General features: G+C 40.2%; 2 protein-coding genes, 1 non-coding gene and 1 pseudogene across 3 annotated transcripts in view; 3 read left to right on the top strand and 1 right to left on the bottom strand.

Annotated features, from left to right (window-relative positions):
• Positions 1-19,568: 19,568 nt before the first annotated feature.
• On the top strand, positions 19,569-21,510 carry LOC118623684 (annotated as a pseudogene).
• A 52,324-nt stretch (positions 21,511-73,834) lies between these two features.
• Positions 73,835-134,200, top strand: AMN1 (antagonist of mitotic exit network 1 homolog). Its single transcript, XM_036252663.1, has 7 exons — positions 73,835-73,942; positions 90,072-90,204; positions 103,422-103,566; positions 105,453-105,670; positions 105,979-106,035; positions 111,740-111,851; positions 133,949-134,200. The coding sequence occupies exons 1-7, from the start codon at positions 73,905-73,907 to the stop codon at positions 134,020-134,022; spliced, it is 777 nt and encodes a 258-aa protein (XP_036108556.1). The 5' UTR covers positions 73,835-73,904; the 3' UTR covers positions 134,023-134,200.
• LOC118624826 lies at positions 79,900-80,006 on the top strand. The gene has a single exon (XR_004958492.1). It is a non-coding gene; the product is annotated as a U6 spliceosomal RNA (small nuclear RNA).
• Positions 134,201-143,802: 9,602 nt separating the features above from the next.
• Positions 143,803-144,179, bottom strand: part of ETFBKMT (electron transfer flavoprotein subunit beta lysine methyltransferase) — a 10,296-nt gene continuing 9,919 nt past the window's right edge. Inside the window, exon 4 of the mRNA XM_036252518.1 lies at positions 143,803-144,179. This exon is cut by the window's right edge and continues 27 nt beyond it. Coding sequence (XP_036108411.1) covers positions 143,863-144,179 — 317 coding nt within the window. The 3' untranslated portion in view covers positions 143,803-143,862.

Genomic DNA, 144,179 nt, shown 5'->3' with positions numbered 1-144,179 from the left:
GTGACATCATTCTCTCTAGATTCCCCTCTTCTTCCTGACTACTTCTCAGTATCCTTTGCTAATTCCTCTACATCTCCCCAAACTCTGAATTCTGGTATGTCCCAGAACTCACTCTTTGAACTTCTTCCTTTCTGTGCCTACTCTTGCTCCTTGAGTGGACTTTAGTAGTTGTATGGCTTTAATGTTGATCTGCAAACTGATAATTCCCCAGATTATATCTCCAGCCTGGATCTCTCCTCTGAACTCCTGCCTATTCAGCATTTCCACGTGGATGTTAGATAGTCATCAAATACTCAACTTACTTAGAAACAAAGTCTTGTCTTCCTCTCTAACCTAATCCTTCTACAGCATTACCCATCTCAATGAAGAAAAACTTTTACTTGTTTAGGGCAAGAATCTGGAGTCATTGATGTTTCTCTCTTTCTCTCAAGATTTACATGAATCCTTTAAGAAATGTTATTGGCAGTCTAAGAAATACAGTAGACCCAGACACACGGAAGTAGGGCACAGACTGACATCCCTCAGAAGAGGGGATGGGGGGTTGGGGGGTGGGAAGAGATAAACCACAGAACTTATATGCATGTATGCATGACCAATGGACATGGACAACTAAGCTGGGGATGGGGCGGAGGTGGGGTGGGGTGGGGGGTGCCAATGGGGTAAAAAGGTAAAATATCTGTAACAAAAAAATAAATAAAAATTCATAAAAAAAAAAAAAAAAAGAAATGTTATTGGCTTTAAATTCAAAAGGTAATGTATCTGTAATCTGACCCCTTCGTCCCACTTCACTGCTATCACTCTGTTCCAAACCATTATCATTTCTTGCCCAGATTATTGCACTAACTTCCTAATTAATCTCTATACTTCTCTGTATCTATTCTTCATACTGGTAAAATGCAAGCCAGATAATGTCACACTTTGCCTCACAACCTCCAAAGACATCTCACTCATGAGCTCATGACCAACCCCCAGCCGTAACATTGCTGACCTTATTATCTTCTTATATTCTTCCCCTGGTCCCTAAGCTCCAGCCATACTAGCTTCTTTTCTTTTCTTTTCTTTTTTTATCCTCACCCGAGGACATTTTTCCACTTTTTGTTCAGATAGAATGGGAGGAAGAGAGAGAGAAAGAGAAACATCAATGTGAAGGGGACACATCGAGTGGTTGCCACCCGCACGACCCAACCAGGGCCGGGACAAACTGCAACCGAGGTACATGCCCTTAGCGAGAACTGAACCCAGGTCTCTCTGGACCGCAGGCCGATGCTCTAACCGCTGAGCAAAACCAGCCAGGGCATGGCTTCTTTTCTATTCCCTGAATGCAAGCATGTTTCTACCTCAGGACCTCCACACTTACTCTTCCTTCTGTTTGGAACACTTTCATCACATAACAACTAATACACAGGGTGAAGATGTTAACTAGACTTATTGTGATGATCATTTTGCAATATATATAAATATCAAATCATTATGTTGTACATCAGAAACTAATATAATCTTATATATCAATTATACCTCAATTTTATGTATTTATATATTTTTTATATAATTTTATACACATACACACAGTGATAGTGTTCTGATGTACCAAAGACCTCAGGTCAGTAATATTAGTAATAATAACTATTAAAAGTTGTATTTATGTGGTACTTTACAAATTCAAGTGTACACTAGACTTATTTCATTCTCACAACCACCCCATGAGCTAGGTATCAACACTTCTATTTTACAATGAAGTCATTATTGTTTTGTTTCCTCTACTTATAGCAGCTTGGGGTGGTCGTGATAGCCTAAAGGGGTGGCTTCAGGCCCTGAAATCACTTCTATGAGAGAACATTTTATTTTGCAAACAACTCAACCAGTAACCTTTAAAATTGAAAATTACCAGTATAGTATAGCAGTTAAATGACTGGTCTGAATCCCAGCTTTACTCTTTCCTAGTTGTGTGGCTTTGGGGAAATTAATTTGGGAGAAGAGAAAAAAAAATCAATCAGAGCACTGATAGCATGACTTTATTTAAACATTTCTGGCCCAGCCCTGGCCAGTTTGGCTCAGCGGTTAGACCATTGACCCCCAGACCAAAGAGTCGTAGGTTCAATTCCTGGCCAAGGGCACGTATCTGGGTTGCAGGTTCAATCCCCTCCTGGTTGGGGTGGTGCGGGAGGCAACCAATCAATGTGTGTCTCACACTGATGTTTCTCTCTCTCCCCTTCCTCCCTCCCACTCATTCTAAAAATCAATGGAAAAAATATCCTCAAGTGAGAATTTTTTTAAAAAGAAAAAAAAAAAAAATGTCTGGCCTAAGAAGATTCCTGAAGGAGCTAAGGAATAGTCTATCTTGGGGAAGGAATGGGCAAGAATTTCATAGAATTTTATCTGGGACTGGGGAAGGGGTTGTCAGCCAAAATCCAGCTAGTCTGGGAGTAGTTGGTCAGAAAAGCTTCTTTGAAGAAGAGGGAATTGTTGCAGATTCATACCTACTGTTTAGACAAACTGGATTTATCAGGATGGATGGAAGGAACAGCTAGAACAAAGGTGCTCTGAAAGAAGGAATGGGAGGAGTAACTTCAGGCAAAGTAGACATACGGGGCCTATGGAAAATTCTCAGGACTTCGGGGTCTTTTACATTAATTAATCTCTCTAAGCCCTGTGTCTTCCTCTGTAAAATGAAGATGATAATAATTCATAAGGTGGTTCTGAGGATTGAATGCATTTAATTGTACATAATTGTTCAATAAATGATAGCTATTACTATTTTTTTCAGTCTCTCCCCCACCCATTTATCCCCACCCCAGACCCCTAATGTAGCTAAGGTCATGGGTTCTGAATGTCTGGGTTAGAATTCTAGCTCTATCATGTATTAGCTTTGTGACCCTGAACAGGTCATTTAGCTTATCTGTGCCACAGTTTCCTCATCTTCAAAATAAGAAAAATTATAGTATGTACCTCCTAAGTTGTTGAGAAGAGTAAAATGTGTTACTAAATATAAATCATATATAATGGTACCTGACACATATTAAGTGCTTAATAAATATTATTATTATTATTTTCTTCACTTACCTTTGCCTTCTGAAGGAGGATGGAATGGAAATAAGGGTGAAGATATATTTGCTAGAAAGATTACGTCAGTGCCATCTCCCAAATTTTTATATAGGGCTTAGGACTAAAAATTTACTTGGAAGGGGCACAGTGACAAGAGGTGGGTTGAAATAACACTAGCACCTCCAGAACTGTAATGAAATCTCCCACATATTTGGTGTGGACAAATGACTTTTTCTCAAAGAACTAGCCCAACACAAGTCCTCATCACTCTGCACCATTCTCTACTTCTCTCACCCCAAACAAGTTGCCATCCCTAAAGGCCCGCATTCTGGATCTGAAAGGGAGAGGTAAGGGGCTTTCTTGAAAATTTCTTGTCTTTGCATAAAATCCACCGCTTCCACTTAAATTATATGTTATAGAAGAATAAATATAACTCAACTAACTAAAGAGTATTTCATTTACACTTTACATAGGTTTAAGAAAATATCAACTATTCATAATAAAGGATGAAAACTCCAAAAGGCATCTAAGTGAGGGGGTAGAGGGTGTGTAGAGATTATGGAGGAAGAGAACCTCTCAAGCCACACTTGACCCTTATCCACTCAGACTGGAACATGGAATGGTGATCACATGGCAGTTTGACGGTACCTTATTTGTTACACATTACTCAAAGATTCCACTATATTTCATTGAGAAAAAAAAAATCTTCTTTTGACTTTTTGAAAATAAAAGGTAAAGGGACTTCCGGTCAAGATAGCTGCGTAGGTAAACACGATATCGCGTCCTCCCACAACCACATCAAAGTTACAATTAAACTACAGAACCATCATCATTCAAAACCGCCTGAAATCCAGCTGAATGGAAGTCCTACAACTACGGAATTAAAGCAGCTGCATCCAGACTGGTAGGAGGGGTGGAGGCGGCTGGGCTGGTCCCACACCCACGTGTGGTGGATAAAAATCAGGAGGACACCTCGGCTGGGAAGGTCCTTCCTGAGGACTGAGGAGCCCCTGTCTCACACCAGACACCCTGCTCAGGGTTCCAGTGCCAGGAAAAGAAGTCCCTATAACTTCTGGCTGGAAAAACCAGCGGGAACTGAGGCTCAGGGAAGCTGACGCGGCTGGAGCCCCAGGCAGCTCCTTAAAGGGCCCGTGCGCGGACTTTTTGGACTCCCTCTAAGCTTGGAGGGGAGGCAGCTCGAGGGGCACCAGAGACATACAGGGAAGAACTGAGCTGTTTGGCACTGGAGCGAGGGCTGGAGAGGGGGCTTCCTCCAGGTCAGGCGTACTGTCAGAGACCTTTGTTCCTTTGGTGAACCCTTCCCTGGGGCAGCAGACAGTCTGGAACTCCAGCAACCTGGCTCACACTGGTAGCCCCGATCTGGTAATTCCCCGAGGCCCTCCCCCACCCAACTTTCAGGCCCACCCAAGCTGTTGCCAGTTGCTTAACCATAGGATTGGCCTATCTTGGATCCTGCTTCAGGTTTTCCTAAATTCTTTCAAACAAGCAGCATCTGGTCTCAGCTAGCCCCATACCACTCTTTAAGTAATACACAGAAACAAACACAGGGAGGCAGCTAAAAAAGGGGAGACAAAGAAACGGGTCCCAAATGAAAGAACAGAACAAAACACCAGGAAAAGAACTAAGCGAAATGGAGATAAGCAACCTAACAGATGCTGAGTTCAAAATACTGCTTATAAGGATGCTTAATAAACTTAGTGAGGGCCTCAAGAGCATAATAAAGGACCAATCAGAAATGATGGATGCACAGTCAGAAATGAAGGAGGCATTAACTGAGATAAAGAATAATTTACACAGATTCAATAGTAGAGTACATAAATCCAAGAAGCAAACCCTTGATTTGGAATATAAGGAAGCAAAAAACACCCAATCAGAACAGCAAAAAGGAAAAAGAATCCAAAAAAAAAAAAAAATGAGAATAGTGTAAGGAGCCTCTGGGACAACTTTAAGCGTGCCAACATTCGCATCTTAGGGGTGCCAGAAGGAGGAGAGAGAGAACAAGAAATTGAAAACCTGTTTGAAACAATAATGGCAGAAAACTTTCCTAACTTGGTGAAGGAAATAGACATACAAGTCCAGGAAGCACAGAGAGTCCCAAACAAGATGAACCCCAAGAGGCCCACACCAAGACACATCATCAAAATGCAAAAGGTTCAAGACAAAGAGAGAATCTTAAAAGCAGCAAGAGAAAGGCAGCTAGTTACCTACAAGGGAGTTCCCATAAGGCTGTCAGCTGATTTCTCAAAAGAAACTTTGTAGGCCAGAAAGGAGTGGCAAGAAATATTCAGAGTGATGAAAAGCAAGAACCTACAACCAAGATTACTCTATCCTGCAAAGCTGTCATTTAGAATCGATGGCCATATAAAGACTTTCCCAGACAAGAAAAAGTTAAAGGAGTTCATCACCACCAAACCGTTATTATATGAAATGATGAAGGGTCTTTTAGAAGAAAAAGATAAAATATATGAACAAACAAAATGGCAATGGATACATATCTATCGACAATGGAATCTACAAACAAAATGAACAGGCAGAGCAGAAACATTCTCATAGATACAGAGAACATTTTGTTGGTTGCCAGATGGGAGGGGGGTTGGGGGAATGGGTGAAAAAGGTGAGGGGATTAAGAAGTACAAATTCATTGCTAGACTGACAAACCTCAAAGGGAAAGTGGTTGGGAGGGTGGGAAGAAATAAACCAAAGAACTTATATGCATAACCAATGGACACAGACAATAGTGTGGGAAAAGGCGGGAGGGGGGTGGGAGTGGGGAGCAGGGGGTCAATGGGGGAAAAAATGAGGAACATCTGTAATACATTCAATAATAAAGATTTAAAAAGAAATAAAAAATTAAAAAATAAAATAAAAGGTAAAGTTTTAATGACAAGTCCAACAGCTTTTCTTTAGCCCTAAAACTAAAATAGTGATTAACTCCCATTTACTGTGTAATAGTTTTATTCCCAGCACTCACAAATTTTTCATCATTTTCTTGCTGTAACTGCTCAAATTCTGTCTAGAATCAAATGCTCTCGTAATAGTAGCATTTTCTGTTGTGTCTATGTCTACACGTTCTTTCTCTCTGTGTACAACAGCAGAAGGTTCTTTGTAGAGATATGTACTGTTATTAATCAAGTCTGGAAAGGTTGGCCAGTTTTTCCTTGTGTTCAAGGAAATCAGCCTCTTCTGAAATCAACTGAACTTCATGGCACAACTCTAAAAGTTAAAAATTCGGTAACACCCACCTGCACTCAGAGGACACACAATTTGATTCTTCACAGGTGTAGACAGCTGGTCTCCAGCTAAGGGAAACAATGGGCCACAGCAGCCTTCCATGTGCCATGAGATCATGTGCGAAGAGCATTTTAAAGCATTTCCTTTCTGTTCCCACCACATAGGTCTGCTGCCTTATAGGTCTAGCACTGGGGGCAGGTTGGGGTGAGTGGGTGTGGCTCTGGAGAACATGCTATGAACCAGTGTGCCTTCTACTGAGACTCGTTCCTAATGAGGATTTGACTCTTAAACTAAAATTATTTCTATTCGTTTGAGACTTAAGTGGACAAATAGAACACATGACTTCAGTCAGCCTCTCAAAAATGCAAAGCCTTTTCTAAAGGAGTCTCTTGGCCATGTTGACCTATGTTAGGAAAGAGAGCTATAATGACTCTGGTCCCCAAACAATGGGCCGAGACCACTTGCACAACTGAGAGAGTCTAGTGAAGAAAATAGTGAAAAAAAATAAAGGCCTATAGAATTGAAAGATTCTATTTTAGTTCTCCATGGACAAGAAAAGTCAGTCTGGTCTACATTTAATTTAAACCACTTCAGATTTAGTTAATAAGAGTTAAAAAAAAAAACAAACAAACACCTGCTACAAACTTATTTGAGCTGTTTTAATAGGAGGGGAGCTGGGGATCACCTGCCCTTTTTGCAAAGCAATGTACTTCCAGTGCACCCAACAAAATAGGCCTATTTTAAATTATACAATTTTTACAAAATGGGGCTTTATTATTGTTTTTGTTACTTCTATTCCCCTTTGGGAAAATGCTCTGCAATATAAATATAAAGCAGATACACATTTCACTCTGAGGGCAAAAAAAACCTGTACATACCAGTTATTTCCTAAAAAGGAGAAGGAATATAACCAGCTCTGCTTTACACCTTTAACAACACATGCAGTTACCTATGGTTCCGCATTTCTTTTTCTGTCTGGCCTTATTTTGACTTGTCCCATGCATATCCTGCTCATCAAGCCTCTTTCCCTGGAGAAGCAAGGAAAAAGCAAGCCATTTACCTGGTTGCTGTCACCCCTAATTTGTCTGTTAGGCTGAAGTTTCGGTCTGTATCCACATACAGGCAATGAGAAAGCCTTGGGCAACACTGAGAAAGGAAGTGACAAGGTGAAGTGCTGACATTTATCGAATGTTTACCATTTGCCAGACACTGTTCTACGTGGTTTAACTCATTAAATCCTCACAACCTATGAGGTGACTAATATTGCTATTCCCATTTTACAGATGAAGAAACTGAGTGAAGAGAAGTGATGGAACTTGCCCAGGGCCACACAGCTGGTGGTGACTGCTGCTCCATCTACAGCGATGGATGTTGCTCCTGGGAGCTGCACTTCCACCAGTCTGCTGCCCGCTGATGCCTCATACATGAACATCTCCTTCTATGATCTACTCAATGTCACTTTTCTCTTATGTCACCTCCAAGGAGCCAGGGTCTTTTAGAATTATAGATGGAGCCTGTCCGGTGTGGCTCAGTGGTTGAGTGTCGACCCATGCACCAAAAGGTCATTGGTTCAATTCCCAGTCAGGGTAAAGGCCCAGGATGTGGGTCCGATCCCCAGTGGGGGGCGTGCAGGAGGCAGCTGATTGATATTTCTCTCTCACGTCCATGTTTTGCTCTCTCCCTCTCCCTTCCTCTGTGAGATCAATAAAGAAAAAAAATTTTTTTTTAAATGAAAAGGAAATGATGTTGGATAAGAGGACAGGAAATGGAGAGTAGATGGATCAGTGAAAGGAGAAATGGAACAAAGAATTGTGAAGTTTATGTTAAGAGGAAAATAAGTCAATTTGTCTGAAGCATACTATTTACGCAAAGGAGAAAACTTTGCGGATGTAGGGTCCACGTTGTAAAGAGCTTGGCATTAGGATTTACAGAATTTTATACTTTATTGGAATTAGGATTTAAGAAATTATATACTCAGGGACAAATGCAGAAACAGACTAGAGTTTTAACTTGCATTTGCAAAGGATACAAGTTAGTATGAAACTGGCTCCCCTAATCAGAAAAATAAGAAGCATTTGAGTAGAAAACCACAAGGTCAGGCGATAACTCACTGTTCTATGGCAGTAGACAATTCTGATTGGATAACTTTTGAGTCCTTTTTGATAAAAAGAAAAACAAGATGTTTCTGTCATTTTCTTTCTTTCTTTCTTTTGTTTCTGTCTTTTTAACATTTGAGGATTTACACTCTAGTCTATACAATACGAGAAAACAAAAAACAAAAAAAACTAGTATCTTGTCTGGCCCTGTCCACCATAATGACTAATCAAGCCCATCCTGTAATGCTAACACTCCTAAAAGCCTTGCACTCTATGATAAGCCTTAAAAAACAGGAATATTCTAAAAGCCTTGAATTATAAGATAAGACACAAAGTGTTTTTTTTTGTTTCTGTCTTTTTAATAAAAAACAACAACTTTATGTCTTATCTTATAATTCAAGGCTTTTAGAATATTCCTGTTTTTTAAGGCTTATCATAGAGTGCAAGGCTTTTAGGAGTGTTAGCATTTTTTCCAGTCGGTGGTACAGTATGAGCTTGATTAGTTGTTATCATGAACAGGGTTAGACAAGATAATAGTTTTTTTTCTCATATTGTGTAGACTAGCATGTGAATCCTCAAATGTTTATAGGCTTCAGCAGGGCCACCAGGTAGTGTTGGGCTGATTGTACAGGGTGTACCCTGTGCAGTTCTTGGGGGTGCTAAGTGTAGAGTGCACTCTGAAATTATACAATGCAAAATCTACTCAGCCATACTTGCAAACCTAGAGGCCAGGCAGGTCACACAAATCAGTGAAGTATATGACCACCTAAAGGGTTCCAACTAACTAAGAATCAATGTTCAGAACACTGTGGAGCTGTAATAAAACAAACTTGCAAGATATTTCCAGCTTTGGAGGTACAGAATGTAGAGTTAGTCAATATTTTTGAGCAGGGTGATGATGCATTAAAGAGGTTTGTAGCATTTTTCTTAAGAACAGGAACAAGGCAAGGATGCCCACTTTCACCACTCTTATTTAACATAGTACTGGAAGTCTTAGCCACAGCAACCAGACAGGAAGAAAAAATAAAAGGGATCCAAATTGGAAAGGAGGAAGTGAAACTCATTATTCGCAGATGACATGATACTATACGTAGAAAACCCCAAAGACTCCATCAAAAATTTACTAGACTTAATAAGTGAATTTGGAAAAGTAACAGGATAGAAAATTAACATCAAGAAATCGATGGCATTCTTATACACCAATGATGAACTCACAGAAAGAGAAACTAAGAAAACAATCCCATTTACTATTCGGCAAAAAAATTAAGATACGTAGAAATAAACTAAACCAAAGAAATAAAAGGACCTGTTCGCAGAAAACTACAGGTCATTGAAAAAAGAGAGGAAGATATAAAAAAGTGGAATATACCCTGTTCATGTATTGGAAGAATTAACATCATTAAAATGTCCATACTACCAAAAGCAATCTATAGATTCAATGCAATCCCCATCAAAATACCAACGGCATACTTCACAGAACTAGAACAAGTACTTCAAAAGTTCATATGGAACCAAAAAAGACCTCAAATAGCCACAGCAATCTTGAAAAAGAAGAACAAAGTTGGAGGGATAACATTACCAGATTTCAGGTTATACTACAAAACCTCTGTAATCAAAACAGCCTGGTACTGGCACAAGAACAAGCATATAGACCAGTGAAACAGAACAGAGAACCCAGAAATAAACCCAAGGCAATATGCTCAATTAATATTTGACAAAGGTGGCAAGAGCATACAGTGGAGTAAGGACAGCCTCTTTAATAAATGGTGCTGGGAAAATTGGACAGCTACATGCAGAAAAATGAAACTAGACCATCAACTTACACCCTACACAAGAATAAACTCAAAATGGATAAAAGACTTAAATGTGACTCATAAATCCATAAAAATCCTAGAAGAAACTGTAGGCAACAAAATTTCAGACATCATACACAACAGAATTTTCACTGATACATCACCTAAGGCAATAGAAACAAAGGAGAAAATGAACACCTGGGACTACATCAAACTCAAAAGCTTCTGCACAGCGAAAGATACAATCATCAAAATGGGAAGGCTACCCACTGTATGGGAGAGCATAATTGCCAATGATATATCAGATAAGGAGTTAATTTCCAATATATATAGAGTGCTCATACAACTCAACAAAAGGAAGACAGAGAACCCAATTAAAAAATGGGCAGAGGAACTAAATAGACACCTCTCCAAACAGGACATACAAATGGCTAAGAGACATAAGAAGAAATGCTCAACATCACTAATCATCAGAGACATGCAAATTAAAACAATGAGGTATCACCTCACACCTGTCAGAATGGCTGCCATCAACAAATCATCAAATGACAAATGTTGGCGAAGGTGTGGAGAAAAGGGGACTCTAGTACACTGCTGGTGGGAATGCAGACTGGTGCAGTCACTGTGGAAAACACTATGCTGTTACCTCAGAAAGTTAAAAATTGAACTTCCATTTGACCCAGTGATCCCACTTCTAGGAAAATATGCTAAGAAGCCTGAAACACCAATCAGAAAGAATATGTGTACCCCCATGCTTGTAGCAGCACTATTTACAATAGCTAAGATCTGGAAACGGCCCAAGTGTCCATCAGTAGACGAATGGATAAAAAAGCAGTGGTACATATACACAATGGAGTACTATGCAGCTGTAAGAAAGAAAGATCTCTTGTCCTTTGAGACTACATGGAGGGACCTGGAAAGTATCATCCTAAGTGAAAAAAGCCAAACAGAGAAAGACATATGATTTCACTTATTTGTGGAATATAATGAACATAACAGTCTGAGGAATGGGGTAGTCCCAGAATCGTGGAAGTGGGGTACAGACTGACAATCCCCAGAAGAGAGGGTGGTGGGGGAGAGATGAACCACAGAACTTATATGCATGTATGCATGAACAATGGACATGGACAACAAAGCTGGGGACAGGGCAGGGAGGGAGGAGGAGGGGGAATCAGTGGGGGAAAAAGGAGAAACATCTGTAACAAAAATTAATTAATAAAAAAATAAAATTAAAAAATAAATAAATAAAGAGGTTTGTAAAATAGCACTGGGCAGTGTGGTTCAATTGGTTGGGTGTCATCCATGCACCAAAATGTTCCTGGTTCGGTTCTGGGTTAGGGCACATGCCCGGGTTTCAGGCTTTATCCTTGGTTGGGAGCATGCAGGAAGCAGCTGATCAATGTTTCCCTCTCACATCTATGTTTCTCTCTCTCTCCCCCACTCTCTGTCTCTCTCTCTAAACGTCAATAAAAACATATCCTTGGGTGAAGATTTAAAAAGTTTTTTAAAGATTTAAAGCCTATCTGAGCTTTTGCCAAGAACATCAAGATTCTCAAGGTAAGAAGGAATGATGATCATACCTTAAAGAGTAAAAATGGCTTTCACATATATTCAGTGTGAGCCTCACTCGACCTTTCAGAAAATTCCAGTTTGTAATAATGGGAGGATTTTTTTTAGCTCTATTTTGTGAAGGAGACATTGAGACCCAGAGAGGTAAAGTCTCTTGCTCAGTATATAACACAGCTACTAAATAGTAAAACCAGAACTCAAATTGAAGTCTTCCACTTCCAAGTACTGTAGTTTTCCCTACAGATTTTGAACAGGAAGCCATGAAAGCCATGCCTTGCCCATAGGGTTAGCCCTTTCTCTGTACTGACAGCCGGGCCTGTTCATCTCGTCACCTTTGCCTAGACCCATGATCTAGTCAAGCTCCAGGTTGTCACAATAGTCCAGCCCACCCCAAACGAGTGAAATTCAAAATACAATATAGGGGAATAGAAAGTGATTAAAAACTCTTTGGTTAAAACAAAGAAACACTTTTCAAAGGCATATTAAACTTTGTACAAAGGTTTGCACATAAGTCCTTCCTAAAATAAATAAAAGAGTAAAGATCTGAGATAAATAATGGAAATGACTGAAAAATTTCCATGTTTGCTACTGTGATAAGTCACATCCACTGGCAGAATAATTTCTTATGCATGATTCTCATACTCATCATAGATGGTTAAAGGGGAGCACTTCTCTCTTGCACAACGTGAAGCAGACCTCCAAGAATCAGCTTCAGTTCCACTTGGTTGTAACTTGGAAATTACTTTGCCCTTCATACTTCTTTTATATGATCCCATTTGGCAGTTATGCCCACTTGCAAGAAGAAGTTCTTCTTGTTCTGTGATCAAGGGTATTCATTTGTCTTAATGTAGACTCTACCGCTCGTCACGCAAGCATGATTTTTGCTTTGAACACAGTTTTGGTTTGATACATTCTTAGATTGTTCTTCATGCATGCATGGGTTTTTCGCATGCATCATTTTTTTCCTCTGCTGGATAATTAACTTCTCACTATTTGGGTATTTGTTCATGCTTTTTTTTTTTTTATCCTCACCTGAGGACATATTTCCATTTTTTGTTCATATAGGTGAGGATTAAAAAAAAAAATCAACATTATCGATCTGAAAATAACTTTCTTATTTTCATCGTTTTAGCAAAATTAGCACATTGGGAATCAAGAAAGTAGAAATTAAGATTTCTTTACCATTCAACCTATTGTTAGTGTTCAGGATATGCTACCACCAAATATGGCATATTGGCATATCACATATTTTAAGCTGAAGGAGTGTGAAAAACAGCAGAAGCAAGGTCACGCTGACCCTGCCCTTCTCCTTTGAAACGGGTCATAAACCCTCATGTCAAGGTGCCCGCCCTATACCCAGTGGAAAGCACCATGTTTATCTCCAAAGACCAACGGATGCCAAGAAAAATCCAAACAAAGAGTTCTTGCTAAGTGTCCCCAGTTTACAATTACCTCACATTCCTCAACCTATCATATTTCTCTAACACTGTCCACCCTTTACCAAACTTAGCATGAAATACTCAGGTTTAACTGTTTCTTTGGGTCTTGTGTCATGTAAAACTTCTATTAAATAAATCTGTCTGCTTTTCTCCTGCTGATCTGTCTCTGTCTGTTTCATTTTTCAGACCCAGCCAGCGACCTTAAGAGGGTCGAGGAAAACTTTTCCCTTCCTTACACTGCATCATTATTTGAGACTTGCCTGTTTGAAACAATAAACATTTATCATCTCACATCATCTCAGGTGGTGAGGAATCTGAGAACAGCTTAGCTGAGTATGTCTGGCTCAGAGAATCTCATGCAGTTACAGCCAAAATGTCAGCCAGGGGTGCAGTCACTTGATGGCTAACCGAGCCCAAGGATCTACTTCCAGCTTCACTCATCCGGTTGTCAGCAAGAAGCCTCAGTTCTTTGCCATGTGTGCCTCTCCATAGGCTTCCTTATGAAACGGCAGTTGGCTTCCCCCAGAGTGAATGATGGGGTGGAATGGAGTGGGTGGGTGGGTACAAGCCACCAAGATGGAAGCCACAGTATCTTTTATATCCTCATCTCAGAAGCAACATAGCGTCACTTCTGCCATATTCAACCAGACACACAAACCAGACCATCCCTGGTACAACATGGGAGGGAACGACATAAGTGTGTGAATACCTGGAGCACAGATCGTTGGGGCACCTTGGAGTCTGGCTACCATCCTTCCCTTGTATCTTTTATTATCTACTCCCACTTCCATCAATTGCCTTTGTTTTTACACTTTGACTACTTCCTCTTTACTAGTTCTTCCCTATCTTTTATTTTATTTTATTTTTATTTTTTTCTTTATCCTCACCCAAGGAGATTTTTACATTTATCTTCAGATACAGTGGGATGGAGAGAGGGAGGAAGAGAGAGAGAGAGAAACATCAATGTGATAAAGCCACATCAACTGGTTGCCACCCTCATGACCCCAAATGAGGAGGGAGATGGACCACAACTGAGGTATATGCCCTTGGCCAGAATCGAACCCGGGACTGTTTGGTCTGAGAGCTGACGCTCTAACCGCAGAGCCAAACCATCCAGTGCAGTTCTTCCCTATCTTTTAAATTTTTTTTTCTTTATTGATTTTAGAGAGAGAGATAGAAACAGCAATGAGAGAGAACAACAATTGGCCACCTCCTGCATGCCCCTCACTGGGGATTGAGCCCACAACCTGGGCATGTGCCCTGACTGGGAACTGAACTAGTGACCTCTTGGTCATGGTTCGACGCTCAGCCACTGAGCCACACCGGCTGGACACCGATCTTGGTTTTAGGTACTCTGAAACTATACTCAGAAGCTTCACTTTTATAACTTCTTGGGGAAAAATAAAAAATAAAATCCTTCCTTCACTATATAGGTTCTGCTCTAGTTGCCACTCTATCTCTGAGGCTGAGTCTCCTGAAGGAAAGTCCATACAAACCTCTACTTCTCCACAGCTCATTTCCTGGGCCCACAACAATTTGACCTGCACCCCAACTTCAATGTAAGTGTGATCCCCAGGTCATTGTGACATTGCAAGGACTTCTTGGTTGAAAATTCCAATATATTTTTTAGTCCTTAATCTCTATAGCACTCCATGAACCTCTTTTCCCTTGGTTGCTGTGACACCACCCTTATCTGACTTTTGTCTCAACCCTTTCATGATTGTTTCTCAGCCTCCACTACTGATCTTCTTCCTTTTTTTTAAAATCCTCACCCAAGGATATTTTTCCCATTTTTTGTTCAGATAGAGTGGGAGGGAGGGAGAGAGAGAGAAACATCAATGTGAAAGGGACACATCGAGTGGCTGCCTCCCAGGGACGGGGACAAACTGCAATCAAGGTACGTGCCCTTAGCAGGAACCGAACCCAGGTCTCTCTGGACCACAGGCTGAAGCTCTAACCGCTGAGCCAAACCGACCATGGCTGATCTTCTTCCTTTACCTCTCTGTAAATATTGGTATTTTTCACATTCAACCCTCACCTCTTTTTTCTTATCATTCTATACTAGTGGCTTTAGGTACCACCTATATGCTGCTAACTGCCAAATCTGAATTCCCGAATCGGTTCTCCTCTTGACCTCAACACTATAACCAACTCCTTGCTTAAGACACCAGTTTCTCAACTGATAGATGTGTTGGCTCCATCTGAAGGCATCCTAAAGGGAACTTTATCTCCAAAAAGTTGTATCCATTTGGTATAACCCTTAGTGCAAAGGCATGACAGAATATCATGCACAGGTTTCCCTCCCTTCCTAGAAGAAGCCACCAATACGTCCACCAAGCCATGGTTTATAGTTTTAGTTCAACATAAAGAAGAGCAGAAGGCTCACCTAAAGTCAGTTTATGCAGAGAATGATACATGTAAGAGCTGTACCCAGCGGCCTCATAATCAATGTCTATCTGCCACCTCCTTCAGATACTTCATGATGGCTGCCCCGAGACTTGCCACATTCTGTCCTTCTAGACAAAATTGCTCTACTAAGACCAACTTCTCTCTGGAACATTTAGGGTTTCAGACCTAAACCTCTGCTGAACCACTGTCATGTCCCACAGTGTGCTGTTAGCATAGACACTGGTCCCATCCTGCAGCTGTTACCATGGCTACTCCTGCTGCCTCACAGTGCTACCCTATAAATGTGCTGTGCACAAGAGTCATTGTGTTCAGTTATATCATAAGGCCCAATCACAGGCCCTAGACAGCAGCCTGCAGTTTGTAGACATACAAGATCAGAAAGTTTGTTTTGTTAATCCTCACCCGAGGATATTTTTCCATTGATTTTTTTTAGATAAAGTGGGAGGGAGGGAGAGAGAGAGAAATATCGATGTGAGAGAGGCACATCCAGGGCAAGTTCAGAAAGTTATAACATTTCCATATTGGTATGTACCCTTCCCTAAGAGCAAAACCAGACGTCAGGTCAACAGGTGTTTCCTCCTATTTAAGCCATGAACCTTATTTTTGCCAGTGACATTGCTGGTATTGAGATAGCACTCAGGACGTCTCCACATGCTGACTCTCCAAAGCCTCCATTCTAAGGCTGATGAAACCACCTCTGTACTCCAGCTCATCTTGTCAGAGACCCGTCAACACTGTCACTGCTGTTCTAAGGTTTAAAACTAGTTAGCTCCACAAGGAGAAACTCATGTTTCATCCAAGAAAAAATGTGTAAACATTTTTTTTTTAATAAGTAGCCTGGAGAAAATGGCAAAATAAAATGAAGTTTTAAACAAAAATATAATTTAAAACGAATGTACTAAGAAAATGCCATGTTTACAAAGTTAATGCTTGTCCATTATTTATGGAGCTTTAATTAGGCAGAGAGGAAGAAAGGAAGGGAGGGAAAGCAGGAGGGAAGGAGGAAGTGAGGGGAAAAAAAAAATATATATATATATAAAGGGAATCTCCTTATTAAGAATCAATGATAAGCCCCGGCCGGTTTGGCTCAGCGGTTAGAGCGTCGGCCTGCGGTCTAGAGAGACCCGGGTTCGGTTCCCGCTAAGGGCACGTACCTCGGTTGCAGTTTGTCCCCAGCCCTGGTTGGTCGTGCGGGTGGCAGCCACTCGATGTGTCCCTTCACATCAATGTTTCTCTCTCTCTCTCTCTTCCTCTTTCTCCCTCCCACTCTATCTGTACAAAAAATGGAAAAATGTCCTCGGGTGAGGATGAAAAAAAAAAAAAAAGAATCAATGATAAGACTTCCGGTCAAGATGACAGCGTAGGTGAACATGGTATCGTGTCCTCCCACAACCACATCAAAGTTACAACTAAAATACAGAACAACCATCATTCAAAACCACCTGAAATCAAGCTGAATGGAAGTCCTACAGCTACGGAATTAAAGAAGCAGCCACACCAGACTGGTAGGAGGGGTGGAGGCAGACGGGCTGGAGAGGGGGCTTTTTCCAGGACAAATGTGCTGTCAGAGGCCTTTGTTCCTTTGGTGAGCCCTTCCCTGGGGCAGCAGAGAGCTGCCATATCTGGGACTCCAGCAACCTGGCTCACACTGGTAGACCCGCCCTGGTGACTCCCTGAGGCCTCCGCCTCACCCAACTTTCAGGCCCACCCAAGCTGTTGCCACTTGCTTTACCATAGGATTGGCCTATCTTGGATCCTGCTTCAGGTTTTCCTAAATTCTTTCAAACAAGCAGCATCTGGTCTCAGCTAGCCCCATACCTCTCATTAAGTAACACACAGAAACAAACACAGGGAGGCAGCCAAAAAGAGGAGACAAAGAAACAGGTCCCAAATGAAAGAACAGAACAAAACCCCAAGAAAAGAACTAAGCGAAATGGAGATAAGCAACCTAACAGATGCTGAGTTCAAAATTCTGCTTATCAGGATGTTCAATGAACTTAGTGAGAACCTCAGCATACTTAGTGAGGGCCTCAAGAGCATAAAAAGGACTAGTCAGAAATGAAGGATGCACAGTCATAAATGAAGGAAGCACTAATTGAAATAAAGAATAATTTACACAGATTCAATAGTGGAGAAGGTAAAGCCAAGAAGCAAACCATTGATTTGGAATATAAGGAAGCAAGAAACACCCAATCAGAACAGCAAAAAGGAAAAGGAATCCAAAAAAATGAGAATAGTGTAAGGAGCCTCTGGGACAACTTCAAGTGTGCCAACATTCGCATCTTGGGGGTGCCAGAAGGAGAAGAGAGAGAACAAGAAATCAAAAACCTGTTTGAAACAATAATGGCAGAAACTTCCCTAACTTGGTGAAGGAAACAGACATACAAGTCCAGGAAGCACAGAGAGTCCCAAAAAATAAGATAAACCCCAAGAGCCCCACAACAAGACACATCATCATCAAAATGCAAAAAATTCAAGACAAAGAGAGAATCTTAAAAGCAGTAAGAGAAAAGCAGTTAGTTACCTACAAGGGAGTTCCCATTAGATTGTCAGCTGATTTCTCAAAAGAAACTTTGCAGGCCAGAAGGGAGTGGCAAGAAATATTCAGAGTGATGAAAAGCAACAACCTACAACCAAGATTACTCTATCCTGCAAAGCTGTCATTTAGAATAGATGGCCATATAAAGAGTTTCCCAGACAAGGAAAAGCTAAAGGAGTTCATCACCACCAAACTGTTATTATATGAAATCTTGAAGGGTCTTTTTGAAGAAAAAGATAAAATATATGAATAAACAAATTGGCAATGAATACATATCTATCAACAATTGAACTGACAAACAAAATGAACAAGCAGAACAGAAACATTCTCATAGATACAGAGAACATTTTGTTGGTTGCCAGATGGGAGGGGGGATGGGGGAATGGGTGAAAAAGGTGAAGGGATTAAGAAGTACAAATTGGTTGCTAGACTGACAAACTTCAAAGGGAAGGGAGGTTGGGGGCTGGGAAGAAATAAACGAAAGAACTTATATGCATATATGCATAACCAATGGACACAGACATCAGTGTGGGAAAAGGCAGGAGGAGGAGGAGGGCAGGAGTGGGGAGGAGGGGCTCGATGGGAGAAAAATGAGGAACATCAGTAATACATTCAACAATAAAGAGAAAAATTAATAAATAAATAAAAGAAAAAAAAGCATCAATGATAGGCAGGATGGGGGTATCCATAATACTGTCAATGATAAAAATGAGGTCAATGAGATTAAAAAATAAAAGGAAAGCAATAATAAAGGTACAGGGCTTGGTTGTGAGATACCCTGAAACTATCTTTTCAAGTTAGCCAATGTTCCTTCATCTCATAGTGCTACTTATTACTTTATTATTAGTATTCCAGAAACTTATGGCTGATACTGATGTGTTACACTGAGAATGCTTTATAGACTCTTTGTAATCTAGGCATAATTCAGATGCTTTCCATCTTGCCGCAGTCTAGCAGCAGCGGGGTCCAGGGGGTCCCGAAGGTGGGTGAGGTGTTGGCCCTAGGAGACAGATGACTACGTGACTCAGGAAGTGTAACACTGTTCCAATTTATTGCAAGTTTCTATGTGCTTCTATACTTTCTTTTTTGGCATAAATTGAACATTTGAGGTTAAAGAAGCAAGGAGTTACATTCCATAGTACCAGGATGTTAGTTTCATTTTTGTCAGAATTAATTTATATCTTTTTGTGTTTATAGATATAAAGAAGGGAGTAGAGTAACCTGTAAGGTGAGACAGAATTTTCTATAGGCCCTTTGAGATTAATAGTTGATCTAGTTCTGGGTTTTTAGATCAGCTAGTTTTTGATTGACCTCCCTAGCTAACTCAGAACAACATTTCTTATAAAACCTGTTCAATTGTGATGATTGAGATTTCTTTTGTTCCCTTGTGGGTAAACACCAAGGGGGACCTTGGCATGCCAAACGTTCCATGAAGGCGAGCTTGCGTAAGGAACGTGTAGTCCGTCTTTGTTAACTATTCTTATTCTATCTGGGGAGGAGGCACAGGAGTATAAGGTGCCTCCATTAGTTCTACCTGTCACAATTCATCCATGAATTGTTTATTAGGGACTTTTGGGGGGAAACCTTTTACCTAATTGAATTAGTAAATTATTAAGACAGTCTGGACATGCAGTGGTGACTGTTTCAGGGGAAGCTGGAGTTTCGTCAGAATTTAATTGCAGAGGCATGATTTCAGATATCTTGTTTGCTATTCCCAGGTTAGTCATATAGTAGAATAATAATTCCCAATATTATAATTCCCATAATACCAATTAATCCCACCCCCATGCCACGTCCTCTTCCTAGAAGATGCATTCCTTGAAGCTTCCTCTCCATATCCGGACTTTGTTACACAATGTGGTTGGAAGAGGACGCGGCAATGAATTATCTGTAGCTACACGTAATCTTATGTTCTGATGATCAACTGGGAAAAAGGCACAAAACATTTCAAATAGTATCTCTGGTACGAGGACAAACCAGGAGTAGTCTGACCTTGACAGTCACTCAGATGAAACTGCATAGTGCTGCCTTCCCTGCATATCAGAGGCCCCAGCAAGAAGACAGACCACCAGGCCTGTGGCACCAACGGAGGGAGCGGCTGTTCGGCTGCTGAGGGGCAGCGTGCTGCTAAAAAGAAATCTTCCTAACATGCCTGTCTTCTTGGAAGGCTCCTTTATGTCCTAAAATCCTCTCAGTCAGAAGCTCTACCCAGTATAACAAAAAAGGGGGGCTACCCTGCGCCCCAGCAAACATTTACAGATGAGGAGATGATGATAAAGAGCACAGTTAAAAAACCTGCCCAGGAACAAATTGCTCCTTTGGTTTCAGCAATGGCTGAAAATTCAAAAATGTAGAAATCAACAATGCAAGGATTATTTCAACAAGGGTTGATGGCTGTCAAAATTGACACAAAATATGGAGGAACAGGAGCTCTATTTTTCTTCTTTCTCCTAGTGACAGAGAAATTAGCCAAAGTTGATGCATTTGTGGCTTTGTTATTGACATTTAGACACAGTACTTAGAGAACTAATTAGAAAACAGAACAGAAAAACAAGTCTACCTATTTAACCAATTGAGCTACAGAAAAAACAGGAAGTTTCTGCCTTTCAGAGGCTGGAGCAGGTAGTGAGTGATTCATTTGCTTAGAAGACTAGAGCTGATAAAAAAGAAAATTATTATGTTATCAATGGGTCAAAGAGGTGGATCAGCAATGCCACGTACACAGAGTTCTTCCTGGTGATGGTAAATGTAGACTGTACCACTGGGTATAAAGGAATTACCTGCTTCCTAGTAGATCATGATACTGAAGGCCTTCATATAGGGAAAGCAGAAAAAAACTGGGAATCAGAGCTTCTTTTACTTGCTCATTAACATTTAATAATGTCCAGATTCCAGAACCCAATATCCTGGGACAAATTGGGCATGGCTCTAAGTATGCCACAGAGAGCCTTTAACAAAGGTAGAATAGGAATGGCTGCAGATGCTGGGACTGGCTCAAAGATGATACATTTACCCATATATTAAAGATTGGATACAATTTGGCAAAAGAATATTTGATTTTCAGGGGCTCCAACACCAAGTGGCAGGTGGCTACCCAGCTGGAAGCTGCAAGATTACTAACATACAACGCTGCTAGGCTTTTAAAAACTGGAAAGTAATTCATGAAAGAAGCATCAGTGGCCAAATACAGTGCATTAGAGATTGCAGGACTCACAAGTAAGTGTATTAAGTGGGTGGGAGGCACAGGATAGACTCACCAAGATTACCTTGTGGAAAAACACTTCCCAGATGCAAAGATTGCTATAATGTATGAAGGAGCTGCAAATACCCAGCTGAACACTATTGCAAAGCATATTGATGTAGAATATTGATTTCTGCAGGAATGGGATCCCTCCCAGGTGTCGCTGGTATAAAATTTTAAACTGTTATGCCTTTTGGGCAGAGTAAATCACCAAAGCATTGAAGTACTTTATTTAAGTCCTTAGTCATAGATTTTGGGGTAGATCTTTTCTATTTTATCTTTCATGTCTGCTTAACTTAGACACAGAAAATCATTTTTTTTAATTTGGAAAGAAATACATCCATATTTTCTCAAAAACAGATTTTTTAAAAAGTTCTATAAAGGCATTATTCTAAGTTCAAGGTATACAGAAGTTTCATTTTCTCAGCACGTGGAGTGTTACTAACAGAAATGGCTATTTTATATTCCTATTAAATCTTTATTTTCTGACACTAGTCAGAGGAACATCTGTTATAGTCGGAAATTCTATAGGATAGATAGATTCAGATCTAAGCTGCTAAACTAGATAGAAATTGATAAAATTTTCTCTAGAAAAATCTAAAAGTTCTAGTTCTCAATACCTGAGAATGGGTGGAAAATAAGTGTATAACTCTTTAGGTCATATTACCGAAGAAAACATTATTTTAACAAAGTAAAGCAATAAAATTTGATACGATAATTTACCTGTGTAAAACATGCATTTCATGATGATTTCAGCAAATCATTTAAAAAACAAATCTCTGGCCCCGCCGAGGTGGCTCAGTGGATTGAGCATCATCCCATGGACTGAGAGGTCCTGGTTCGATTCCTAGGCAGGGCACATGCCCAGGTTTTGGACTTGATCCCCAGTAGGAGGCGTGTAGGAGACAGCTGATGGATGTATCTCTCTCACATAGTTGTTTCTATCTCTCTCCCCTTCCTCTCTCTCTCAAAAATCAATAAAAACATATTTAAAAACAAAAACAAATCTCTGCATTTGTTTTCAAGTGTAAAGCTTAAGTAATTTGGTGTAATAATCAAAATACATTTAATATTATAATACTCATCCTATTGTGTACTATTTTTCAACAATACACTCTCTTTGTATTAAATCAAACACTATTTCATTAAGAAAAAGAAGGAGCCCTGGCCTGTTTGGCTCAGTGGTTAGAGTATCAGCCTGCAGATGAGAGAGTCCCAGATTTGGTTCCCACTAAGGGCACCTACCTCAGTTGCAGTTCACCCCGGCCCCCCGGGGCCATGTGAGTGGCAACCAGTCAATGTGTCTCTCTCACACTGATATTTCTCTCTCTCTGTCTTCCCCCCTCTCTTCCTCCTGCTTTATCTTAAGAAAAATGCAAAAATGTCCTTGGGTGAGGATAAAAAAAAATTTTTTTATTAAAGAAAAAGAAGAAGGGGGGAGGAGAAGGAGAAGAAGAAGAAAATAAGCTCTCAGATATGACCTTCAAATCCAACCACATCAAGTTAGAAGGAAGAACTTCAGCAGCAGAGCAGATTATAACCTCACTCCATTGACCGACCTACTGCATACTACAGAGTGGCACATGTGTGCAAAAGGAAACACAGGGTCCCTCTGAGTTATCAACAAACACTACTGGATGTAGATAATAGTAAGCAGAATCTGATCGATGTTGTAAGTTTGGGATGGCTTTAATCATATATGTTTTTTCAAAAGTTTATTCTTATGGGCGGGGTTTGAAACATCACGACACTGGCACAAATCACAAAACCAATAAAACCTTCCAACATTCTGCAAGCCTGGTACCTCTGTGTCCTTGACATTTTCCTGTAACTCTTGAGATAGGCTGTTGAGATTGAGGTGGAGGCTGAATGGGCGGCTTGAAGAAAATTATAAATATTTATAAAATCTGCTGAGGGGATTTTAGAGAAGCATATGGCCCAGAACACATAGAAAGATTGTCAAGCTTTGTTGCAGATTCACTTAAATTTAGTGGTCATGGATTTCTTGTGGCTATTGTATACCAAACCCCTTAAGTTTGCACATTTAATTCTCATGACATGCATATGTAAATATAATTTTCTTGATTATACAGAATTTAAGTCCCTAATATAAGCTTCCACGGCTATTAGTCCGGGTTCTGTGGCTACGTACAAAAAAAATTACTCTGGCTTACATAAGATAAAGGAATTTCATTGAAAGGATATGTGAAGCTGATGAAACAAAGGGGAATCTAATGAACCAATGTGTGAAGGACAAAACCAAAGCATTTTCACAGGTCCCACTATTTTCTTTTTTTCCTCACCTGAAGACATTTTTTGCATTTATCTTCAGATAGAGTGGAGGGAGAGAGGGAGGAAGACAGAGAGAGACACATCATTGTGAGAGAGACACATAGAGGGGTTACCACTCACACGACCCCAAACGGGGCCAGGGACAAACTGTAACCGAGTTACGTGCCCTTAGCGGGAATGGAACCCCAGACTCTCTGGTCGGCAGGTTGATGTTCTAACTGCTGAGCCAAACTAGCCAGGGCTATTTTTTTTTTAATTTATTTTTAGAGAGAGAGAGGAAGGGAGATGGAGAGGGAGAGAGAGACAAACATCTGTGAGAGAGAACATGGATTGGCCGCCTCCTGCATGCCCCCACTGGGGGTCTGGCCCACAACCTGGGCATGTGCCCTGACTGGGGAATCCAACGAGTAACCTCTTGGTGCATGGGTCGACGCTCAAGGACCGAGCCACACTGGCCGGGCCTCACAGGTCCTACTATTAGGGAAAGATCGCCTGATTCTTTAGGAGACAGCTGCCTGTGTGATTCACTTAATGTCTTTGGATCACTCCATTCCTGAGTCCAATTCCAGAGAGAGAAACTCTTTGCCCTAGCAAGTGCCATATGCTTAGTCAGGGAAGCGGCCCACCCCCCAACTGGAATACAGTGTTGGGGATGTAATTCACCAAAGGAGACCTGGGATGCTGCCGCCAAAGGCAAAGGGATTAGATGATGATGAACAAAAATTGGTAAGTGTCCACTGCAGATAAAATAGCAGAATTAAGATCTGAATCTGTATTCGTCAGAAGTAAAACCTAATGTTGTATGTTCTTTTCCAGGTTGTCTCCCAAAAGAAATGTAGAAAGAAGATTGTCATTAGGGGGTGGGAGGTGGGATAATAGCACAAATAAAACAGAAAAGTAAAAATGTGAGAGAGTTGAGAATACTGGGAATAATGATGGATGATGGGGCCTTCGAAACAGGGAAAAAAGTGAGGCCAGAAGGGGACTCGAAAACCAGGTCAACTGGAGGGACCTAAGGCTAGGACATTCCTGAGAATTTTCTGAGATGATGTCACAAATTCTGTGATGTAAGCCAAGGGAAAGACATGGCCTGAGAAGTTGTCATAAAGGGTCATCAAAGAACAAGTAAAGTTTCAATTGTGTGTTAGTTTCTGATATAATGAGAAGTACACTAATTATTTGGTTTATTGACAACTTAAGCAGGAGGGAGACAGTCAATTGCCTTAGCCATCTTTAAAATAAAAGATGCTGCCAGGCTGGTGTGGCTCAGTAATTGAGCGTCAACCTATGCAGCAAGAGGTCGCTGGTTTGATTCCTGGTCAGGGCACATGCCCAGTTTGCGGACTCGATCCCCAGTAGGGGGCATGCAGGAGGCGGCCAATCGATGTTCTCTCTCATCGATGTTTCTCTCTCTCTCTCTCTCTCTCTCTCTCTCTCTCCCCCCCTCCGTCCTCCCTCCCTCCCTCCCCCTCTCTCCTTTCCTCTCTAAAATCAATAAAGAAAAATATTTTTAAAAATAAAATAAAAGCTGCTCCAGAGACTTTATGGGTTTGTGTTGAACAAAGGAAAATGAAAACTAAATCAATTATGGCATTCACAAACTAGGAGGAGAATGTCTGAAGAATATTTTATGAACAAACTTATTGTTCTACCCACTGCCTTTCCCAAAAGAACTGTTTTATGACTCCAAGTAATCAGCTCAAACAAAAGTGTTAACAGAAGCCTGGAGGCAAAAGGTTTTAGGTGCCTAAGACAGTTTTACTGCTAGAAGAAATTGAGGGGGGTGGGATGGGGAGGAGGGGGTCTGGGGGAGGGGAAGGAGAAACATCTGTAACAAAATAAAATAACAAAAATAAAATTAATAAAAATTGGAACCCTGGCCTGTTTGGCTCAGCGTTGGAGCGTTGGCCTGTGGACCAGAGAGTCCTGGGTTTGGTTCCCGCTAGGGGCACATACCAAAAAAAAAAAAAAAAATTGGAAAAAAAAGAAATTGAAAACAGGTGTCTTTATTTGCTTTGTATTGACAGAAAGGAAAATACGGCAGAGGAAATTTGCCATTTATGAAAAGAGGGTAGGGGTGGGAGAGAAAGGGGTGTGCCTATGAAAGGGCAGCCTGAAGGATCCTTATGGGGATGGAAATATTCTGTATCTTGACTGTATCAAATGCCAATATCCTGGTTGCAATATTGTACTAAAGTTTTGCAAACTGTTAACCACTTCGGAAAACTAGGTCAAGGCTACATGGGATTTCTGTATTATTTCTTACAATTTCATGTAAATCTATAATGATCTCAAAATAAAGTTTCATTAAAAAGGAAAACAACACACACATTGTTCCTTAGTTATAGGGAAAAACAGTTACCTCCACCCCTTATATTTCCCTATATAGTAACTTCAGCTAGACGGGTGGTTCTTCAACCCTAACTGCACATTTATTCCCTGGGTAACCTCAGAGTCCCAGGAGGACTGAGAATTACTGAGCCTCTCCCCACCCCTCATTTACTCCTCCCCAGGGGAATAGGAGCAACTAGTTAGACACTTGAGTTGAGGAGAATAAACAGCTCAGCACTTCCTTTCATCATTTCTAGACTTGTATTTTGCAGAGAGCGGGTCTTTCCTAGCATGGGCCTGTACTGTCCTACTGTGAAGCCTGTGTTGTTAACTGTGCCAGTGACTAGGGAAAAGTATGAGCATGCTCACTTGGACACGTCTTCCGGTCAGCTTTATTTATTAAGGTGACATTTTGACCTCCATGTCTGATTCTGAAGTCAAGAAGAAAAAAAGGACAATATTTATTTGCCCATGTAAGAAAGGGGTTTTCAGATCATCTGAATGAACTCTTATTACAGACCCAGGGGCCCAAGGGATATGACCTTAGATTTGCCTTCTTGTCACTCTGCTCTCCAGAATGTAGAGAAGATAAATGTGGAATGTTAGCAGGTCAGGTTATACAGGGTTTCCAGAAACACTCGTTGTGAAACCCTCTGACTGATGAGTTGCAGCTGCACTGGGAGGCATGTGACTTGACATTCACTTTAGAGAGATTGTGCAACATGCATAGGATACATGCATGTATGGAATAGAAAGGATAGCTGGCCTAAGGCGATGTCCCTGCACTGGGCTCAACCTCCTCTCTTGCAGCTGAGCCCTGGGTAGTGGAGGAGAACAGAAGCTGCAGTAACTTATTGCCAGATGTCAGAAGGACTCTGCTATTTGGCCACGTGCCTTGTTCACTGGTTTTGGGTATCTTTTGAGGACATGATCCACATTTTACTTATATTTAAGACTAACTTTCATCTCAAAATCACATATCCATATACCTATTTCCTTGCTGATTTCACTTAAACTTAAATGCATGGATTGTCAAAGACTGTAAACAAATTTTTACCATGTCTATTATATGTAATACAGAGAAACAGTTTTTAACAGAATTTCATCAACCTTCTTTCCCCCTACATTTTTAAATTATAAATACAGGTATCAAAACAGAGTCCTGAACATATTTTTAATACTGCTAGTAGTCAGCACCCATACCACTTCAAAAAGTCATCCAAATTGGGAATGAAGAGGTAAAAGTGCCATTTTTTTCAGATGACAAGATTTTGTATATAGAAAATGCTAAAGGCTCACCAAAAAACTATTAGAAACAATAAGCACATATAGTAAAGTTTTGAAATGATCTGTTCTTTTAAGGTATGGCATAACCAGAATGGAAAGTACCTGATGCTTTCTTTGTGGGACAGTTCCTTGTACTTTCCTGTATGGTAACTGATTTGTTTATACTTTCTGTTTCTTTTGAGATCAGTTTTGGTTCTTTAAAAAGCCAGTATTATGCTAAGTGAAATAAGCCAGTCAGAGAAAGACAAGTATCACATGGTCTCACTTATATGTAGAATCTGATTAACAAAATTAACTGACAAACAAAATAGATCCAGAGACATGAAAGCAAGGAATGGGCCCTGGCCAGTGCTAAGTGGTTAGAGCATCGGCCCGCAGACCAGAGAGTCCCAGGTTCGATTCCTACTAAGAGCACATACCTCGGTTGCAGTTTGTCCCCTGTCCCAGTTGGGGTCGTGTAGGTGGCAACCACTTGATGTGTCTCTCTCACATCGAGGTTTCTCTCTCTTTTATCTCTCCCTCCCGCTCTATCTCAAGATAAATGCAAAAATGTCCTTGGGTGAGGATAAAAAAGTAGTAATAATAATAAAAGAATTAAAAAAAAAAAAAGAAAGAAATCATGGAACAGGTTGAAGAATCTCAGAGGGAAGGGGGGAGGTGGGGGCAAGAAGAGATTAACCAAAGAATTCATGTGCATATCTGCATAATCCATGGACACAGTGCAAGTGAAGGCCTTGGGGGGGGGGGGGCAGGAGTGGAGTGGAGGGAATCAATGGGGGAAACGGGGTAATATCTGTAATATTTTCAACAGTAAAGATAATCCATTTTATCTAGAATTTCTAAATGATTGCATGAAATCTTTTTCTTGCTTTTTTTCTTAATTAACTTTGCTAAATGTTTATCTATTTTTATCCTAAGCAACCAGTCTTGGATTATTTAATACTACCATTATTTTGTCTTCTAATGAAGTAGTTTCTAGATGCTTTGTGACTTTTTCACCTATGGATAAGATAGTCTGGAATATTTGTAAAGCCAGTTTCTAGAATATTTTTGTATCACTGTGACCTAGAATGTAAGTAATTTATATCTGATTAAAAACCAAAATCATTGCCCTGGCCAGTTTGGCTCAGCAGTTAGAGCATCGGCCTGCGGTCCAGAGAGACCTGGATTGGGTTCCCGCTAAGGGCATGTGCCTCGGTTGCAGTTTGTCCCCGGCCCTGGTTGGGTCTTGCAGGTGGCAACCACTTGATGTGTCCGTTTCACATCAATTTCTCTCTCTCTCTCTCTCTCTCTCTCTCCCTCCCTCCCTCCCACTCTATCTGAACAAAAAAATGGAAAAATGTCCTTGGGTGAGGATAAAAAATAAAAAATCATTTAAAAAGCATGCCCTGGCCAGTTTGGCTCAGCGGTTAGAGCATCGGCCTGCGGTCCGGAGAGACACGGGTTCGGTTCCCGCTAAGGGCACGTACTTCGGTTGCAGTTTGTCCCGGCCCTGGTTGGTCGTGCGGTGGCAGCCACTCGATGTGTCCCTTTCATATCGATGTTTCTCTCTCTCTGTCTCTTCCTCTCTCTCCCTCCCACTCTATCTGTACAAAAAATGGAAAAATGTCCTCGGGTGAGGATAAAACAAAAATTAAAAAAAAAAAAAAAGCAGTGATAGCCAATGACAAGGCTTGTCAAACTTAGTGCTTGACATAACTTCAATCTGCTAAAAGGACAGCTAGATGCTAAACTTTCTGCAAATTCTTTGCATGGTAACTTGTTTGCTCTATCTCAGACCCAAACTCCACCCCCTGTGCCTAACACCAACTAAAATACTCTCTCTTGACCTTGCTGTTTTTGCAATATTTGACACAGTTTGTTAAATTCAAGACTCGCCCCAGCTATTTTAGTACACTGTTCCTCTTTGTACAAGCCACCTGTCCCATAGTCTCCACACACAGAAGTTTTGCTTGCTCATATCTTCTCAAGAGTTGTTTCTAGCTTAGGTCCTGAGTGTTTCCTTATTGCAATAGTCTTCCTTAATAAGTCTTGCCTTGCTAATATCCAGATTTGCATTTTTGCTTGATGCCATGAGTTTGAAAGACAATTTGATTCCTAAAATGCCATTGATTTTCAATTAGTTTTGCTGCTAGCAATTTTTGCTTATTAAATAGTATATTTACAAATGTAGCTGGTTTTTGGAATCTCCTAGTACAATCCCTAGCTATCCTGAATAAATGCAGGTCAATATACCTGCTATTGTGGCATGTTATGTAAGTATGTAAAATATAATGTTTCCCTTAAACACTGCTTTAGCAGTATCACATGGGTTCTGATACATAATGTTTTTATTATCATTATTTTCTTTTTTAATCCTCACCTGAGGACATTTTTCCATTTTTTGTTCAGGTGGAGTGGGAGGGAGAGATTGGAACAGAGAGAGAAAGAGAAACATCGAGTGGCTGCCACCTGCACAACCCAACCAGGGCTGAGGACAAACTGCAACAGACGTACGCGCCCTTAGCAAGAACCAAACCCGAGTTTCTCGGGACCGCAGGCCAATACTCTAACCGCTGAGCCAAACCAGCCAGGACTATTATCATTATTTTCTAAATAATCTACAATTCTATACAGATTTTTTTCTCTTGGGCTCAAGAGCTGTTACCCCAAGATATTTTATTTCCAAGTGAGTAGGGGCTTTTGTTTTCTTGATATGCTTTTGCCTTCTTATTTTATTACATTGCTACTAGAGAAAATTATCTATATTGTTCTAGCTTTTGGGAATGTATTGAGGTTTCCTTTTTATTTTTATTTCTTAATCCTTACCCGAGGATATATTTCTATTTATCTTCAGATAGAGTGGGAGGGAGGGAGGGAGAGAAACATCAACATGAGAGGAACACATCAACTGGTTGCCTCCCGTACGACCCATCCTGGCCCAGGGATGAACCACAACTGAGGTAGGTGCCCTTGACCAGAATCGAACCTGAGACTCTTTGGTCTGAGGGCCGATGCTCTAACCGCTGGCCTGGCCAAGGTTTCTTTCCTTTTTAAAAATTTTATCTTCACCTGAGGACATTTTTGCATTTATCTTCAGATGGGGGGGGGGGGGCATCGACGTGAGAGAGACACATCGACTGGTTGCCACCCATATGGCCCCATCTGGGGCTAGGGACAAACTGCAACCATGGTATGTGCCCTTAGCTGGAACCGAACCTGAGACTCTCCAGTCCGTGGGCCAATGCTCTAACTGCTGAGCCAAACCAGCCAGGGCTGAGGTTTCCTTTTTTTTTTTTTCCCTTTATTGATATATTAGAGAAGCAGAGGAAGGGAGAGGGAGAGAGAGTCAGAAACATCAATGAGAGAACGTGGATCAGCCGCCTCCTGCATGCCCCCACTGAGGATTTGGCCCACATCCTGGGCATGTGTCCTGACTGGGAACCGAACCGGCGACCTCTTAGTGCATAGGTCTATGCTCAGCCACTGAGTCACACCAGCCAGACAAGGTTTCCTTTTTAATTGGGAATATAATTAGCAGTTATATCAGAATCACAGAATTTAGTATGCATCAACTAGCTCTATCTTATTAATTATGTTAAATCTATTATTTTTTTATTTTTTTATTTTTTTGTCATTTTGTCATGGACTAAGGGTGAATTAAAGTACCCTGCCAGTAATATGTTTCTGTCTACTTCTTTGTGTAGATCTTAACTTTTACTTTAAGGATTCTGTTCATATTGATGCCATTATTTGTACATAGATATTCATAACTGTTGTCTCTGTTAATTTCACTTTGGCATATGAAGTGCCTTCTCTGTCTTATTTAAATGTTTTTTGTTCTGAACTCGGTCATAATTGAAATTAAGATTGTGACCACTTTGGTTTGCATTAGCCTAGTCTGGTTTACCCATTCATTTATCACTTTTTTTATTTTCATTTTCCATTCTTCTGATCTCTTTAAGTTTCTCTTTTTATAGAGTGTAGAATTTTTTTCTTCTTCGGTATCCAGTATGACTTTTCCCCTTTTAATGGATGAGTTTAACTCATTCATGATTATTATAATTATTTACAATTATTGATATGATATGTTTAGTCATAGTTATATCATGTTATTTTGTGTGACAGTTCATGTTTTCAAAGTTAAAAAATAATTGCCTGTGAGCCCTGGCCGGTTTGGCTCAGCGGTTAGAGCGTTGGCCTGTGGTCCGGAGAGACCCAGGTTAGGTTCCCGCTAAGGGCATGTACCTCGGTTGCAGTTTGTCCCCGGCCCTGGATGGTTCGTGCAGGTGGCAGCCACTCGATGTGTCCCTTTCACGTCGATGTTTCTCTGTCTCTCTCTTCCTCTCTCTCCTTCCCACTCTGTCTGAACAGAAAATGAAAAAATGTCCTCGGGTAAGAAAAAATAAATTAATTAATTTAAAAAATTGCCTGTGAGATTTTTCTTGTTTATATATGCACATTTTCAATGATTATGAATGTTCATATTTTTGTCTAATGTCTAATCTCTTTTCTTTACACAGTATTCTAAATGTCCTATTCTAAACAATAATGAAATTAGTAGCTTTTCTCTCTACCTCTCCTTTCCATAACTTCTCAATTATATTTAATTAGATTATCTTTAAGTTTAATAACAATAACCCTCACATTTGTTTTAGTCTCAGTCCTACTTATCAGCAATCCTCATGCTATCTACTTATGCTTTCTAGTCATCTCTTCTTGGATTAAATGTGTTCACTGGCATATTCTTCAAATGACTTAATGGAAACTATCTTAGGATCATGTGTTTTCAAAACAGTAGAACTGGATATAAAATCCCTAAGTTACACCCTGGCCGGTTTGGCTCAGCGGTTAGAGCGTTGGCCAGCGGTCCAGAGAGACCCGGGTTCGGTTCCCGCTAAGGGCATGTACCTCGGTTGCAGTTTGTCCCCAGCCCTGGTGCGGATGACAACCACTCAATGTGACCCTTTCATTTCAATGTTTCTCTCTCTCTCTCCCTCCCCCTGTATCTGAACAAAAAAAAAAAAAAAAAGGAAAAATGTCCTCAGGTGAGGGGAAAAAAAAAATTCCTGAGTTACTCCTCTTTCCTTGAGGATTTTGTCTCTTTTGCTCTGTCTATAATGTCTTCTAGGAAGGAATGTTAAGAAGAAATCTGAAATAGGCCTAAGTTTTTGTCATTATAAGTGATATATTTTCTTTGACTTTCATGAAGTGCTTTGTATTTTTTTTCAAAAATTTTTTTTTCCTTTATTGATTTTAGAGAGAGAGAAAGTGAGAGGGAGAGAGAGATAGAAACATCAATGAGAGAGTACATCGATTGGCCACCTCCTGCATGCCCCCCACTGGGGATTAGACCCACAACCTGGGCATGTGTCCTGACCGAGAATCGAACTGGTGACCTCTTGGTGCATGGGTTGATGCTCAACGACTGAGCCATACCAGCCGGACAAAGTGCTTTATTTTTAAACCTAATAATTTTATGAGCATATATAAGGTATTGACCACATGACGCCATATTTAAAAATAGGCCCACAATTCTGCAGATACACACACACACACACACACACACACACACATATATATATATATATATATATATTTAATCCTCAACTGATATTTTTTCCATTGACTTTTAGAGGAGTGGAAGGGAGGGAGGAGAAAGTGAGAGAGAGAGAAAGACGAGAGAAACATCTATGTGAGAGAGAAACATTGACTGGTTGCCTCCCACACATGCCCTGAATGGGCCAAGGATTGAACCTGCAACCCAGGTGCCTGCCCTTGACTGGGAATCAAATCTGTGACCCTTTGGTGCACAGACTGACACTCTAACCACTGAGCAACACCGGCCAGGGTTTGAGTAATATTTTTCTTTTTTGCAATTTTCTGTTTTGTTTTTTAAAACTTGTAATTTTTATTTTAATTAATTAATTTTTGTTACAGATGTTTCTCCTTTTTCCCCCATTGACACCCTGATCCTGATCCTGCCGCCCCCCCACCCCGCCCAGCATTGTTGTCTATGTCCCTTGGCTATGCATACCTGCATACAAGTTCTGTGGTTTATCTCTTCCCTCCTCGACCCTGTCTCCATCCCCCTCTTCTAAGGGTTGTCAGTCTGTACCCTATTTCTTTGTCTCTGGAACTATTTTGTTCATCAGCTTGTACTGTTTATTATATTCCACAAATGTGTGCAATCATGTGTATGGTCTAAGTTGGTGGTCTAGTTTCTTTCTTTTTTTTACATATAGCTGTCCAATTTTCCCAACACCATTTATTAAAGATACTGTCTTTACTCCATTGTATGCTTTTCCCACCTTTGTCAAATATTAATTGAGCATAATGTCTTGGGTCAATTTCCAGGTTCTCTGTTCTGTTCCATTGATCTAAATGCCTGTTCTTGTGTCAGTACCTAGTTGTTTTGATTATTATGGCTTTGTAGTATAACCTGATATCTGGTTTTGTGATCCCTCCTACTTTGTTCTTCTTTTTCTTTTCTTTTTTTTTTTTTTTTTATCCTCACCCGAGGACATTTCTCCATTTTTTGTACAGATAGAGTGTGAGGGAGAGAGAGAGAGAGAGAAACATTGACGTGAAAGGGACACATCGAGTGGCTGCCACCCGCACAACCAACCAGGGCCGGGGACAAACTGCAACCGAGGTACATGCCCTTAGTGGGAACCAAACCCGGGTCTCTCCGGACCGCAGGCTGATGCTCTAACCGCTGAGCCAAACCGGCCAGGGCTGTTCTTCTTTTTCAAGATTGCTGTGGCTATTTGGGGTCTTTGTTGGTTCCATATAAACTTTTGAAGTATTTGCTATAGTTTTGTGAAATATGTCATTGATATTTTAATGGGGATTGCATTGAATCTATAGATTGCTTTGGGTGGTATGGACATTTTTTTTTTATCCTCACCCAGGGACATTTTTGCATTTATGTTCAGATAGAGTGGGAGAGAGAAAGGGAGAAAAAGAGAGAGAGAAACATCAAGTGGTTGCCACCCACACGACCCCAACCAGGGTCAGGGATAAACTGCAACCAAGGTATGTGCCCTTACTGGAAACCAAACCCGGGGCTCTCCAGTCCACAGGCCAATGCTCTAATCCCTGAGACAAACTGGCCAGGGGTTGGACATTTTAATGATGTTAATTCTTTTAATCTATGAACAAGGTATATGCTTTCACTTGTTTATCTCATCCTCTATTTCTTTGTCAATGTCTTGCAGTGTTCTGTTAATAGGTCCTTTATTTCTTTGGTTAATTTTATTCCCAGGTATCTTAATTTTTTAGTTGCAATGGTAAATGAGATTGTACTTTTAGTTTCTCTTTCTGTGAATTCATTATTGGTGTATAAGAACGCCATCAATTTCTTGATGTTAATTTTGTATCCTGCTACTTTGCAAATTCATTTATAGCTCTAGTAGATCTTTGATCGAGTCTTTAGGGTTTTCTATGTATAATATCACGTCATCTGCAAATAATGACAGTTCCTCCTTTTCAATTTGGATCACTTTTATTTTTCCTTCTTATCTAATTGCTGTGGCTAAAACTTCCAGTACTATGTTAAATAAGAGTGGTAAAAGTGGGCATCCCTGCCCTGGCCGGTTTGGCTCAGCGGTTAGAGCGTCGGCCTGCGGTCCTGAGAGACCCGGGTTCGGTTCCCGCTAAGGGCGCGTACCTCGGTTGCAGTTTGTCCCCGGCCCTGGTCGGTTGTGCGGGTGGCAGCCACTCGATGTGTTCCTTTCACATCGATGTTTCTCTCTCTCTCTCTCTGTTCCTCTCTCTCCCTCCCACTCTACCTGAACAAAAAATGGAAAAATGTCCTCGGGTGAGGATAAAAAAAAAAAAAAAAAGAAAGTGGGCATCCCTGTCTTGTTCCTGTTCTTAAGGGAAATGCTTTTAGTTTTTGCCCATTGAGTATGATGTTGGCTGCAGGTTTGTCATATATGGCCTTTATTATGTCAAGATATCCCTCTATTCCCAGATTGCTGAATGTTTTTATCAGAAATGAGTGCTGGATTTGTCGAATACTTTTTCAGTGTCTATTGATATGATCATGTGGTTTTTGTCTTTCATTTTGTTTATGTGGTGTATCACATTTATTGATTTGCGAATATTGTACCAGCCTTGCATCCCTGGGATTAATCCCACTTAGTCATGGTGAATAATTTTTTTAATGTATTGCTGGATTCAATTTGCTAGTATTTTGTTCAGAATTTTGGCATCTATGTTCATCAGGGATATTGGCCGGTAGTTTTCTTTCTTTGTGGTATCTTTATCTGGTTTTGGGATTAGAATTATGCTGGCCTCATAAAATGAGTTTGGAAGTCTTCCTTCTTCTTGGATTTTCTGTAATAGTTTGAGGAAAATGGATGTTAGATCTTCTCTGAATGTTCAGTAAAACTCCCCCGTGAAGCCATCTGGGTCTGGGCTTTTGTTTGCTGGGAGAGTCTTGATTATATCTTCAATTTCCTTAGTTGTTATTGGTCTGTTCAAGTTTTCTAGCTCTTCCCAGTTCAGTTTTGGGAGACTGTGTGTTTCTAGAAATGTGTCTATTTTGCCTAGATTGTCCAATTTGTAGCCATATAGTCGTTCATAGTTTTTTTGTTTGTTTGTTTTTTCGGTATGTGCCCCTAGCAGGAACCAAACCCAGGACTCTCTGGTCCACAGGCCGACGCTCCAACTGCTGAGTCAAACCAGCCAGGGCTTTCATAGTATTTTTTTTTTTTATCCTCACTCAAGGACATTTTCCCATTTTTTGTTCAGATACAACAGGAGGGAGAGAGGAAGAGAGAGAGACAGAAACATCAATGAGAAAGGGACACATCGAGTGGCTGCCACCCACATGACCAAAGAGGGCCGAGGACAAACTGCAACTGAAGTACATGCCCTTAGCAGGAATCAAACCCGGGTCTGTCTGGACTGGAGGCCGATGGTCTAACCGCTGAGCCAAACTGGCCAGGGCCATAGTATTTTTTAATAATCCTTTGTATTTCTGTGGTGTCAGTTGTTACTTCTCTGTCATTTCTGATTTGGGGTTCTCTCTTCTTGTTTCTAGGTGATATGGCTAAGGGTCCATCAATCTTGTTTATCTTTTCAAAGAACCTTGTTTATCTTTTCAAAGAACCAGGTCTTTGTTTCATTGATCTTTTGAATTATTTTTGTTGTTGTTGCTATGTCATTTATTTCTGCTCAGACCTTTACTAGTTCTTTTCTTCTACTTGCTCTGGGACTTTTGTTTGTTTGTTTGTTTGTTTACTTTCTAAATCTTTAGGTTGTAGAGTTAGAAAGTCAATTAGAAAGTTTTCATATTTCTTGAGTTAGGCCCGTAGTGCTATAAACTTCCCTCTCAGGACTGCTTTCACAGCATCCCATAGATTTTGTGTTGTGTATTCATTTTCATTGATTTCCAGGAAATTTTTAATTTCTTCCTTGATCTCAGTGCTATAAACTTCCCTCTCAGGACTGTTTTCACAGCGTCCCATAGATTTTGTGTTGTGTATTCATTTTCATTGGTTTCCAGGAAATTTTTAATTTCTTCCTTGATCTCCTTGGTAACCCATTCATTGTTTAATAACATGCTATTTAGCCTCTATGTATTTGAATGTTTGTTATTGCTGTAATTGATTTCTCATGGCATTGTGATCAGAGAAGATGCTTAGTATGATTTCAATTTTCTTGAACTTGTAGAGACTTAGTTTGTGTCCTAACATGTGGTCTATCTTTGAAAATGTCCCATGTGCACTTAAAAATAATGTGAATTCTGCCATTTTGGGGTGTAATTCTCTGTAGATATCTATTAAGTCCATTTGATCCAGTGCATCATTTAGAGTCTTTGCTTCCTTGTTCATTTTTTGTCTACAAGATCTATCCACTGATGTCAGTGGGGTGTTGAAGTCCCCTTCTATGATTGTATTACTATTGATTTCTCCTCTAAAGTCCTCCAGAAGTTTTTAAATATATTTTGTGCTCCTATGTTGGGTGCATATATGTTTACCAAGGTTATATCCTCTTGTTGGATAGGTCTTTTAATATTATGTAGTGACCTTCTTTGTCTCTAGTTATGGCCTTCATTTTGAATTCTATTTTATTGGATAAGAATATTGCTATCCCAGTTTTTCCCTTTCCATTTGCTTAGAAAAAGTTTTCCTATCCCTTTATATTTAACGTTATTATTATTATTTTTAATCTTTATTGTTGAATGTATTACAGATGTTCTTAATTTTTCCCCATTGACACCCTCCTCCCCACTCCCGCCCCCCTCCTGCCTTTTCCCATACTGTGGTCTGTGTCCATTGGTGGTGCATATAAGTTCTTTGGTTTATTTCTTCCCACCCCCCAATTCCCCTTCCCTTTGAAGTTTGTCAGTCTAGCAACCAATTTGTTCTTCTTAATCCCTTCACCATTTTCACCCATTCCTCCAACCCCTCTCCCATCTGTCAACCAAAAAACTGTTCTCTGTATCTATGAGAATGTTTCTGTTCTGCCTGTTCATTTCCTTTGTAGATTCCATTGTCGATAGATATGTATTCATTGCCATTTTGTTTGTTCATATTTTTTATCTTTTTCTTCAAAAAGACCCTTCAACATTTCATATAATAATGGTTTGGTGGTGATGAACTCCTTTAACTTTTTCTTGTCTGGGAAACTCTTTATATGGCCATCGATCATAAATGACAGCTTTGCAGGATAAAGTAATCTTGGTTGTAGGTTCTTGCTTTTCATCACTCATTTCTTGCCACTCCCTTCTGACCTGCAAAGTTTCTTTTGAGAAATCAGCTGACAGTCTTATGGGAACTAACTGCTTTTCTCTTGCTGCTTTTAAGATTCTCTCCTTGTCTTGAACCTTTTGCATTTTGATGATGATGTGTCTTGGTGTGGGCCTCTTGGGGTTCATCTTGTTTGGGACTCTCTGTGCTTCCTGGACTTATATGTCCGTTTCCTTCACCAAGTTAGGGAAGTTTTCTGCCATTATTGTTTCAAATAGGTTTTCGATTTCTTGTTCTCTCTCTTCTCCTTCTGGCACCCCCAAGATGCGAATGTTGGCACGCTTGAAGTTATCCCAGAGACTCCTTACACTATCCTCATTTTTTTGGATTCTTTTTCCCTTTTGCTGTTCTGATTGGGTGTTTATTGCTTCCTTATATTCCAAATCGATGGTTTGCTTCTTGGCTTTACCTACTCTACTATTGAATCTGTGTAAATTATTCTTTATTTCAGTTAGTGCCTCCTTCATTTCTGACTGGTCCTTTTTTATGCTCTGGAGGCCCTCACTAAGTACACTGAGGTTCTCACTAAGTTTGTTGAGCTTCCTTATAAGCAGTATTTTGAATTCAGCATCTGTTAGGTTGCTTATCCCCATTTCACTTAGTTCTTTTCCTGGGGTTTTGTTCTGTTCTTTCATTTGGGACCTGTTTCTTTGTCTCCTCATTTTGGCTGCCTCCCTGTGTTTGTTTCTATGTATTGCTTAACAAGAGGTATGGGGCTAGCTGAGACCAGATGCTGCTTGTTTGAAAGAATTCAGGAAAACCTGAAGCAGGATCCAAGACAGGCCAATCCTATGGTTAAGCAACTAACAACAGCTTGGGTGGGCCTGAAAGTTGTTGGGGCGGGGCCTCACGGAATCACCAAGGTGGGGCAACCAGTGTGAGCCAGGTTGCTGGGGTCCCAGATATGGCAGCTGTCTGCTGCCCCAGGGAAGGGCTCATCAAAAAAACAAAGGCCTCTGACAGCATGATTTGTCCCATAGAAAGCCCCCTCTCCAGCCCTCGTTCCAATGCCAAACAGCTCAGTTCTTCTCTGTATGTCTCTGGCGCCCCTGGAGCTGCCTCCCCTCTAAGCTGAGAGGGAGAGAGTCTGATAAGTCCGTGCATGGACCCTTTAAGAGGAGCTGCCTGGGGCTCCAGCCGCCTCAGCCTCCCTGAGCCTCAGTTCCCACTGGTTTTTCCAGCCAGAAGCTATGGGGACTTCTCTTCCTGGCACTGGAACCCTGAGCGGGGCGCCTGGCGTGGGACGGGGCCTCTCAGTCCTCAGAGAAAACCTTTCCAGCTGAGGTACCCCCCTGATTTTTATCTGCCACATGTGGGTGTGGGACCAGCCATCCACCTCTACCCCTCCTACCAGTCTCGATGTGGCTGCTGCTTTAATTCCGTAGTTGTAGGACTTCCATTCAGCTTGATTTCAGGTGGTTTTGAATGATGGTTGTTCTGTATTTTAGTTATAACTTTGATGTGGTTGTGGGAGGACGCGATACCGCATTTACCTACACCGCCATCTTGACTCGAAGTCTAAGGTTATTATTGATATGTACTTATATATTGCCATTTTAGTTATTGTGGTTATATTTTTTTTTCCTATTTCTTTTACGAGTTACAGCAGTCCTTTTAACATTTCTTGCATTGCTGGTTTGGTGCTAATATATTCCCTTAGCCGTTGTTGTTGTTGTTGTTGTTGTTGTTGTGTCTGGAAAGTTCTTTATTTCACCTTCTATTTTGAATGATAGACCTTGCTGGATATGGTCGTGGATTCAGATCATTGTTTTTTATTACTTTGATTACTCATGCCATTCTCTTCTGGCTTGTAGTGTTTCTGTTGAGAAGGTAGCTGATAGCCTTATGGGGGTTCCTTTGTAGGTAACTTGTTGCTTATCTCTAGATTCTCTCTTTGTCTTTAATTTTTGGCATTTTAATTATTATGAGTCTTGGTGTAGGCCTGTTTGGGTTCTTCTAACTTGGGGCTCTCTGTGCGTCTTGAACTTCTATGCCTTTGTCCTTCACCAAGTTAGGGAAGTTTTCTGTCACTATTTCTTCAAATGTATTCTCTAACCCTTGCTCACTTTCTTCTTCTGGAACTCCTGATGCAGATGTTGTTACATTTTATATTGTCCCACAGTTCTCTTAATCTGTATTCCTATTTTTTAATTGTTTTTTTTTTTTTTTTCTTTTTGGTTTCCTGATTGGGTGATTTTTTTCTACCCTGTCTTCTAATTCACTGATCTGGTCCTCAGCTTCCTCTGCTCTGCTGGTTATTCCTTCCAAAGTGTTATTTATTTCTGCTATGTAATTCTTCATTTCCAATTGGTTGGTTTTCAATGCTTATATATCTTTACTCCTGCTCTTGAGCTTCCTCATGATTATTACTCTGAACTCTCCCTCTGATATCTTGCTCAATTCCATTTAATTTATCTCTTCTCCTATCAAATTATCTTGTTCTTTCATTTGGGATTTATTTCTTTGTTCCACCATTTTGGCTGTCTCAGTGGATTTTGGAGCCTACCAAATTTTCCCTGTGGGTATTGGTTTTTGCTGGTTGTGGCTCCCTCTACTGGGTTTGGATGAGTGTAGGAAAATGCATGTTAAATACCAGGGTCAATTTTTAGTTTCCTGGGTAGATTTGCAAGCCCAGGAAAGGTTCAGTTATCCTCTAGCTTTTTGCCTGGAGGCTATTAGTCTCAGTTACTTGATGAGCCTTGGTTAGTAGCCCTCAGCTGAATGAAAAATCCCTCAATTGTAAGAGGATTTCCAGTGGGTGGAACACTTGCTTGCTATCAGACTTTAGATGTTAATGAGCCTCAATTTGAATTTTTTTGGTTTGGACTGGTGGTGTTGAATTCCTGAGGGAAAGGCAGTTCCTTCTTCCTGGGGCTACTGTCATGTGAGGGAGTGATTCAGTACAAGACTCTCAGTGCCCTCCTGTCCAGCTTTCAGCTCTTTGCTTGCTATCAGACTTTAGATGTTAATGAGCCTCAATTTGAATTTTTTTGGTTTGGACTGGTGGTGTTGAATTCCTGAGGGAGAGGCAGTTCCTTCTTCCTGGGGCTACTGTCATGTGAGGGAGTGATTCAGTACAAGACTCTCAGTGCCCTCCTGTCCAGCTTTCAGCTCTCTCCTGCACACAGTTTCAGTCCATTACACCCTTTCTCTGCCAGAGCATAAGGTGATTGGCTGTAGCTGATTTGGTGCTTTTTAAAGCCCCTGCTCTCTCAGCAGGAAGTGCACACTGCTAATACAGCCCTCATTGCTGTTCATGGACTCCCAGCCCACCCCACACATCTCTGTAGTTCCTACCAGGTTTGATTTGGCATCCTCTCTGTCCCTGGTTGTACTGGCTCTCTTTCAGCTGCTCTTCAGTTGGATTTTCCCAATGTTTTTGTCTTTATTTTTGTGGTAATTCCAGGTAGGTCCTGGGAGATGGTTTGTGTAGCTTCCATTCACTCTGCCACAATCTCAGGGACTCCTCTCAAAATATTCTTTCTAAGGCACCAATTCATGCTTCTTTCAGTCACCAAGGAGGCCTGTGCTCAGCTGTGTTTATAAACCACCTGAGTTATCTTTTTCTATTCTGTAATTTCTTCTTTGCTTTTAAGATCTATGAATTTATGCTTTTCCTCAATTCTGGCAAATTCACACTATTATCTCTTCATATATTGCCTCTTCTCCTTTCTCACTATTACTTCTAGTTAAAACTCTCTTTAAGTGTTAGATTTTCTCATTTTAATTTCTGTACCTTTTAACGTTTTATTTATTTATTTATATATATATTTATTTATATATATAAGTATATATATTTATTTATTCATTTACTTATTTATATATTTATTTATATATATATATTTTCCATCTCCTTGTTTTTCATTCCTGCATTGTGGATCGGTTCTTCAGATATATCTTCTGGTTCACAAATTCTCACTTGAATTATCTAATCTAGTTAATCCCTCCACTGAGGTTTGTTTTGTTTTTTCCACCAATATAAATAAAAAAGTGAACATTCAACTAGAAACACTTTGGAAATGAATGAACAAAAGCATTAGGAAATAATTCCAAAGAAACCAGAAATAAAGTATATTTCTGATTTTATTTTATTTTTGGTTTATATATTTTATTTCTGGTTTCTTTGGAATTATTTCCTAATGATTTTGTTCATTCATTTCCAAAGTGTTTCTAGTTGAATGTTCACTTTTTTATTTAAACACTTCACACATAGCTGTTTCATGTTGTATGTATGTAATTGAAATTCCAATACTTGGAATCATTGGGGAATCTAAATCTGTTGTTACTTGTTTCTGCTGACTCTCACTCATGGTTATTATCTTCTTGTATGTTTGGTAATTTTTTGTGAGTTCACTGCTTGATTATAATCTGTGAGAGTCCTCTGAATCAAATTTGGAGAGCCCTCCTCCAGATAAGGTTTGTTTCTATTTCTGTCGGTAACCAAGACCACTTCCTCTTAGGGGTTTTTGGCTTACATGGCTGCCATGCCAAGGTTCAGTACCCACAACAATTGTGTTGCTACAGGAACACTTTCTCAGGCCATCACTGTACTTCCTGGCTTCCTGCCCATCCAAGTAGCTTCCCATTACTCTGCCTCTCTACTGTTTCTCAAGCCAGCAGAAATTTGGCTTATGACCAAAATTTTGTGTGTGCATTTGACCTTGACTTCTTGCCAGCCAAAGGAGATAAGATATTACAGGAACATTCACAGTGTAAACTGTCTGTTCTGCTGCATTGTCACAGGTGCAGACTGTTTTCTGCAAATAAAATTTGTCCATGTTGCTGCACTCTCCATTTTTTGGAATCTTATGCAGTCCGAGGAAGCTCCCACAACCAGCCTGTGAATCTCACTCCTACCTTTAAACAAGGGTTAGGCTTTTACAGAGATTTAACTTTCTAGCAGTACATTTTGCTACTTAAACCTAAGCCTGACCAAAATTCAATCCCAAAGCCTAAATCTAATGGAACATTTCTAAAATATAAACTCTTTTTTTATGTTAATCCTCACCCAAGGATATTTTTTCTATTGATTTTTAGAGAGGGTAGAAGGGAGGGAGGAAGGAGGAGAGAGAGAGGAAAACATTAATGTGAGAGAGGCACATAGATTGGTTGCCTCCTGCATGGGCCTCAGACTGGGGCTGGGTATTGAACCTGCAACCACGGTACCTGCCCTTGACTGAGAATGGAACCCGAGACCTTTCAGCGTGCAGGCCAATGCTCTAACTACTAAACCACACTGGCCAGGGCTAAAATATATACTCTTAAAATATTTTTTTTCTTTGTTGATTTTAAAGAGAGGAAGGGAGAGGAAAAGAGAGATAGAAACATCGATGAGCTAGAACATCGATTGGTCGCCTCCTGCATGCCCCCACTGGGGATTGGGCCCACAACCTGGGCATGTGCCCTGATAGGGAATTGAACCAGCGACCTCTTGGTGCAGGGTCAATGCTCAACCAGTGAGCCACACCGGCCAGGCCTAAAATATGTACTCTTAACATCCTCCCATACTCAACTCTTATGCTTCTTTTGTAATTTAGGTTTTGCCTCATAGCTTTTTCTTCTCATCCTGCTTGTTACTTTTTGGTGATTATGCCCAAAAAGGAAAAATGCTAAATTTTTTTTTTTTTTTTTTTATGAATTTTTATTTATTTTTTTGTTACAGATATTTTACCTTTTTACCCCATTGGCACCCCTCACCCCACCCCCCCTCCACCCTGTCCCCGGATTAGTTGTCCATGTCCATTGGTCATGCATACATGCATATAAGTTCTGTGGTTTATCTCTTCCCACCCCCCACCCCCCATCCCCTCTTCTGAAGGATGTCAGTCTGTGCCCTACTTCCATGTGTCTGGGTCTACTGTATTCCTCAGACTGTTATGTTCATTATATTCCGTATATAAGTGAGATCATGTGGTATTTGTCTTTTTCTGCTTGGCTTCTTTCACTTAGGATAATACTTTCCAGGTCCCTCCATGTCATCTCAAAGGATAAGAGATCTTTCTTTCTTACCGCTGCATAGTACTCCATTGTGTATATGTACCACAGCTTTTTTATCCATTCATCTACTGGTGGACACTTGGGCTGTTTCCAGATCTTAGCTATTGTAAACAGTGCTGCTATGAACATGGGGGTACATATATTCTTCCTGATTGGTGTTTCAGGCTTCTTAGGGTATATTCCCAGCAGTGGGATCACTGGGTCAAATGGAAGTTCAATTTTTAATTTTTTGAGGTAGCACCATATTGTTTTCCATAGTGGCTGCACCAGTCTGCATTCCCACCAGCAGTGTATTAGAGTCCCCTTTTCTCCACACCCTCGCCAACACTTGTTGTTTGATGATTTGTTGATGGCGGCCATTCTGACAGGTGTGAGGTGATACCTCATTGTTGTTTTAATTTGCATCTCTCTGATGATTAGTGATGTGGAGCATTTCTTCATATGTCTCTTGGCCATTTGTATGTCCTGTTTGGAGAGGTGTCTATTCAGCTCCTCTGCCCATTTTTTAATTGGGTTCTTTGTCTTCCTTTTGTGGAGTTGTATGAGCACTCTATATATATTGGAAATTAACCCCTTATCTGATACATCATTGGCAATGATGTTCTCCCATACAGTGGGTTGCCTTTCCATTTTGATGATTGTATCTTTTGCTGTGCAGAAGCTTTTGAGTTTGATGTAGTCCCATGTGTTCATTTTCTCCTTTATTTCTGTTGCCTTAGGTGATGTATCAGTGAAAATTCTGCTCTGTATGATGTCCGAAATTTTGTTGCCTACATTTTCTTCTAGAATTTTTATGGATTCACGGGTCACATTTAAGTCTTTTATCCATTTTGAGTTTATTTTTGTGTATGGTGTAAGTTGATGGTCTAGTTTCATTTTTTTGCATGTAGCTGTCCAATTTTCCCAACACCATTTATTAAAGAGGCTGTCCTTACTCCACTGTATGCTCTTGCCACCTTTGTCAAATATTAATTGAGCGTATTGCCTTGGGTCCATTTCTGGGTTTTCAGTTCTGTTCCACTGGTCTATATGCTTGTTCTTGTGCCAGTACCAGGCTGTTTTGGTTACAGTCGCTTTGTAGTATAACCTGATATCTGGTATTGTGATCCCACCTACTTTGTTCTTCTTTTTCAAGATTGCTGTGGCTATTCGGGGTCTTTTTTAGTTCCATATGAACTTTTGAAGTATTTGTTCTAGTTCTATGAAATATGTCGTTGGTATTTTGATGGGGATTGCATTGAATCTATAGATTGCTGAAAAATGCTAACTTTATACTACTGCCTTCAAATCTTAAGTCCCACTACATTCATGCATTTTATTTATTTTATTTTATTATTATTATTATTTTTTTTTTGGTACGTGCTCCTAGCAGGAACTGAACCCGGGACTCTCTGGTCCACAGGCCAATGCGCTGACCACTGAGCCAAACCGGCTAGGGCCATTCATGCATTTTAAAAACTGTGTTTCGCCCTGGCCAGTGTGGCTCAGTTGGTTGGGTGTCGCACCATACACCTAAAGGTTGCTATTTACATTCCAAGTCAGGGCACATGCTGGGGCTGTGGGCTTGATCCCCAGTAGGGGTATGCAAAAGGCAGATGATAAGTGTTTTGTTTTCATATTGATGATTTTCTCTCGCTCTCCCTCTCCCTTCCCCTCTCTCTAAAAAATCAGTTTTTAAAAAATTGTTAAAAAACAAAACTGTGTTTGGCAGTTTGTCTCCACTAACATTCAACTACCAGGTGCAACTCATCTTGGTTTAAAATATTTTCATAATACTTTAGACTTCCGGTCAAGATGGCAGCACAGGTAAACGCGGTATCGCGTCCTCCCACAACCACATCAAAGTTACAACAAAACTGCATAACAACCATCATTCAAAACCGCCTGAAATCACGCAGAATGGAAGTCCTACAACTATGGAATGAAAGCAGCAGCCACATTGAGACTAGTAGGGAAGGCAGCGGTGCAACAGGCTGGTCCCACACCCACGTGTGGCGGATAAAAATCAGGAGGACACCTCGGCTGGAAAGGTCCTCCCTGAGGACTGAGGTGTCCCCGTCCGACACCAGGCACCCTGGTCAGGGTTCCAGTGCCAGGAAGAGAATCCCCATCACTCTGGCTGGAAAAACCAGTGGGAACTGAGGCTCAGGGAAGCTCACGCGCTGGAGCCCCAGGCAGCTCCTTAAAGGGCCCGCGCACAGACTTATTACACTCACTCCCTCTAAGCTTAGAGGGGAGGCAGCTTGAGGGACACCAGAGACATACAGGGAAGAACTGAGCTGCTTAGCATTGGAGTGAGGGCTGGACAAATGTGCCGTAAGAGGCCTTTGTTCCTTTGGTGAGCCCTTCCCTGGGGTGGCAGACAGCTGCCATATCTGGGACTCCAGCAACCTGGCTCACACCGGTAGACCCGCCCTGGTGATTCCCTGAGGCCCCCGCCCCACCCAACTTTCAGGCCCACCCAAGCTGTTGCCACTTGCTTTACCATAGGATTGGCCTGTCTTGGATCCTGCTTCAGGTTTTCCTGAATTCTTTCCAACAAGCAGCATCTAGTCTCAGCTAGCCCCATACCTCTTGTTAAGCAATACATAGAAACAAACACAGGGAAGCAGCCAAAATGAGGAGACAAAGAAACAGGTCCCAAATGAAAGAACAGAACAAAATCCCAGGAAAAGAACTAAGTGAAATGGGGATAAGCAACCTAACAGATGCTGAATTCAAAATACTGCTTATAAGGATGCTCAACGAACTTAGTGAGAACCACAATGTACTTAGTGAGGGCCTCTAGAGCATAAAAAAGGACCAGTCAGAAATGAAGGATGCACAGTCAGAAATGAAGGCGGCAGTAACTGAAATAAAGAATAAGTTACATAGATTCAATAGTAGAGTAAGTAAAGCCAAGAAGCAAAACATCGATTTGGAATCTAAAGAAGCAAAAAACGCCCAATCAGAACAGCAAAAAGAATAATAAAAAAAAAAAAAACGAGGATAGTGTAAGGAGCCCCTGGGACAACTTCAAGTGTGCCAACATTTGCATCTTGGGGGTGCCAGAAGGAGAAGAGAGAGAACAAGAAATCGAAAACCTATTTGAAACAATAATGGCAGAAAACTTCCCTAACTTGGTGAAGGAAACAGACATACAAGTCCAGGAAGCACAGAGAGTCCCAAACAAGATGAACCCCAAGAAGCCCACACCAAGACACATCATCAAAATGCAAAAGGTTCAAAACAAAGAGAGAATCTTAAAAGCAGCAAGAGAAAAGCAGTTAGTTCCCTACAAGGGAATTCCCATAAGACTGTCAGCTGATTTCTCAAAAGAAACTTTGCAGGCCAGAAGGGAGTGGCAAGAAATATTCAGAGTGATGAAAAGCAAGACCCTACAACCAAGATTACTCTATCCTGCAAAGCTGTCATTTATGATCGACGGCCATATAAAGAGTTTCCCAGACAAGAAAAAGTTAAAGGAGTTCATCACCACCAAACCATTATTATATGAAATGTTGAAGGGTCTTTTTGAAGAAAAAGATAAAAAATATGAACAAACAAAATGGCAATGAATACATATCTATCAACAATGGAATTTACAAACAAAATGAACAGGCAGAACAGAAACATTCTCATAGATACAGAGAACATTTTGTTGGTTTCCAGATGGGCGGGGGGGTTGGAAGAATGGGTGAAATGGTGAAGGGATTAAGAAGAACAAGTTGGTTGCTAGACTGACAAACCTCAAAGGGAAGGGGAATTGGGGGGTGGGAAGAAACAAACCAAAGAACTTATATGCACAACCATGGACACAGATCACAGTATGGGAAAAGACAGGAGGGGGGCGGGAGTGGGGAGGAGGGGGTCAATGGGGGAAAAATGACGAACATCTGTAATACATTCAACAATAAAGATATAATTTTAAAAAAATCCAGGATGCCCAGTTCAAATTGAATTTCAGATAGGTAATGAATATTATTTTTATGTCTCATGCAATATTTATTTATTTATTTATTATCCTCATCCGAGGACATTTTCCCATTTTTCGTTCAGGTAGGGTGGGAGGGAGAGAGAGGAACAGAGAGAGAGAGAGAAACATTGATGCAAAAGGGACACATTGAGTGCCCGCCACCCGCACGACCAACCAGGGCTGGGAACTAACTGCAACCGAGGTAAGTGCCCCCAGCAGGAACCAAACCCAGGTCTCTCTGGACCGCAGGCCGACGCTCTAACCGCTGAGCCAAACCGGTCAGGGCTCATGCAATATTTAATATGCCCTAGGTATTGCATGGGACATGTTTATACACTAAAAAAAATTAATTGTTCATCTAAAATTCAAATTGAATTTGTTAAATCTGGCTAAAGAAAATATTTTCATAATACTTTAATTTTATGTGTGGTTACCACTGTGTAGTCTTATAGTGCCAATGTTTTAAAAAATGTTATCAAGTACTGTGAAAGTGTTTTACTAAAGTAAAAGCATAATGATGAAATGGTAATGTAAATATATTAAAGTTCAGAATGTCAAATGTAAAAAATGAACAGGACTTCTGTTTTTAGATAAGAGAAGAGGCGAATGTGATAATTTCACAGTAAAAAGTAAAAAAGAAAAATATGAATAGAAGTATAAGAGGAGGTACCTGAAAATTAGCAATCTAGCTATATTTTTAAAATATGTTTTTTAATGCCAGCTGGTGTGGCTCAACAGCTAATCATTGACCCACGCACCAAGAGGTCACCGGCTTGATTTCCAGTCAAAACACAAGCCCAGGTTGTGGGCCAAATCCCCAGTAGGGGGCATGCAGGAGGCTGCCAGTCGATGTTCTCTTTCATCATTGTTTCTATCTCTCTCTCCCTCTCCCTTCCTCTCTCTCTAAAATCAATAAAGAAAAATATTTTTTTAAATATGTTTTTTATTGATTTGAGAGAGAAACGTCAATAAGAGAAAAACATCAACAACAATAGGCTGCCCCCCACACTTCCCCTCCTGGGGATCAAGCAGTATCAAGCAGTGCTCTGATCAGTGACCTCTTGGTGCATGGGTCAATGCTCAACCACTGAGCCATATTGGCTGGGCCAGCTATTTTTCTAATTTTGTTATTTTCGAAGAAACTCTATCAAGTTTTGGCATGAAGTTAAATATGTTTTTGGTTCAACTTCTAACAAAACACCGTGACTTCTGTCAACTCAATTACATTTTTCATTACTAAAAAAAACAATATGGTATAAAATTAAATAATTATTTTTGTTATAGTCAGAAAGAGGCCAAAACTACAGATATTTTATTCAAAGTTACACTCCTTATATGCTAAAACAGGTAGTTCTCACTGTTGTCAAAAAATTTGTAACAATTAGCTACAAAGTTATTGAAAATATACTCAGAGAGAAAGTAAAACAAGATACTGGCAGAATTTCATTGTCAAGTTATTTGTCACTGAGCAATGTCAATGGAATTCAAAGTGAAAGAATTACTGCCCTATGCTAGCAAATAGTCTGTTTAGAGTTGGATGAAGCCACTAATCACTAATGCGCATAATATGAATCAGTTCTTGGCATGTCTGTGGTCTGTGAAAGAGAAGTGCTAAAGAACTTTTTGTTCTGCTCATTACAAACATCTAATGCTTCAGGAAGAAGATATTTCTTATTTAGGTGATCACTATTTTGTGAGCCATAACATAGACTGGAAAGGATACGCTGGATTCAGTCCCGATGGTACACCAACGAACTACATGTAACAATAAAGGGTGCACATTAAAGCCAATACCTGCGTTGCTTCATAAAGAAGAATGAATGGTCAAAAATATGCCTCCTGACCCTATTTGAAGGAAACTAAAAAGAAATGTGAACAAATCAAATGGTGACTACTGAGTGTTCAGCTCCATAGTGTGTCGTTTAAAGCCAATCAGGTTTCACTTGCTTCCCCTACCAAACAGCTTCTTTTTTTTTGCCTTGAGAAAAATGTTTATTATTTTTTTATTTATATTTATTGTTGAAAGTATTACAGATGTTCCCCCATTGACCCCCTCCTCCCTGCTCCTGTCCTCCTCCTGCCACACTATTGTCTGTGTCCATTGGTTATGCATATGTGCAAGTAAGTTATTTGGTTTATCTCTTCCTGCCTTCCTCCCCCTTCCCTCTAAGGTTCCTCAGTCAGTTTAACAACCAATTTGTACTTCTTTTTTTTTTTTATCCTCACCCGAGGACATGTTTTCATTTTTTGTTCAGATAGAGTGGGAGGGAGAGAGAGGAAGAGACAGAGAAACATGGACGTGAAAGGGACACATCGAGTGGCTGCCACCCACACAACCCAACCAGGGCCGGGGACAAACTGCAACAGAGGTACGTGCCCTTAGCGGGAACCGAACCCGGGTCTCTCCAGACCGCAGGCCAATGCTCTAACCACTGAGCCAAACCGGCCAGGGCCCAATTTGTACTTCTTAATCAAAGTTGCCAACCATCATCACCTTTTCATATGTAATGATTAGTTCTCTGTCCAAATCATTGTTGATCTCTTAGCAGTATCTGACTATATTTTTGAAACACTTTCTTCTCTAAGCTTTTCTGAAATGACTCTCCTATTTTCCTTCTTCACCACTGGCTTCTCCTTCTTACTCTCCTTTCTAGTATCTACTGCTTTCTCTGCCCATCCTCTAAATTTTGGCTCAATACTCTTCTTTGTCTATACTCTATGTAATTTCAACAGTCCTGTGGCTTTAAGGTAACCACGTGCTACATTTACCTATATCCCTGCTTCCCTCCCTACACTCCAGATTTATATAGCCAATTGCCTTTTTTTAACTTCTCTACTTGAATTCTGAAAAGAAGCTATTCAAATCTACCGTACCCTAAAGACAATTTTCTCTCTCCCTCCCAAAACATTGCTCCTTGTGCATTCATTGCTGTCCCAGTTCATGGCCCACCCTGTTCCTTCAGCCAAAATCCAAGACAATCCAACTGGTTTTCCTGACTTGTCTCTTACTACACTACAACTTACGCTCCACAGGCAGGGTTCTCCACAGAGTCTCAAAAGCAGTTGTTTCCTATTTGCACTTTTAAATTTATTAAATATATTTCAAATACAGAAGAATATGAACAGTACATTATAAAGTAAATATTCACACACAAGTTTAGAAGTGGAACACTATATGTAAAAGAATGATATCAGGCTTTCTACCTCACAGTGTATACAAAAAAGTAACTCAAAATGGACTCGTGATCAAACAACAAGTGCTGGTGAAGGTGTGGAGAAAAGGGGACTCTAGTACACTGCTGGTGGGAATGCAGACTGGTGCAGCCACTATGGAAAACAATATGGTGTTCCCTCAAAAAATTAAAAATTGAATTGCCATTTGACCCAGTGACCCCACTTCTAGGAATATATCCTAAGAAGTCTGAAACACCCATCAGAAAGAATATATGTACTCCTATGTTCAAAGCAGCACTATTTACAGTTGCTAAGATCTGGAAACAGCCCAAGTGTCCATCAATAGATAAGTGGGTAAAAAAGATGTGGTACATATACACAATGGAACATTATGCAGCTGTAAGAAAGAAAGATCTCTTATCCTTTGAGACGACATGGAGGGACCTAGAGAGTATTATGCTTAGTGAAATAAGCCAATCAGAGAAAGATAAATACCACATCATCTCACTTATTTGTGGAATATAATGAACAAAAATAGCTGATGAACAAAACAGACCCAGAGAGATAGAAAAGAGTACGGATCAGACTGACAAACCTCAGAGGATGAGATAAACCAAAGAATTTATATGCATGTATGCGTAACCAACAGTCATAGACAACAATGCTTGGTGGGGGGTGGGATCAGGAGGAGGGTGTCTGTGGGGGAAAAGGAGAAACATCTGTAATAAAAATAAATTGATTAAAAAGAAAGTAAAAAAAAAAAAAAGAAAAGAAAAGAAAAGAAAAAAAAAAAAAGGACCCATGACCTGAACATAAGAGCTAAAACTATAAAAACTCTTTGAAGAACATATAGGAATAAATCTTTGCGTTCATGGATTTAGCAAGGATTTCTTAAATATGACACCCAAAGCACAAGCAACCAAAGAAAATTGAACTTCACCAAAATTTAAAAATTGTGTGCTTCACAGGAATGGAGCATTTTCAGTGCCTCATAAAGCGGCTTCCTGCTCACACCTCCTCCCTTCAGGTGGAGATAATGGCAATCCTTTATCTTCAGTATGGTTTCTCACTTTACTTCAGTTTTAACACGCGTGCACGCACGCCTAGATTAGTTTTACCAATCTTGAAATTATATAAATGGAATCCCACTGTATATATTCTTTTGCAACTTGCTTCTTTTTCCTCAATATTATGTTTCTGAACTTCATCCATGCTGATGAATATAACTGTAGTTCTGTATAAAATTTCATAATATATAATATACCATAATTAATACAATTAGATTATACTATTTGTGGACTAGGGGACTTTTTCAATTACTAGTGCTACAATGAACATTCTGATACATGTCCCGTAGTACTCACACACAAGAGTTTCTCTAAGATACATATCTAGGAAAATATAGATATTGGAACATATAGATATTGGACTGTCTAATAAACAGGAAGGCATACATCCTCAATTTTCCAAAATATTATATCAATTTAACACTCTGACCATCAGAGGATAATTTTGTATTGGTATAGTCAAAGTTCTTTGGTAATATTAGATTTTTTTTCCACTTTTACCAATATAGTGGCTTATACAGGTATTTTATTGTGGTTTTAATATGTATTTCCCTGGTTGATTAATGAGATTGAATATTTTTTACTGACCATCTGAATTTCTTTTTTTGGGAAACTGCCTACTTAAATATTTTGCTAATTTTCCAGTTGTGGTGTTTGTTAATCATATTGATTTGTAGGTACTTTTTATCCTCTAGATACTACTCTTCTTCAGTTATTTGTGTTGCAGATATTTGCCCCAAATTTATGGCTCCAAATTGATCTGTTCAAAATGCTTATCAGATCTTGTTATATCCTTGTTTAAAGACTTCCAGCCCTGCCCTGGCTGGTTTGGCTCAGTGGTTAGAGCATTGACCTGCGGTCTGGAGAGGCCCAGGTTCGGTTCCCGCTAAGGGCATGTACCTCAGTTACAGTTTGTTCCCAGACCTGGTTGGGTCGTGCGGGTGGCAACCACTTGATGTGTCCCTTTCACGTCGATGTTTCTTTCTCTCTCTCTCTCTCTCTCTCTCTCTCTCTCTCTCTCTCTCCCTCCCCCCCCAACCCCCTCACTCTATCTGAACAAAATATCAAAAATGTCCTCGGGTGAGGTGTGGCTCTGTTGGTTAAGCGTCATCCCATGCACAAAAAGGTCGCAGTTTGGATTCCCAGTCAGGGCATGTGCCAGGGTTGCAGGCTCAATCCCCAGCAGGGGGCCGAGCAATGTTTCTCACATCGATGTTTCTCTCTCCTCTCCCACTCTAAATAAATAAATTAATTACTTAATAACATATTTAAAAAGACTTCCAGTGGCTTCCAATTGCACTTAGTTGTAAAATCTAAACTTTCATGATCCTCAAGGTCCTATATAATCTAGTCTGGCCTGTTTTTGTTCCTCCGTTGTGTGTATGAGATAGACTTGAGCTCCTTGCTGGCACAGCTTTGGGTAAGTGCCAGTTCTTGGCAAATGCTCACTTGTACCTCTGTACCTCTGCAGGAAGTTAGAAAGGCCCACCTGCAAGGTGCATAACACTAGCTCTGATAGAAAATACTCTCTTACAGTTGTGTAAAACCAGAAAAACAAATGAACCAGCAAACATAATCTCAATCAGAAAAGAGGAAGATAGAAATTAACTTGGGTAATATCTATTGTTAAAGCTTATATCCAATGGAAAAATATCAGCTTAAGTAGTAGACCAGATATCATGTGTAAGAAGAATTATGTCACAGAAGAGGCCCTTCAGATGAGACAAGAGTCCACCTACTAAGGGCTGCAGGGCTGCTGGAGGCCATACATGCTGAGTGGCTTGAAGCCTAGGAAAACTGCACTCCTGGGAGAGAAATACCAACAAGGACTACCACACCTAAAAATATACTGTATTTCTCTTTTATTAGAAGTGAAATTGAGTTCCATACCCTTTGATAATAGATAAACTATGACTAAGATCTGCTATGAGAATTCTCCATGGAATTTGGCCCAATAAATTAAACAATTCTTGTGATTCATAGCAAGTTTGTTTAGTCTCAAGGTATTTGCATTTACTGTTCTTCTTTTTTAAGTAACAGCTTTGAGATATCATTCATCTGTTATACAATTCACCCATTAAAGTATACACTTTAATAGATTTTTTTGTATATTCAGAGAGTTGTGAAATGATCACCACAATCAATTTTAAAACATTTTCATCACCCCAAAAAGAAACCTTGTTCCCATAAGTAGTGCATTTGCTCTTCTTAAGAACTTTTTTTTTTATCCTCACCCGAGGACATTTTGCCATTTTTTGTTCAGATAGAGTGGAAGGGAGAGAGAGAGAAAAAAAAACATCGATGTGAAAGGGACACATCGAGTGGCTGCCACCCGCACCACCCTACCAAGGCAGGGGACAAACTGCAACCGAGGTACATGCCCTTAGCAGGAACCAAACCTGGGTCTCTCTGGACTGCAGGCCAACGCTCTAACCACTGAACCAAACCAGCCAGGGCTTTTTTCTTTTCTTTTTTTATACATTTCACTTTATTTATTTATTTATTTATTTATTTATTTATTTATTTATTTATTTTTGTACGCACCCCTAGCAGGAACCGAAACCGCTGGTCCACAGGCCGACTCTCTGGTCCACAGGCCAACGCTCCAACTGCTGAGCCAAACTGGCCAGGGCTCATTTGCTCTTCTTTTTTTTTAATCCTCACCTGAGGACACTTTTCCATTTTTTGTACAGATAGAATGGGAGGGAGGGAGAGAGAGGAAGAGAGAGAGAGGGAAACATCGATGTGAAAAGGACACATCAAGTGGCTGCCACCCGCACGACCAACCAGGGCCGGGGACAAACTGCAACCGAGGTACATGCCCTTAGCGGGAACCGAACCCGGGTCTCTCCGGACCGCAGGCGGACGCTCCAACCGCTGAGCCAAACCAGCCAGGGCTCATTTGCTCTTCTTTATATCTGGAATGGAAGTCCCCAGATTTCCAAAGCCTGGCAACTACTTCTTGACAAGACAAGTAAAACATGATCATTTCTAGGGACGTCACCTTACCACCCCTTTAATATTCCCTGACTCTCTGTGGATGGTAGTGTTGTTGCTCATAGTCATTCTCTCTTGCCTCCTCTTCTCTTTTAACAGAATCCTGATCCTGTTCAGGTATCCAATAGCCACAAACTACAGGGACCATCAGGCTCATCCCCAGCCCCATGGGATAAATCACAAGTGACCTAAGCCAAAGATAATGTCTCATTTCCTCTGGCAATGATTGATGTAGTCATGACATGTGCTACAACACTAAGGGTACTGCTGGGTGGGGGTCTAGGCAAAGATTTGTGCACTTAAAAAGAACAATATGAAAATAACAACGGGTACATTTTCCCTGCTTCCAGACACCTAAGTGCGAGGATGTATTGCTTAGACCCTTAGAACCATCTTACAAGCATTTGAGAAAAACTCAAGAGACTCGCAGAGATGCTGGGCTGGAGTCATATATTCCTGAGCCACCGAGTAACCAACTCAGGCAATCTTACTGTGACTTTTCATGTGAGATAAAAACCTTAACATTAAAACTATTTTGAGTCAGGTTGTCAGCCAGATCTATCCTACATAATAATCTATTACATCACCTTTTATTTCTTTTTTTTTAAATTTTTATCTTCAACCTGAGGACATTTTTCCATTTTTGATTCAGGTAGAGTGGGAGGGAGAGAGAGGAACAGAAAGAGAGAGAGAAACATCGACGTGAAAGGGACACATCGAATGGCTGCCACTCTCACGACCAACCAGAGCCGGGGACAAACTGCAACCGAGGTACGCGCCCTTAACGGGAACCAAACCCGGGTCTCTCGGGACCGCAAGCCGATGCTCTAACCGCTGAACCAAACTGGCCAGGACCATCACCTTTTATTTCTTTTTTTTTTTTTTTTCTTTATTGATTTTAGAGAAAGAGGGAGGGAGAGGGAGAGGGAGAGAGAAACACTGATGAGAGAACATTGACTAGCCACTGCCTGCATGCCCCTCACTGGGGATCTGGCCCACAACCTGGGCATGTGCCCTGACCAGGAATCAAACCGGTGACCTCTTGGTGCATGGGTCGATGCTCAACCACTGAGCCACACCAGCTGGGCTTATTTTCTTCTTAGCCCTTAACATTCTCTGTAATACCTTGTTTATTGCTTATCTTCATTAATTAGAATATATGCTCCTTGAGATCAAGGACTTTGTCTTGTTTGCCACTATATGTGTAGCACCTTAGACAGTACCTGGATCTTGGGAACAGTCAATAATTATTAGTTGAAAACGAATGAATGAACCATGCCTTGCTTTCTCCTTTTCCCTCATTTTCAATCCTTCAGTGAGTTTATTGATTCAACCTGCAAAATATAGCTAACATTTGACTTTGGGTGGTGGGCACACACTGCAATATACAGATCTTATATCAGAAATGTACACTTAAAATCAATATGATTCTATTAACCAATGTCACCCAATAAATAAATATAAATACAAATATAAATATAAATAAGAATATAAATATAGTCTAGCCATTTCTGGGGCTATCATTGGTACATGTCCAGACTGGAAGTGAAGTCTCACCTTCCTGTTCACCTGGTAAACTTCTCACTTCTCTTCCTATTTCCATTAATTCCACTTTTATGGAGGTGCATTCAGGACACCCAAAGTCTAGTGGAGGAGGTAGGAGAGGGATACAGATACAGATCATTACTGTGCAAGCAATGGGGGATACACAAGTGTATATGGTGGTTTGGGCAGATGGAGACCCACACTCATTACTCCAATTGTGCAGCACACTAGGCAAGAAACAAGAAGCCACTTCTCTATGCTCTGCGCAGGGCTGGGGGTGGTAGTTAGAATTGGGGGGAGTATAGGAGAGGCCAAGCAACTCTTGCATCTGGTCTTCCTCTCAAGTGATACTAAAAACAAAAATAATCCCTCAGTCCAGTGTGAGTACATATTGTCATACCTCTCCTCTTGTACATTTATGTGAGAGGGACCAGCCAGCCCCAGCTGACAGATAGAGAAATTGATACTAAGGGTGCAGTGAGGCCATAAGCAGACCAAATGCCGTTTTGCTCAGGTGCAGCTCACATTATAGTTTGCTGACCACCCAGCAAGCCTCCCCAGGACGGAGGCTCAATAAATAGGAGTTGCTCACCCACCTCCCCTTCTGGGATCCTTTGAGAGGCCCTCTTGTTAGAGGTGAAGAAACTGAGAAATGACTTGCAAGGAATAACAGAGCAGACAGGTTGACCTGCTCCAGGACCTCTGATTCTAACGATAATAATGGCCAGTATTTATGCAGCATTTCTTCTGTGCTAAATCATAGTCCAAGCTCTTTACACATGGTATCTTTTTTCCATTCTCCAGCAACCCTAAAAGGTAATATGCTACAAACCCACAATCCCTTATCTGTATTTGGAAGCCCCCAAAGCTCTGAAAACCAATAGACTTTTCCTGTATTTGCAGGAAATTTGGTGGCAAAATTTGACCTGAATAGATGTCCTATGCTTAGGGTCTCACAAGGCTTCAACCAACGTGTCAGCTGGGGCTGCTGTCTCATCTGGGTTCAAATGGGGAAGGATCCACTTCCAAACTCACTCATGCTATTGGCAGAATTCAGGTTCTTGTGGCGGTAGGACTGAGGGCTTCACATTGTTTTTGGTGTGTTTTTTCCTGCTTATCAGCCACAGGCTGACCTCAACTCTTAGCAGCTGCCCACATCTCCTGTGTGGGTCCCCTACCATGGCCATTTGCTTCTTCAAAACCAGTAAGAGAGACTGAGACTCCAACAAGAAGGATACGACAATCTTATTATATAATATAAGCACATAATCATGTACATGTGATCACATATATCCTATTATCTTTGCTATATTCTTTCAGTTAGAAGCAAACTCACAGGTCCTTCCCACACTTGAAGGGACAAGAGCACCCAAAGAAGTGAACACCCTATGAGTCCATCTACCATAATGCCTTTTAGTGCAGGAATGTTAATGTTTGATTATGTCCTAGACTTTCATGGAGGTGTTCCATAATACCAGTACATGTATCAGAAGAGCTTTCTAAAATCCCGAAATTTAAAATTTTTGAGACAGATCTGTCCTCATGGGTTTTGGACGAGGTACTGAGGCAGGTTAGTAAGAAACTAGGAAATTCCCAGGCAAGTGGAATGCGGAAACTGAGACAAATAGTTAAACAAATTGCTGGAATAGCTGAGTAATTAACAGCCAGCTAATAAATCACAAGACCTTATCCTCCCTAACAGAAGATGCCTAAGAGCAGATGGTTCAAATCACCACAGTCAGGGAGGTAGATAAAACTAGTTAGATCCAGACCAACCCAAGATAGAGATAAAACTGACCAGAGAACAACCCCAACGCTCATTATACCATCATTATAGTGAAAAACTGACAACACAAACAGAAGACCCCCGCCCCCAATGCCATGACATCTCCGGAATGGACCATTTTTAGGAACAAGACCTCCTCCCAACCAGAGGGCGGAGTCAGAATTTGGTGCCTCAGAGCTAGGCAGCAACCCCTGCCCTTGGAAACACTTGAAAACCCAAGATTTAACTGACCACGTGTGCAACTCACTGGTGAGTTGGCCCACATCCACTCAGATAAGTACACTTTGCTTCTTTCACAGCGGCAACTGCGCCCTGGAGTCTTTCTTTTTCTTTACCTGAATAAAACGTGCTTTGTTCTCTCACTCCGACTAGTCCTTGAGATTCTCCTGGGCGACTCAAGAACCTGAAGGTCACCTGACACACGAAAGTTTCCGGAGCGGACGTGCCCACGCTGGGCTGGTAACAGTACTGTTACTATCCTCGTTTTTACAAGGGAAGAAATGGAATTACCAACGAGTGACTCGGTCTAAGGGAAACTCGCCTCCAGGCGTTTCTCCTCTACTCTCACTACTTCACTACTTCACTCTGACACCAGCCGTGTGGGTCCCACACATCGAGCAATTCAACACCAGGTGGGTGTCCTACAATTTAACTCGATTCTGACACTATGTACCTGGAGACAGTGTCGGGTCTACCTGGAGATAGTAGTTCAGTCCCACAGGACTCCTCTCCACCCTGTCCCCACTTCAGATGCCAATCACAAGTCCAAGTTATTACCTGCCTTCTGATCTGCTGTCTGTAAATGGGAGGTTCCCACCAACCCCTCCTCGGGTTCAATTAGTTAGAGAAGCTCACAGAACTCAGGAAAACATTTTACTTACTAAATTACCAGTTTATTATAAAAGAATATAACTCAGGAGCAGCTAGATAGAAGGGATGCATAGGCAAGTTTTGTGGGAAGGGGCATGGAGTTTCCATGCCCTGTCTGAGTACACCATTCTCCCCAAATCCACATGTCCACCAGCCTAAAAGCTCACCAAACCCTGTCCTTTTAGATTGTATGGAGACTTCACTACATAGGCCTGTTTGAATCGTTGGCCTAACATCCATCTCCTCTCCTCTCCCCAGCCAGGAGAGGAGACTGCAAGTTCCAACCCTCTAATTAAGTGCTGGGTTTCTCCAGCAACTAGCCCCTTATCCTCAGGGGTTTTCCAAAAGTCACCTCATTAACATAAAGTCGGGTGTGGCTGAAAGGGGTTTGTTGTGAGTAATGAGACACTCCTTTAAACTTTATGGCTCTGGAGCTATTTCAGGAACCAAGGAAGAAACACCAAATCCTCTAACAAAAGATGTTCCCATTGCTCTTAGGAAATTCCAAAGGCTTTAGGAGCTCTGTGCCAGAAACAAGATGAAGACCAAATATGTATTTATCATAAATAATATCATACTCACCTGAGGCAAAAATAAGGGTTGGACTTTCAGGTCAGAGCCCAAGCTTTGGGTCACACGCAGGCTCCACGGTTCTGAGACTCAGGATGCAGACATTCCAGGTTGACAGCAGCGCGGACTGAAGGCTGCAGAGCCCAGGCCAAGGAGGTCCTGCAGACGCAATGCAGCTTTCCACCAGCACACAGAGCTCTTGCCCTGGAGGGCACCTTCCCCACAGGAAAGGGGCTGAGGGTGTTAGATGGGGCCTAAGGAGAGGTGTAGCTCTGGGGGCAGTCACCACCAGGCTCCATTCTGTTCAAGACAGGCTGTGAGTCACTCCCCATGCCCCCTCCATTCTTAACACTGCACCTGTGGATGAAAAGGGGCCACATACTAAACCTGACAGGCTCAGGGGAGGCCTGCAAGGTGTCCTTACAAACTCAGACCAAAAGTAACCACATAGATGGTCTAAAAGGAATTTTCTTTTAACCAAAAGCAGTTTGTGGTGGGTAGTTATGTCCCAAGGCAGTATTTTTCCCTAACAAAAGTCAATCTTGGCCCTGGCCAGTTTTGCTCAGCGGTTAGAGCATCGGCCTTCGGTCCAGAGAGACCCGGGTTCGGTTCCCGCTAAGGGCGTGTACCTCGGTTGCAGTTTGTCCCCGGCCCTGGTTGGGTTGTGCGGGAGGCAGCCACTCGATGTGTTCCTTTCACATCAATGTTTTTCTCTCTCTCCCTCCAAAAAATGGAAAAATGTCCTTGGGTGAGGATAAAAAAAAAGTCAATCTTGACTTTCATTGAGTCTATTGTCTTTTTGCATCTATATAACATACCTTTGGAATGTCAAAGTAATTTCCTTCTTCCAGACCCCTCAAAGCACAGACACAAATCTCCTCATTGTTAGTGTTATCATGTTAATTGTTGATATTAACTATACTGTATTCACCTGTGTAAAAGAAGTATGTGTCTATTATTTTACTTGTTATCCAAGCCCAGAGGTCCCTCCTTGCCCGCCTTCCCTGCTTTGCTTTCTCCTGCCTTCCTAATCTATCACCAATTTCATGTAACCCACTTACATCTTCTCTCTTTTTATATATTTATTTATTTTCATCTTTACTAGAGGATGTTTTTTCCATTGATTTTTTTGAGAGAGGGAGAGGGTGGGGGAGAGAGGGAAACATCCACGTGAAAGACACACAGCGATTGATTGCTTTACGCATGCGCCCAACCAGGGCTGGGGATAAAACCTGCAACCCAGGTATGTGCCCTTGACTGGGAATCAAACCTGAGACCCTTTGGTCTACAGGTCAGAGCACACCAACCAGGGCTCTCTTTGTATTTTTTAATTCTCACCTGAGGACATGTTTTTATGGACTTTTTAGAGAGCAAGAGAGAGACAGAGAAACACTGATGTGAGAAAAAAACATCAATTGGTTGCGTTCCCTACCACCGACCCTGGATGGATTGAACCCACAACCTTTTTGTGTACTGATGATGCTTCAACCAACTGAACCCCCTGGCCAAAGCTACATCTTCTCTTTTCATTGTAATATATAAAATAATGTTCAAAACTGCCATTCTCTGGAGCATTTTCTCAGTCCGTTGAGTTTTTGCTTCCTGGCAATCGTCAGTTTGGCTCAAATAAACTCACAAAATTCTCTACAGGTTTGGATGTTTTTTACATAAACAAGCCCAAGTGGTGTCAATCCTCTTCTTTAAACTTCCAAGGTTTTCCATTTCATTTTGAACAACATTCAAATTCAGCCTTGGCTCGTTTGTCTCAGTGGTTAGAGTGTCTGCCTGCGGACCAGTGAGTCGCAGGTTCGATTCCGGTCAAGGGCACAGACCTCGGTTGCGGTTCGTCCCAGGCCCTGGTCAGAGTCGTGCAGGAGGCAACCAGTCAATGTGTCCCTCTCACGTGGACGTTTCTCTCTCCCTCTCTCTCCTTCCCTCCCACTCTATCTGAAGATAAATAGAAAAATAACTTTGGGTGAGAATTAAAGAAAACATTCAAATTCAGTCCCTTGATCATCAGGGTTTTACCTGATCTGGCTTTTCTAACCCACCTCGGACTCCTCCACCCTTCATTCAGCCACATAGGTCTCCTCCAGTCCTTCAAACGTTGTTACCACGCACATTTTGCGCTTCAGAGTCTTTCTCTTCCTTCTGTCCCCAGGTCTCTCTGCATATCTGTCAAATCCTTCACATCTGTTAAGTTAATTAAACAAGGAGGCCCTTAGACTGAGGTGGCTGTAATGCCGTGACTGCGTACACAGGCAAACCGAAATCTGCGCCTGTAAATGCCTCAAGGTTACAACAGGAAAGCACTTGGGCAGGCACTCACAAACAGCCCACCAGGCGTAAGCTATAGCCAATCAAATAATTTCCTTCCAACTTTTTCTCTACGTCTCTCCTCCCCCAACATCCTGTCCACAGAGTCCTCCTACTTCTGTTTGGTGCTGGATTCCACACAACCAAAAGTATAGGTGAAACTTGGAAATGTTGCGGGTTCGGTTCCAGACTGCTGCAGTAAAGCAAGCTTCTCAATAAAGTGAGTCAGAATCTTTTTTGGTGATGGAGGAGGCTCTTGCCTTCAGTTGTAAAAAATTCAACACCAGTAAAACACAATAAAGCAAAGTGCAATAAAACAAGATACACCTGTAATTCCTCGCCATTTCTTCCCTACCCCCGTCTCCCCAATCCTGTCTTGTTCTTTATAGTCCTCATCTCCACATAGTTTTATATATTTGTTTTCTATCATGCACACTAAACTGTAAACCCCAAGAGGACATTTTATTTTGGCCCAGAGTATTATTATTATTATTATTATTATTATTATTATTATTATTACTATTTTTCAAAATGTTTGGGATATTTAATTACTTTATCTAAAATCTGCTTATGAATTGGAAATTTTCTACTCTTGTCTTTATCTATTCTGAGCTCTAACAGACTGATTTTATAAACTGCATAAACTGGGATCCTTGACCTCTAACTTCTGGTTTGGTTTGAAGCTCTAAGAGGCACCAGTGGGAAAGCAAAAGGAGGAGGGGGAAAGGGTTAGAGTTTTGCTCGTCCAGCTCCCTCCTGGCTGGGTTGACACAGACTAGCTATCTTCCTTTACTGACCCGAAAGCCATAGCTCCTTTTAAGTGGTCACTCTCCCCAGGATTTGGTAACTAGCCACTCCCCACTTTTTCAGGACCAGGAGAGGTAAGGACTTCCTGCTATTGCTATTCCTAGGGTATTGAACTAGCTCTAACCCTGCTTTCCCTTAATTCCAGCCATTCCTTTGTAAACAGTCTCTTTATTAATAACTCTTTGCTTATCTTGTTTGAACTTAGCCAGTTTTCTCCTGCTTGGATCCTGAGTCATACATTGTGTGCCTCAAACTCCTGGGAATTTGAAAGACTCGGTTTATGGTGAATGGAACCAAAGTTTAGCCACCCTGAGGCTGCCTTTTTGGGGTATTAATTTTAAGCTGGTTGTTAATAAATAAGACTCAGAAAGAACTTTTTTTTTCCTCACCTGAGGACATTTTTCCATTTTTTGTTCAGATAGAGCGGGAGGGGGAGAGAGAGAGAAACATCGATGTGAGAGAGACACATTGAGTGGTCGCCACCCACATGACCTCAAGTGGGGCCAGGATCAAACTGCAACCAAGGCACATGCCCCCAGCGGGAACCGAACCTGGGTCTCCCTGGACCGCAGGCCAACGCTCCAACCAGTGAACCAAACCGGCCAGGGCTCAGAAAGAGCTTTTGACCTTCTCCCTTCTTGGGAAGAGATTCAGATGGAAAGACCCTACTCCAAGCAGGGAAATCTTAGGATGTTCCCCTTAGGAGCTCAATTTGGATGAAGTACAGTGAATAAGAGGTCTTCAGGGAGGGCGCTGTTAGCTAGATAGCTCCTGTCCCATTGTTTCTGGGTTGCCAGCAAGGATTTGCCTGCCAGGTGTGTTCTGCCTTTCATCAACTACCTGTAATCACCCATTTTCACTTCTGAAATCCAGTACCCCATTCTCATCTCCCTCCCCTCTTTCTCCTTCATCCAAAAATGCCATATATACTCTGTGGCCTCACTATCTTTGGACTTTTCATGTTTATGTGAATTCCCCATGCACATGTATTAACATTTAATTTTCTCTTGTTAATTTATCACTGTTCATTTGATTATTAGCCCAGCTAGAAGAACTTAGAAAGTGTGAGGTAACAGATTAATTATTTAGCCTTCACAATAGCCTAGAACCAAATTAAATCAAGTGTTCAGCTAATGGAAAATTTTAACAATGCACAAGATTCCATTGTGTAAATGCACCACAACTGTTTTACTACTTAGCCATAAAAAAAAAAGAAAATTTTACCCTTTGCGACACTGTGGATAGACCTGGAGAACATTATGCTAAGTGAAATAAACCAGTCAGAGAAAGGCAAATACCATATTAAAAGAGGAGGGAGAGAATAATAGAAAACTAATCATAACAGGGTGCTAGCCATAGTTATAAGAACTATTAATCACCCTTGCTCTGTTCATCAAGATTGCTTTGTTCTGATTAAAGAAAGCCCCCTTCTGACCTGGCTGGGAGCTGCACACCCTGGGAGTTCGCCGGAAGAATGCTGTCCATTCTCCTTACCCTAGAGCTACCCCCTCATCAGGAAAAGACCAACAACCTTGGAGTCCTGGAGGCAGTGCCCTGGAGACAATCCCTCACAGTCCCAGCCCACATTACTTCCTATGCCTGTAATCTAACTCTTTTATCCATTGTTATTCCTTTTGCCTACTTCCCCATGTAATACCCAATATAAGCGGCTTGGTTTATGGGAGGGGGGCACTTTTTCAGAGATGACCTACTGCTCCCCCATACTGCTGCAATATTGGAATAAACGCTCATGTACGATCCAACCTTGTCTCTGATTATTTGGCTCAAATAGTGACAGCAGCTCAGAGCCATTCATTGTCCAGTGTCAATATGATTTCACTCATATCTGAAATCTAATGAACAAACAAGCAAAATAAAGGCAGACTTGGAGAGAGTAGGCTGACAGCTTGGGGGTGGTACAGGAGGGGGCTTGAGCAAAAAAGAAAAAAAGAGAACTCATGCACAGAGACAAGAATGTGGTGATTGCAGGGGTGTGGAGGAGGGTATAGCGAGGATGAAGGTGATGGATGGTGAAATTAAGTTGGGGTGGTGAACACAATACAAGGTACAGATGATGTGTTGTAGAATTGTGTACCTGAAACCTGTGTAATTTTGTGAACCAGTGTCACCCCTATAAATGTAATCAAAAGGAAACTAAAAATAAAAAAGAACTCAGTCAAGGTAAGCGGGGCAGCATTAGTTTAGGGGAGGGGATTGGGAAGGGACAGTGTTAGCTGGAAACAGGGGGAGATAGGCAGGGCTTGAAAACATAAAAATAAATTAATTTAACTTAAAACAATGCACAAGAATTCATGAGCAAGGGCACTCTCATTTCCAATTTAGAGTAAAACATAATATAAGATAGAAAAAAATGAAAGAAAAGAACGTGTTATTTCCGCACTGGCGTGAGTTAAGGGCACTCCTACTTGGAAACTCCCGTACATAGCAGGTTAACAGAGTAGTGGCTCATCTGGCTCACCTTTATTCTGTTTATCTTCAGCCCTCTTTAGAGTTATAACTTAAAGTTCAGGTTTAAAATTATATATTGAGCCTTGGCCGGTTTGGCTCAGCAGTTAGAGCGTCGGCCCACAGACCAAAGAGTCACAGGTTCGATTATGGTCAAGGGCACGCACCTCGGTTGCGGTTCGGTCCCCAGCCCTGGTTGGGGTCATGCAGGAGGCAACCAGTCAATGTGTCTCTCTCACATCTATGTTTCTCTCTCTCTCTTCTCTTCTCTCTCTCCCTCAGTCCCACTCTACCTGAAGATAAAATGGGAAGAAAAAAAAAATCTTCAGGTGAGGATTTAAAAAAATAATAAAATTATATATTGATCAAGAGATTGGCAAAGTGAGATTCTAGTCCCATCTTGGCCATTTGTCTACTCAGAAACCTTGAAAAATCAATCAACTTTTTGGAAACAGTTTCTCAAACTATAAAATTAAGATAGAATACATTATAGCTAAGATATCCATTAGCTCTAAATCTTTGATGTCTATATTTTATCATTGTGAAGATGGTCAAGTTTTTGTTTTAAAAATGTAGGGGCAGCAATATACATAGTCATGCTTAAGAGCCCAATTCTGCTTCCTAATTGCTTGGTTTCAAATCCCAGCTCTACAATGACTAGCCATGTATTTGGTCATGTGTTTTAATCTCATTGCACCTCTGTTTCCTCATCTGAAAAATGGGTGATAATGGTAAAAATATCTACCAATCAGGGTTGCTTTGAGGATTAAATAAGTTAGAACTTGTACGATGTTTACTGTGTGCAAGGCATTATTCTAACCACTCAATATATGTTGACAACTATCATTGATTAACTGTTAAAAGAAAAATTTCCACAATTTACTGATCTAGTAGGCATTTATTTAGCAATTCATAATGAGGCATCATCTAACCTAGCAGACAGAAAATTCTCAAGAATTGTACAAGGCATGAAATGTTTACAGACCAAAGTATGAAGGAAATTATACTGAACATTTGCTGAGTGGTTAAAACAGGGTTACTTTCCTCATGTGGAGCAGGCAAGTGTTGATTGGTTGGCTTAGAACTTCCTTTTCTGGGAGAGCCAAGCACAGAAACTTAGTTAAGCTCCAGTTTGCAGATTTGGGGCATAGCATAAGTGACTCCATCTTAGGCCTAGTCTGGATACTTTAACAATACCCAACTAAAATGACGTGGGCTTAGTAATAGATGATGATGTATATGTTATGCTGAATTAAAAATTAATATTAGAAGAGTAATTATTATTTTGAATCAAAATATAAACAGTATAGCTTAAGAGTGAAAAACCTAACTCGTAGCCGGTTCTTGTGTTTTGAGATGTGACATGTAAAAATTATTTGAAGAACAATGTATTGGCATCTACAAGTGTGCACACACATTCTTTTTTTATCCTCACCCGAGGACATTTTTCGATATTTTGTTCAGATAGAGTGGAAGGGAGAGAGAGAGAGAGAGAGAGAGAGAGAGAGAGAGAAACATCGACGTGAAAGGGACACATCAAGTGGCTGCCACCCACACAACCCAACCAGGGCCGGGGACGAACTGCAACCGAGGCACGTGCCCTTAGCGGGAACCGAACCCAGGTCTCTCTGGACCGCAGGCCAACGCTCTAACCGCTGAGCCAAACCGGCCAGGGCTGGACACACATTTTTCTTGACCCAAGATTTTATTTATATATATATATATATATAGTAAGAGATATAGTTAGTTAATATATACATTTATTATATATTTTTATATACACAAACACACTAGGAATGAATAGCATTATTTAAAAATTCTTATTCTTATACAATCTATCCAGGGGAACAAGCTATAATAAAGTTTTCTTTATTTGGTATCCAGGGTAGAAAATGGAGGAGGTTCTGAGCTAGAGGAAACCACTATCAAGTGAACAGTGAGCAAAGTGAGAAAGGAAAAATTACATCCTGCTCTTAGCCTCACCCTGTCCACAAATCACGTACCATGTACCAGAAGACTTTTACTCTTAATAATCTTGCATTCCAAGATAAACTGAATAACAGGAACCTCCTAAATCCTAGACTAACAGGAAATCCTAAAAGCTTGGCCTCCCAAGATAAGCCACAAAAATAATAACATCCTGTTTCCTTTACCAAAAGATAGGAACATCTTGTTCTTACTCAATCTGAACTGTCAACTGCCATATCTGAGCTCTAAATAAATATCTGTCATATCATGTGATCTACACATTCCTCGTATTCTATTTGACGAGCCACTACTTCTGAAAGTCTGGTTCCCTAGCACAGCTAGTAAAAATGTTTCCCTGTATTCATATTTGTCCACAAATTTTACTTTGACAGAGAGTTCCTGAGCAGTCAGTAGTTGGAACTGATTTTCTTTGGGAAGTCCTGAGCTTGGATGCACCAAGAGCCGTCTTCATGGGTGGGCCACTCGTGCAGTTGCACAAGGCCCTGCCCTTGGTGTAATGCTCTGCTATCACCATCTTGAAAGTCTTATTAACTTTTAAAAGGGGGACTGTGCAAGTTATATTGCTGGTCTTGGATGCACTATAAACTTCTCTCCAGAGCACCCAAATGGATAGAAAGAATATGGTCTTTGGAGTCTGACAGACCTTTTTATTCGGGGAAGCTCTCACCTTTATCTATAAAACAGCATGATACCTCAGACTTATTTGATGATTACATAAGATCACATAAATATTTACCGTGTTTGACACCTAGAAGGTCCACAAAGAATAGTTCTGAATTGTCCCATTTTACTTTCTTTGAAGTGGAGCTATGTCCTTATACAATCTACTGTTCTTCTCAGCGTGAGTCTAAATAGAAGTGGCAGTTCACTTGAACAAGTGCCGTATTTATTGTGAGAGTTCGGCCACTTGTGTGTTCATTTCCACACTTCCCATTACAACAGGCTGCATCCTCCATCACCCCATCAATGACATCAATGACTTCCTTGTTGCTAAATCACCTTTAAGTGTTATCTTACTTGACCTTTCTGCATCATATGACATTTTTTATTATGTTTATCTTCTGTAGCACCCCCATTTTCTTTCCTACCACTTTGGGTGCTCCTTCTCAGTGTCAATTGCCAACCAGTTGCTGTTCCTCAGCTCTCCGTCCAAGGAATTCTTGTTGTGGCTGTTGTTCTCACTTTACATACACCTGTTGGGTGAGCTCATCTATTACAATACCTTCGATTTCCATCCATATACTGGTGATTCCTGCTGTGAATTTGTAACTGTTAGGATGTTTTTGTTTAGTTTGGTTGGTTAATCCTCACCTGAGGATATTTTCCCATTGATTTTTAGAGAGAGTAGAAGGGAGGGAGGGAGAAAGAAACATCAATTCGAGAGAGACACATGGATAGGTTGCCTCCCGCAGGACCCCGACCAGGGTCGGGGATTGAACCTGCAGCCCAGGTACATGCCCTTGACTGGGAATCAAAGCCTTGACCTTTCAGTCCTCAAGTCAACCCTCTAACCACTGAGCCAAACCGGCCAGGGCTATTGGGGTGTTTTTGACAGCAAGATAAACAAAATCCATCTCCACCGATTTTACCGACAACAAAAGGGATTAACTGAATTATGTAACAGAAAGTAGTGTTGAAATATACTTCTAGGCCCATGATGGAGCAGCTTCTGCCCAGGGTGCCATGTCAGCAAACCAAAACTTGGACAAATTTCATGTTCCTGTAAATGCTCTGCTTGACTGGAGGCACAGTATATTCAGCCAGCCAATCCTCAACTGCCACAAATTGTGATGATTTCCTAATTCTGAGATATGCAGCCCCAGCCTATCAATTTACGCCAAATACTCTTTGCTTATTCCCTGATTAACCTGCTAGCCTTATGTGGGAATTTCCAACCTCCTAGCCGGTCACGCTGGTTCCTTGTTGCTGTTGACTCTATACGACTTGCTCTTGCCCAGACATCCCTTGGGAAGAGCTCCTCTGCTTTCGAGGCATGTGTTTCCCCAGTCCATGTATAGTTTTCCCTTGAATAGAGAACATCAAACTTGCTGAATTGTTTTATTTCTGTCATTTGACAGTAGAGAGGAGGGGTGGTGTTTCAGGCATAGTTCAATCAGGGCCCTGAAATTCTCTGTCTTCCTCTGTTTAACTTCATTTAACATGACAGTGTTGAGAAAAAACAGTGTGTTGCTTCATAAAGCATTGTCATAAATTTGAGGAAACTTCTTTCTCAGAAAACTTCAGCAAAATTTTTCATGCCTCTTATTGGCCTCCAATGGGTCACATGCCCACGTGCCCATTCTTGAACCCATCCTTGTGAATGAGGAAAATCATAACTTCCTGATTGGTTAAGGCCGCCAATCTCTGAATCAATCACTGCAGCAATCACCGATTAGCTTAATCTGCACACATTTCGGAAGATGGGATCAGATCCCCCAAACCACATGGCTGCTATAATATAAGGAAGGGCCTGGCTGGTGTGGCTCCATGGATTGAGCATCGTCCCATGGACTGAAAGGTCCTGGTTCAATTCCTGGTCAGGGCACATGCCTGGGTTTCAGGCTCCATCCCAAGTAGGGGGTGTGCAGGAGGCAACCAATTGATGTTTCTCACATTAATGTTTCTATCTCTCTCTCCCTTCTTCTCTTTAAAAAATAAATAAAAACACATTTTAAACAAATAAATAAGGAAGGAATGAAATGAGTATGTAAAAGCAACCACACATACATCAGATCTTATTCAGTGACAAGAGACCCAAAATAAATTCTTGAAACAGTTATACTAAGTATCTGAGAGGCTGGTGTAAAGATACTGCTGGCCCTAAAATCTGTAGGAAATCATTGTAAAAATAGTTCTAAGAATTGTACTTTCATGAGGGCTTACATATCTTTGACTTTTGAAATAACTGGCTAGAAATAACTAGGGCTTACCTTGTTATATAATTGATATTTTCTTAAAACAGCTGTGGTCACTTCTCTGCCTACCTAGAAAAAATACAGGCACCGGAAGCTGAACACCTCATAATACTGGGGCAGTGACCTGCATTTTCCTGGTCTTGGAAAATCAAGTTATCAGGGAGAAGACTTGGACAGCTGGGCAGCACTCAGTGGATTGGAAGGACCGTCAAGTCCTGACCTTATCTGCTCTGTCAAGGTCTTCCATTGTCTTCCAAGGTCTAATTAACTCCCAGAACAACAGAAGATTCTTTCCAAAAATTACTGTATTCACAAGTAAATGCATGCACTGGCACTGCTCTTTGACTTCTTCCTTAAAAGCAAACGAGCACAGTTTCCAGATCTATAGCTCCAAGCCTATATTTTCCACAGATACTTCAATACCCACATGTTCAAAATTTAAATAATCTCCCCTCTTCAGAAAAAAACCCTTTAACCTTCTCAGCTCAATAAATGGCACCATCATATGACACTCAATTCTCCAAACCCCAAACCTTGACTCTTCACTTTCCCCACCATACCCCAATTAATTTCTAAATCCTATCATTTCTACCTCCATTACCTCTTGAATCTGTTCATTCCACTGCTATTACTTTAGCTTAAGATATCATCAGAAACTCTCATGAGGTCTCTGAGATGCCATCTGTGATGTCTACAATTCACTAACCACTGACAGCTTTAGATTTCTTTTTAAAACTAGTCTTTTTTTTTTTTTTTTACCCTCACCCGAGGACATTTTTCCATTTTTTGTTCGGATAGAGTGAGAGGGAGTGAGAGAGAGAAAAGCATCGACGTGAACCAACCAGGGCTGGGGACAAACTGCAACCAAGGTACATGCCCTTAGTGGGAACCGAACCCAGGTCTCTCTGAACCGCAGGCCAACACTCTAACCGCTGAGCCAAACCGGCCAGAGCTCTAAAACTAATCTTTCCTATGCCTGCTCTGCCCTTGCTGAAAACCTACCTGTTGCTCTGCCCAAAGGCTTCTAAACAAAGCCTAAATTGTTTTACACAGCACAGACCATCAGACCCCATTTTAGCTTTCTAAAAGACCACCCTTTTCTTTTTCACCTGCTTGGCCCACCCCTCAATGGGTGCTGTCATGGATCTAACTCCATCTTAGCATTTAACAGTTACTCTGATTGTCCTTTTACTTGTCTGGTGCAAGTGTTCACCACTGAATCCTCAGCACCCACCACAAACACCACTGAATTCTCAGCACCCTGACTTCCTTCAGTGCTTCATAAATGTGTGTTGATGAATGAGCAACATTCTGAAGAGATAACGAAGACTGGGTTCCAACTTTTAGGAGCTTAAAAAGGTAAGGCAGTAATATAAACAGCACATTAATCTACAAGGAAAAATGAAAAAGCACTAAAGAGTAGCATGTACTCTGCAACATATCCAAGGAGAGATAATTCCACTTGAGGAAAGGTGCCATTTCTTTATGAGGAAAGAAAGAAGAAATAAAATGGAATCACTATGGTCAAGTTGCTAAATTTTAAAATAAAGTAGGCTGAGGTATGATGAAGCAACTCTGTTCTTGCTTTAACTATCCTGGGAACTTAAATTTTTGATCTTTTCAGTTGTGGGGGGAGAGAGAGAGAGAGAGAGAGAGAGACAGAGAGAGACAGAGAGAGAGAGAGATATGATAGATCTGCTGAAAGAATATCTAGTCTAGGAAAAGTTCTTATAAGCATTTATTTCAACCAAACTGACCATTGCCAGGAAGCAAAATCTCAACAGATTGAGAAAATGCTCCAGAGAATGGCACTTTTGCAGCTTATTTTTTACATTAGACTCATGGGAGATACCATAAGGAGGGGTACCAGAAGTTCATCTGTGTTAGATTAAGGAGACAGGAGAAAGCAAAGCGGGGAAATCTTTGAGACTGGATAAAAAGCAAAATGTAGAAATACATACTTCTTTTACATTGGTGGGTACAGGATAGTTAATAATTAACACTTACAGCACACAGAGATGGTATGGGGGAACAAGATAACAATGAGGGGTTTTGTGGTCTCCTGCTCTGGTACCCATGGATGTGCCTCCCAGGGGACTGGAAAAAAAATTACTCTGACATTTCAGAGGTATGTTATCTTAGATGCACAAAAACAATAGACAATTTCAAAGGTAAAGATTGACCTTTGTCAAGGAAGCTACAGGTCTGACACAGGACTACCATGACCTACTTTCGGACCACCCTGTGTGGTACCTTCAGTCTCTGGGTTCATGATGACCATAGGCCTCTCCTGAGCTGTCAGGTTTAGTATGTGGCCCCATCTACCTTCAAACCCTCTGAAGAACATGAAAGAATACTTATGTCTCCAGACCCCCTGACATCTGGTTAATTACCATTTTTGGAACTAATCCAAAGGCTGAGGATGCAGGACTGATTCTTCATGAATGTGACTTTTTAAAATAAAAACTCTCAGTTTAAGATTGTAACGACTTGGCACAGAGACAGGTGATTTCCAGACTTAGTGTGGTGCTCACGTAAGGTGCATAAATATTGCACACCTGAAGCTAACATAACATCATCTGCCAACTATACTTTAATTTTTAAAAATTTTAAACAAAAACTCTCAGCTTCTTCGCGACACTATGGGTAGTGTTTCTGACTTGAATATCCTAAGATCCTTTAACAATTCCTTGTCATTTATTTCTAGTCAAAGCCTCCTGACTGTGCTGGGAGGACATTTAGAATCCTTTTTTATTTGAACATAAAACCCCTACCACCATGATGAAATTCTTACAGAGCTTTTTTTGTTGGCATGTAATGTCCTCATCTGAAAAATAAGGCTCAATAATTCCAAGTTCTCGGGATTAAATGAGCATGGTTAACTACTGAAGGCACTGTGAAGTGCGCACTTCACAGAAAGCGCTCAGTAAACCGCAGTCATCCACGGATCCTCTAAAAGGCTCTGTTTAACGGTAGTGGGGCCTGTATCCACGGGGCTCTCCGGTGTGCACCGCCAAATGTATGGCCCAGCATCAAATGCATCCCTGTAGTAAGAGAAGCAACCTCTCAGCAATACGCGACTAGTGGTGCAGAGGGCTAGGCTGCGCGTGGGACTGAACTCCCTGGCAAACCGCCCAGAGCTGGAAGAACTACAACTCCCATAGTGCTTCACGGGAGTTTAGGGCTACTCTATATTTTATCACCCAGCCCCTCCCGCGAAGCTCTCAAAGACTCCGCCCCAAGGGTTCTCTCTTCTTTGCCCTTTCAGTCCGGAGCGTGGGCCCAATCCGTCGTCGGAAGAAACCGTGTGACGTCACGAGGTCCTACGCGTTGTGTGAGGAGCAGGAATTGAAGGACGGTTTCTGGCTGGGTTCGGGCGGCCCTGGGACCGCGGAAGAGGCTCTCGGGGACCGCCGCGATGCTCCACCCGGCGCCGGTCAGTCAGCTCCTGGATCTGTGAGTCCACCCTGTCCCCGCCTCTTCTTCGCCCCGGCCCAGCACCTCCCCCGCCCGGCCCGGTTCTGCGCTGCTCTCCCGCCCGCCCCCTTCCCACCTCCGGACCTTCGTAGAGGCCCTGCTGGTGTTTCCCTTCCTGGGTTCCCGGTCTGTGTTCTCGTTGATGACAGTTGTGCCCGAGTGGGCCCTGGGCAGGCACCCCTCTGCCCTGGACGCCCCAGATGGGTGTCCGAATCCTCCGCCAGCCTTGACAGCTCCACGTCCCGGTAGGCCCGGCAGTGTCCTGTTTGTGACGGGCTGGCAGCCTTGGTCGAACAAAACACAGATGGGGCTGTCCGCAGCCTTCAGCGAGGTTCCCCCCAGTTGCGGCGACCGGGATGAAGATGGAGTCGGAGTGGGCACGGATCCCGACTGCGACAGCCGGGCGCCGCCGCCTGCCCCTCGCCAGCCGGGACCCCGGGGAAGGCGTCCTCTCGGCGCCGTTCCTGACCTGTAACCGTAGCATAGCTACCGCCTCGTGGGGTCGCAGTGAGGAGTAACGGCGGCACATGAGAAGTCTTGTGTCAAAGGACATTTCAGACAGCTTTACTGATACGAATATTTTATTGAGGGAGAAACAAGTAGCTCAGAGGCATGTGGCTAGGATGGCTTATAAAGTGATAGAGAGGACGTTGTTTTTAACCTTCAGGATGGTTATTATAGTGGGAGTTTACAGACAGCAGGGGATTGGTTAAAAGTGATTATCTAATACCGTTTTAGGAAGGCCATGTAACTGGATTATCAGAGGCATTTATAAGAAATAACCTGTTAAATTTCACTTTGTGCATGAATAAACTAAGTAAGGTTTGCTTGTGTGGCCTAATTGGTTTGCTCTGCTTGGGGGATTTTCAAGCCTGGTCTCTATTTTATTTTTTGGCCATTCGGTAAGCTAAGAGAGTCCATCAATATGAGTGGTTGTTGAAAGGCATTTAAAACTCTGGAGAAGCTATAGTGCGCTTGGGAGGTTAATATGGTGATTATGAGGAGAATAATAGCTAAGGATTTAAAAATTCCCTGGAGTAGAGATTCCCAGGCGCCAAGATTTAATCAATTAAATATATCAATGAAAGAAGCATTGCCTACTTGATCAAAGATTGGTATCTGATCTTTAAGATCTTTTAAGTTTTTAAAAAATATATTTTTATTGATTTTTAGAGAAAGAGGAAGAGAGAGATAGAAACATCAATGAGAGAGAAACATCGATCAGCTGCTTCCTGCACATCCCCCACTGGGGATCGAGCCCGAAACTTGGGCGTGTGCCCTGACTGGGAATCGAACAGGTAACCTCTTGGTCCATGGGTCGATGCTCAACCACTGAGCCACACCAGCTGGGCTAGATCTTTTAAGTTTTGGGTAACAATTCTTGATTTATTAACATAAAAACAACTTTTTTTTTCTTACCAGTTATAGCACATGCACCTCCTTGTTGGGTGCTTAAGGTGTCTAAGGTTATGAAGTTGTCCAATATAACTCTGGCCAAAGAGTTTATAGATTCTTGCTGTAATTGTTGATATTGGACAGAGGATAAGGTCTCTCCTAATGAGGTTTAAGTGCAGCCGTTTGTTGATATCCTTTCCAATAAACTCCTTAGGTTCTAATGTGTGTAGCACATTGTCTTCTTTTGGAAGGGAATCACAGAAAGCTTTTTGGACCTGGTGGAAATAAGCCTTTCAATATTGCATTAGTGCCTTACTGTATTGAACTATGTCGTGATTACTTAGGACAGGATAAACATGAGGATGTCTTATTTCAGGAGTCAGTGTTATAGGTAAGTTTCCACCAAGTTAGGCCTTTATATGATATAAGCTATCAGGTATTTAATAAGAGGCATTTCTCTGGAATAGAAAAAGACAAAGAATCATAGTTGGAACAGTTATAAACTCAGCTTCTGCGTCTAGAGAGCAGCCAGTCGAGAACATTTCTGGAGTTGAACTTAAATGTTTATGAGGGTGGCAGTTTTAATCTGATGGATTTTCCTGACATGCGGTTTGAATGTCTTCAATGGTATCATCAGGTGTCTGGTGAGCTTTCTAAGTGGCCCACACAGAAGTAGGTATGAATATTGTCTACACATGATCTCTGTGGTCTCAGCTCCACCATTATAGTGTGAAAGCAGCTATGGACAATATATAAATGCCTGGAGATGGCTGTGTCCCAAGAAAACTATTTACAAAAGCAGGCAATAGGCTGGACTTGGCTGATGGGCCATAGTTTTCTAACCTCTGGTCTAAGGTAAAGGTAACAGCTTTCATTCACATATTGTGCTGATCAATCCATACTGCAGCCTGTCTTCCAAAGCTCAGATTCAGCTGGACAGCTACTGATACCAAGTGCATACCATCAGCTTTCAACTGAGCTGAACCATCAGTGAACTAGGCCCATACATCTAGGGAAACTTCTGTGAATCAAGGGCCCGATTGAGCCAGTGGCTTTGCTTCAGGTGGTCTGAGTGGCAGATAAACTGTCCCCAAAGCTGTCACTTTTCCATACAAAACAACAATCTCTCTAGAGACAGGCTGTGATTTTTTTTAACTCTAGTTGACATATATCATATTTGTCTCAGGTGTACAACATAGTGACTAAACATCCGTATATCATACAAAGCGACCACCATGATAAATCTAGTAACCATCGGTCACTGTACAAAGTTATTACTATAGTATTGACTGTATTCTCTATGCTGTACATTACATCCCTGTGACATTTATTTTATAACTGGAAGTTTGTACCTCTCAATCCCCTTCAACATTTTGCCCTTTCCCTCTGGTAACTATCAATTCTCTATATCTCTAAGTCTGTTTCTGTTTTGTTTAGTTTGTTCATTTTTTGTTTTTTAGATTCTACATATAAGTGAAATCATATAGTATTTGTCCTTCTCTGTCTGACTTATTTCACTTAGCATGATACCCTCTAGGTCTATCCATGTTGTCGCATGGCTGAGTAATATTACATTGTGTATATATATGTGCCATATCTTCTTTATCCATTTATCTCTCAGTGGGCACATAGGTTGCTTCCATATCTTAGCTGTTGTAAATAATGCTGCAATGAACATAGCGGTGCATATATCTTTTCAAAATAGTGTTACTGTTTTGTTTTTTTTTATAAATACCCACAAATAAAATTGCTGGGTTGTATAGTAGTTCTACTTTAAAATTTTTTAGGGCATTCCATAGTGTTTTTCATAGTGGCTGTACCAGTTTATCAACTTGAATATACCATTTCTATATGATCAGCAAGGCCTTTGGGTCCTTTTCTTATAAAAACTTATAAGAATCTGACCCATGCCAAAATAAGGATATCAGGCTACAGTCAATCACAAGGTCTCATGCTCAGGCATTCAGTTTCAGCAAGAGCTTATTAGCAGGTTAATACCTGCTTTTAAAAAAAAAAGAGCCCCGTCCAGTTTGGCTCAGCGGTTAGAGCGTTGGCCTGTGGACCAGAGTTGTGGGTTCAGTTCCAGTCACTGACATGTACCTTTGTTGCAGTTCAGTCCCCGGCCCTGGTCAGGGTCATGTGGGAGGCAACCAATTGATGTGTCTCTCTCACATCAATGTTTCTCTCTCTCTCCCTCCCTCCCACTCTATCTGAAGATTTTAAAAAAAGAGAGAGAGTATGTGGTGGCCACTGTATCAGCAGATAGTAAATGTTGTACAGGTATACCTCATTTTATTGCACTTTGCTTTATAGTGCTTTGCAATTTTTACAAATCAAAGGTTTGTGCCAACCCTGGGTCAAGCAATTCTATCGGTGCCATTTTTCCAACAGCATTTTCTCACTTTGTGTTTCTGTGTCACATTTTATTCATTCTCACAATATTACAAACTTTATTATTATTATTATTATTATTATTATATTTTTTATGGTGATCTGTGATCAGTGATGTTTGATGTTACCATTGTAATTTGTTTAGGGTGCCACAAACCACATTCATTTAAGAAGGCAAATTTAATTGATAAATGTATATGGTCTGTCTTCACCAACTGGCCATTCCCCATCTCTTTCCCTCTCCTTGGTCCTCCCTGTTTCTTGAGACCCAACAGTATTGACATTAGGCCAATTAAAAACCCTACAATGGCCTTTAAGTGTTGAAGTGAAAGGAAGAGTCACATGTCTCACTTTAAATCAACAGCTAGAAATGATTAAGCTTAGTGAGGAAGGCATGTCAAAAAACAAAATAGGACAAAGGCTGGGTCTGTTGCTCCAAAGAGCCAAGTTGTGAATCCAAAGGTAAAGTTCTTTAATAAAATTTAAAGTGCTACTCCAGTGAGTGAAACAGCCTTATTGCCAATCTGGAGAAAGTTTTAGTTGTCTGGATAGAAGATCAAACCAGCCACAAGATTCCCCTATGCCAAAGTCTAATCCAGAGCAAGGCTCTAACTCTTCAATTCTCTGAAGGCTGAGAGAGGTTAGAAACCTGCAGAAGAAATGTTTGAAGCTAGCAGAAGTTTGGTCATGAGGTTTAAGTGTAGAAGCCAAATCCATAACGTAAAAATGCAAGGTAAAGCAGCAAGTACTTACGTGAAAGCTACAGCAAGTTGTCCAGAAAATCTAGCTAAGATCATTAATAAAGGTGGTGACACTAAACAACAGGTTTACAATGTAGACAAAACAGTTTCTATTTTTTATCCTCGTCCGAGGACATTTTTTTTTCCATTTTTTGTTCAGATAGAGTGGGAGGGAGAGAGAGAGAGAGAAACATCGATGTGAAAGGGACACATCGAGTAGTTGCTACCCGCACGACCCAACCGGGGACAAACTGCAACTGAGGTACATGCCCTTAGCGGGAACTGAACCTGGGTCTCTCTGGACCGCAGGCCGACGCTCTAACCGCTGAGCCAAACCGGCCAGGGCCAAAACAGCTTCTATTGAAGAAGATGCCATCTAGGACTTTTATAGCTACAGAGGAAAAGGCAGTGCCTGGCTTCAATGCTTCAATGGACAGGCTGACTCTCTTATTTGGGGCTAATGTAACTGGTGACTCCAAGTTGTTTTCATGCCTGCTAACACAACATCCATTCTGCAGCCCAAGGGTCAGGAGTAATTTCGACTCTCAGGTCTTACTGTTTAAGAAATACATTCTATAAGACTATAGCTGCCATGGATAGTGATGAAAGATTATAGTGATGGATATGGGCAAAGTGAATTGAAAAACCTTCTGGAAAAGATTCACCATTCTGGATGTCATTCATGATTTGTGTGAAGAAGTCAAAATATCAACATTAACAGGAGTTTGGAAGAAGGTAATGGATGACTTCAAAGGGTTTGAGACTTCAGTGGAGGAAGTAACTGCAGATGGGATGGAAATAGCAAGAGGACTGGAATTTTAAGTGGAGCCTGAAAATGTGACTAAATTGTTGCAATCTCAATAAAAAACTTCAGTGGATGAGGATTTGCTTCTTGTGGATGAACAAAGACTGTTTTTTTGAGATGGAATTGACTCCTGGTAAAGATGCTGTGAAGATTGTTGAAATGACAGTGAAGGATTTAGAATACTACATAAACCCAGTTGGTAAAGCAGCAAGAAGGGCTGAAAGGATTGACTCCAATTTTTTTTAAAAAATTGTTTTTCTTTATTGATTTTAGAGAGAGAGGAAGGGAGAGAGAGAGAGAGAGAGAAAGAAACATTGATGAGAGAGAACATCACTTGGCCGCCTTCTGCGTGCCCCCTACTGGGCATCAGGCCCACAACCTGGGCATGTGCTCTGACTGGGAATCAGACTGGTGACCTCTTGGTACATGAGTGGACACTCATCACTGAGCCACACCAGCCGGGCTTTTACTCCAATTTTAAAGGAAGTTTTACAGTGGGTAAAATTCTATCAAATAGTATCACATGCTACAGAGAAATTGTTCATGAAAGGAAGAGTCGATCAATGTGGCAAGCTTCACTGTTTTCTTATTTTAAGAAATTGCCTGTACTTGCTTCGGCAGCACATATACCAAAATTGGAAGGAAACATAAAACATTAGCTTGACCACTGTGTGAGGATGACATGCATATTTGTGAAGTGTTCCATATTTTAAAAGAAAGAAATTGCCACAGCCACCCCAGTCTTCAGTGACCACCACCCTGATAGGTCAGCAGCCATTAACATCAAGGCAAAACCCTCCACCAGAAAAAAACAAACAAAAAAAACACTACAATCCACTGAAGGCTCAGATGATGGTGAGCATTTTTTTAGCAATAAAGTATTTTCATATTAAGGTATGTACATTTTTAGACATGTTATTGCGCACTAAACAAACTGCAATATAGTGTAAACAACTTTTATATGCACTGGGAAACCAACAAAATTCTTGTGTCTCACTTAATTGCAATATTGGTCGTATCGTGGTGGTCTGGACCTGAACCCTCAATATCTCCAAGGTATGCCTGTACTTGATAAAGGCATATCTGAATACCCTGGCAGTTTCGAAGTCTTTAAAGCTGTGAGTTCTCTTTCTCTTGGGATTCTATATTGATTCTGCTGGATGCCTCAGGAGGGGACAGAGAGCTTTGCTAGGAAGTTAGTTACATTTTCCATATTACCTTTCTACATGTGGCTGTTCTAAACAAGAGAATCAGCTCTGATACTCATGGACTAGGGACATATAACCATGTAACTCAATATCAATTATACATTCAGATCCAAAGGGCTCCATCCATAAGATCACTTTAGTTTCTCTTCCTCACTGAGAACTTGACTCAAACTCCACCAGTTGAAATAGGGTGCCTTTTCCCTCTAACGTTTCAGAGACCAGAAGCTTAATGTGTGTATACATTGTGAATTACACCAACAGTCAACAGGAGACTGTGTTATTCCCTAGCTACCAGAATGGGGAATGCGGAGAGGTGGGAGAGGCTAGCTCATAGGGAATCTTGGGAGTGGCAAGGATGCTCTTCTCTTGACTCCCTTCTCCAGTATTGGTGCCTGAGCATAGGCACTGCTTCTTCCTCTGGGTACCTCCTTGTGATCATTCCAGCTCAGAGGTTCCTTTCTTTCTGCCCCAGTGCACACCACTGCATTTTACCTTATAGTCCTTGGTAATGTTGACCACCTTTATGCTCAGCATGCCATCGTCCTCACCAATCACATTGGACTGTGGTGAGAGCAAGATACATGAGCAGCTGGCTTTGCACTGTTAGGCAAGGATTTATTACTCACTTTTGTGTTGAGGGGTTTTCCCTGTGGCTCAACAAAATGAACATCTAATGGTTTTGATTCACCCAAATCTGTCAAATAGCAAGGTCCTCACTACTGATACTATTTATTTCAGCATTAGGGTTTAATTGCCTCAGAAGCCACAATAATACTGCCTTTTAACCGAAGCCACATGGTTTGCTACCCTATTTGTCTAAAAACATCCCTTCCTCCTCCCATATAGAGGAGAGTGAGCAATAACCAGAACACCATTCAGGTGGCTTGTTTCAATCCTACTTCTCATTACTCAGCATCATCAACAGATGGAACAGTAGAGCACTCATTCCTTTCCCCTTCACCCACCAACTGGGTGAGAGCATTTACTTACCAACCTCGGGAAGTCTTCTCATATCCCCAGACCTGCCCCACAGAACCTTTGCCCTTCCTCTTCCATAAAGCCATGCTTCAGTCAGCATCCAATTCTCATTACCAAACTGTCAGATCTAGGATTTTATTTTACTTTACTTACACACTAACAGATTAGACTGCTACTGTTTTCATGGATGCTGGCAGAAGACACAAGACTTCTGTGCTAGAGACAAAGGACTTTGTTACTCACAGTACTGCAAACAGCATGAGCATTAACATGTTTTCCTCAGTTCCCCTTCTTCCCCAAATGCCATGAGGGTGACACAGAGGGCTCAATAGAAGCCTGCATATATCTGTGGGTGCATTACAGGGGAGGAACACAAAGCTTGGGTAATATACTGTTTTATAGCAAATGATAAGCATACTTGTCCTTTGTCCTGAAGGAAGACAACTGATCTCTCAGAATTGCTAGTTGCAAATATAGCCAACCTGAGAAATGGCCCAAATAAAGAGCAGTAAGGACCTTGTGCTTTGGGCATACTCCTAGAAGTGTAAAAGACCTGTGACCAACAGGCAGAAGTTGGGATCTTACCTCAATTTTTAACACAACAATTTGATATGGTTTTAAAAATACACATCTCTCTCTCTCTCTTTCTCTCTCTCTCTCACACACATACACGCACACACACACCACCCTTTCCAAAAAATTTTTTTGAATCCAATAGGATGGAAGGACTTTATACTCAAAAGTAAGCAAACTTAGTTTGGCCAGTCTGCCTCAGTTGGTTGAGCGTTGACCCACGCACCAGGAGGTCGCCGGTTCAGTTCCTGGTCAGGGCACATGCCCAGGTTTCAGGCTCAATTCCCCAATAGGGGGGTTGCATGAAGTGGTCAATCAATGTTTCTCTCTCATTGATATTTCTATCTCCCCGTCTTCCCTTCCTCTCTCTGAAATCAATAAAAACATATTTTTTAAAAAGTAAGCAAACTTAAAATGACTAAATCATTTGAAAAGTTAGAAACCAAGTAAGTATTTGAAGTATTTGAATAGTATTTCCTATTCATGGGATCCAGATATTTGTTAAATGGATGGTGGAGATTGATGAGATTTGGAAGAATTACAAAATGGCAGAATGAGGAAGCTCCATGGACCTGCTCTCCACTAAAGCATGAAGTTATAAAACAAAAACAACCACTTCAACTCTCTGGAAATCCTCCTAAGGATATGCAGCAAATAAAGAAACAGTCATTCAAAATAATCTATTAAAACTCAGAACAAGAGTCTGTGGCATTTCAACTATACCTGCTCCCTCCTTGCACTACCACCCCAGCTCAGCTTGACTGGAAGTTTCACTCCAGGTGAGTGTAGCCAAGATGAGGGGGCTACCTCTCCTCCAAGCTCCCAGTTGAGGGCTTCAATGTCTTCTTGGGAAGGGCAGGATGCCAATGTTTGTCATCATCTCCCTCCCCAGATACTTCTTCCCAGGCTAAATTATAGTTGAGTATGACTAAGAGGTTGGGGGATTACTACTTCCAGCTACCTCCATTCATAGGGCAGAGGCTTATCAGCATGTGTGCTGAGTATACTGGGGTCTCAGTCTCCCTCATCCAAGCTCATTCATGGGTAGAGTTTCCATCCTGGAAGAGGCAAACCAAAAAAACCAGAGGTTGCCGCTCCTAAATCAGGGGTGTCACTCAGAGAACATAATTTTTCCTACTCCCAGCTCTGAAATTGTGGCTCAGAGCTTTTTTCCCAGGGGAAGAGGCAGGCTGCAAAACAAAGAATACCAAAGCTTTCAAGAAACCGACTATTTGAAATAGAGGGTGGGTGGAGTTGAAGTCTAAGGGCACTCTCAAAGACAATGGAATTTTGGTATTAAGTAATTACAAACAGGCTGATAGCTTCAAGTGAGACACAAGCTAAAGGTAGGTAAGCAAGCTTATTAGAGAAAACCTAGGAAAGAGACATCTTAGAAGAGTCTGCCTGAGATCAGAACAAACCTTAGAAACTAACACCTCAAAGGAGTTCAAAGTGAATTGGATGACATTGTGGAGCAATTTATACTCCCAGGCATTGTTGAAAACATTAGAACAATCAATCTGCAATGAGTGAAGGCTTACAACTGGGTATGATACTTATAAGGCTTAACAGAATAATGAAAGAAAGAGATAGTCAAAGACTGCCCTACTAAAATCACAGTCATCCCAAGGTGACAATACTTATATCCAGGGCTGTGCCTTTACAACACAGGAATCTTATATAAAACCCCTTGTGCAAAAGAAGAGTTAATAGTCAAAATATACAAAGCATGTAAGGGGGAAAAAAAATAGCATAAAAGAGACAACAGAAAATAGGAGAATTGATATATTAGGAACTACAGATAATAAAACAATTTGAAAGATATTTTAAAACAAATATATAGGAAGTGTTCAAAAACAAAGGAACACTTATTCAGGGAAGAATACAAATAAAATAATATATATTTTTTAAAAATTAGAAGCCCTAGGAAAGAAAAATATTATCATTGAAATCATATAAATTCCCTTGTATGTTTCATAATGAATCATAGATTGGACTTTGACATATCTTGTTTATCTAAAATAAGACCAAGTGGTCCCCCCCCCTTTTTTAAATATGTTTTTATTGATTTTTTAGAGAGAGGAAGGGAGAGAGAGAGAGAAACATCAAACTGAGAGAGAAACTTCAAACGGCTGCCTCCTGTACGCCCCCTACTGGGGATCAAGCCCACAACCCGGGCATGTGCCCTGACTGGGAGTGAAACCAGGATTTCTCAGTTAATGGGCCTGAGCTCGATCCACTGAGCCACACCGGCTGGGCTACTAGTTCCCCTTTATTTTATACTTATTCATAGTTAGTATTTTATACTTACTCAGCTGGGACCCTGGGGGTATTATTGGGTCATACTACAGGCCAACTATTGATAATAGCCTTAATTAAATGCTTTAAGAGACAAATTGAAGATTTGGTTTCAGCTGCTCTTGGTCAAATTAATTTAAGTAGCCGACAGAGTGATACACTTACATAAATATTTGAGTTTAGCCAAGAACATGTTGGGATGGATAGTTGAGACAGGCAATCTTCCATGGACCTGCAGATTCCTTCTGGGTATGCCAAGAATGCAGAGCCCCACTTACTCTTTCCCCAGGCCATTTCTCAAGGTTGTGTTTGTAGCAAGTAACCTTAAGGGTGTAATACTGTCTCCTTCCAAAAAAGAGCAGCTTGCTTCAGTTTGCTGTAAAAGTGGTGAATCCCCAAGCTCATTGTTCCTCTCCTTTAATACAATGCACTGCATGGGCAAGCATCCATCTGAGCCCACTGACATTACACTGTAGGACTTGGAGGGCATGGGGAACCAACCTAAACATGAAGCTCTGCATACTGTTCTCATCATTAGTAATAAAGTTCTTTTTCTCTGCTCCAGCAATCTCATGTCTTCTACCAGCAATCATGAAATGGTACTAGGCTAATTTTTCAGCCTATAAGTAGGATAAACTCTCTGAGTCTGCACATTTCTTGACATATGCAAAAATTAATTACCGGTAGTTTTTAAGTCAAAAAGTGAAAGGTGCCCTGGCCAGTTTGGCTCAGCGGTTAGAGCGTTGGCCTGCGGTCCAGAGACCCGGGTTCGGTTCCCGCTAAGGGCGTGTACCTCAGTTGCAGTTTGTCCCCGGACCTGGTTGGTCGTGCAGGTGGCAGCCACTCGATGTATTTCTTTCACATCGATGTTTCTCTCTCTCTCTCTCTCTTCCTCTTCCTCCCACTCTATCTGAACCAAAAATGGAAAAATGTCCTCTGGTGAGGATTAAAAAAAAAAAAAAAGTGAAAGGTAAAACAATAAATTTAGTGATTTTTTTTTTCTCTAGAAAACAGGAGAATGTCTTTGTGAACTGAGAACAGTGAAAGAGCTCATAATCATATACAAGAAATACTTGTCATAAAGAAAACACTGATATATTGGACTATATTAGGATGTATTTTTCTTTAGCAAAAAATACATGATTAAGAGAGTGAAAAGGCAATCCACAGAATGGGAGATATATTTGCAACATATATAACCAACCAAAGGTTTATGTCCAGGATATAAGAGTAACTCCTACATATCAGCAAGTAAGCCAACCCAAAAGAAAGTTGGGTAAGATACTTAAATAGATATTCCATAAGAGGCCATCCAACTGGTCAATAAAGAAATGCCTGGCCAGTGTGGCTCAGTGGATTGAGCTCAGTCCCATGAACTGAGAGGTCCCGGTTCCATTCCTGGTCAGGGCACATGCCCGGGTTGTGGGCTCAATCCCCAGTAGGAGGCGTGCAGGAGGCAGCCAATAGAAGTTTCTCACATTGATGTTTCTAGCTCCCTCTCCCTCTCTCTAAAAAAATCAATAAAATCGTGTTTTTTGTTTTTTTTTAATCCTCACCCAAGGACATTTTTCCATTTTTTGTACAGATAGAGTGGGAGGGAGAGAGAGGAAGAGAGAGAGAGTGAGAGAAACATCAACGTGAAGGGACACATCGAGCGGCTGCCACCCGCACGACCAACCAGGGCTGGGGACAAACTGCAACCAAAGTACGTGCCCTTAGCGGGAACCGAACCCGGGTCTCTCCAGACCGCAGGCCGACGCTCTAACCGCTGAGCCAAACCGGCCAGGGCTAAAATCGTATTTTTTTAAAAAATGAAAATGTGTTTAATTAATAATCAGGTATTGTAATTTAAAGCCACATTGCATTGCTACTATACATTCACTAAATTGGCTAAAATTAAAAAGAGCAACAATCACAAGTGTTGACAAGGATGTAGATTCTAGGAACTCTCATTGACTGATGGTAGGTTTGTGAATTAGTGTAAACACTTTGGAAAACTGTGGCATTAAGCTAATATATGCATGCCCTATGAGCCAGCATGTCCACTCCTACATATATACTCAATTGAAACACGGATACATGTGTACCAAAAGACATGTCCAACAATATTTATATTCATATTCAGAATAGGAAAAATTATAAACTACTCAACTGTACAACAGTAGTAAATTATTTAAATAATAGAATATTATGCAGGAGTAAAAATGGATGCAAACAAACTGAAAATCAAAATGAACAAAATATAGCTATCTGTAGCAATGCAGATGAATCTTGCAAACATATTAACAAAAGAAGCCAAAGACAGTGGAGCAATATTAAAGCCAGTCTGAATAGAACCTTAAGTGAAAAACATTAATGGGTAGAAAAAGACACTACTTAATGATAAAAGGAATACTCCACAAGAAGATATAATGGTCATAAATTTGCAACTAACACCATAGTCTTATAAAAAAAATTATCACAAGTATATGGACAGTTGGCAAATTCAGTCATGGTAAAAACTTAATACACTACATTTTATAAATACAGAACATAGCACTCTATGTTACTTATGGATTTACTTTAGTATTAAAAGTATAATAAAATTGTGGACAGAAACTGTTTTAAAAACTTCAGGGTAGTAGTTGCCTCTGCAAAGGGATATAAAGAAAGTAAGCCTGCCCTGGCCGGTTAGGCTCAGCGGTTAGAGCATCGGCCTGCGGTCCGGAGAGACCTGGGTTCGGTTCCCGCTAAGGGCGCGTACCTCGGTTGCAGTTTGTCCCCAGCCCTGGTTGGTCATGCGGGTGGCAGCCACTCGATGTGTCCCTTTCACATCCATGTTTCTCTCTCTCTGTTCCTCTCTCTCCCTCCCACTCTATCTGAACAAAAAATTGAAAATGTCTTCGGGTGAAGATAAAACAAAACAAAACAGTAAGCACATAAACTAGCAAAACCTAGTACAGATGAAAGGAGAACTTTCAAAATACAAGTATTGTAAGCTATGAATTCTACAGATTTAGTAGAAAAAATAAAATAGAAGAATTAAATAATACTATCAATAAGCAATCTTATATTCACATAATAAATTTGTGGACACATATACAAAATGAGCTATTTTTACACACATATATAATACACAGAGAGAGAACGTTACATCTCTAAAATAAAGAATATACCCTGACTATTTGTAGAGCATATACAAAATCAGTCATATATTTGGCCACAAAAACAACTCATAAATTTAAGTAAAAAAATAGCAAAATGGACAAAGGCTATGAATTAACAATTTAGAGAATAACATCTAGATAGCGAGCAAATTCATAAAAAGATGTTTACTAGTCATTAGAGAAATACAAATTAAAGTAATAATGAGCTACCACTTTTCACCCATAAGATCTTCCGACATTTAAGAGTAGGTAGATCTTAAAAACACAGTGCTGAGTGAAAACCTAAACAAATCTATGACAAATACCATATACATAAGTTAGAAATAATGCATATAGCCTGGCTGGTGTGGCTTAGTGGCTGAGCATCGACCCATGCACCAAGAGGTCACCGGTTCAATTCCCAGTCAGGACACATGCCCAGGTTGTGGGCCTGATCCCCAGTGTGGGGCTTGCAGGAGGCGGTCAATCGATGTTCTCTCTCATCGATGTTTCTATCTCTCTCTTCCTCTCCCTTCCTTTCTCTCTAAAATCAATAAAAAAAGGAAAAATTTTTTTTAAAAAAAGAAAGAAAGAATGCATACAACAATCATGTTTGAAGGACAAATACAACTAAAGGATACACATTAGGCATTAGAATGGTTTTCTGCAGTGATGGGGGATGGGACATGGAGATAAAGGACATAAATGGTAAAATAAATACATAAAATGAACAGTAATACCCACTGCTTGAGGGATGTAGAGGAAAAGGAACCCTCCAATACCGATGATAGAAATATGAGGTATTATACAGCCTTCCAGGAAAACAATCTGACAATATACGTTGATATCCTAGAAGAGTGGCGTGCTTATCAATAGAGGGATGACAAAATAAATCATCCACACTGAAATATTAGAGAGTCATTAAAGGAGAATTAAAACTGTACTTAACACTTGAAAGAATTTTATAAGGTATTGAATAAAATAAGGTGTAGAAAAGTGAGTACAGAATGCTGCCACTGCCCTGGCTGGTTTGGCTCAGCGGTTAGAGCGTTGGCCTGCGGTCGGGAGAGACCCAGGTTCGGTTCCCGCTAAGGGCACGTACCTCGGTTGCAGTTTGTCCCCGGCCCTGGTTGGTCGTGTGGGTGGCAGCCACTTGATGTGTCCCTTTCACGTAGATGTTTCTCTTCTCCCTCTCTCTCCCTTCCACTCTATCTGAACAAAAAATGGAAAAATGTCCTCGGGTGAGGATAAAAAAAAAAAAAAAGAATGCTGCCACTTTAGGAAACTATGATCCTCCTCTCACCTTTTCAGTGTATGTGTAAGTATATATGTGTCACCGCTATAAGCACAGAGAAAAAATATGAAAGAACACACACTAAGTTAGTGTGAAGAATCAAACTAATGAAAGAGGGAAGGATAAGAGGGAAAGGCAGAGTCTTCCGAAAGAAGAAAAGGAAAAATAAAGATTGTACTAAAAAAATTCAGGTGAATGACCACATTCATTCATGAATGTAAAATTATGTATATGTAAGGGTATTTGTAGGCAGAAATTAAATAAGATTTATATTTATATTTATTTATTTGTTTAAAGTATGAGTTTCTCAGATAGTTGGAATTTCAAGCCGCATATACATGTGTTGATCATATGGGTCTTGGCTGTTGCCTGCTCTGATAACTCTGCTTTAACCATATACAATCCTGGCACTAAATTTGTTTTCTCTATGATTTGTACTATTTGTGGAATTTTTGTGGTTATTGTTTTCTCTAGTGATTTCATTACCTGCATAATTTTTAAGAAAAATAGTAAAAACAACTTTGATGGATTAACAGATAAGACTTGTCAGTTAGTAGATCCTAGTTTAATGCTTGGGGATATGGGACTGAAATCTTGTTTCTTAGGAATTAGAGACACTGACTTAGAAAAAAACGCCTTTTTTGGTCATTTAGAATGAATTTTAGTAAATGAAGTATGCTGAGGAAAAAAATCACAGCTGTTAAAAATCACTTTTTTAAAAAATATATTTTTTATTGATTTTAGAGAGAGGGGAAGGGTGAGAGATAGAAACATCAATGTGAGAGAGAAACATTGACCAGCTGCCTCCTGCACTCCCCGTACTGGGAATCAAGCCCACAACCCAGGCATGTGCCCTGACCAGGAATCGAACCAGGACTTCTCAGTCCATGGGACTGAGCTCAATCCACTGAGCCACACTGGCCAGGCTAAAAATCACTCTTCTAAGAGGACGAACAACTTGTCCATTACTGAGCACACACTAAGCTTTGAATCTTAAGAAGCTTAAGTTGTAAATATTAATATAAAATGTACACCTTCTTCAACAATGTTATGATAGCTATGTATGGTGCCAGGCAAGTACTAGAAATATTGGGGGGAACACTTTATAAAGTATATGATTGTCTAACTACTATGCTGTATACTTGAAATTAGTACAAAATAATATTAAATGTAAACTGTAATTGAAAAAAATTTTAAATGTACTCTCTAGGAAAGGACTACATTCTAACAAACAGCATTAACTAAATATTAAGAATCAGTACTTGTACAGTATTATTTACTATATTTCATTTGTATTTCAGATGCCTTTGGTGCTTCACGAAGAATATTTCCAGATATATCACAGACATTAAGCCTTTGCCTCCCAACATAAAAGATAGACTGATTAGAATAATGAGCCTGCAGGGACAGATAACAGATTCAAATATAAGTGAGGTAAGAGTATGTGCAACTATAAAGCAAGCATATTATATTTTACTGTTTGAATATGGTTTCAGATTTCTGGAGCAATGGTATATAGTAGGATTAATAATAATTTTAAATTATAATAAAGCATCAGGGTTCTTTTTTTCTCCAGATAACCAAAATGTTCATGTGTAATAGTCTTAAAAAATCTTCCCCTATCATTATTTCAGTTACTTCCCTTGTCTCCATAGTACCAGTATCCTTGATTTCCATGTCTTCAAAAAGTTTTAAACTTTTTGAGCAATTATACCTTAATAAAGGGGGAAAGGTAAAAAAATAAATGCAGGGTGAATAAACGGGAAAAAAGACCTGTGGTAAGAAATATATGTTACATTCCTGACTCTAGCAACAAACCACACTTACCTGTAACAGTGTAGCTTGTTCTTGAATAAAATCATTTCGCTGTACTGTTGATGTATAGGAACGTAACCCTTGTTTACATCAATTAGCCTATAAAATGTGTACCTAAGACACAGCTTTCCGAAGTGTATGCTCGCACCCAGGCCGCTCACACCATGAGAGCGCCTCAGGGCAGGTCCAATTGCTGTTGTCACTGTCTGTGCCCCCTCCCCGCTTTCTCTGTAGGGCCCCAGCTTCATCTGCTGTCATGTGGTGTGTGTGTATGTGTGTGGTACATGAGAGTCTCTGGGGTTGTAGCCATCACCACTGTCTACAGAGACTAAAACTATAGTAGTCCCCCCTGTCTGTGGGGGGATACATTCCAAAACTCCCAGGGGATGCCTGAAACTGTGGATAGTACTGACCCTTATATATACCATGTTTTTTCCTATATGTACATACCTTTTCACCTAAGGGAAGCATTTTATGGCTTCTCTTTGGCATATCTGAATTACCAGCACACTCCTCTTGTGCTTTGGAGCCATTATTAAGTAAAATAAGGGTGACTTGAACACAAGCACTGCAATACCACGATTGTCAATCCAATCACTAAGATGGCTACTAAGGGACTAATGGGCAGGTAGTATATACAGTATGGATACACTTGACAAAGGGATGATTCACGTCCCAGGCAGGATGGAATAGGACAGTGCAAGATTTCATCGTGCTACTCAGGACAGCGCCCAACTTAAAAATTACAAATTCTTTATTTCTGGAATTTTCAATTTTCCATATAGTGTTTTTGAACCATGGTTGACTACAGGTACCTGAAACTATGGAAAGTGAAACCACCGATAAGGGGAGACTACTGTACTAATTGATGTCTTTACCACACATTTGCCCCAAAGCTTGTGATCAAAAAGAAGCAAACTCTGATGGTAGCACTCCAGCACATGACTATCCCTGTCACTTCACATTGTAACTGTGCTTCATGTGTCTTGGTGTTTCTTCTATATTGATCTGATATACCTTTAATGTTTTATTTTCTTAATGTTAGCTTGGAAATGAACATAGACATTTTAGTGTAGTCTACTTGTCTCTGTAGAGATAGAATAATATCCAAGGTCTTACTGTTGATGGTTCTGTGGCTGTATATAATTTATGTGTGGCTCTCAGATAAAACATTTTGACGCTGCAGAAAACTGGTGAGTTTCTTCTCTTCCCCACCATCCCTATTTTGTTCTGTCCCTTTAATCTATATTTCAATGACTTACATTTTTTATGGCAGTCTTTAATATTCATTTAAACTTAATTTCACCTGAATAGAAACAGGCTAAGGGGATGGATGAGATAGAAAAAAACAAAAGTATCATTTTTCTTGGTGCTTTTCCTCTAATCTCCATCTTGGCAAGAGTCCTGCTTAGGACACTACGTCTGACTTCTGTTGCCAAGTTGCACGCATCTTTGGATAGTTTTTTTTCTTTTTTTCTTTATTGGTTTTAGAGAGAGAGGAAGGGAGAGGGAGAGAGATAGAAACATCGATGAGAGAGAACATTGATTGTCCGCCTCCTGCATGCCCTGCACTGGGAACTCGGCCCATAACCTAGGTATGTGCCATGATTGTGAATTGGTACTGGTGACCTCTTGGTGCATGGGTCGAAGCCCGACCACTGAGCTACACCAGCCTGACTGGATAATTTTTTTGAAATATTTTCTGGCCCTGGCTGATTTGGCTGAGCAGTTAGAGCATCAGCCCACAGACCAAAGAGTCACAGGTTCGATTCCAGTCAAGGACACATACCCTGGTTGCGGTTCATCAATGTTTCTCTCTCTCCCTGTCTCTCCCTCCCTCCCACTCTATCTGAAGATAAACAGAAAAATAACCTCAGGTGAGGATGGAAGGAAGGAAGGAAGGAAGGAAGGAAGGAAGGAAGGAAGGAAGGAAGGAAGGAAGGAAGGAAGGAATATTTTCTGAATCGTTTTGTAGTCTCTGGATGGAGAAGGCCTTTTTTAACATGGCACTGTGAAAGAAAAACAACAAAATGCCCAGCTGGTGTGGCTCAGTGGATTAAGCATCATCCCATGGACTGAGAGGTCCTGGTTCCATTCCGGGTCAGGGCACATGCCCGGGTTGTGGGCTCAATCCCCAGTAGGGGGGCGTGCAGGAGGCAGCCAATCAATGTTTCTCTTTCATATTAATGTTTCTATCTCTCTCTTCCTTCCTCTCTCTAAAAAAATCAATAAAAACATATTTCAAAAAACAAAAACAGCACAATGGAGTTGATAGTGTCAAGAGAGCAATCTAAAATGGAGCTAGGCAGCCTCCAGGAAGCTGAACTAATACAGCCCATCCATATGAAGTTGAACTTTTGAACTGGGCTAAACCACAAATGGCTACATCCTGCTACAATTTCGGGAACCAGCTCTGCATCACTGAACTCTCTATTAAGAAATAAAATTTTCACTTAGCAATAGATATAAGCAATCAATTATGTATAGCCCAGTATAAATCTGCTTGCCAGCACCAATCACAGCTCTTTCAAAACAACTTACATAGCCCCTTTGGAAGCCCCCCCCTTTTCAGTTTTTATAAATTCTCTCTTTCCCCCTGAGAACATGGTTGGGTTTCTACCCAAATCTGTGTGTCCAGGATTGCAATTTCTAAAGACTCCAAATAAAGCTTCTGTTTAATTTGCAGTTCGTGGTCAAAATTAATTGACATTACATGGTGTCAAAAAGTGGAATTCAGAGTGACTTACCTCCCCTTCTGGTGCCTTCATGGATCTGAGTAAGGTACCAAGAGTCCACTGCACTCTGCCATCTTCCCAGTGGTCCCGGATCATTATGGTAAATCCTCTTGGATCCGAATCTCCCACCTTGGTTGAGGTTTAGGCTCTATTTGGGCATCCTTTTCTGTGGGCTTTTTGTGGGTTTCTTTGTGTGTTTGTTTGCTTTTGTCTATGGGATTTAAAATACCTGTCTGGTAAGTAAGTACTCTTGAAAAATGGGAAATTCACTTTCTAAGGGGTTGGCTGCTGAACACCTACCTTCTGGAACCTGTGTTGGAGCTATGTACTAAATTATAGGCCCTTTTCTTCTTGCAAAGTTCTATCTCACTGGACCATATTTCCTGGGATAATTTACAGTTAAACTGGCCAGCTTGGGGTTCTTTTAAATTCCTAATTAGTCTATTTTCATGGTCAATTGGAAAAAGGCTACAAAATTAAACAACCTTATAGAACAGTGATTTTCAATCAGGGTGCCACAAGAATTTTTAAAACATGCAGTACCTGCCCTGGCCATTTTGGCTTAGAGGTTAAAGCGTCAGCCTGCGGATCAGAGTCCCAGATTCAGTTCCCACTAGGAGCACATACAAAAAAAAAAAAAAAAAAAGGTAGTACCTGACTATTTAGTCAGGGGCACTGACCTCTTTTCCCTTACGCATTGACCCATGCACTAAGAGGTCACTGGTTCGATTCCCAGTCAGGGCACATGCCCAGGAGGTGGGCCAAATCCCCAGTGTGGGGCATGCAGGAGGCGGCCAATCGATGTTCTCTCATTGATGTTTCCATCTCTCTCTCCCTCTCCCTTCCTCTCTCTCTCTAATACATCAATATAGAAAAAAATTAAAAAAAAAAAAAAAAGACAGCCAATGATGAAAAGCAACGACCTACAACCAAGTTTACACTATCCTGCAAAGCTATCATTTAGAATTGATGGGCATAATAAAGAGTTTCCCAGACAAGAAAAAGCTAAAGGAGTTCACCACCACCAAACCAGTGTTATATGAAATGTTGAAGGGTCTTCTTGAAGGAGAAGAACACAAATATGAACAATAAAATGGCAATTAATGCATATCTATCAATAATTGAATCTACAAACAAAATGAGCAAGCAGAACAGAGACAGACCCATATATACAGAGAACTTTTTGTTGGTTGCCAGAAGGTAGGGGTTTGGGGGGATGGGTGAAAAAGATAAAGGAATTAAGAAATACAAATTTGTTGTTAGACTGATGAACCTCAAAGGGAAGGGGAGAGGGAGGGTGGGAAGAGACAAACTGAAGAACTGCATATATGCATAAACAACGGACACAGACAATAGTGTGGGGAAGGCAGGAGGGGGGCAGGATTGGGGAGGAGTGGGTCAATGGGGGGGAAAAGGGAGAACATCTGTAATACATTCAACAATAAAGATAAGTAAAAAAAAAATGACAGACAATACAACAATAATTGTCAGGTGTGAATGAATCAAAATTATTATTTTAGTCAGATTGGCAAAAGATATATTTTTTGGTGTGCTGCAGAATTTTAGTAATTAGTATAGGTGTGCCATGAGATGAAACAGATTGAAAATCGCTGTTATAGGATGTATATTTTAATTGGCATTTTGAGACCTCCAAATGTACAAGGGATTTAAAAATTGCTTCACCCCAAAACACAAATTCTAAGTTAACCAAAGCAAATTCTGAGTTATCTCGGAGGCTTACTAAACTTAAAGAAACTTCTCAATATTCTTCTGATGTCTCCTTATCTACACCATCTGCTCCTTTGCTGTCTGACTTTCCTTTCCCTCTTTATCCTTCACTTGCTGATCTGCCTTTTTATAATGATGAAACTGAGTCTCCATTAGATAACCCCCATCCCTTACCACCTCATTTAAATCAAGTTGTTGGATGGGCCTGGCCAGGGACAAGAGCTTCCCTTCCCTCCCCTCCCCTCCCCTCCCCCTCCCCTCCCCTCCCCTCCCCTCCCCTCCCCTCCCCTCCCCTCCCCTCCCCTCCCCTCCCCTCCCCTCCCCTTCCCTTTTCTGGAATAATTTATTGATTTTTTGAGAGGAAGAGAGAATGCATCATCAATCGGCTACCTCCTGCATGCCCCCTACCAGGGATTGATCCTGTAACCCGGGCATCGAGCCTGCAACTCAGTCATGTGCCCTTGACCAGGAATCAAACCAGCAACCTCCTGGTGCATCGGTGAGAGAACCTTTATTTTTTACATCCCATGGACTAAAGTTGAGCTCCATGCCTTTATTAAATGTTTTCCTAATTCCAAAGAGGACCCCATTGTGTTTGCTAGATAATATCTGCTTACTATCCAAATCCAAATACATGAGCCAGGGTTCTCTGACCTCTGTCAGCTTATCCACACAATTGTAGGAGAAGGACATGTCAGATAAACAAGGTTGATGGAAAGACCCTATGAACGACTTCTCTCATCTAGGACAAGAAACCATGAATGAAATCTTAAAGCTGGCTAAACAGCTTCATTAAAAATACCTGAGGCTTTTCCTTGAGTTGGAAGAAAATTTAAAAATTTGTTCAAAAACACAATGAAACTGGTTTTGATTACTATGACAGATTTGAGAAACTTTTAAACAATATCCCAGCATAGATGAAGTCAATGAAGACACCTCAGTGCTTTTTAATTCATCTTTTATTGAGGGTTTAAAACAACAATTTAACTTGAACAACAATTTAAAAAGTAACAGCTTAATTGGGCCACCATGCAAACTCATGATTTAGGAAACTATGCTGAGCAACTCTCCTGAGTTATGCAAAAAGATACCTTAAAGAAAGCCACAGAAGCCCTATGTGCCCAAAATCAGGCAACCTAAGTAATGAATCTACAATGGTAACAACTGATGGCTAAATCTGCCTTTCAAGATCCTCAAGGCAAACCAACATTTAAAGGGGTTTTTAATTACTGCAAAAAAGCTTAATCACTGGGGAAAAGATTGTTAAGAGCTCAAAAGGCCTATAGTCCATAGAATTTGTGAATCCCCCTCAGGGATTCAGTTCAAGTTTTCTTAGCAGTAGGGTTGCTCTTAACTAATTCCTTAGGAAAAATTGATCTATTGGGAATGAGGGAACTAGAGACCGGGTAGATTTCTCTTCCTTGGAGTACTGAAACTATACAAATGGTGGGAGTTTCTAGTGGACCCATGACTGTCTCCAAATCCCTTCCAATTCTTTTTCAACTTGAACCTTTTCAAGAAACTCATCAATATCTTTTAGTTTCCTCTGCACCTGTTCATCTCCTAGGATGAGACTTTCTTGAAGCTCACAAAGCCCATCTTTTCTTCTTTCAAAACAGGGAAATATTCTTACATCTAAAGCTTCTAACTAATGACCTTGAAGAGGACTTGTCTGTGGACTCACCATACTATTCCAGTTTTTTCAGTCACCTTAATTGACCCAAACCTTCTTTTAGATCCCATTCCAAATGAACTGTGGTCAAAAAATGCCACCAACATCATTTCATTCATCGATCATTTTGAAATTTCAAACTGACAAAAATAAAGCACCCAACACCCATCAATACCCCCTAAATACAGAGGCCAGTCAAGGAATCAAACCTGTCATTGAGGAGTTTCTCAAACAAAGCCTCATCATTCTCCCATGAGCCCTTGTAATACTCCTGTCCTCTTTGTTAATAAACCTTTCAGGAGAGAATACAGATTTGTTCAAGATCTAAGAGCCATAAATAATGTAGTCATACCTAGGCACCCAATTGTGCCTAACCCTCGTACCTTATACCTTACTGTCAACCATACTATGAAAAAATAAATTATTTTTGGTTATATCTTTATAATGCTTTTCTTTTAGCATCCTTGTTGATCCTGAAAGCCTGATTCTTACTTGCTTTCACCTGAGAAGAACAATAGACTTGGACAGTAATGCCTCAGGGCTACACTGAAAGTCTGACATACTTTTCCCAAATTTTAAAGGCAGATACTGCCAATATAGAATTCCCTTATCAGTCCACCCTATTACTCTTGTGAAGGACATCCTCTGCTTACCTTCGGAAGCATCCCTTGAATATAGCCTCCATCTCCTTGATAACTAGAAAAAAATGAACATGAGGTACCTAAAGAGAAAAATTACTTCTGTAAAACTCCTTTGTCCTTAGACCCTTTGAGGTGTGGCAAATGGACTTTATTTAGTTGCCTTCTTCTCAAGGATCTAAATATGTGTTAGTAATGATTTGTATGTTTTCTCTTCGGGTGGAAGAATTCCCATGCCACAGAGTATGTAACTATTCCCAGGAAAGAGCTTTCCCACTTGGGGAATCCCCTCAGAGCTCTATAACAATCAGGGACCTTCTTTCACAGGACGAATGATACAACATGTTTGTAAGATCTGGCTGATTTTGCAACATTCCATTGTGTTTATCATCCCCAGTTTTCTGGTCTTGTAAAATGGACTAACAGGATAATCAAAACTCAAAATGACACCCTGCTGGGTCACTCAGTTGATTAGAGCATTGTCCCAATACGCCAAGGTTGTGGGTTTGATCCCTGGTCAGGGCACATACAAGAATCAACCAGTGAATAAGTAGAACAACAAATTGATGTTTCTCTCTCTCTCCCTCCCTTATTCTTTCTCTAAAAAATCAATATAATAAAATAAATTCAAAATGGCAAAACTTGTAGAGACTTTTAATATTCCTTGGCATAAGGGTTATCCTTTGATATTGCTCAACCTAAGATCTACTTCCTTCCGCAAACATTTACTGTCTCCTTTTGAAATTATTACTGGAAGACCCATGATATTAGGTCAAGGAATGTATGAACCCACACTGCCAAAAGGAGACCTCTTGCTCTACTGTAGGAACTTATAGGGGCCCTTAAGAATAACAGCTCGTAGAGAAAAATTTCTATAGCATGTTCCCAGGAGATCTACATCATTATCTCCAACCTGGAGATTGTGTCTATTGGAAATGCCATCTCCATAAAGATGCCCTTCACCCCCAATGGAAAGGCCCATATCAAGTATTACTAACGAATTCTTATGCTGCTAAACTTAAGGGTATTGACTCGGATTCATGTTTCTCATTTTAAAAGGATACCCCACCTGAGTGGTCCTCTAAGCCTGTTGGAGATCTTAAGCTGAAAATCTCAAAATAACGCAAGACCACCATTAGAATTTTCATTCTAGGATTGAAACAGATGACACCTAATGAAGACAGTTCTCCAAAGACCCTGGACCAGGCCAGTCATACATGATTCCACCCAGCAACCTTATACTTCGTCTTCCCTTTGACCATCTTTGTTTCATTTGTTGATTACATGCTATCATTACCTAATTTTTGCCTGAAGAAAACTTTTCATAAAAGTCTTTTCTTTTTCTATAGTCTAATTTCAAAATGAACATACTCAGATTCTTATGTCTACTTACTGCAATGACTACCCTATTTGCCCTTCAACACTCTTTTGCTCCCACTATCCAATGATTATCCAATAGTGCCAATTTAACTGACTGCTTGATATGTACCCAAGCTAACTATATTCACGATGAACCAGAAGTAGTGGCTTGGCCCCTCCACCTTGAAAGCTTATAAAACCTAACTGGACATATGGAATATTTAACCTTCCTGTAGCTAAATCTTTCTGTAAGGTCTTCCCAACCTACAAGGGAATACCCATAGATACATTCTGGATTTATAACTTGTCTAACTGTTTTGAAAATATAAATGATTCAGGCAGAATCTTGAGTTTTGTCCCTTTAAAAATATATAACTGCAGTCTTTTGTATGATTCAGATGACCATGAATTCACACCTCAATGAGTTTTAAGGGACTACAATGTTACTTCTTACAATGTCTCTCTAAAATGGGGAAATTCAGGAAATAACACCACTCAATCCTGGAAAGCAGATGTCCTCATTCTTGGGGACTAGATAAAAACTCTGGTACTTAGTGGAAAACAAATGAAATCTATCTCTTAGATTTCAAAAACTTGGAACAACCAAACCCTTGCTAATCTTTCTATTTTGACCCCAAAATATGCAGTCCCTGCCTCAGAAATAGGACTTAATACTTCCCTCAGAGTCTGGGTTGAAGGGCCTAATTACATGCTCTCACTTAAGGTCACTGGGTATTTCTTCATATGTGGGACCCAAATATACATCAACCTTGCCAACCTAGTGGTGAAGTGGATATGATATTGTTAATACCTGATGCTGTCACCAGAAAGACTCTTTCTTTTCCTTTCCTTTCTACCATTATCCCCAATCTAGGATCTTCTGTCTATAAACTTAGACCAAAACAAACCAAATGGAATTGGGATTTTGGGATATGATTTTTCAGTCCTCTCTCCCCCTGAAACCCCATAATAGATAAGTAAGGCTTTGAGCATACCTTTGCTAGAGCTTTCTTTTCTTGGTTTGGAGTAACTGAGTTAGAAGTCTATCAGAAATCTTTATATTCTTATAGCAAAACTTAGAACACTACTGTAACTGCCCTTGAAAAACAACAAGAAATGATTGACAGTCTGGCAGAAGTAATACTACAAAACCAGGGCTCTAGATGTGTTAGACACCCTAAAGGCGGTACTTGTGAGCTACTGGGAGACGAATTTTGTTTCTATGTCAGCAATCAGGTAAAGTAGTACAACAGCTTGAGGTTCTGAAAAAATATATAAAATTCTCAAATAGGCAGAACATTACCCTATAAATTGGAATTAGACACACGTACTTAGCTGGTTGCCTCCTGGAATAGGAACCTGGCTTTGTTCTATATTACAAGCCTTGATCATATTGGTTTTTGTGATTATACTGTTTACTACCTTACTATCTTATTAGGTGCCTTGAACAATGACTAACAGCCACTACCAGAATAATAGTAGCCTAATGCCCTAAGATGTTACAATGAATAAACCCTGACTAAAACCACCTTTACAAAGAACTTTTGATCTGAAGAATATGTGACTTAGTACCTTCCAACAAGCCTTCTCATTGCTCAAATGTGGACCTAAACTCTCCTATTGTATACTCAGGAATCGGCTTTTTCTCCTATGTGGGACATGACATACCAGGAATGAGCTTTTTCAATAACGTTGCTTTTTCAATAATGGTCCAGGGATGCTTCCTAATGATTGATCATTGATGCTTTTTAAGGAAGGATCTCAATCTAAAGGGGAAACTGTGAAAGATAGAGTTGATATTGTCAAAAGAGCAATCTAAAATGGAGGCCAAAGCCTCCAGGAAGCTGAGCTAACACATCCCCTTCATGTGAGACTGAACTTTTGAACTAGGCTAAGCCACAAATGGCTGAATCCTGATATAGTTCCTGGAAGTGGCTCTGCATCACTGAACTCTTTATTAAGAAATAAAATGTTCACCTAGCAATGAGCAACAATCATGTATAGATAGCACAGTGTAAGTCTGCTTGACAGCACCAGTCACAGCTCTTTTAAAACAATTTGTGTAACCCCTTTGGCATTGCCACTCTTTCTATTTTCATAAATTCTCTCTCTCTTTCCACCTTGGAACACAGTTGAGTTCCTACTCAAATTAGTAGTTCCAGAATTGCAATTTGTAAGGACCCCAAATAAAACTTTCTTTGCTTTTCAGTTCTTGGTCAAAGTTTATTGACAACACCAAAGGTAGAAACAAAGAGGGAAAAGATTGATGTATTTGATTACTTCAAAATATGATCTTTATGGGGGGGGGGGAAGCAAAGTCAAGTAACTAGGGAAAATATTTGCAATACATATGAAATTCTATGGGTTTTTTTTTTTTTTTCTTCATCTTAACACTATAAAGAATATCCACACACCAATAAGAAAAATCAAATACTAAAATAAAAGAGTCAGAAAATACTCAAAGGTGGAACAGACTGACAGGTCTCAGAGGGGAGGTGGGTGGGGATGGGGACAGGAAGAACTTAACCAAAGAATTTATATATACATATATGCATAGCCCAGGACACAGACAATAGTATGGTGAAGGCTTGGGGTGGGGCAGGAGCTGGGAGGAGGGGGCAAAGGGAAGTAAAATGGGGAACATCTGTAATACTGTCAACAATAAAAATATATATTAATAATAAAGAAAATATTCAAAGGAAAGAAATATAAATCACTAATAGCATGTAAAGGGATATTTAACTTCATTAGAAATTAAAGCCACAGTTTGTCTTTCAGTTTGGCAGAGACATAAAAATATAGTAATACTCAGTATTGGCAATAGTGTGGGGAACTGTCACTTTATCCTCTGCTGATGAGAATGGAAATTAATAAAAGCCTTTTAGGAGGACAGTTTGGCACTATCCAGAGTCTTAAATTTTGCTTACCATTGACTCAACAATTTTTCTTCTGGCATTTCCCCCCAGTTTTATTGCGATATAATTGACATATAACATCATGTAAATGTAAAGTATTAGACATACATGATGATTTGATACACTTATTTATTACAAAATGAGTATCACAGTAGGGTTAGTTAGCATCTCCATCACCTCACATAATTATCATTTACTTCTGGTATTAATCTCAAGAAAATAATAATCGGGAAAACATAACAATATTCTCATTATAATGTCACTTATAGTAATATAGTTAACAGTTATATACAGCATATTTTATAAACAAGGTAACTTTATTTCTTTTTTTAAAATTTTTTTCTTTATTGAGTTTTAGAGAAAGAGGAAGGGAGAGGGAGAGAGAGATAGAAACATCCATGACAGCCCTGGCTGGTTTGGCTCAGCGGTTGGAGCATCGGCCTGTGGACCAGAGAGTCCTTGGTTCGGTTTCTGCTAGGGGCACATGTGAAAGAGAAACACTGATCAATGGCATCCTGCACGAGTCCCAACCAGGAATCAAACCTGCAATCTGGATATGTGCCCTGACTGGGAATTGAACCCTCAACCCTTCAGTGCACAGAACAATGCTCCAACCAACTGAGCCACACTGGTTTTTACTCACCATACTATATTGCTTCCTAATCAGCCTAAGTGTTCAACCTAAGTGTTTGCCAGTATAAGATGCATTTAATAGGTTATGGAATAGTATGCAACCACAATTATTTTTGTAAAACATGTTCATACGTATATATGATCTGATCTAATTTTTCTTCAAAGGCTTTATTTTAACAAAAAAAATCAAAACTAATATGTTTCTTTAGGCATTGGTACTATGGGTAATTTTAGTTACAGTGGTTGAAAACATGGCCTTGGAATTAGAAAGACCTAGTTTCTAAACCTAGCTCTACGCCTATTTTGGTTATGTAGTTTGTGTTGCTATTTAAGCTGGATGCCCCAATTTCCCTCATTAATAAAATGGCAATGACCAATCTCTCAGTGGTGTGTGTAGGTGTGCATGTGTGTGTGAGAGAGAGAACAAGATAGAGAATATTACATGATACTGTATACAGCATACTTGGTACCTTTCCTGGTAGGTGTTCAATAAATAGAAATACTTATTATTTGTATACTTTTTCTAAATTATCTGAATGTTTCATAATAATAATACATTACTTTTATATTCAGAAAAGTAAAGCCATTTCTATTTTGGAAAAAAGAAAAGAAAAATATTCCCAGAGAGAGAGAGAGAACACTCAGAATGCTTTGAAATTGATCTGTGTGTTGCCCTCAAGTGAATATTCAATAATACTGGGTTTGTTGTACTAGGTCCCAAAAATAAGAATGAAGGAGGTACATGTTGTAGATTAGCAATACTACTACTCTGTAAGCATTTGGTATGTAAGAGGCACATAGCTAGAATGTCTAATAATGGGCAGGAACTACTGGAAGAGAATAAGCACCTCCTCCATGCTGATTCTGCTTCTCAGGTCTAGTGGGACTTTGTATCCAGCTGTGTGTTCTTAACAGTACTGGTTGGTTCCAACAAAGACATTAGAGACACTAGGAGTTGTGCCTCCAGTGGGAAATTGGCTTGATTTTTTTTTTTTTTTTTTTTGCTGTATGTATCTATCTCCACACAAACTTGTTTCTGTATTCTTTGCTGTATTTTCCATCCTCCAGTTGTCTGTTATGACCACCAAAACACTGAATATGGAATAAACATATTGATAGGAAAAATTAGTTTTTCAAAGTCATGTACTTATTGCAGATTTTACATCCCGAAGTCCAAAGTCTAGATCTGCAGAGCTGTGATATTTCGGATACTGCTCTACTGCACCTGTGTAACTGCAGAAAACTGAAGAAATTAAACTTAAATTCCTCAAAAGGAAACAGAGTTTCTATAACTACAAAAGGTATGTGTATTAACATTGAATGAATTGGTAGATTACTATTCACCATCTGGTATAATTTAGGAGTGAAAAAAGGGGGAAATATGTCAAAAAATATGAAGATGTCAAAGAAATAGAAACTATATTTATCAACAAAAAGATTCAAACTAAATTCTTGCTTATAACCAGTGCTAAAAGTTAAGAAATATACTGGGTAAGTCACTACCTTGTATTTTAAACATATTTAAAATAAACATGGCATGTACGCATAATCGATGGACATGGACAACAAAGCGGGCGACGGGGTTGGGGAGGATGGGGAGGAGGGTGTCAATGGGGAAAAAAAGGAGAAACATCTGTAACAAAAATAAATGAATAAAAATAAATAAAATGAACGTGTATGGATACCCACTATATTTTATTTTTTTAAAAATATTTTTTCCTTTATTGATTTTTTAGACAGAGAGGAAGAAAGAGGGAGAGAGAGAGAGATAGAAACATTGATGAGAGAGAACATCAATTGCCTGCCTCCTGCATGCCCCCCACAGGGGATCAGGCCCACAACCTGGGCATGTGTCCTGACCGGGAATTGAACCGGCGACCTCTTGGTGCATGAGTGGATGCTCAGCCACCCAGCCACACTGGCCAGACATGCCTCCTATATTTTAAATATTTTGCCTGATACAGTGGGACAAGAAATGACCAGTTCATACTTTGTTAAGGCTTTTTGGATGCACTGTTACAACAGAAAGTTAAATTATCATCAGATTAAATTTACCAAGTATTCTCCTATCAGTCTGTACAATGCATAGTTTTTAAAGATAGCCAGACAACTGCATTTTTCAGTGTCACTATTATATGAATTAGTGAATTTTACCTTTTTTTTTTTTTTCCAGAATAGGAATTTTTACCTTTTTCTTCAATATAAGAAAGAGGGACTTATTTGATTAAGTTTCTGGAAAATTTTGTGGGTCATTGGCTATATTTTGCAATCATCTCTGGCAGCAAGTTAGGATTTTCATAATATTGCAAAGAAGCATACATTTTTAAATGTTTCCACAAATAATGATTCACTGAAAAGAACTTTTCTTAAGATATGAAAACAATAAAAATGACCTACACATAAATTTACTATCTTCTATTTTATGTATTTTGCCCATAAAAGTATCTTTTTCACAGTGGACTGAAGGACCCAGGATCCTGAAGTACTCTTTTACTTATGTGGCACATTATCATGTACCACTCTCCAATGTGCATTTGCATCAGTTTAATTAGATTTAAGGACTTCTCTTTCCTTGACCCTCAGTAAGACTGGTCCAGGCTAACACAGGAGCATGGCGGTAGAAAAGGGCAGAGTCGAAGAGAGAAGAGGGAATGCGTAGGCAGGTATGATTCCTAAGGATAAGCATGGAAACATTGCTGAAGACACTGGGGCAATTTAACTTTGATTTTTCTTCAGAGGCCACAAGAAAAGTGACTTTATTACTTTAAAACTTTTGTTTTAACAAAAAAGGGGAATCATTTACTATTTAATTGCCTAGTATGGTTCTGAATGACTTAGCTATTTCCTAAGAGCAAATCTGATCTCTACTCGTAAACAATGAAGGCCGACCATTAATGGTAGATATTCTGAAGAATATACTACCAGTGTAGACTGTGTATAGAATTCCTGAAACAGTCCAAAGACTTAAATAATGACAGCATCACTAGAAAATAAGTATATCCTCACAGAAACAGTCCAAAGACTTAAATAATGACAGCATCACTAGAAAATAAGTATATCCTCACAGATGGGCTATCATACAAGTAGATATCATGTAAGTACTGGAGATCCCTAAAATGAAAATAAGTCACATTTCTCATTTCTATACATTTAGAGCTCATTGATACATAATTGTGTTTTCCCCCAGGAATAAAAGCTGTGGCTTCATCTTGCTCATACCTGCATGAAGCTTCTTTGAAGAGATGCTGCAGTCTCACTGACGAAGGAGTCCTTGCTCTTGCACGCAACTGTCGGCTGCTAAAGATCGTTGATCTAGGTGGCTGCCTAGGTATCACTGATGTGTCCTTACATGCATTAGGAGAAAACTGCTTTTTTCTGCAGTCTGTCGATTTTTCAGCTACTCAGGTGAATGAAATATAGACATGAAATACAGATTTTGTATGTGTTTGTCCAGTGTATTTTCAATGACTCATTTGAAGAACATAATTATATTTTTATTGACTACTTCATGCTTTTGTGGTTAAATAATTGCAGTATGATTTGGTACATTCCGCTCCATTATTTTAAGTGAGGGTGGAAGGTATAGTGTGGCTAAAACACATATTTGCTGAATGGGAAGCAATAAAGTTATATATAAATTATTAATAATTTTTAAAGAATTTTACTTCCATCTTTTCCATTTATGTGCTGTGTTGTTTTTTCCCTTTGCTTAGGTATCTGACAATGGTGTGGTTGCACTTGTTAGTGGACCTTGTGCCAAGAAATTAGAGGTAATTTAATAATTTCTATAATGATGATGCTAACTAAATTTTTATATTATCATTAGAAATTATGTATTTAGCCCTGGCCGGTGTGGCTCAGTTGGATGAGCATCATCCCATGCACTAAAAGGTCACTGGTTCGATTCCCAGTTAGAATACATGTCCAAGTTGTGGGCTTGATCCCAAGTGAGGGTGTGCAGGAGGCAGCCTATCAATGTTTCCCTCTCTCTCTCCCTTCCTCTCTAATATCAATTTTTTTAATTAAAAAGAAATTATTTTTTAAACCTAGCAGACAACCAGTGCCTTATTATCATTTAAGTATTTCCATGGATTTTTTTTGGTCTCTACCTCTTTATTCCCAGAGGGAAAAAAAAAGGTAAAGTAGGAAATAAAGTGTATTTTAAAATAAAAACCCATTTCACTTCCAATGAAAGTTCTTATTTTCCAGAAGTTTTAGCTTCTAATATATTTAAAAATAGTCTTATTTTGGATGAAGATTGAAAATGTATCAAGGTAAAGTGATGTTCTTTAGAATTGTCAGGTTTGACTGATATTTCTACCAAGACTACTATTCTCTTGCCACTATATTTTTCTGGACCTCTGAAGGGATCCATAAAGCTACCACTATGGCATAAAATTATTTTTAGCTGAAGATTTTTGATAATCAGTCCATGCAAACAGAAGATTTGTCTGAATTACCACCCTCTCCCCATCTGCCTAAAAGCAGAGCCTTCCAAAAGCAATGCACTGGCCATCAAACCCCCAACAAGGAAGATTTCCCGTAGAGCAGAGGTCACTCTTATCACTGGAAATATCAGATGAGAAACTGCATACACAAACATTGTCATAAGACTAGCATACCTCCTGTGTACTCTCCTAAAGGCCCATTTTGTCTTTCCCAAAAGTCATTTGTTTTTCTCTAAGTGTCCTTTCTTCCCCTCCCCTTTCCCTATTAATATGGTATATAAACTAAATTCTAGTCACTTTTTTGAGCCACTTTCTCTGTAAGCATGCATGTGAATAAACTTTGTCTTTTTTTTTTTTTCCTTGCTAATCTGCCTTTGTCGGTTTAATCTTCAGGCCTCCAAAAACAGAACCTAAGAGGATAAAGAAAACGTTTTCCCTCCCCAATAGCCACATTGCACAGATGTTTAAAAAGATCTTAGATTAGTGTTCAGTCTTTGGATTCAATAACCTGTTTCTAAATATATTTAGAAGCCTTTTGTCCTAGGATTTGGGATTCTTCTTTCCCAGTTTATAGTGAGTTGTTTTTCTTTTTAACTCTTACGTTTGATATAGCTTGTTTGTCAATAATAAGTCGTATCAAATCCTTTTTGGAAGTAAGCAGGCTATAAATTAATTGCAAGTGTTAGTAACAGGTATTGTAATTGAATGGCGGTGCCATGTTTTTGCCAAAATATTTCTCCTTGAGTTAATGCCCAAAGAGATTATTTTTGTGGTATTTTATACATCTGCATCCTGTGTTATGTATGTGTGTGTGTGTAAAAAATAGCACATATTTCTTTTTTACAAAAGTTTATTTTGCCAATCCTCACAGGAGGATATTTTTTCCATTGATTTCTAGAGAAAGTGAAAGGGAAGGAGGAAGGAGTGGGGAGAAAGAGAGAGAGAGAAACATCGATGGGAGAGAGACACATTGATTGGTTGCTTCCCTTATGCACCCCGACAGGGGTCAGGGTATCAAATCTGCAACCCAGGTATTTACCTGGGAATCAAACCCATAACCCTTCAGTGCAAGGATCAATGCTCCAACCACTGAGCTACACCACCCAGGGCTTTTTTACAAATGTTTTCATTAAGAAGTTAACCATCTTTTTCTTATACCATGTTCCAAATCTTAAATTGCATCCTAACTGTAGGGACAATAAACTCTGCAATAATTTTTACTATTTTAAATGCTAGCATTATTGAACAAATGTTAGTATTTCAGCCTTAATATTAGGTTAATTTTTTAATTGATTTTTTTAGAGAGAGAGAAATATCAATGTGAGAGAGAAACATTGATTAGATGCCTCCTGCATGCCCCCTGCTGGGGATTGAGCCTGCAACTCAGGCATATGCCCTGACTGGGAATCAAACCAGGACCTCTCAGTCCATGGGACTGAGCTCAATCCACTGAGCCACACTGGCCGGGCAGATTATTTAATTCTTGCAAAAACATTATCCTATATTCACCGTCATTTTTTTTTAATATAAATTTTTTATTTATTTTTTTGTTACAGATATTTTACCTTTTTTACCCCATTGGCACCCCCCACCCCACCCCCACCTTCGCCCCATCCCCGGCTTAGTTGTCCATGTCCATTGGTCATGCATACATGCATATAAGTTCTTTGGTTTATCTCTTCCCATCCCCCCACCCCCCCACCCCCTCTTCTGAGGTATTCACCATCATTTTTAATAAAGTTCTCAAGCAGTTAACCTAGTTTTATCACTTTCTAATAAAACACCAGGAAATTAGTTGTTATACAGTGATAGGAAGTATACCTCTATTTACTTTAGCATGATAAAACTGGAGTACCAACCTAAGCAGTACATAGAGTGAATATACTTTCACCTTTGGTCACAGCATCTTTCTGCCAACAGTTTCTGAGAAATTGAAATACAAACTCAACTGATTCTTCTTTTGTGGGTGATATGTATGCCTACCTTTTATCAGGTGCCCTGTTTCAATCTGTGGCTTTTAGTCTGGTAAATTAAATTATCGATCTTGCTAAATTGTTTAGAACTTGAAAATAAATTTGATTAAACATCTAAGGGTTTTCCCTAAAGATTGACAAATAGTACAGACTTGTGTTATAGCATTTATTCATTGTCATGAGTTTTTCTGAAATCTCTATTGATCTGAGTTCCCAATGAGTAGGGACCATTTTGTTCATCATTTTGTCATCATTTTATCCCCAGGTTTTACTGTGGTTACAGACAAATGTACCTCAATATAAATGTTCTCATATTCTTATAGTCATTTTATAACTTTCTACAATCTTGACAATTAAAAGTTTAATTTGCTGTCAACAAATATTTATTAAGTACCTGTTATGTTCCAGGCACTGGCATATCAGAGAACAAAATATGTTTATATGATGTATCATTCTTTAATCATTTTTCTGTTGGGAATTCGGATTATTTACCATTTTTGGCTATTAGAAATAGCCATATATTGGGGCATATCACTTTTTTCTTCCATTGTTATCCCCAACTCCCCAAAATGGAACAAATATTTCCATAAATATTCATACTTTTTAATGGTCCTAAATTTATATTGTTTACCACAAAGGTATGTCGTGAATTCACAGTTTTTGCCAGGACCCCAATTTGCCACATAGAATATTTTCTTTTTTTTTCTTTTTTCCTTTTTCTTTTTTGGTATGTGCCCCAAGCGGGAACCAAACCTGGGACTCTCTGGTCCACCGGCCGATGCTCCAACAGCTGAGCCAAACCGGCCAGGGCTATTTTCTTTTTTTTAATTCCTTAATTTAATATATTTTAAATGGAACCTGAGTCAAACATTGTTCTTTCCATCTGTTGTTCTCAAAATATATTTCTTTGTCTGTAACCTTTGCTACATATAACATAGAATACTTTTTGTCTCAATTTTTGAGTTTTCAATATACTCAGGCTTTCTTTATTTCTAAGATATGATTAATTATAATATGTATACCAACTTAATATAAACTTTTCAGGAGAAAAGACATAGTACCACCATAAATATACATATCAACTATTAGATGAATCATCCAGAATTGTTAAAAAATGTTTTAAAATTATAGTCAAATATACAAAATCACCTTTTGATATTTTCTTCCACCTTTTGGCTACTGTGAATGCCCCTGCTATGAACATAGCTGTGCAAATATCTGTTTGAGTCCCTGTCTTCTATTTTTTTGAGTATGTACCTAGAAGGAAAATAGCCAGTTCATATGTTTAACTGTTTGAGGAACTGCTATACTGTTTCCACAGCAGTTGTACCATTTTACATTCGATGCAAAAGGGTTCCAAATTAGAGCATCAAATAAAGGATATGTAATATTTCAAACATATGGAAAAATATAGAAAGTAATATAACAGAGACCTGAAGGCCAGTCACTTGATTTTTTTTTTTTATCCTCACCCGAGGACATTTTTCCATTTTTTGCACAGATAGAGTGGGAGGGAGAGAGAGGAAGAGAGAGAGAGAGAGAGAAACATCGACGTGAAAGAGACACATCGAGTGGCTGCCACCCGCACGACCAACCAGGGCCGGGGAAAAACTGCAACCGAGGTACATGCCCTTAGCGGGAACCGAACCCGGGTCTCTCCGGACCGCAGGCCGATGCTCTAACCGCTGAGCCAAACCAGCCAGGGCCAATCACTTGAATTTTAACATTTTCATTTTTTTCAGTTCTTTTTAAAAAGTATATGTTATATGTAAAGTTCGTCCCTCATTTATTCCCTCTGTCTTCCTTCAGAGGTAACTACTATTCTAAAGATGCCTGTGTTTGGTACTTCACCTTTCTCTTTCTGTAGTATTGTTTTAAAATTTTACTTAGTAGTTTCATAATGTATGTGTTGTTTTAATTTAAAATTGTTTATAAAAGTGTTTAAGCTTTATTGAGGTATAAATTACATACAGTAAAATTCACCCATTTTAAGTGTACAGTTTGATGAATTTTGGTAATTGTTATACAGCCTTGTAACCACCACCATAATTAAGATTAGAACATTTTCATCACCCTAAAAAGTTTGCTTCCTCAATCTTTGTAGTCAGTCCCTTGCCAAAGCCCTCCCCCCAAGCAACCACTGATTTACTTTGTCATTATAGTTTTGCCTTTTCTAGAATTTTATATAAATGTAATCATGAAGTATATAGTCTTTTGGGTTTTTTCTCTCTTCTTTTACTTCTTTCACTTAGCATAATGTTTTCGAGATTCACTCATGTTGTTGGACGCATCAGTATTTCATTCCTTTTTTTTTTTTTTTTTTTGCTGAGTAGTATTCTGTAGTCTGGATATGACACAGTTTGTTCCTACATTGACCATTTGCCATTTGATGGACATTTGGGTTGTTCCATTTTGGACTATTATAAACACAACTGTGGATATTTGCATACAAGTCTTCATGTAGACATGTGTTTTTATTTTTCTTGGGTAAATAACTGGGAATGGAATTGCTGGGTCATATAGTACATACATGTTTAGCTTTATAAGATATTACCATACTGTTTTCCAAGGAATCTGAATTAACATTATGTTTGAGATTTATGTTTACTAATACAAGTAGATATTTTTCATTTTAACTGTTTTTACTTATTCTATTATATTAGTGAACCACTATTTATTTACCTTGTCACCACTTCTTTACTATTACAAATAATATTGCAATGAGCATATTTATAAATTGTTTTCTTGCACACACATACAATAATTTTTCTCTCTCTATTTTGGATACCTGGAGTTGGAATTGCTAGATTCTAGTGTATACTCGTCTTTAGCTTTAATGGGTATTGCCAAATGTCTTTATGAAATGGTTGGGCATTTAACTTATAAAGCTGCTATACCTTCCAAATTACTGCAGACTTACATTGGTCCTTTCTATAGATTTTTTTCTTAAAAGTAGACATTTGGTTCTTTTTATATCAGAGTATTTCCCAAGCTTTTTCATACTGTTATTAAGAACCTACTTTTTCTTTTGATTATCCTTTATTTTTAAATAGGAGATTCATATGGGACATTGTGTGAATCTGACTGATGAGTCTGTAGAAGCTGTCCTTACTCGCTGTCCTCAGATACATATATTACTGTTCCATGGATGCCCCCTGATAACAGGTTAGTATGACAGAGCGCTTGGGCTCAAATCCTGGTTTTATCTTTTAATAACTATGTGACCTGGAGTAAATTATTTTACCCATTCCATTATTCAGTTTCCTCGTCTATAACATGGGTATAATGACAGTACCTACCTCACAAACTTGGTCACAATGATTATTTGACAACACTTTACAGGGAGCCTAGTACACAGTAAGGGCTCAGTAAGTGTTAGTCATGGTGGTGGTGATGGTGTTAATAAATGTTAACTCTGATGACAATGAGCATAGTGGCAATGGCAGTGGTCATGATACTAAATGCTTTATGGAGATATTTAAAAATTTTATAATATTACATTATCAAATATGCTAAATGACCTGTTATCTATTATCTTATAAAACTGTAGCTATTGATATTAAGAATAATTTGTAATGTGATACTTCAATGAAGGAGAACAAAATAGTCACAACCCATTTGGCCTGTATAAGAGCCATGACACCACTATGCTCCCGAAAACATAGTGCCTCACCCCTTTTGTATTACCCACGCCTTTGCCAGAGTATAACCTGGATCTCACCTGTAAATCAGTACTTATGCCCAGTGCTTCCAGCTCATTTCTCTGATTACAGGCTAAACAGTTACCTTCCAGATTGAGTTACTTTCCTAGAAGTCCTTTGGACAACTTCTGTGTGTGTGTTGTTTTTTGTTTGTTTGTTTGTTTGTTTGTTTGTTTGCATTGTCTATCTACACTAAATCTACAACAGATTATATCTGGTTATCAGTGACATCTGTAACAAAGACTAAATCTTAGTTTAGGCAAAACAATTCTCAGAAAACTAAAGCCAAAAGAGACATTAGAACCTAGGGAAAGTTGTGGAGGGACAAGAGTAGGAAAAAACCTTCACTATAAACCCTTCTCTACCTTTTGAATGTTTTATCATGTGGATGATTTTACCTATTAAGAATTAATAATTTTAAGAAAATAATTTAGAACCAGAAAAACTCCCACGATTGACTACAGTAGAGTGTACACTACTCTGGGGGTTGTGAGAAGGTAAAAAGAGGCTCTCTGGTCATCAAACAAAGCATAAAACTGTATTCTAATAAGTAGGCCACTAATGTAAGGTAGAGGAAACCATAATATGTGAAATGTAATAACAGCAACCTTTAATAATACACCTTTCGGAATACCAACTAAAAGTGTATAAACGTACCCACTGATCTATGTGCACATTTCATCAATACATTGAAACAGCAGGTGGTACTCATAAAGCGACTCTATTTCCTCAAACTCACTTAATAACAGATCTGCTCTAAAGGGGCTAATTTTTCCCAAAGCCAGATGAAATATCAGACATGTGCCACTGACTTTTCTTATCATTCTCAGACAGTTAAAAGTCATGTCATTTCATATTACTGAAACCCTCTCATTTCAGTAATTAAGATGTCTTAGGCCCATGTAATAGTCCAAACAAGTTCAAGTTAAAGCTCTCTGCTCCTAGGTCAGCTCAGGTTTGCTGTAGGTAGATAGGCTGCAGTGGGTAAGGGGCCATCGTTAGCTTCCCTGGTTTACCATCTCATGCTTCTCTTCCTTCCCTAGCTCGCCCACCACAGTTTTTGACCCCACCAGTGTGGCTGGGGTGAGCAGGAGGGGAGATAAGGGAAAGTCTGACTTGACCACTGCTATTGTGATCTAGCATCAGCACTCTGGGCTCTTGGGTAAGATGATCCAGATCTGCGCTCTCCCAGATACGGGCACTTTTAGGTCATTCAGAGCCACTTACTACCACTCCTCTTATCATTGCACATATCTCCTATCTGCAGTTCTCTTGATTCAAAAACAAGTGTCTCTTCCGGCTAGTGGCTAACATTTTTTTCCTCTGTCCCCAGGTATCTAGCAATACACCTCCAATCTTTTAGTTGAGGTTTCCTAACCTATCCAGGTTGCTTTTGCTGGGACCTAAGATAGGTCACCCCAAAATATCCCACAATGGCATACTGATTACTTTAGGGTTACTTGATAAACAGCTAGTGCCAGAGGGCACCTTGAACCTCCCTTTTCTCCTTGAGAGCAGGAAATACACTTTCCCTGTGAAAGGTCCCCTCCCTGCTCCTGGAGGGCCGAGAGCTAAGAGATCCAGAGCCAAAGAGTTTCTATAAACACTTTATTAATTTACTACTTAAGCCTGAACTTTGTTTAGATTCCTCACTAATAAATACCCAAACTTTGCTTAGATTCCTTCCTAATGAGCACTAATTTTTTTTGTCCTGTCAATTCTTTACAAAGTATTGTTTGTTTGTCTAAAAAGTATGAAAAGGTGCTTGGCTCAGTCATTTCTTTGAGCCTCATTTTATTATCTGCGTATCATATTGTGATTCTGCAGTGAGCACATATTAAATTGGTTTTTCTCCTGTTAATCTACTCTTGTGTCACTTTTATTATTTTATTACTAATCTAGCCATAAAAACTATAAAAGTTTACAGGGAGATTTCTCTCCTCTCTGACAATTTCATGAACAAAATATAAGGCAACCTCATGCCAGCCCACATCTGTACACGGGAAATACATATTTTAGACAATGAGAGTTGCAGGTATTTCCCAACTTCAGTCCTCTCTTAAGCTTCGTGGATTCTCGCCATAGCCTTTTGCCTTTTGGTTTTCCTAGGTGTGGGTCTGATACTAGTATACTCTGTCCCCAGGGTTCCAAGGACATATTAGTGTACTGTGTCCCCCACAGTCTCCAGCTGGGCTTGAGGGGAAGAACAAGCATCTGCAGCTCTCTTTCTAGAACTCAAATCACAGCGATCTTCCAAGAAATCTTTTCTTCAATTTTTAACTCTCCATCCCTTCCCACTTTAACACTTTTATGTCTTTGAATGAATTAGGCACCATGGATTCTAAAATCGGTTTTCAGCCAAGTATCTGAAAGTCATTTATAGGTGGTCTGGTAACTGATTTTGGAATTAGAGAGTAGCTGGTAGCTCTAGTCCTGAAACATTCGCTGAAATAGATCTCTTTTAATGCTCTGTTATATTTGTCACAGGACAACTTGGCTACACAACATGTTATAAAATAAACTTTTGCTAATTTTACCATGATTATCTTTCTGGTTACGATTTGGAAATCATTAAATTGACATTTTCCCACTACTTTCAGTAGAAGTCAATTTAGAAAAATGTATACAATGAACCAAGAAAATTTATCCTTAGGCAAATTGCTTAAAGTAATTATCAAAGACCTTAATGTGTAATGAAATCTTTAGAAAATACAACAAAAAACTTATTTGTGTACCACAAGAACAATATTAAAATGCTTAAATGTGCCTAAAAATGATGGATAAATATCAATTTTCAAGTCTGGGAAATATATTACAGTGATTAATCTGATTTGTAAACCAGGAGACTTTTGAGATAAGTTACATAATTATTGAGATCACTGGCAACTAAAATATATTATCCGTTGGTGAAGTCAAGAGAAATGCCTAGCTAGTATGGTTTCAGACATTAGGAAAACTTTGTTCCCCATTCACATAATGACTCCAAATACTGAATTTACCAACTCTACTTTAAGATCCTAAAAGACAGGGATTTTGCGATATAATTATTTTCTTTCTTTTTTATTTTTAATTGAATTTATTGGTGTGACATTGGTTAATAAAATTATATAGGTTCCAGGGTACAGTTCTATAACACATCATCTATATATTGTATTGTGTGTTCACCACCCCAAGTCAAGTCTCCTTCTATCACCATTTATCCCCTCTGTACCCTTTCCTACCTCCTCTAATTATTTTCTTATTATGTTTTGTCTTCCATATCCAGCACAGTATTATACATAGAGATACTTAATAAATATGTATAATTCTAGATTACAAAAGTAAAATTATTTTCTTCTATAAAATATAGCTACTTTATTGAGACACTCATGTAGAAATTTCAACTAAGGCAACAAAATACAGTAGGTATAAAATTCAGAAGTGAGAGATATGCTAGAGATGTCAGTTTTCAAAAGAAATATCTGAGAATGTATTTCACAACCCTAGAAACCCATCATTCACACAAAAAAAGTTTTAAATGATTGAAATAATGATTATTAAGAAAGAATTTTGGTTGCAACAGCATGGATGGACGTGGACAGCATTTATGCTAAGTGAAATAAGCCAGTCACAGAAAGACAAGTACCATATGATTTCAGTAATATGTGGAATCTAATGAACAAATCAACTATCAAGCAAAATAGAGACAGATCCACAGACAGAGCAGGCTGACAACTGTCAGGGGGAAGCATTGGGGGTTTGGGTAGAAGGATTGAAAAAAAAAATGTTTTTTAGTTAAAGAAAAAATAATTTGGGTGAGAACTTCTTTGGAGAAGGCTGCTATTTGACCTCTCAACTAGAGCCCAATAAGAGGGCCTTCAGCAGGACTACTCTGGCCTGATAGGCGCCTTTGCTGATGTGTAGGCCACCTGCTGATGTGTAGGCCACCTGCTGATGTAGGCGCGGAAGAAAGGCTGCTGCTGCATTCAGATCAGCCTGAATGCCCAGAATCTGAAGGTGCTGAGTGTTGCTCATAGGCCAGATGTGGGCATGGTGGGACTGAGAGCCACCTAGGGTATGGGTACAAATGGGACCTTGGATATTTTTCAACTTAAAATGTGGTTGGACATTTTATAGTAGGGATGAATAGAAAGCCATAGTATTACCTAAATGTTCATCCAGAACAGGGCAAGAATGATTCCTCAATGAACAGAGACAAAAGAAGACAAAAATAGAGTTGATATCAACATTATACCTTAAGAGGAGACCTTGTTCAACATTCAAATTAAAACACCATTATCACCCTGGCCGGTTTGGCTCAGCGGTTAGAGTGTCGGCCTGCGGTCCAGAGAGACGCGGGTTCGGTTCCTGCTAAGGGCATGTACCTCGGTTGCAGTTTGTCCCTGGCCCTGGTTGGGTTGTGTGGGTGGCAGCCACTCAATGTGTCCCTTTCACATCGATGTTTCTCTCCCCCCCCCCCCCCCATCTGGACAAAAAAATGGAAAAATGTCCTCGGGTGAGCATTAAAAAAAAACAACCATTATCAAAAAATGCCATGATATATTTAGAAATATTTTAAATCAAAATAGAATAATAATTATAATTACAATAAGAAAAACACCAGAAAAATATCAGAAAAGCCATTCCTATGTCTGTGGTCAATTAAAGATTATTTCCCTTTCTATAGAAAAAGAAAAGACTTTAAAATATTCTGATTTATTCATAATACAGTACAAAACCTAAACTGATTCTTTTTTTTTTTTTTTTTTTTATCCTCACCCGAGGGTATTTTTCCATTTTTTGTACAGATAGAGTGGGAGGGAGAGAGAGAGAGAAACATACACATCGAGTGACTGCCACCCGCACGACCAACCAGGGCCGGGGACAAACTGCAACCGAAGTACGTGCCCTTAGCGGGAACCGAACCCGGGTCTCTCCGGACCGCAGGCCGACGCTCTAACCGCTGAGCCAAACCGGCCAGGGCTAAACTGATTCTTAATACTGAGACTTACTTAGCCATTTCCTATTCAAGGAGTTATTTATTCAGTAGACTTCTAAATTAATGTGTTTAAAACTTTTTTTTTTTTAATCCTCACCCGAGGACATTTTTCCATTTTTTGTTCAGATAGAGTGGGAGGGAGAGAGAGGAAGAGAAACATCGACGTGAAAGAGACACATTGAGTGGCTGCCACCCACATGACCTACCAGGGCCGTGGACAAACTGCAACCAAGGTACGTGCCCTTAGAGGGAACTGAATCCAGGTCTCTCTGGACCGCAGGCCGTCGCTCTAACTGCTGAGCCAAACTGGCCAGGGCTAAAACTTAATCAAATAGAGCGATTTACTTGTAATCTCTAGAGTATCGATGGAATTATTATTCAACCCATAATATATAATGCCCTTGATATACATTAGTCAAATTATGAACATATAATTTATTTTCTTTTTTCTTTTTTTTTTTTATCCTCACCAGAGGACATTTTTCCATTTTTTGTTCAGGTAGAGTTGGAGGGAGAGAGAGGAACAGAGAAAGAGAGAGAAATATCGATGTGAAAGGAACACATCGAGTGTCTGCCACCCACACAACCGACCAGGGCCGGGGACAAAGTGCAACCGAGGTACGTGCCCTTAGCGGGAACCGAACCCGGGTCTCTCAGGACCGCAGGCCGACGCTCTAACCGCTGAACCAAACCGGCCAGGGCTATAATTTATTTTCTTAACACTAAATACCATTTCTTCCTGGGTTTAGGGAATTTTTTGACTGTATAGTTCAGATCTTTTGGTATTACAATGGGAGGAGTGACCATCTAGCCTGTGTCTCACCCCCTTCAACTCAGGATCACCAAGGGAACAACTGCCTAAGCCAGACTTTCTTATAAACCTATTAACAGTATTTGCCAATGGAAAGGGTCTGCTTAGATTGCTCATTTAAATAGAACTGAACTGCCCTGGCCGGTTTGGCTCAGCGGTTAGAGCGTTGGCCTGCAGGTTCAGTTCCCGCTAAGGGCGCGGACCTCGGTTGCAGTTTGTCCCTGGCCCTGGTCGGTCGTGCAGGTGGCAGCCACTCGATGTGCTCCTTTCACGTCGATGTTTCTCTCTCTCTCTCTGTTCCTCTCTCTCCCTCCCACTCTACCGGAACAAAAAATGGAAAAATGTCCTCGGGTGAGGATAAAAAAAAAAAAAAAAAAAAGAACTGAACTGACTTTATGGAGCATGGCAAACTGGTGAATTCACATCGATTCTTTTCTATCCATGTATCTATCAGAGTATTTAAAAATAAAGAGTCCCCAAACAGAACCAACTTCCTCTGAGAGCAATGGTTCATACACATTGTTGAACAGTTGTATTTATCTGAAAACAAAATATGTCCAATGCTTTATTCTTTGTAAAAAATAATGTTCTGATGATGTTGATTTCTGTGTGCATGTTAAAAGCACATGTTTCTCCGTCCATCTAGTATTTTGGTTTTATCTTCTCTCTAAAGATATATGATAGAAATGTAATTCAAGACAACTCTTAGATTTTTGCATTCGCACTTTGGGTTTCAGAACAAATTATATTGGTTTTTCTTTGTAATATTATATTGGTTTATATTATAAAAACTATTTATAGTTTTTAGTGATTGAGATAATACTTTATGGCAGCATTTTTCAAATGGATCTCCAGACCCATTTGCACTCTTAAAATTTTGAGGATCTCAAAGAGTTTTTATTTATGTGGGTTATATTAATAAATTTAAAATTAAAGCTGAGCCCTGGTCAATGTGGCTCAGTTGGCTGCCTGTTCAATTCCCAGTCACAGCACATGCCCAGGTTGCAGGCTTGATCTCCAGTAGGGGGCGTGCAGGAGACAGCAGTGTTTCTCTTTCACATCAATGGTTTCTCTTTCTCCCTCACCCTTTCTCTATCTCTAAAAATCAATTTAAATATATATTTTTAAATATGTTTTATTGATTTTATAGAGAGAGGAAGGAAAGGGGAGAAAGAGATAGAAACATCAATGAGAGAGAATCATCAATTGGCTGCCTCCTGCACGCCCCCCACCGGGGATCCAGCCCACAACCGGGAATCGAACTGATGACCTCCTGGTGCATGAGATAATGTTCAATCCACTAAGCCACACGGCCAGACAATTAAAAAATATATATATATATATATATATATATATATATATATATATATATTTATTTATCCTCACCTGAGGATATTTTTCCATTTTTTGTACAGATAGGGTGGGAGGGAGAGAGAGGAAGGGAGAGAGAGAGAGAAACATCGACGTGAAGGGACACATTGAGTGGCTGCCACCCGCACAACCAACCAGGGCCGGGGACAAACTGCAACCAAAGTACGTGCCCTTAGCGGGAACCGAACCCGGGTCTCTCCGGACCGCAGGCCGACGCTCTAACCGCTGAGCCAAACTGGCCAGGGCAATAAAAATATTTTTTAAAAATTAAAGTTGAGCCCCGGCCAGTTTTGCTTAGCAGTTAGCATCGACCTGCGGTCCAGAGAGACCCGGGTTTGGTTCCCGCTAAGGGCACATACCTTGGTTGCAGTTTGTTCCCGGCCCTGGTTGGGTAGTGTGGGTGGCAGCCACTCGATGTGTCCCTTTCACGTCGATGTTTCTCTCTCTGTCTCTTCCTCTCTCTCCCTCCCACTCTATCTGAACAAAAAACGAAAAAATGTCCTCAGGTGAGGATAATAAATAAATAAATAAATAAATAAATAAATAAACCTGTTACATGAAAAAAAGAGAAGTAATTTTATTCAGATCATCACTTTTCAGACCATGTGGATACTCTTCTTTGATACTCCTAATGCAGCAAGTGGTCATTTCTTTTTTTTTCTCTCTCTCTCTTTTTTTAAATCGTCAACAATTACAAATGTCCCCATTTCCCCCACATTTGCCCACCTCCACCCAAGCCCCCACCACCACTTTCCTCTGGCCATCATTGACACTGTCATCTGTGTCTATGGGTTATGGATATATATTCTTGGGCTAATTCCTTCACCTTCTTTCACCTGCTTGCCCCTGACAGTCTGTTTCATATATCCATGCCTTTGTTTCTGTTTTGTTTGTCAGTTTATTTTATACATTAGATTCCACATGTAAGTGAGATCATATAGTATTTATCTTTCTCTGACTGACTCACTTTACTTAGCATAATAATCTCCAGGTCCACCCATGCTGTCACAAAAGATAAGATTTCCTTCTTTTTTATGGCTGCATAGTATTCCATTGTGTAAATGTACAACAGCTTTTTTATCCATTCCTCTACTGATGGGCACTTGGGCTGTTTCCAGATCATGGCTGTTGTAAATAATGCTGTTAAGAACATATGGGTACACATATTCTTTCAAATTGGTGTTTCTGGACTCTTAGGATATATTCCCAGAATTGGGATCGCTGGGTCAAAAGGCAGTTCTATTTTTAATTTCTTGAGGAAACTCCCTATTGTTTTCCACAGTGGCTGCACCAGTCTGCATTCCCACCAACAGTGCACTAGGGTTCCTTTTTCTCTACATCCTCACCAGTACTTCTTGTTTCTTGATTTACAAATGGTAGCCATTCTGGCAGATGTGAGGTGATATATCTCATTGTGGTTTTAATTTACATCTCTCCGATGATTAGTGATGTTGAGCATCTTTTCACATGTCTATTGGCCATCTGTTGTCCTCTTTGGAGAAGTCCTCTATTCAGGTCATTGCCCATTTTTAAATTGGATTGTTTGTATTCCTGGTGTTGAGTTATACAAGTTCTTTACATATTTTGAAAATTAACCCCTTATCAGATGTATCATTGGCAACTATGTTCTTTCATACAGTGGGTTCCCTTTTTATTTTGTGGATAATTTCTTTTGCTGTGCAAAAGTCTTCTTAGTTTGGCCCTGGCCGGTGTGGCTCAGCAATTAAAGCATTAGCCCATGGACCAGACAGTCAGGGGTTTGATTCGCTGTCAAGGGCACTTTCCTCAGTTGCAGGTATAATCCCTGGCTCTGGTCAGGGTTGTGCAAGAGGCAGCCAATTGATGTGTTTCTCTCGCATCAATCTCTCTCTCTCTCTCTCTTTTTCTCCCCCCTCCCTCTTTTTCTCTCTCTCTCTCTTTCCCTTGCACTCTCTCCCCCTCCCTTCTTCCTTTGCACTCTATCTAAAAAAAAAAAATCCTTGGGTGAGGATTGAAAAAACAAGCTTTTTAGTTTGATGTAGTCCCATGTTTATTTTTCCTTTGTTTCCCTTACCCTAGGAGACATATCAGCAAAAATATTTCTACAAGAGATGTCTGAGATTTTATGTTTTCTTCTAGGATTTTTATGGTCTCAAAATTTACATTTAAGTCTTTAATCCATTTTTATTGTATTCTTGTGTAAGGTGTAAGTTGGTGGTCTAGTTTCATTGTTTGCATGTACCTGTCCAATTTTTTCCAACACCATTTATTGAAGAGATTGTCTTTACTCCATTGTATGCTCTTGCCTCCTTTGTCAAATATGAATTGACCATATAAACATGGGTTGATTTCTGGGCTCCCTGTTCTGTTCCACTGATCTTTGTGGCTGTCCTTATGCCAGTACTAGGCTGTTTAGATTACAGTGGCCTTGTAGAATAGTTTGATATCTGGTATTGTGATACCTCCAATTTTGTTCTTCTTTTTCAAGATTGCTTAGACTTTCAGGGTCTTTTGTGGTTCCATATAAATTTTTGGAATATTTGTTCTAGATCTTGAAATATGCTGTTGGTATTTTAGCAGGAATTGCATTGAATCTGTTGATTGCTTTGGTAGTATGGACATTTAAATGATGTTAATTCTTCTAATCCATGACCGCAGTATATGCTTCCAGTTATTTGTATCCTCCTCAATTTCTTTTTTCAATGTCCTATAATTTTTCAAGCACAGGTCTTTTACCACCTTGGTTAAATTTATTCCTAGATACCTTATTTTTTTGTTGTTGCAGTAGTAAGTGGGATTCTTTTCTTAGTTTCTCTTTCTGATAGCTCATTATTGGTGTATAAAAATGCCACCAATTCCTGAATATTAATGTTGTATCCTGCTACTTTGCCAAATTCATTTATTAGATCTAGTAGCTTTTTGGTGGATTCTTTAGGGTTGTCTGTACAATGTCATATCATTTGTAAATAATGACAGTTTTACTTCCTCTTTTCCAGTTTGAATGCCTTTTATTTCTTCTTTTCTGATTGCTGTGGCTAGGACTTCCAGTGCTATGTTAAATAAGAGTGGTGAAAGCACACATTCCTGTCTTGTTTCTGATCTTAAGGGAAATTCTTTTAGTTTTTGCCCATTTAGTATGATGTTGGCTGTGGGTTTGTCATAGATGGCCTTAATTACATTGGGAATAGTGGGATCTATCTCTCTCACTTTCTAAAAAAATCAATAAAAACAGCCCTGGCCATTTTGGCTTAGCGGTTAGAGTGTTGGCCTGTGGTCCAGAGAGACCCGGGTTTGGTTCCTGCTAATGGCACGTACTTCGGTTACAGTTTGTCCCTGACCCTGGTTGGGTTGTGTGGGTGGTAGCCACTCTATGTGTCTTTCACGTCGATGTTTCTCTCTCTCTCCCTCCCACTCTATCTGAACAAAATATTGAAAAATGTCCTCGGGTGAGGATAAAAATAAAATAAAGTACCAACTGTGGAAAAAAATCAATAAAAACATATTTTAAAAAACAATAAAGTGATTATTGATAGGTATATATTTATTGCCATTTTATTCTTTTAACCCTGTTCCTGTTTTTTGTTTGTTACCCTTTAACATTTTCTGAAATACTGGTTTTGTGGTAACAAACTCCTTTAGCTTTTTCTTTTCTGGGAAGCCATTTCTCCTTAAATTTTACTTTATTAAATATGTTTTTGTTGATTTTTTAAAGAGAGAGGAAGGGAGAGATAGAAACATTGATGTGAGAAACATCGATCAACTGCCTCCTGCACGCCCCCTCCCCCCCACTGGGGATTGAGCCCTCAACCCAGGCATGTGCCCTGACTGGAAATCGAACCAGGACTTCTCAGTCCATGAGACAACCACTGAGCCACTGGCCAGGCTCTCCTTCAATTTTAAATGATAGCTTTGCTGGGTAGAGTAGTCTTGATTATAGGTCCTTGCTTTTCATCACCTTGAATATTTCATGCCAATCCCTTCTGTCCTGAAATGTTTCTGTTAAGAAATCAGCTGACAGTCTTATGGAAGCTCCCTTATAGGTAATAAACTGCTTTTCTCTCTCTGCTGCTTTTAAGATTCTTTCTTTAATCTTTAACCTCTGCCATTTTAATTATGATGTGCCTTGGTGTGGGCCCCTTTGGGTTCATCTAGTTTGGGACTATCTGAGTTTCCTGGACTTGTGTGTCTTTTTTTTTCACCACGTTAGGGAAGTTTTGGGTCACTGTTTCTTCAAATAGGTTCTCGATCTCTTGTCCTCTCTCTTCTTCTGGTAACTCTCTGATGTGTATATTGTTATGCTTCATGTTGTCCCAAAGTTTCTGTAAACTATTTTCATGGTTTTTAGTTCTTTTTGCTACTCTACCCGGATGTTTTTTTCCTACCTTGTCTTCCAAATTGCTGATTCAATAGTCTGCTTCATCCAATCTACTTTTTATTCCTTTCAGTGTATTCTTTTTTTTTTTTTATCCTCACCCGAGGACATTTTTCCATTTTTTGTTCAGGTAGAGTGGGAGGGAGAGAGAGGAACAGAGAGAGAAAGAAACATCGATGTGAAAGGAGTACATCGAGTGGCTGCCACCCGCACAACCGACCAGGGCCGGGGACAAACTGCAACCGAGGTACGTGCCCTTAGCGGGAACCGAACCCGGGTCTCTCAGGACCACAGGCCGACGCTCTAACCGCTGAGCCAAACCGGCCAGGGCTCAGTGTATTCTTTTTTTTTTTTTCTTTATTGATTTTTAGAGAGAGAGGAAGGGAGACAAAGAGAGAGATAGAAACATTGATGAGAGAGAACATCAATTGGCCCCTCCTGCATGCCCCCTGCTGGGGGTTTGGCCCACAACCTGGGCATGTGCCCTGACCAGGAATCGAACCAGCGATCACTTGGTGCATGGGGTGATGCTCAACCACTGAGCCACACCAACTGGGTTCAGTGTATTCTTGATATCAGATATGGTATTCTTCATTTCCAGCTGGCTCTTTTCTATGACTTGTATGCCCTTTTTCATGTGGTATAGTTCTCACTAAGTTCCTTTAATATCCTTATATACATTAGTTTGAACTCTATATCTGAAAAATTGCTTGGCTCCATTTCATTTAGCTCTTTTCTGGAGATTCCTCCTATTCTTTCATTTGAGGCTGTTTCTTTATCTCGCCATTTGGGCTGCTTCTTTGTGTCTGTTTCTATGCATTAGATAGATCTGCTATGACTCCCAGTCTTCGTGGGGTGACCTTATGCAATAGGTGTCCTGTCATCTTAAGCTGGGTGCTCTAGAAATGTCCCTTGTATGGGTTATGTGGGTCTTCCTGTTGTAATTGACTGCTGTTGGCCCACCCATGCATGGGACCCACCCTCAGGCTGGCTGACTGAGGCATGCAAGCTGTTATGTGGGTGCTAAGGCACACTGTGCAGTGACTTGTAATCTAGTTCATTCTGGCTGTGTGGTGGATTCAAATGCATTGGTTGGGCAAACTGGTCTGGAACCACGCTTGAATTTGCTCCTCAGCCTGTACAGGAATGTGCAGTGATGCTCTCAAGCTGCATCCCATCCTCACATCATGCCAAGTCATCTTCATGCACTACCACTACTTTTTAGGGAAGAGTGGACTCCCAGAACCTCACCATTGGCTTAGTTTAAACTTTCCTGCCACTATTTTGCAGCCCTTGTCTGACTCTGCCTCCTGGGCCACATAAGCATGACACATCAGAGTGCAGCAAGTGGTAATTTCTGAAAGGTTAGTTGCAGTGTGGAAGTAGGAAATATATCAATGAAATTATTATACACTTATATTGCAGTTCATTGATGTGTCTTGCATATTGAATGGATCTTCTACCCATACATGATGTTGTAACATCAGGCCTAGGCAGTTTGGAAAATACTGGTTCCCTGAATTATATGGATATTTCAAATGTCAACACATTTAATTATTTTTTTAAATCATATTTGTTAATAGTACCACTGATCTCATCACACAGTTACTGGGAAGCTTTGAAGAACACAATGACAGCTACAACTTTTCCAAAATTCACTTGAAAGCTAAAATTTTCTCATTAGCAACAAACTCTACCATTTGTTTTCTTTGATGTGACAGGTTTATTTTGCTCTTTTTCAAGAAATAGTCTGCCAAGTATCCAGGTTTGAATAACCTTAGGTTATCATGTTGTGGCATGAGAGAACCAAGAAACCACCAGAACCAAATTAAAGCCAAATACAGAGCAAAGCCGGCCCTCCACGGATCCTGAGTTCTCAGAGACCAGCCCTGGAGCCTCCAAATGTTGTGGTGCGACAAAGTCAAAGAAAGACCACTAGAGAATTGAAGTCCAAATAAGAGCCGTTTATTAGCTGGCCGGCGTCTGATTCCGAACACCCTGTGACAGAGTCTTCGGAATCAGCCCCGATATGCTTCATTACATGCCTCTTATACCTTACAGAAAATAGGATCTTCTTGATAGAATGCCCAGGGCCACAGCAGTGCTGTATAGAATTAGTTTGTCGTACGGATAACAGGAACACGCAGGTGCACCCAGGCACACCCAGGTATTTCAGGTATTTCAAGGTACATTGGGTCACACTTAGCCCTGAGCTGCACAAACACAATGCAAGCCTGATTCCTTGAGACTGTGGGGGAGGTCGAGTCTCTGACTCAAGACCTCCAGGCTCTGTGGACTCTGTCAGACACGTAGCTGGCTCCCAACAATTTCTTGGTTCAGGGGGTCTTTACAAAACAGGTTCAACTAGAGGGTACACAGTGACTTCCCCAATCATTAATTATGGAGCTCTAAACAAGTCAGCACAATAGTTTATCAATCATCAATTATGGGGTTATAAACACAATCAGATATTCTTTCAGTCAAATAAAGTGACTAGTTCAGCTCACACTCCTGAAAGGATCTTGCACTATAGGATTTGCCTATGAGAAACATTGCTACACAGTAAAGAAACATTATCAGTCATCTTCAGCATTTGTAGCAAGAACACACTATCCCTTTGAAATAACTTCTTATTGTGTCATGTAGTTGATGAAGTAGTGGAAGCAGACATTGAAACGGCAAAAGTTCAAAATATTTTGAATAGAATAACAATATTTTTGACCTGTAAGGTAACCTAGTCCAGTACTTACCACCTATGTATAAATGTTACATGTGTTATAACCACCTATGTTATATAAATGAGCTAAAGATAACCTTTATATATTGTCCCTATATTGTTTACTTCTTGAAAGCAGACTGATACTATGATCTCAAAAGCCCTCTGGCATCAAACTCAAATTTTTACTCATGTAATTGTTTCAAATGTAATCCAAATAAACAGATTTTAAATCTATTCATCTAAAGCTTGCCTGCTTTGCATATCCTGAAAAACTGCACACAACATTTACTAGCTATAGATAAGATAAAACTCAGGGCTAGAAGAGACCCCAAGCCACTCTTGACCTTGGGGCTCTCTAACCCAGAGACTCCTTATCTTGCTGCTCAGTGACATCATGACACATAAACCCCCTCCTCATTCCTATGGGAGTTCCTTTACCCTACTCTCCTACTCCCTTTCTGAATAGTGTCCCCCTACACCACACATATGTGCGCATGCACATACACCCTTTTTGAGTGTCTCATGTTGTAAGGGACTTCCTTTGCATGCAAATCTATCAAAGTGCGGCCCAAATAAAGCCTGTTATGATCTACTGCCACCTTGTGGTCATATCTTTTTCCTTGCTCTGCTCCCAAAACCCTTGAATTCACTGACTACAGATTACATGGTATGGTGTTCTAGAAGATACCAGAGGTATAGCATAAAATAAAAAATGTTTAAATGTCAAAAGAGTTTGGAAAATGCAGCACATCACTATAATAAATATTAATTTATCAAAAGTTCTGAAAATATTATAGCTAAGAAACTTAAATGTTTTTTATCAAGCGTTTCTCAAAATTCTTGTAGTACAGAATACTATATTATTTCTCTGATCCCTTATTTCACAGAATAGGAAAGTGAAATACTGAAATATTTTTTCCCACTGTAACACAGTTTTTAATAATAGTGCCAAGACTAAAACTAAAATCTCAAGTTTTGTGAAATGAGCCCCTATCCCATTTCCTGCCATCTCTCCAAACACTGAATAACTTATCTTTTTTTTTTTTTTGGTGGTATGTGCCCCTAGCAGGAACCGAACCCAGGACTCACTGGTCCGCAGGTCGACATTCAACCACTGAGCCAAACTGGCCAGGGCTGAATAACCTATCTTTTATGGACCACAACTTTCCCTTATATATAATTATCAGTCATACAATTGGGGATCTGATAAAAATGCAAGAGGTTATACACAATGTTGTGGTTTTTTAAAAAAAATCTTTATTGTTGAATGCAGAATGTATTACAGATGTTCCTCATTTTTCCCCCATTGACCCCCTCCTCCCCACTCCCGCCCCCCTCCTGCCTTTTCCCACACTATTGTCTGTGTCCATTGGTTATGCATATAAGTTCTTTGGTTTATTTCTTCCCACCCCCCAAATCCTTTCTCTTTGAGGTTTGTCAGTCTAGCAATGAATTTGTACTTCTTAATCCCTTCACCTTTTTCACCCATCCCCCTAACCCCCCTCCCATCTGGCAACCAACAAAATGTTCTCTGTATCTATGAGAATGTTTCTGTTCTACCTGTTCATTTTGTTTGTAGATTCCATTGTCGATAGATATGTATTCATTGCCATTTTGTTTGTTCATATATTTTATCTTTTTCTTCAAGAAGACTCTTCATCATTTCATATAATAACGATTTGATGGTGATGAACCCCTTTAACTTTTTCTTGTCTGGGAAACTCTTTATACGGCCATCGATTCTAAATGACAGCTTTGCAGGATAGAGTAATCTTGGTTGTAGGTCCTTGCCTTTCCTCACTCTGAATATTTCTTGCCACTACCTTCTGGCCTGCAAAGTTTCTTTTGAGAAATCAGCTGACAGCCTTACAGGAACTCCCTTGTAGGTAACTAGCTGCCTTTCTCTTGCTGCTTTTAAGATTCTGTCTTTGTCTTGAACCTTTTGCATTTTGATGATGATGTGTCTTGGTGTGGGCCTCTTGGGGTTCGTCTTATTTGGGACTCTCTGTGCTTCCTGGACTTGTATGTCTGTTTCCTTCACCAAGTTAGGAAAGTTTTCTGCCATTATTGTTTCAAACAGGTTTTCGATTTCTTGTTCTCTCTCTCCTCCTTCTGGCAACCCCAAGATGCGAATGTTGGCACGCTTGAAGTTGTCCCAGAGGCTCCTTACACTATCGTCATTTTTTTGGATTCTTTTTTCTTTTTGCTGTTCTGATTGTGTGTTTTTTGCTTCCTTATATTCCAAATCGATGGTTTGCTTTTGGCTTTACCTACTCTACTATTGAATCTGTGTAAATTATTCTTTATTTCAGTTAATGCCTTCTTCATCTCTGACTGTGCATCCATCATTTCTGACTGGTCCCTTTTTATGCTCTTGAGGCCCTCACTAAGTTCACTGAGGTTCTCACTAAGTTCATTGAGCATCCTTATAAGCAGTATTTTTAACTCAGCACCTGTTAGGTTGCTTATCTCCATTTCGCTTAGTTCTTTTCTTGGGGTTTTGTTCTGTTCTTTCATTTGGGACCTGTTTCTTTGTCTCCTCATTTTGGCTGCCTCCCTGTGTTTGTTTCTGTGTGTTACTTAATGGGGCTAGCTGACACCAGATGCTGTTTTTGAAAGAATTTAGGAAAAACCTGAAGCAGGATCCAAGACAGGCCAATTCTATGGTTAAGCAAATGGCAACAGCTTGGGTGGGCCTGAAAGTTGGGTGGGGTGGGGCCTCAGGGAGTCACCAGGGCGGGGCTACCAGTGTGAGCCAGGTTGCTGGAGTCCCAAATATGGCAGCTGTCTGACACCCAGGGAAGGGCTCACCAAAGGAACAAAGGCCTGTGATTGCACGTTTATCCTGGAGAAAGCCTCTCTCCAGCCCTCGCTCCAGTGCCAAACAGCTCAGTTCTTCCCTGTATGTCTCTGGTGACCCTGGAGCTACCTCCCCTCCAAGCTTAGAGGGAGAGAGTCCGACAAGTCCATGCACAGGCCCTTTAAGGAGCTGCCTGGGGCTCCAGCTGCCTCAGCTTCCCTGAGCCTCAGTTCCTGCTGGTTTTTCCAGAAGTTATGGGGACTTGTCTTCCTGGCACTGGAACCCTGAGCGGGGCACCTGGTGTGCGACAGAGACCCCTCAGTCCTCAGGAAGGACCTTCCCAGCCGAGGTGTCCTCCTGATTTTTATCCGCCACTCGTGGGTGTGGGACCAGCCCATCTCGTCTCCACCCCTCCTACCAGTCTCGATGTGGCTGCTGCTTTAATTCCGTAGTTGTAGGACTTCCATTCAGCTTGATTTCAGGCGGTTTTGAATGATGGTTGTTCTGTAGTTTAGTTGTAACTTTGATGTGGTTGTGGGAGGACGCGATACCACGTTTACCTACGCCACCATCTTGACTGGAAGTCCCACAATGGTTTTTATTAATAAAGTTTCTTAAAGAGAAAAAGTTGAAATTTTTCAACTACCCAGATCATCTGTCCTCTTCCCCCTTTCCCATCAGCACTGCTACTTTTGTATATTTTTGTTACCATCGTTAAATGAAAATAAAGTGGGCAAATATATTCACCTTAAATTTAATTCTTAATTTTTTTTTCTCCAAAGAAGACAAATGCTTGGGGGGTAGGGGGTGGGGTTGAAAAATGAAAGTTCTTTCTACTTTCATGATACTTTATATAACATGTCCCCTTTTTTTAGATTTATTCTTAAGTATATTATTTTCTCTGGTAATATTTTTAACATGTTTCCTCTTGTTTATATATTTATGTGATTGCTCATATATGACTATATAGGACAATCCAATTGATATTCTATACAAAGAATATATATGGCACTGGCCGGTTTGGCTCAGCGGTTAGAGCGTCGGCCTGCGGTCCAGAAAACCTGGGTTTGGTTCCCACTAAGGGCATATACTTTGGTTGCAGTTTGTCCCCAGCCCTAGTTGGGTCATGCGGGTGGCAGCCACTCGATGTGTCCCTTTCACGTGGATGTTTCTCTCTCTCTCCCTCCCACTCTATCTGAATAAAAAAATGGAAAAGTGTCCTCAGGTGAGGATAAAAAAAAAAAAAGAATATATATGTACATGTTTGTACAGTTCAAATATGTTATCCTCACAATAACCTGACCTTCAAATTGGCAGTGCCCAATGTAGTTACCTATCAGATTGCCCAAATTAACAAGTTTATCTTCTCTACTATATTTATAAATATTTATAAATTTTCCTAACCTTACAGTCAGACTATAAACAAATCTCCACATTATAAATTAGGTCTTGAAACTGTTAGAAGCACTTTGATTTTATTTCTGCAGAAGAGACAATAAAAACTAAGCTGCTATTTTATTTATTTTTTATTTTTGTTATTTTTATCCTCACTGAGGACATTTTTCCATTTTTTGTTCAGATAGAGTGGGAGAGAGAGAAAGAGAGAGAAAGAAACATCAACATGAAAGGGACACATTGAGTGGCTGTCACCCACACGACCAACCATGGCCAGTGACAAACTGCAACCAAGCTACGCCCCCTTAGTGGGAACCGAACTCGGGTCTCTCTGGACCGCAGGCTGACACTCCAACTGCTGAGCCAACCCGGCCAGGGCTATTGCTGTCTTAATATTAAGTCTTCTGATACATGAACATGGATGCCTTTTTATTTATTTAGATCTAATTTCTTTCAACAATGTTTTATAGTTTTAAGAGTATACGTTTTTTACTTTTCAAATTTATTCCTAAGTATTTTTTTCTTTTTGATCATAAATAAATGGAATTATTTTCTTAATTTAATATTTGGACTGTTCATTGCTGGTATATAGAAACACATTTGATTTTTGTTATATTGATCTCTACCCTGCAAGTTTGATGTACTCATATATTCTAATTTTTTAGAGGCTTCCTTAGAACATTTTATACATAATATTACATAATCTACGTATATAGTTTTATTTTTTCCCTTCCAACATGTCTTTGATTTCTTTTTCTTCCCATATTTCCATGGCTAGAACTGCAGTCAATGTTGAATAGAAGTGGCAAATGTAGACATCCTTGTCTTGTTCCTCTTCTCAAGAGTAAGACATTTAGTGTTTCATCAGTAAGTGTGATATTACTGTGGGTTTTTCAAAGGTGCCCTTTATCAGTTGAGGAAGTTCCCTTCTATTCCTAGTTTCTTGAATGGTGTTATCATGTGTATCGGATTTTTCAAATGCTTTTTCTGTGTCTACTGAGATGATCATGTGATTTTTATCCTTTATTCTATTGTTATACTATATGTCATAGGCAGAATAATGTCCTACCCAGAGACGTCCATGTTCTCATGCCCAGAACCTATGTGTATGTTATGCTATATAAGATTGCAGATGGAATTTAAAAGTTGCTTATCAGTTAACCTTAAAATAGGGGAATTATCCCTGATTATCCAGGTGGGCCCAATGTAATCATAATAGTCATTAAAAGTACAGGAGGGCCCAGCCAGTGTGACTCAATGGATTGAGCATCATCCCATGCACCAGGAGGTCACCGGTTCAGTTCCCTGTCAGGGCACATTCCTGGGTTGCAGGCTAGATCCTCAGTAGAAGGTGTGTAGAAGGCAGCCAATCCATGTTTCTGTCTTATTGCTGTTTCTCTATCTCCATCTCCCTTTTTCTGTCTCCAAAAAATCAATAAAAACATATTAAAATTTTTTTCTTAAGTACAGGAGGGAGGCAGAAGTAGGAGAATCATAGAGATGAGAGCTTGAGGATTATGTCCAATGCTGTTCACTTTGAATATGAAAGAATGCAAGGAATGTGGTGGCTTCTAGAAGCTAGAAAATCAAGGAGGTGAATTCTCCCCTAGAGCCTCCAAAAAGAAATACTGACCTGCTAAAACCTGATTTTAGCCCAGTGAGACCCATTTTGGAATTCTGACCTCCAAAACTGTATGATAATAAATTTGTGTTGTTTTAAGTCATTAAGGTTGTGGTAATTTATTACAACAGCAATAGAAAACTAATACAATATATTACATTAATTGATTTTCAGATGTTAAACAAGTCTTGCATTCCTGAGATAAGTCCCAGTAGATCATGGCATATATAAGCCATTTTATATGTTGCTAGATTTGGTTTACTAGTGTTTTGTTGAGGGTTTTTTAGTACATATTCATAAGAGGGGTGTGTGTGTGTGTGTGTGTGTGTGTGTGTGTGTGTGTCTTTGTCTGGCTTTGGTGTCAAGGTAATACTGGCCTCATAGAATATGAGTTGGGAAGTGTTATTTCATCTTGTATTAGTATAGGTACTATAGCTTTGTTATAGTTGCTGTGTGCATGATACATCTGTCCATCCTTTTACTTTAAAATTTTTTTTTCTTTATATATTTTTATTGATTTTTAGAGAGAGAGGAAGGGAGAGAGATAGAAACATCAATGAGAGAGGAAGATCCATCAGCTTCCTCCTGCACAGCCCCTACTGGGGATTGAGCCCGCAACTTGGGCATGTGCCTGACCGGGAATCGAACTGGCAACCTCTTGGTGTATAGGTCGATGCTCAACCACTGAGCCACACTAGTTGGGCCATCCTTTTACTTTCAACCTATTAGAAACCTGTCTTTCTTTTTTAATCCTCACCCAAAGATATTTTTCCATTGATTTTCAGATAGAATGGGAGGGAGGGAGGGAGAGAGAGAGAGAGAGAAACATCTATGTGAGAGAGACACATTGATTGGTTTCCTCCCACATGACCCCGAACCAGGGCCGATTGATCTGCAACCAAGGTACATGCCCTTGACCGGAATAGAACCCGCACTCTTTGGTCTGAGGGCTGACGCTCTAACTGCTAAGCCAAACTGGCCAGCGCTAGAAACCTGTCTTTAAACTTGATTTTCTATATAATAAATTTCAAGTTGTCCTGTTTCAGTAACTGCTCCCTACCCTAACCTTTTTCGACATGTTTTAGCTTCCTATGGTGCTTTACCATATCTGTTGGCTTTCTTTAATCCTGCTCATTCCTTTGTAAATAGTTGCTTCATTAAACTCCGTTTGAATACCCTACTTTAGTATGTTATCTATTTCCTGCCAGGAGCCTGAGAAAGGCTATACACAGGTTAATGATGAAATTACTCCATACTCTCTAGTTGGTGAAATTACAGAGAAAACAATATATGCCTGCCTTTTAAGGTATTACTATGATATGTGCACTGCAGCTAATAATAGCAAGGGTTACTATTAATTAAATGTATTTTTAGTGGTATATTGTTCTTACATATCATCTCATTTAATCCTTTAAATAACCCTATGAGATATAATCATCATCCTGTTTATACATGAAGACATGAAATATCTCTGATTATTGTGAATTAATGTATTATAAACGTTTTCTTTTGTAGATCATTCACGAGAAGTTTTGGAGCAATTAGTAGGCCCAAACAAATTAAAGCAAGTGACTTGGACTGCTTATTGATGCTTATCAAAGCTATGCTCTTCATACTATCAGGAAATGATGGTCTTGGAGATTGGCTTTCCAACATGTAATATGGTTTGTGATTGACCACTCTTAGATTCTTTAATAGTGCTATTATTCTGTTTGTTTGATGTGTCATTGTTTTTAAATGGTAACCCTAGCATGCCCTCTGATGGATTGGGGGGGGGGGGGAGTTGAAGGTACTGTGTTTGTTTCTTAAATAAAGATTTTAAATTACATGTTTTCCCTGGAGATTTTATTTCCTACCTAGATATTTGAGCTATTGTAAAAGAAATGTACCAATATGGATAAATTCTAAGTAAAGGTATTTCTATTTATTTATTTATTTTTTTTATCCTCACCCGAGGACATTTTTCCATTTTTTGTTCAGGTAGAGTGGGAGGGAGAGAGAGGAACAGAGAGAGAGAGAAACATCGATGTGAAAGGAACACATCGAGTGTCTGCCACCCACACAACCGACCAGGGCCGGGACAAACTGCAACCGAGGTACATGCCCTTAGCGGGAACCGAACCCGGGTCTCTCCGGACCGCAGGCCGACGCTCTAACCGCTGAGCCAAACCGGCCAGGGCAGTAAAGGTATTTCTAAAAGTATAATTACCTTTCTGGCTATTTTTTGGCTCCTACCTTCCTGAAGTATTTAAATACCAGTTAGCCAAAAGCAAAGTTAAACACTGGCCTATAAATTCAATATTTCAACTAAATGAGGAAATATAATAGTTAATGTCATAACTCTTGACATCATATTCCTTAGCCATTCAGCATATGAATGTCACTTATTTCACTGACTTTTATGGCTACTTTTTTTTTGAAAAGTTCCCAGACCCAATTCCAACATGGGGAGTGGGGTATAGGAGGAGATTCTATTCTATCTGGAGATAGAAATAGATTCCACAGGTTAAGAGTTCAGTCCTACAAGACTGACCCCCTCCTCCACTCCCCACCCCAACCTCCACTTCAGATGTCAGTTGCAAGTCCAGGTTGTTACCTGTGCTGCTGACCAACAGGTTAAGAGTTGGAGGTTCCGAGGATTCCTTCCTTGCATTCGATTAATTTCCTAGAAGGACTCAAAGAACTGAGGAAAACCTGTTTACTCACTAGACTATCAATTGGTTACAAAGAATATTAAAGGATAAGAATCAACAGCCTGATGAAGAGGTCCATAGGGCGAGGTCACAAACAAAAGAGCTTCTGTCCTCACGGAGGGGTGGCAGGTGGAAGGCTTTCGGAAGCTCTCCAAATCCCTCCTTGTAGGTTTTTATGGAGGCCTCATTACCTAGGCAAGATTGATTTATTCACTGGCCATTTGTGATTCATTCAACCTCTAGCCCCTCTCACCTCCCCAGGAAATAGGAGTGGGACTGAAAGTTCCAACCTTGTATTCATGGTTGGTTGGTGGCAACCACCCCCATCCGTAGATGCTTTGCCAAAGTCACCTTTACTAACATAAACCCAGTTATGGTGGAAAGGGCTTGTTATGAATAACAAGATACAGTGATACCTCGGTTCTCGAACGCCTCGGATTTCGACCAAATCGGTATTCGACCAGGAGATTCGAGAAACTTTTGTCTTGGAATCCGAACAAATATTCGGAACTCGAACTTCCGAGATGAGCCGAGTTGAGCCGAATGGCGTTCATTCGGCCCAGCGCGCCTTGCTCGCGTCATCAGTGTGAGTGCAGAGAGAGAGTCACGCTTTGTGGAGAGAGTCACGCTTTACACTGAATTTAACCCTTAGACATACTGTACACTTTTATTTCTTGTTGAGACTTATGTTTTTCTACATATTATATACAAATTAGGCCAGTAAATAGGCATTTTCTGGGGCTTGGAATGAATTAATCCAGTTTCCATTATTTCCTATTGGGTTTCATTGCTTCGGTTCTCGAACAATTTGGTTCTCGACCGTCCTCCTGGAACGAATTATGTTCGAGAACCGAGGTATCACTGTACTGTCTCACCTTTATGGGTCTGTTATTAGGAACTGAGGACAAGAGACCAAATTTATAGTAAAAGATGCTCCATTACTCTTATTGCTCAGGAAATTGCAAAAGTTTGGGGAGCTGTGAGCCAGGAATTGTAGATGAAGACCAAATACATTAGGGAAATATATTTTGGTCATCTGACTGACAAAACATATATATTTATTTATAGGATATAGATGTATCTCCTATAAATACAATATTACATTTCCCAAACATGTGCTCTCCATCTGTGAGCCTTCTTCCTTAAAAATTGCATTCAGGCCCTGGCTGGTTTGGCTCAGCGGTTAGAGCATCCGCCTGCGGTTCAGAGAGACCTGGGTTCGGTTCCCACTAAGGGCATGTACTTCAGTTGCAGTTTGTCCCCGGCCCTGATTGGGTCATGCGGGTGGCAGCCACTCGATGTGTCCCTTTCATGTCGATGTTTCTTTCTCTCTCTCTTCCTCCCACTCTATCTGAACAAAAAATGAAAAAATGCCCTCGGGTGAGGATAAAAAAAAAAAATTGCATTCAGGAATGTATAAGAATGAGTAAATACAAACCATCATTACAGAGGCTGTATCCTGAAGTTCTGTTGGTTTCACATTGTAAAATAAGCAGCATAAGTCTTATTTTTCAAATAAAATGTATTATTCTTCTATAATCATAAAATTATCTGAAGTATACTATGCCTAAACTACCCCCAAACTCATCATATTCCTTGTGCCATGAGCCTGTCTCAGTGCTACTTTCTTAAAGATTTCCTATTTTAACTCTGATGTAGTAAAAAACAGGAAAATAACATCAAAATTACAACTAAACTACAGAACAACCATCATTTAAAACTACTTGAAATCTGGCTGAATGGAAGTCCTACTACAACTAGGGAATTAAAGAAGCCACATCAAGACTGGTAGGAGGGGCAGAGACACTGAATGGGCTGGTCCCACACCTATGTGTGGCAGATAAAAATCAGGAGGGAGCCCTGGCCAGTTTTGCTCAGTGGTTAGAGCGTCAGCCTGCGGTCCGGAGAGACCTGGGTTTGGTTCCCGCTAAGGGCACGTACTTCGGTTGCAGTTTGTCCCCGGCCCTGGTTGGTCGTGCGGGTGGCAGCCACTCGATGTGTCCCTTCACATCGATGTTTCTCTCTCTCCCTTCCTCTCTCTCCCTCCCACTCTATCTGTACAAAAAATGGAAAAATATCCTCAGGTGAGGATAAAAAAAAAAAAAAGAAAAAGAAAAATCAGGAGGGAGCTGGGCTGGTGTGGCTCAGTGGATTGAATGTTATCCCATGGACTGAGAGGTCCCGGTTTGATTCCCGGTCAGGGCACATGCCAAGTTGTGGGCTATATTCCCAGTAGGGGGCGTGCAGGAGGCAGCCTCTCTCACATCAATATTTCTGTCTCTCCTTTTCTCTCTAAAAAATTTAAATAGCCCTGGCCGGTTTTTCTCAGTGGTTAGAGCGTTGGCCCACAGACCAGAGAGTCCTGGGTTTGGTTTCTGCTAAGGGCACATACCTTGGTTGCAGTTTGTCCCCGGCCCCAACCGGGGTTGTGTGGGTGGCAACCACTCAGTGTGTCTCTTTCACATTGATGTTTCTCTCTCTCTGTCTTCCTCCCTCTTTCCCTCCCGCTCTATCTGAAGATAAATGCAAGAAATGTCCTCGGATAAGGATAAAAATAAAATAATAATAATAATAATTAATTAAAATAAAAAATATATTAAAAATCGGGGAAGGGATATCTCATCTGTAAGGGTCCCCCCTGAGAAGTAAGGGGTCCCAGCCCTACACCAGGTTCCCCGGCCAAGGGTTCAGTGCTAGGAAGAGAAGTCCCATAACTTCTGGCTGTAAAAACCAGCAAGGATTGAGGCTGGGTGAGACCGAGGGCTTCAGGAGACCCAGGCGGTTCCTCTCAAAGGGCCTGCGCATGAACTTATTCGGACTCACTCCCTCTGAGCTCCAGCACCAGGCAGCAGCTCGAAAGGCACCAGAGACATATGGGGAGTCTGGTATCAGGGTGAGAGCTGGAGGAACGGCTTTTTCCCAGACAGAACTGCTGGCCGAGGCCATTGTTCCTTTGATGAGCCCTCCCCCAACAGAGCTGGCAGGTGGGCACCATATTTGAGTCTCCACAAACCTGGCTATCACTGTTCACCCCACCCTGGTGATTCCCTATGGCTCTGCCCCACCCAATTTTCAGGCCCACCCAAGCTGTTTACAGTGCCTTTTCTATTAGAACAGCCTGTCTTGGCTCATGCTTCAAATTTTCTTAAAATCTCTAAAACAAGCAGCATCTGGCCTCAACCAGCCTCATACCCCTTGTTAAAAAGCCCCAGGCCCAGCATTAGTGACAGCTGACCTTGGTCCATAGTTTGGCCTCACCTGGGCACCTCCAAGCCCAGCATAAGTAGCAGCCATCTGCAGATCACTTTGTAGCTCATTGGGTGGCCCCAGGTAGAACATAGGTGGCAACTGACCTTGGCCTGCACCTCCCTGGCAGCCTCAGAGCCGGAACACCCAGTGGACAGCTTCAGACCACGTCAAAGCATCACCACACAACCACTTCCACAAGCAACAAACTCAAGATTGGACTCATCGGGCACTACAGCCCCACTTAAGCAAGGCCCGCTCTGTGGCGTGGACCCCTGAACAGCTGATCCTCCATGGTGGTCGGAGGTTGGTGGTTACAGCCAGTCCTTGAAGCTGATCAGCCTGGGGGGTAAATCCCTCACACTGGTGTGCCACAGCAATCATGGGTCAACTTCAAGAGGAGGGTGTACACAGCCAACACGGGGTGGGGGGGTGCACCTCAAGTGCCCAATGTGGATGATTAAGGAGTCTGCCACTGAACCCTACAGAACACCTACTACATAAGGCTACCAACCCCACAAGATGTAGCAGCTCACCTAATCCATAGAAACAAACACCGGGGGGCTGCCAAAACGAGGAGACAAAGAAACAGGCCTCAAATGAAAAAAAAAAAAAACAGAATAAAACTCAAAAAATTAACAAAATGGAGACAAGTAATCTACTAGATACAGAGTTCAAAACACTGGTTATAAAGATGCTCAATAAGCCCTGGCCGGTTTGGCTCAGCGGTTAGAGTGTCGGCCTGCAGTCCAGAGAGACCTGGGTTCAGTTCCCGCTAAGGGCACGTACCTCAGTTGCAATTTGTCCCTGGCCCTGGTTGGGTCGTGTGGATGGCAGCCACTCAATGTGTACCTTTCATGTCGATGTTTCTCTCTCTCTCTCTCTCTTCCTCTCTCTCCCTCCCACTCTATCTGAACAAAAAATGTCCTCGGGTGAGGATAAAAAAATAAATAAATAAAAATTAAAAAGAAATAAATAAAGATGCTCAATGAACTTAGGGGAAGAGTAGATGAACTTAGTGAGAACTTAAATAGGAAACATAAAAGCATAGCTAAAAAAACATAAAAAAGGAACCAGTCAGAAAAGAATACATTAACAGAAATGAAGAATATATTATAGGGAATCAGCGGTGGAGTTGGTGAAGTAGAGCAGGAACGGGGAACATCCAGCCCACGGGCCATATAAGGCTCTCAAAATCAATACCAGCTAACATCACATGCCTCATCAAGGAGAAGCCATCACATTAGGGATGAGTTAATTAAATTTTGACCAAATATAGCAGATTAATTTTTTTTTATCCTCACCCAAGGACATGTTTTCATTTTTTTGTTCAGATAGAGTGAGAGGGAGGGAGAGAGAGAGAAACATCGACATGAAAGAGACACATCGAGTGGCTGCCACCCACACGACCCAACCAGGACCGGGGACAAACTGCAACCGAGGTACGTGCCCTTAGAGGGAACCAAACCTGAGTCTATCTGGACTGCAGGCCAATGCTCTAACCACTGAGCAAAACTGGCCAGGGCAGCAGGCTAATTTTTAAGATGATAATTTTATATGGCCTAAAATGATATTATAAATATCCAATGGCCTGTGGCAGAAAAAAGGTTCCCCATCCCTGAAGAGGATCAAATCAGAGACTTGGAAGATAAGGAAGCAGAAAATACCCAATCAGAACAGCAAAAAGAGAAATGAATCCAAAAATATGAGAGAAGTAAAAGGAACCTCTGAGACAACTTCAAGCATACCAATATTTGCATCATGGGGTGCCAGAAGGAGATGAGAGAAAACAAGAAATTGAAAACCTATTTGAAACAATAATGATTAAAAAACTTCTTTAACCTGAAGAAGGAAATAAAAATACAAGTCCAGGAAGCACAGAGAGTCCCAAACAAGATGAACCCAAAGAGGCCCACACCAAGACACATCATAATTAAAATGCAAAAGGTTAAAGACAAAGAGAGAATCTTAAAAGAAGCAAGAGAAAGTAGTTAGTTACCTATAAGGGAGCTCCCATAAGACTGCCAACTGATTTCTCAACAAAAACTTTGCAGGCCAGAAGGGATTGGCAAGAAATATTCAAAGTGATGAAAAAGAAGGACCTACAACCAAGATTACTCTACCCAGCAAAGCTATCATTTAGAATAAAAAAAAAAAAAAACAGATAAAGAGCTCCCCAGACAAGAAAAAGCTAAAGGAGTTCAGCACCACCAAATCAGTATTATATGAAATGTTAATGGGTTTCTTTAAGAAGAACAAGAAAAAAAATAAGATTAAAAAATATGAAAAACAAAATGTCAATAAATACGTATCTATCAACAACTGAATCTATAAAACAAAATAACAAGCAGAACAGAAACAAACTCAGATACAGAGAACATTTTTTTAAGTTTTTTATTTATTAATTTGTTTTTGTTACAGATGTTTCTCATTTTTCCCCCACTGACACCCTTCTCCCCTTCCCCCCTGCCCTAGTCCCCAGCTTTGTTGTCTATGTTCATTGGTCATGCATACATGCATGTAAGTTCTGTGGTTTATCTCTCTCCCCCCCCCCAAATCCCCCTCCTCTGAGGCTTGGCTTGTCAGTCTGTACCCCACCTCTATGTCTCTGGGTTAATTTTGTCCAGCAGTTTATTTAGTTCATTATATTCCACAAATAAGTGAGATGATGTGATATTTGTCTTTCTCTGCTTGGCTTGTTTCGTTTAGCATAATACTCTCCAGATCTTCTATGCCACCTCAAAGGATAAGAGATCTTTCTTTCTTACAGCTGCATAGTATTCCATTGTGTACATGTACCACAGCTTTTTAACATAGAGGTACATATATTCTTTCTGATTAGTGTTTCAGGCTTCTTAGGGTATATTCCTAGAAGTGGGATCACTGGGTCAAATGGAAGTTCAATTTTTAACTTTCTGAGGTAACAGCATAGTGTTTTCCACAGCGGCTGCACCAGTCTACATTCCCACCGGCAGTGTACTAGAGTCTCCTTTTCTCCACACCCTCGCCAGCACTTGTTGTTTGAGGATTTGTTGATGGCGGCCATTCTGACAGGTGTGAGGTGATACCTCATAGTTGTTTTAATTTGCATCTTTCTGATGATTAGTGATGTTGAGCATTTCTTCATATGTCTCTTGGCCATTTGTATGACCTTTTTGGAGAGGTGTCTATTTAGGTCCTCTGCCCATTTTTTTTTTCCCTCACCCAAGGACATTTTTCCATTTTTTTGTTCAGAAAGAGTGGAGAGAAAGAGAAACATCGACATGAAAGGGACTCATCGAGTGGCTGCCACCCGCACGACCCAACCAGGGCCAGGGACAAACTGCAACCAAGGTACATGCCCTTAGCGGGAACCGAACCCGGGTCTATCAGGACCACAGGCTGACACTCTAACCACTGAGCCAAACCCGCCAGGGCCCTCTGCCCATTTTTTAATTGGGTTCTTTGTCTTCCTTTTGTTGAGTTGTATGAGCACTATATATTTTGGAAATTAACCCCTTATCTGACACATCATTAGCGATTATGGTCTCCCATATAGTGGGATCCCTTTTTTTATTTTGATGGTTGTTTCTTTTGCTGTGCAGAAGGTTTTTAGTTTGATGTAGTCCCACGTGTTCATTTTTTCCTTTGTTTCTGTTGCCTTAGGTGTTGTATCAGTGAAAATTCTGCTGTGTATGATATCTGAGATTTTGTTGCCTACATTTTCTTCTAGAATTTTTATGGATTCATGAGTTACATTTACATATTTTATTCATTTTGATTTTATTCTTGTGTATGGTGTAAGTTGGTGTTCTAGCTTCATTTTTTTTTTGCAAGTAGCTGTCCAACAGAGAACATTTTGATGGCTGCTACACGGGAGAGGTGCTGGGGGAATGGGTGGAAAGGGTGAAAGGATTAAGAAGCACAAATTCGTTGTTACAGAATAGTCATGGGAATATAAAGTACAGCATAGGGAATATAGTCAATAATATTCTAATAACAATGTATGGTGTCAGATGGGTGCGAGGTTTATTGGGATGATCGCTTAGTAAGTTACATAATGTCTAATCACTGGGGGATACACCTGAAACTAATATAATAATGTATGTCAATTATAACAGAATAAAAAAATTTTTAAAGGAAACCATCCAAATTTTGAACTAAGTAAGAAAAAAAGAGCTAAATATCTCAATAATTTTTTATATTAATGACTTGTTTGAATGATAATGTCTTGGATATATGAGTTAAGTAAATTATATTACTAAAATTAAAAAAGAAAAAAAAAACAAGGAAAGTATGGTAATGGTAAATTTCTTATACATGTTTGGAAGGAGAGTTTACACATTCAACTCTCTTTTTTGTCTTTACTTTATAAATGTGGTATGTTATTAAGTGTGAATATATATAGAGCCACTACCAGGCTACATTTTATGACACATACATATACAGTGGTGGCGTTTACAACAGTTTTAAATTAAAAAAATATAAAATACAGTACATATAATTAGTACAAAATTAGAAGACCCAAAGGTAAAAACTAGGTCTTCCTCCCACCCCAGTCCACCAGCTATCTGGTACCTTCTCAGAAGGCAACCACTATTACCAATTTCTTATTTATCTCTCCGGGGATATTCCATGTATACTACAAGCAAATATGTATTTTGTACACATACATACATATGTAGGTATTGTCAAACAAACTCAAAAAGAGTCTGGAAGCTTTGCTAGAAAAAAATGACAAATATTTATTCAAAGGTCTTAGAGTTTGCACACTGGAAACACAGTTAGGGAAAAACTCAGAAGTATTCCTAAGAAGAAAAGTTAAGAGTTCTTTTTTATTTTAACTTTATTTATTTATTATTATTACTTTTTAATCCTCACCCAAGGACATGCTTAGAGAGAGGAAGGGAGAGAGGGAAGAAAGGAGGGAGGGAAAGGGAGCGGGAGCGAGGGAGCAAGGGAGGGAGGGAGAGGGAGAGAGAGAGAAACAGAGAAACATCAATGTGAGAGAGAAACATCAATTGGTTGCCTTATGTACAAGCCCTAACCGGGCATCCAACCCAAAACCCAGGCATGTGCCCTGACCAGGAACTGAATCAGCAACCTTCGAGTGTATGGGACAACGCTCCAACCAACTGAACCACTCCAGCCAGGCAGGAGTTTGTAGTAAGTCATATCCTTGAGAATAATCAGTCCTGAATTCTTAGCCCTAGGATTGGTCCTGGATGGTTATCAACCAGATGTCAGAGGTCTGGATGCTAGATGCCAGGGAGTCTGGAGGATGAACACCAGGAGGTCTGGGCACATTCTGAGTCCTTTAGGGGGTAGTCAGAGGGTTATATTTGGCATAATGTAGAACTAGTTACATGACAAAAGCTGACAAAACTTTAAACCTTCATATTTTAAAAACAAGATTTGTCATTTAATAAGAATTGCATTCTTCAAACTGGAGAGTCTTTTAGGGTAAAATCCAAACACGGCTATATCCATACTTGGAAGCATTCTGACAACTCAAGGCTGGAAATCCCACACTATGCTTGTTGTCAGTCCATTGTTTTCCTGCCTAGTAGGTTCTGGAAGTGAATATTCTACAACTTTGTGCAGCTGATGCTGAATGCTGTGTCCTCTGAACTGGGGTCGGCCAGGGTCACCGATCAGTACTTGAGTTCTGTGGGTCCAAAAGCAATTCTTCAGCCATCGATGAAGACTATCTGCAAGGTCTTCATCATAAAACATATCTCCAAGCACAATCAGGTCCCATTTACCTTGTTCCAAATCCAAAATGTTCTTGGTTAAAATGGGAAAAGGAGTCAGGTGGTTCAATTCAC

Source organism: Molossus molossus, unplaced genomic scaffold (genome assembly GCF_014108415.1).
Source record: "Molossus molossus isolate mMolMol1 unplaced genomic scaffold, mMolMol1.p scaffold_m16_p_10, whole genome shotgun sequence".
NCBI lineage: Eukaryota > Metazoa > Chordata > Mammalia > Chiroptera > Molossidae > Molossus > Molossus molossus.
The sequence above is the reverse complement of the archived record's forward strand: the minus strand, read 5'-3'. Positions and strand labels throughout refer to the sequence as shown.

What these genes read in the sequence shown, in the direction of transcription:
- AMN1 (XM_036252663.1), top strand. Translation starts at nt 73,905, where the DNA reads ATGCTCCACCCGGCGCCGGTCAGTCAGCTCCTGGATCT. An exon ending in CAGATTCAAATATAAGTGAG is followed by an intron (nt 90,205 to 103,421) that starts GTAAGAGTATGT and finishes TACTTATTGCAG; the next exon opens with ATTTTACATCCCGAAGTCCA. An exon ending in CTTGTGCCAAGAAATTAGAG is followed by an intron (nt 106,036 to 111,739) that starts GTAATTTAATAA and finishes ATTTTTAAATAG; the next exon opens with GAGATTCATATGGGACATTG.